The sequence below is a fragment of the Oncorhynchus masou genome, chromosome 30 (genome assembly GCF_036934945.1).
Source record: "Oncorhynchus masou masou isolate Uvic2021 chromosome 30, UVic_Omas_1.1, whole genome shotgun sequence".
NCBI classification, from domain to species: Eukaryota; Metazoa; Chordata; class Actinopteri; order Salmoniformes; family Salmonidae; genus Oncorhynchus; species Oncorhynchus masou.
The window spans coordinates 30,338,798-30,482,976 of NC_088241.1; the positions used below are offsets into that span (position 1 = coordinate 30,338,798).

General features: G+C 42.6%; 2 protein-coding genes and 2 pseudogenes across 18 annotated transcripts; all 4 read left to right on the forward strand.

The window, feature by feature from the left end:
* Window positions 1-33,464: 33,464 nt before the first annotated feature.
* Window positions 33,465-49,506, forward strand: LOC135521629 (GPN-loop GTPase 2-like; annotated as a pseudogene).
* Window positions 49,507-61,711: 12,205 nt separating this feature from the next.
* On the forward strand, window positions 61,712-92,425 carry LOC135522510 (AT-rich interactive domain-containing protein 1A-like). 2 transcript variants are annotated; one of them, XM_064948816.1, is made up of 20 exons: window positions 61,712-62,920; window positions 70,955-71,173; window positions 71,320-71,943; window positions 72,160-72,294; window positions 72,979-73,219; window positions 76,989-77,078; window positions 77,399-77,572; window positions 78,159-78,477; window positions 80,809-80,954; window positions 81,468-81,574; window positions 81,815-82,024; window positions 83,827-84,031; window positions 84,976-85,105; window positions 85,280-85,467; window positions 85,559-85,718; window positions 85,949-86,074; window positions 86,303-86,399; window positions 86,602-87,466; window positions 87,670-87,800; window positions 89,241-92,425. In XM_064948816.1, exons 1-20 carry the CDS (start codon window positions 62,006-62,008, stop codon window positions 91,161-91,163), a joined length of 7,005 nt encoding a protein of 2,334 aa, XP_064804888.1. In that variant the 5' UTR covers window positions 61,712-62,005; the 3' UTR covers window positions 91,164-92,425. The 2 variants fall into 2 exon arrangements, with proteins under 2 accessions (XP_064804888.1, XP_064804889.1); XM_064948817.1 differs by having other exon boundaries at window positions 72,160-72,267.
* Window positions 92,113-94,929, forward strand: LOC135521630 (GPI mannosyltransferase 2-like; annotated as a pseudogene).
* A 26,221-nt stretch (window positions 94,930-121,150) lies between these two features.
* Window positions 121,151-140,301, forward strand: LOC135522511 (transcription elongation factor A protein 3-like). Of its 16 annotated transcripts, XM_064948818.1 has the most exons (20): window positions 121,156-121,410; window positions 125,297-125,359; window positions 125,627-125,732; window positions 125,840-125,948; window positions 126,062-126,538; window positions 129,859-129,945; window positions 130,235-130,324; window positions 131,448-131,579; window positions 131,778-131,846; window positions 133,364-133,420; window positions 133,754-133,864; window positions 135,844-135,912; window positions 136,685-136,747; window positions 136,906-136,980; window positions 137,094-137,254; window positions 137,456-137,511; window positions 137,713-137,868; window positions 139,352-139,498; window positions 139,746-139,817; window positions 139,943-140,301. In XM_064948818.1, exons 1-20 carry the CDS (start codon window positions 121,342-121,344, stop codon window positions 139,949-139,951), a joined length of 2,178 nt encoding a protein of 725 aa, XP_064804890.1. In that variant the 5' UTR covers window positions 121,156-121,341; the 3' UTR covers window positions 139,952-140,301. The 16 variants fall into 16 exon arrangements, with proteins under 16 accessions (XP_064804892.1, XP_064804890.1, XP_064804891.1 ...); XM_064948820.1 differs by lacking the exon at window positions 136,685-136,747 and having other exon boundaries at window positions 121,151-121,410; XM_064948819.1 differs by lacking the exon at window positions 133,364-133,420 and having other exon boundaries at window positions 121,157-121,410.
* The last annotated feature ends 3,878 nt before the right edge of the window (window positions 140,302-144,179 follow it).

A 144,179-nucleotide genomic window follows, 5' to 3' on the forward strand; every position in this document is an offset into this window, starting at 1 on the left:
GCATGATTTATTCATTTTTTTCTGTTTGCACTGTAGACATTCTAATAAAAGCGATCAGCATTAAATTGAGTTGCCTCCTTGTTATCTCTCTCTCCCTCAGAAAGACCATCATGTGTGGCTCAGTCGGTAGAGCATGGCGCTTGCAACGCCAAGCGTCGTGGGTTCGATTCCCGCTGGGACCACCCATATGTAAAAGTAGTGGCCCCAGCCGACTTGTAAGTCGCTTTGGACAAAAGCGTCTGCTAAATGGGATATATAAAAGCGTGGTGATCCTTCTGTGTAATCATCCTATCCTGCCACACTGATTCCAGACCAGCTCTCTTATTTGTACATAGAGGTTATGGGGATGGCCAGTGGGGTAAGTACTGGTCTTGATAGTGGCGGTCAGCTAGTGAAGAGGTCCCTAAGTAATCATGTCACATAGCCTAGCCTAGTCGTCCCCCTACTGAATTGAATCGTGAGGGAAAGCCAAATAAAAAAAAAACAGATAGGAAAAGACAATTGAGTTTGTCATTTTTCAAGTCCAAAGTGCTCAGAGCAGGTGTAATTTGCAGTTCAAGAACAAGCAAACATATAACCCCTGGCTTGCCATTCAGAATTCAAAGTTGGGCTGTAAAACATGCAAAAAAGGTAAGGAGCTTGGGTCAAGAAATTACTAGAGGGATTTAACTAGAGTGGGTGAATGCATCAGATGTAATAAAAAAAGACGTAATGTATAGAATGTATAGTAAATTAACATTAACATCTTATGCAACAGATGTAAAAAAAATAATAATAATAATTAAACTAGAAATGGCCTCAGGTTTTTGAACATGCCTGAACCAAGGTGCATTTGGTGGCAGAAAGCCTTGTAGACAAGGCTAAAGAGGCACATCCAGGTTAACACTTAAAAAATAAAAATAAAGAGTCTTCGGAACAGCCTTAGAAGGAGGCTAAACATCACAGCCACTGTAAGGGGTGCGTAATCGGTGGCAGGGAAGTCAGAAGCAGGAGAGCAGGACTTGGTAATAGCCGGAGCAGTTGAATAGCAAAACCCACGGCATAAAGATAACAAGAATAATTGGGTATAAAAACCCGTCGAGCACCAAACAACACGTGCACAAGCACTTACAATAAACAACTCCTGTGGCGGGCTGGACGCAGTGTGCGCTAACCAAGGTAGCCAGGTGCACAGTGTTTCCTCCGACACATTGGTGTGGCTGGCTTCCGGGTTGGATGCGCGCTGTGTTAAAGAAGCAGTGCGGCTTGGTTGGGTTGTGTTTCGGAGGATGCATGGCTTTCGACTTCCGTCTCTCCCGAGCCTGTACGGGAGTTGTAGCGATGAGACAAGATAGTAATTACTAACAATTGGAAACCATGAAATTGGGGAGAAAAGGGGGTTAAAAAAATGTAAAAAATGATTTAGGGAATTCAAACCAGGTGTAAGGAAAAACCAGATAAAACACATGGAAAATGAAAAGTGGATCAATGATGGCTAGAAGACCGGCGACGCCGAGCAACGCAACAAGGAGAGTACCCGACTTCGGTGGAAGTCGTGACAGCCACATGCCCAGTCATGGCTTTGAGCAAGAAGTTGACTTTCAGGAGTTAAATGGACTTGCCATGGGGAGAGTCATTGTGGGAGGTTTTGAAAACCAAGTTAGAATGTTTTTTTTTTCCTTTACAAACTTGTTTTGTGCTGTGAAGGTAATCTGAATATGGGCTTCATATTATCACATTATATATTATCATATGTGTGCTGTAGCCTATATTGATTTATTTTATTTGAAGTTATATTCCGATTTTGTGATATTTGTTCTACTGCTACATTGATGTCTTGACAATTGATATGACATTCAGGTCTTGTTAGCCCCACCACTGGGTATGTGTGCATATAGCGGGTGTTCTGCAGTGTCGTCTCAAAATAATGCTGTACATTGATGTCTTGAAAATTAGACTATAAGAAATTCATACTTGTGTAAGTCCCACAGCTATACTCAAGTATGTGGGCATACTGCAGTCATGTCTAAAATGCTTTGAATTAATTAGCACCTTGGAGAGGGCTGTTAGTTTCACCAAAATAGATAGTAGGCTACTTGGCTATATGTTGTGTTTGACGCACCCCTGAGGGGCCCCTGTGTTGAGGATCAGCGTTGCAGATGTGTTGTTACCTACCCTTACCACCTGGGCGCGACCCGTCAGGAAGTCCAGGATCCAGTTGCAGAGGGAGGTGTTTTGTCCCAGCGTCCTTAGCTTAGTGATGAGCTTTGAGGGCACTATGGTGTTGAACACTGAGCTGTAATCAATAGCATTCTCACATAGGTGTTCCTTTTGTCCTGGTGTTAAAGGGCAGTGTGGAGTACAATAGAGATTGCATCATCTACGGATCTGCAGGTGCAGTATGCAAATTTGAGTGGGTCTAGGGTTTCTGGGATAATGGTGTTGATGTGAGCAATGACCAGCCTTTCAAAGCATTTCATGGCTACAGACGTGAGTGCTACGGGTCGGTAGTCATTTAGGCAGGTTACCTTAGTGTTACTGGGCACAGGGACTATGGTGGTCTGCTTGAAACATGTTGGTATTACAGACTCAGACAGGGAGAGGTCAAAAATGTCAGTGAAGACATTTGCCAGTTGGTCAGCATATGCTCGGAGTGTACGTCCTGGTAATCCGTCTGGCCCTGCGGTCTTGTGAATGTTGACCTGTTTAAAGGTCTTACTCACATGTGTTGCAGAGAGTGTGATCACGCAGTTGTCCGGAACAGCTGATGCTCTCATGCATGTTTTAGTGTTACTTGCCTCGAAGCGAGCATAGCAGTTATTTAGCTCATCTGAAAGGCTTGTGTCACTTGTCATCTCTCGGTTGTGCTTCCTTTTGTAGTCTGTAATAGTTTGCAAGCCCTGTCACATCTGGCAAGTGTCGGAGTGGTGTCGTACGATTAGATTTTAGTCCAGTATTGATGCTTTGCCTGTTTGATGATTCGTTGAAGGGCATAGCGGGATTTCTTATAAGCTTCCAGGTTAGAGTCCTGTTCCTTGAAAGCGGCAGCTCTACCTTTTAGCACAGCGCGAATGTTGCCTGTAATCCATGGTTTCTGGTTGGGGTATGTATGTACATTCACTGTGGGGATGACGTCTTCGATGCACTTATTGATAAAGCCAGTGCCTGATGTGGTGTACTCCTCAATGCCATCAGAAGAATCCCAGAACATATTCCAGTCTGTGCTAGCAAAATATTCCTGTAGTTTAGCATCTGCTTCATCTGACCCCATTTTTATAGACCGAGTCACTGGTGCTTCATGCTTTAATTTTTGCTTGTAAGCAGGAATCAGGAGATAGAATTATGGTCAGATTTGCCAAATGGAGGGTGATGGAGAGCTTTGTACGCATCTCTGTGTGTGGAGTAAAGGTGGTCTAGAAGTGTTTTCTCTCTGGTTGCACATTTAACATGCTGATAGAAATGAGGTAAAACTGATTTAAGTTTCCCTGCATTAAAGTCCCCGGCCACTAGGAGCGCCGCCTCTGGATGAGCGTTTTCCTGTTTGCTTATGGTGGTATACAGCTCATTGAGTACAGTTTTAGTGCCAGCATCGGTCTGTGGTGGTATGTAGATAGCTACAAAAAATACAGAGGAAAACTCTCTAGGTAGTTCTTCAGCTTATCATGAGATACTCTACCTCAGGTGAGCAAAACCTTAAGACTTCCTTAGATATCTTGCACCAGCTGTTGTTTACATAAATGCATAGGCCCCCGCCCCGTGTTTTACCAGAGGCTGCTGTTCTGTCCTGCCGATAGAGTGTACAACCCGTCAGCTGTATATTCTTAATGTCGTCGTTCAGCCACGACTCTGTGAAACATAAGATATTACAGTGTTTGATGTCCCGTTCGTAGGATAAACGTGCTTTCAGTTCGTCCCATTAGCTAATAGGACGGAAGGCAAGGACAGATTAGCCACTCGTTGCCTGATCCTCATAAAGCACCCTGATCTCTTTCTGCAAAATCTCTGTTTCCTTTTCCAACGAATGAGGGGGATCTGGGCCTGGTTGGGTGTCTGTATTATATCCCTACTGTCCGACTCGTTGACGAAGAACTCTTAATCCAGTTTGAGATGAGCAATCGCAGTTCTGATGTCCAGAAGCTATAATAATATATATATAATAAGAGACGGTAGCAGCAACATTAAGTACAAAACAAGTTACAAACATTGCAAAAAATAAAATAAATAGCATGGTTGGTTAAGAGCCGATAAGACGTCAGCCTTCCCCTCTGGCGCCATCACAGCTTCCCATGGCTCTCCCTGTCTTTGTTGTCTCTGCACCCATGTCTAGACCAACTCTGACTTCTGTCATGTTTGAGCAGCCTTTTTCTAATGTAAAACTATCCCCAGAGAATTTTAAAGGAGGAATTTGTCAAGAAGCCACAAGATCCAGAAAAAAACATAGGAAAGGAGGAATGTTCAGTATAAGACAAGATGACTCCCTCAAACTACCAAGAGCAGAAAACTCTCACAGCATGGAACCTCTCAAACATGTCCTCTGAGTAGTTTGGGTGATTTAGTGAATGAGCTAACTCATTAACCCACTGAGCTCAAAACCCCATTACCACCCTGGCCCTCCCCATCCCATCTCTCTTTCTGCAGGGCTTCATTTTCATTCCCCCGAAGTACCACAATCTCCCTTCCTTCCCTTCTGCATGGCTATCGACTTCCATCACTCCAGACATTCTTCCACAGCACCGTTTGAAAGGATTTGGTCAAAATACCCGCCCCTGCATTTAAACTAGATTGTGTTGGCTGTCTGGGGAAGGCAGGTAAATGTGTCCATTAGAGTCAACCCAGCATCAACAGCAGTGAGCACTGCATGCACACAGGGGCCAGATGCCTATCTCCGGGCGATGTGGCCACTGATACAGCTGTTCTCAAAAGTAGGCAAACATTTTTCAAAGAGATTCTGTTGTTGCGCAACCATCTTCCACTTAAGGCCCAGGCCTCTAGATCCAAGCAGGATTTCAGATCTATGAACTGCATGCACATCTGATGAATGAGACCCCACTACTCATACCAACCCTACACAATGGAAAAACACACATACTGTACAGAGATATGCAACAATAAATACACGGATATGGCCATGTGTTCAATTCACTTGTGTGTTTTTAGTCTATCATCAGTACTTTTGTGACCTTTCTCCAAACACCAACAATATTGGGAAAGCTCCCGTGTTGGATCAATGAAGCAATGTGCTCATTTACAATTTTGGTAAAATACAAATTAGCAAATGCTACATTTTGGACCCATCACTGTAGCCTATTGGTGTCTAAATCATTCCGAGCTAGCAGAATCTTCAGTTAGTCTGGAGTGAATGTGTTTGCCTGGCCAACTTTGCCTGCTTATCGCTCCCTAAGAATCCGGTAATGATCCATTCGATTTCTGAATGAAAGATAGAGCTCTGATTACAAAACAAAAGCTTACTGTACTGTGTTTTATAAGACTGGCTGTTGGAAGGCTGGCTGTTGAAAGACATACTGCACAAACAACAGCTAATAGTTTTAACATAGAGATTAAACCCTTTCCTCCATCGACAGTATCTCGAGGGGATATCCGGTTTATTTCAGCGGCTATTTTATTTGCATAGGATATTACTCATCTCCCTGTCGGATTACAACAGTTAACAGCCTATAGACAGAATCCTTTTGTTTGATAGATTTGTGCACATTAGCTGTCCATGCATCTGTAAATTAGACTTTAGACTGGCCAGTGTTGGAGAGGCTTTTAATGGTAATTTGATGAAATACAATTGAAGATGAGTGTATTGAATATCAAGGCAGCAGAGGGTGGAATCGCAATTCACACTCTTCTACCATCCGTATTCAAAGTCTCTCAACACTCATTAAGGAGCGTTTGTTTCTGTCTGTGGAGCTGGTGTGTACATTCCTCCACCCACCCTCAGCCACTCTCCCTCTCATCTCTGACCCTTGACCCTGAGCGTGGCAAAGGCATACATCTTTCCATCAGCTCCATCAACACACAGATGACTGAGACAGAGGTGGCATTGCCTCTACCTGTCACAACATGGATATGTAAGTGTGTGTGTGTGTGTGTGTGTGTGTGTGTGTGTGTGTGTGTGTGTGTGTGTGTGTGTGTGTGTGTGTGTGTGTGTGTGTGTGTGTGTGTGTGTGTGTGTGTGTGTGTGTGTGTGTGTGTGTGTGTGTGTGTGTGTGTGTGTGTCTGATGATTTATTCTCCATTGCACAGATAATCTGTTCACATATAGACACCTGCATACTGCTGTGCAGGCACATGTTAAGACGTCCTGCCAATCTCTCTAGTCGAATACTCTATTGTATAGAGGGCTACACAACATGTAGGGTAAAAGGTACTGATTACTACCACTGAAAATACATAACTTTTTTTTTTTAGCACAGTAGGGTAGAACAACACAAGACAGCTATTTTATGAGTTTACTAAAGCACTTACAGTACCAGTCATAAGTTTATACACACTAACTCATTCAAGGGTTTTTCTTTATTTTACTATTTTCTACAATGTAGAATAATAGTGAAGACATCAAAACTATGAAATAACACATATGGAATCATGTATTAACCAAAAAAGTGTTAAACAAATCACCAGTCTATTGTTAATTTCTTGTGTTTCTTGGCCCAAGCAAGTCTCTTCTTCTTATTGGTGTCCTTTAGTAGTGATTTTTTTTGCAGCAATTCAACCATGAAGGCCTGATTCACGCAGTCTCCTCTGAACAGTTGATCTTGAGATGTGTCTATTACTTGAACTCTGTGAAGAATTTATTTGGGCTGCAATCTGAGACTGGTAACTCTAATGAATTTATCCTCTGCAACAGAGGGTCTTCCTTTCCTGTCCTCATGAGAGCCAGTTTCATCAGAGCACTTGATGGTTTTTGTGACTGAAATTTTCCTGATTGACTGACTGACCTTCATTTATCAAGTTAGTTAAGAACAAATTCTCATTTAAAATGACGGCCTACCAAGTCCAAACCCTAACAACTGTGAGGACGTTGGTAAAATGAAAAGTCAGGCTCAGGACACAGTTCTGAGTAATCATTCAAAATTTACTCCAAAATAAATAAGTAAGATTCCAACAAGGAACAAAATGCAATAATTCCAAGCACGAACAACGAGAACCCACATGACAAACAATAATGCACAAAACAGAGAGGGAAATCAGAGGGTTAAATAAGGAACATAATTAATGTAATGGAAACCAGGTGTGTATGATCAAGACAAAACAAAACAAAAATGAAACATAGATCGGTGTTGTCTAGAAAGCCGGTGATGTCGACTACCGAACGCCGCCCGAAGAAGGAGAGGGACCAACTTCGGCCGGAGTCGTGACCGTACCCCCCCCTTGACGCGCGCCGACACCGGCCTCGGGGACGACCCGGAGGACGAGGCGCAGGAAGATCCGGATGGAGGCGGTGAAATTCCTGCAGTAATGATGGATCCAGGATGTCCTCCATCAACACCCAGCATCTCTCCTCCGGACCGTACCCCTCCCACTCCACGAGGTACTGAAGGACTCTCGCCCGACGTTTTGAGTCCATGATGGCTCGCACAGTATACGCCAGGGCCCCCTCGATGTGAGGGGGAGGACGAACCTCCCGCACCTCAGACTGCTGGTGCGGACCAGCCACCACCGGCCTGAGGAGAGACACATGGAACGAGGGGTTAATACGGTAATCAGGGGGAAGTTGTAACCTATAACAAACCTTGTTAAATCTCCTAAGGACTTGAAATTGCCCCACAAACCGCGGACCTAGCTTCCGGCAGGGCAGAAGAAGGGGCAGGTTTCGGGTCAAGAGCCAGACCCGATCTCCCGGTGCATACACCAGGGCCTAACTGCGGTGGCGGCCGGCACTCGCCTTCTGCTGCCTGATGGCCCGTTGTAAATGCACATGAGCAGCGTCCCATGTCGCCTCCGAGTGCCGAAACCATTCATCCACCACAGGAGCCTCGATCTGGCTCTGATGCCAAGGTGCCAGGACCGGCTGATAACCTAGCACACACTGGAAAGGAGATAGGTTAGTGGAAGAGTGGCGAAGGGAATTTTGGGCCATTTCCGCCTAGGGGATGAAAACTGACCACTCCCCTGGCAGGTCCTGGCAAAAGGACCACAGAAACCTACCCACATCCTGGTTACCTCTCTCCACCTGGCCGTTACTCTCTGGGTGAAAATCTGAGGTGAGGCTAACCGAGACCCACTGGTGTTCCATAAATGCCCTCCAGACTTTAGACGTGAATTGAGGACCCCGATCAGAAATTATATCTTCCGGAACCCCGTAGTGCCAGAATACGTGGGTGAACAGGGCCTCCGCAGTCTGTAGAGCCGTAGAGAGACCGGGCAAAGGAAGGAGATGGCAGGACTTAGAAAACCGATCCACAACAACTAGGATCATGCTATTACCCCGTGACGGGGGAAGATCCGTCACGAAATACACCGATAGGTGTGACCACAGTCGTTGTGGAAAGGGAAGAGGCTGTAATTTCCCTCTGGGCAGGTGTCTAGGTGCTTTGCACTGTGCGCACACCGAATAGGAGGAAACATAAACCCTCACGTACTTAGCTAAAGTGGGCCACCAATACTTCCCAGCAAGACAGCGCACTGTCCGACCGATGCCAGGATGACCCGAGGAGGTTGACGTGTGGGCCCAACAGATCAAACGATTGCGGACATCAAACGGAACATAGAGATGCCCAACTGGACACTGTGGGGGAGTGGGCTCTACACGTGACACCCGCTCGATGTCCGCGTCCACCTCCCATACCACCGGTGCCACCAGGCAAGAAGCTGGAATTATGGGAGTAGGCTCTGCGGACTGCTCCTCCGTGTCATACATCCTAGACAGTGCATCTGCCTTAACATTCTGGGAACCTGGTCTGTATGATAGAGTGAAAACAAAGCGGGTGAAAAACATGGCCCACCTCGCCTGGCGAGAGTTTAGTCTCCTAGCTGCCTGAATGTACTCCAGATTGCGGTGGTCAGTCCAAATGAGGAAAGGGTGTTTAGCCCCCTCAAGACAATGTCTCCACGCTTTCAGAGCCCTGACAACAGCCAAAAGCTCCCGGTCCTCCACATCATAGTTTCGCTCCACTGGGCTGAGCCTCTTAGAAAAGAAAGTGCAGGGGCGGAGCTTTAGTGGTGTACCCGAGCGAGCGCTGAGACAGCACAGCCCCTACCCAGCCTCGGACGCATCCACCTCAACCATGAATGTTAAGGAGGAATCAGGATGAACCAGCACTGGAGCCGAGGTAAACAGAGCCTTCAGTTGACAAAAAGCCCTGTCCGCCTCCGCTGACCACTACAGTTGCACCGGTCCCCCCTTCAGCAAGGAGGTAATAGGAGCCATCTCCGGTAGTAGTTGTCAAACCCTAAAAACCGCTGCACCTCCTTTACCGTTGGCCAATTACGCACAGCTGAAATGCTGTCATTCTCCATCTCCACCCCTGACACGGAAAAGCGGTACCCTAGAAAGGAGACAGAATGTTGTAAGAACAGACATTTCTCACCCTTGACTTACAGGTCATGCTCCAACAGTCAACCAAGCACCTTGCGCACCAGAGACACATGCTCGGCGCGTGTAGCGAAGTATATTAGAATGTCATCTATATACACCACAACACCCTGCCCGTGCAAGTCCCTGAAAATTAATTAACCCATACAGCATGACTAGATATTCATATTGCCCAGATGTAGTGCTAAATGCTGTCTTCCACTCATCCCCTCCCTTGATACACACCAGGTTGTAAGCGCTCCTGAGGTCCAATTTTGTGAAGAAGCGTGCCCAGTGCAATGACTCTGTCATACTGGCTATGAGAGGTGGTGGGTAACTGTATTTTATTGTGATCTGATTCAAACCTCGATAGTCAATACACGGGTGCAAACCTCCAACCTTCTTCTTCACAAAAAAACAAACTTGAGGAGACAGGTGAAATGGAAGGCCAAATGTATCCCTGTCCCAGAGATTCAGTGACATATGTTTCCATAGCCACCGTCTCCTCCTGTGACAGAGGATACACATGACTCCTGGGAAGTGCAGCATCTACCAGAAGATTTATTGCACAATCCCCTGCATTCTTTTCACAGAAGGCGAGTGCCAAATCGGCATATTCGGGGGGAATGTGCATGGTGGATACCTGGTTTGGACTCTCCACCATAGTGGCACCTAAGGAAACACCTACACACCTCTCTGAGCACTGACGAGACCATCCCTTGAGAGCCCTCTGTTGCCACGAAATAATAGGATCATGAGAGGCCAACCAAGGTAGCCTTGGGCTAGTAACCAGAAGGTTGCAAGTTCAAATCCCTGAGCTGACAAGGTACCAATCTGTCGTTCTGCCCCTGAACAGGCAGTTAACCCACTGTTCCTAGGCCATCATTGAAAATAAGTATTTGTTCTTAACTGACTTGCCTAGTTAAATAAAGGTAAAATGAAACACAGTTCACAACCCATTTGTTTCTGCCTAGTTGGAATGGTGTTCATTAACTTTTTATTACTCCTTGTCCGTCACACAATCCCTTCTTATGAACTCATATTGTTAATCACTTATAAAACAGCGTATAAGTTTACTTTGTTACAATTCTATTTAAAATGGGGATATTGTTTATTAATTTATCCATAATAATTTCAACAACAAGAGATGAGGGTGCTCACTCTCTCGCGTCCTGAGGGGGTTGGCTGAACTGCTGCCAGGTAGAGCTCCAGCTGGAGTAGGAACCACTGGCACCCGGCAGCCGTTCCATCATATGCTCCCGGGAGCGAGAGTCGAGTCCCACTGGATTCCGATGAAGGAAGTGTGGATCTCTGGTTCGATTGATATGGGAGCTGGGAAGGTGCTGATGGGTGAACCGGGAAACCCCCTCTCTCCCATCGGTCCATGGTTTGCAGCACGTGATCCATGGCTGTACCGAGACTCTGCAACATGGTCGCGTGCTGCTATACACGCTCCTCCATTGGGAGAGGAGGGCTGGCTGTACCTGCTGAATCCATTTGATGGTGCGTTATTCTGTGAGGACGTTGGTAAAATGACAAAATGCAGAGTCAGGCGCAGGACACAGTTCTGAGTAATGATCCTAAATTTACTCCAAAATAAGTAAGATTCCAACACGGAACAAAATAAAATAATTCCAAGCACGAACAACGAGAACCCACATGACAAACAATAACGCACAAAACAGAGAGCGTATTCAGAGGGTTAAATAAGGAACATAATTAATGAAATGGAAACAACAATAACGCACAAAACAGAGAGCGTATTCAGAGGGTTAAATAAGGAACATAATTAATGAAATGGAAACCAGGTGTGTATGATCAAGACAAAACATAGATCGGTGGTGTCTAGAAAGCCGGTGACGTCGACCGCCGAACAAAGAAGGACCAACTTCAGCCGATGTCGTGACAACAACGCTGTGCTATGGGACTCCCAATCACGGTCGATTGTGATACAGCCTGGAATCAAACCAGGGACTGTAGTGACACCTCTAGCACTGAGATGCAGCGCCTTAGACTGCTGCGCACTCAGGAGCCCAATATGGCTTAAAGTAATATCTTAAAGTAATGATGGACTGTAGTTTCTCTTTGCTTATCTGAGCTTTTATTACCATAACATGGACTTGGTCCCCCCTGACGCAAAGGTGAGCACTAGATGAGCTCATAACACAGTTGTTACTCTGGTATAAGCCTATGTAATACATGTAATACAAAATGTAACCAATAGGGGTACATGTCTTACACAGTTTTTTACTTTGTTTTGTTGTAACGTGTCACATGGAGGGGACAAAGAGTCACAGGGACAACGAGGTCATCTCACATGAGGGTTGTGTGGAATAGAACACCAGGTGATGACAACACGTGTTCCTGTCATGCTTCTCTCATCGTCCCTCAGTTACGAACCGTGACCACACACAAGTAAACAAACACACATGTACACACGCAAATACAAATACACACTTGCGCACACACACACTCCCAACCATGGGCAAACACTATCCAGTGGCATTTGCCAATGTTCTAATCTTGTCTGAGGCTATTTTTGTTGTAGCCTCAGACAAACATACCTGATTCAACTCATTGAGGGCCGAATGAATAGTTGACAAGTTGATTCAGGCGTGCTTGTCTGGGGATACAATTAAAAGGGTGTACTGTTTGGGGTACTTGATGACGGAGTTGGGAACCACTGTTCTATTCTTCCATTGCTCTGCTACAGCTCATAACCTGGTTATTGTATGTTTGAAGATTTTATTGTGTTTTTCTGTCAGACTTTCTTCTATGTGCAGTGGCATGGCCATTGGACAGATGATGTGATAGTCGGAGAGATCAGAGTCCTTAGGCTCTATTATACTCTGATGTGTCTTTCTCACACTACAGTTGTGTGACCACTTCGCTGTGTTGCAACACAGTAGAGATAGATAGATAGTGATGACACTAAGCTAAAGCCTGATTCCCTCCATTGTTTATTTGTTCTCATTTAACTCTTCCATTGAGACCTCTGAAGTATTATCCAAACACAAGCACACACACACATACATGCATCACTCTTTTGTCGCAGAGAATTTTCCTGTTGCATCTGGAAATTCAAACGAGCCTCGTGATTCCTTGAAAATGAGCATGTCTCTTTCTTTCCGTGCGGGGGCAGTCGAGTCATTGGGATCAGGCCTGCTATCAAAACAATATTCTCTCTCTCTCACGCAAACATTAGGCCTACATCCTATTACTGCAACATTCAAATGTACAAAATGTATCTGAAATGCAGCCATACACATCAACAACTGTTGTTTTATATAGCTTGATAACACCAAATAGATATTGGTCTCCAGTAGGCTACAACATACAAGTGTGGAGTGTATCCTAAGGTTACAAATTAACTGTCAAAAGTTAGTTAAATGGTGGCCTGGATTGGTTTAGTGGTTGTTAGAGCTGCTACCTTCAGCGTGCATTTATAGGCCTGCTGTGTCGACGTGGGTTCGATTCCGACTTATACCCTTCTGGCACAAATATCTAGATCCCCTTGATTTAGTTACAAATTTTAAATATAAATATACATCTTGGTAAGAAAATGACTATACCAGACACTTTTGGATATCATAAAATGGAAATTAATAAAATAACAGTAACACCAACATAAGTTTCCTTACATACAATGTTGGATAAATTGCCACAGTAGATTTGCAGTGGTAAAGAAGGAAATACTTTATTTCTATTGTACGGAATGCTTGTCAAATAGATAAATCACCCTTAGTCTGTTAAAAAAGGACTTAGTTGTTCTGATAACAATACCAACCAGAGGGTGAACATATCTTTAAAAACTTTGGTTGCAGGCAGGACTAAGGCAGAGAGGAAGAGGCGAAGTGAGAGGGCTCACTCTCACTATGCAGACCTAAGCTTTCGCCTGCCTTCTTGCATTTAGGACAACGACTCCTATTGTTAGGACGGAGACATGAGCATTTCGTCATTATATACAGCTCTCTGACTAAGGTAACACCGGCATCATTTTTAAGGGGCGAGGTAATGAGGAGACCAATAATGGAGATCAACAATGCAGTTTAAAAAAATATGGATAAGAATAAGAAATAAAGTAATTAAAGACCTGCAGTAAAATAACAATAACGAGACTATATACGGGGTGTACCGGTACAGAGTCAATGAGCTGTGGCACTGGTTAGTTGAAGTAATATGTACATTTAGGTAGCGTTATTAAAGTGACTATGCATAGGTGATAACAACAGAGAGTAGCACTGGTGTAAAAGAGTGGGGGGGCAATGCAAATAGTCTGGAGAACAGTCTATGACTCGGGTGGCTGGAGTCTTTGACAATTTTTTGGGCCTTCCTCTGACACTGCCTGTTATAGAGGTCCTGGATGGCTGGAAGGTTGGCCGCAGTTATGTACTGGGCCGTACGCACTACCCTCTGTAGTGCAAGGCGGTCGGAGGCTGAGCAGTTGCCATACCAGGCAGTGATGCAACCAGTCAGGATACTCTCAATGGTGCAGCTGTAGAACCTTGCCAGGAACCATGCCAAATCTTTTCAATCTCCTGAGGGGGAAATAGGTTTTGTCGTGCCCTCTTCACGACTGTCTTGTTGTGCTTGGACCATGTTAGTTTGTTGGTGATGTGGATACCAAGGAACTTGAAGCACTCAACCTCCACTGCAGCCCCGTCGATGAGAATGGGGGCGTCCTCTTTTTTCTATTGTCTACATTCATCTCCTTCTTTTACTTGATCATGCTGAGGGAGAGGTTGTTGTCCTGGCACCACACGGCCAGGTCTCTGTGTCAGGCATATGTGTATAGGTGGCAGGGAAGTCAGGCGCAGGAGAGTCAAACGGAGTGTAAAATGGAGTCTTTTAATAAAGTCCACGTAACATACTCCATAACACTAAAATGTACATACATAAACAAACATGGGTACGAGGACCCGTCGTGCACCTATACAACATAAAACTACACTGACAATAAAACAAACTCTGACAAAGACATGAGGGGAAACAGAGGGTTAAATACACAACAGGTAATGAATGTTATTGAAAACAGGTGTGTGGGAAGACAAGACAAAACTAATGGAAAATGAAAAATGGATCAATGATGGCTAGAAGACCGGTGACGTCAAACGCCGAGCACCGCCCGAACAAGGAGAGGCAACGACTTCGTCAGAAGTCGTGACACTCTGGCCTTCTCCCTATAGGCTGTCTCGTCATTGTCGGTGATCAGGCCTACCACTGTTGTGCCATCGGCAAACTTAATGATGGTGTTGGAGTCGTGCCTGGCCGTGCAGTCATGAGTGAACAGGGAGTACTGGAGGGGACTTAACATGCACCCCTGAGGGGCCGTGAGTGCTGCGGGTGAGTGCTACAGATGTGAGTGCTACGGGTTGGTAGTCATTTCGACAGGTTACCTTAGTGTTCTTGGGCACAGGCACTATGGTGGTCTTCTTAAAACATGTTAGTATTACAGACTCGGACAAGGAGAGGTTGAAAATGTCAGTGAAGACACTTGTAGGCTTCCCATCCGTTAGCCTATCCATTGTCACATAATGAAAGGTGTGAAAAAATTTATAATTTGCAGAGGTGGGTAGAGTACTTAATAAAAGTACTGTTACTTAGATTGTAATTTACTCAAGTAAAGTATCCTTCTTAAGAAACTACTCAAGTAACAGTAAAAAACAAGTCGGAAAGTCAGAAAACTATTATATTACTAGTTACATATTTAGTTTAGTATTTTTTTATACCTGACAGTAAACTGTGACAGCAAACAAAAAGGACAACAATTTAGTGCAATTGATTTGACATTCTATTATTGTCTAAGCCAGCCAGCACGGTCTTGCAGATGTTCTCCAGCACAGGTAGTCTCTAATGAAAACTGACATCAAACAAAGTCTGTAGACGGTACAGTTTCAATTATGGTCTTATTCAAAGTTGACGTACTATCTATCAAAGTGCTCAATTTCATACAAAGGTAAATGGTACTCGAGACATTGGAATAATTTTCCAATTTCAATAGCATTAATGAAAATGTATAACACAATATAATTTCGAGTACATGTGATCATGAATGTGTGCTCAGACGATTTACAACAAGTATGAAGTTTAATTTTTCACTCAGAATGAAACATTAAAGAGGATCAGGTAAGTGTTACAACAGTCAAACAACGATCAATATTGACATTTCACTATCAGTCATGCTACTAGTATGCAAATCAGACACATTTCAGCATGGAATTAAACATCAAGGTAGTTATTCAGGTAAGAATCATGTAAGTAATAAATAATCAAACAGTGCAGATATGAATTGCCATAGTCAACACAATCATCTTTTCCCTGCCAAGGCAGGATTTACCCTCCGTCCTCCTTCTCTTCCGAACCTCTCTTTTCCACTTGGAAGGGGATTTTCTTTTTCTTGGCTGGCCCATTCTCCTCCCCCTCGGTTGTGCCGCTACAAGATGTAAATAAAAAGACACACACACACACAAATTATTTATAGTTTAAGGCACAAAAAGCTTACTGAGATGATACACTGACTGTATGAGAGATATGCTTATAGGCCTTGTCACAAAAACAGAATGACCATAACCTGTGCACTGGGAGTTGGGAAGCAAGTTCAGGGAGTGAATAATTGAATAAATGAATGAAACATAATACAAAACAAGAATCACGAACAACGCACAGACATGAAACTGGAACCGAAACAATGACGCCTGGGGAAGGAACCAAAGGAAGTGACATATACAGGACAGATAATCAAGGAGGGGATGGAGTCCAGGTGAGTGTCATTATGCGCAGATGTGCATAAAGATGGTGACAGGTGTGCGTGATAACCCAGCCTAGTGACCTAGAGGCAGGAGAGGGAGCACACGTGACAATGATATTTACACACACACCGAGTGAGAAAGAGCAATGGAGTGGGAGGATGCTGCACTAGATTGACAGGTTGATCTAGTTAAAGTTAGCTAGCTACATGGTTGACACTGTAGCTTAGTGGCAACCTAATGTGATAGATAGTTAGCTATTGCCACACACATATGATTAATCTGTTTAGTCTTTATGCAAGGTGGCTAGTTACCCAACAAGCAGAGATCATATGTGACAGATCGTCTCAAATCGTTCTTATGTTGCAAAATTTTAAATTGTTTTCACTTTGGATAAAAGGAGACTCAGAGCTTAACAAAAATGGTATATCATACACTTCAGCTGAAGAACAATGGGAAAGTAATTTTGCTTTGAAAGTTGATAAACTTGTAAACTCACTTTTGAGAAAATGACCCTTGAATATTTTGGTACTACTACTGGAGAGTCCTTCTTTGTCTACACCCATTCAGCATCGTTCACACCCTCTTCATTTTTAGCCCCACCCATCTCTTTAAGGGTTGATCTGAGCGTTCTGTACAAACAACAGTAGTCAAGCACCCAAGCTAACTTTCTAGCTACTGCCAGACACAAATGAGAGAACAGCTCACTGAACATTACTCGCCCTAGCAGAGCTGGTTAGGCTGTTATGTTATCCAGAGCTTTGGTGACTGCAACTGTGCTGTCAGATTGTCAGGTCGTAAATTCAGAGCGTTTCACTCTTGCAGCATTCAGAGCGCACACTGGACGCTCTGGCCGATGAGTAGGGTTGATCCGAATGTTCTGACCACACAAAAGCAATGGCAGTCAAAAACCCAAGCTAATTGGCTAACATTGGCTAGCTTGCTAGCTACTTCCAGACACATAATGAGAGAACACCCCACTCTGATCATTTTTCTTGCCCTAGCAGAGCTGATTAGGCTGTTTTCGTGTTATCCAGAGCATTGGTGAATCGTATTGTGCTGCTGGCAACGATTGAATTATGCTTTTTTACACCAATTTTCTGACACCGGCCATTTTCAATGGGAGTTGAGTGTTCCTGTGAAGTAGGGACCCACAACATACGCAGAGTTTCCTGAAACGGGTCACATATGAGGAGCTAAAAACAGGACACTGAAATTTCTCTGTCAAATTCTGGGATAGCCAAAGCTAATTAGCTACATGGCCATTTGATTTTCACTTGCCCTCCAAACACAATCCCAAAATCAGAATTATATCTGAGAAATACTTATCTTAATCCAGAAATATATACTACACTGCTCAAAATAAGGGAACAAGAAAGGGAACACTTAAACAACACAATGTAACTCCAAGTCAATCACACTTCTGTGAAATCAAACTGTCCACTTAGGAAGCAACACTGACTGACAATATATGTCACATGCTGTTGTGCAAATGGAATAGACAACAGGTGGAAATTATAGGCAATTAGCAAGACACCCCCAATAAAGGAGTGGTTCTGCAGGTGGTGACCACAGGCCACTTCTCAGCTCCTATGCTTCCTGGCTGATGTTTTGATCACTTTTGAATGCTGGTGGTGCTTTCACTCTACTGGTAGCATGAGACGGAGTCTACAACCCACACAAGTGGCTCAGGTAGTGCAGCTCATCCAGGATGGCACATCAATGCGAGCTGCGGCAAGAAGGTTTGCTGTGTCTGTCAGCGTAGTGTCCAGAGCATGGAGGCGCTACCAGGAAACAGGCCAGTACATCAGGAGACGTGGAGGAGGCCGTAGGAGGGCAACAACCCAGCAGCAGGACCGCTACCTCCGCCTTTGTGCAAGGAGGAGCACTGCCAGTGCCCTGCAAAATGACCTCCAGCAGGCCACACATGTGCATGTGTCTGCTCAAATGGTCAGAAACAGACTCCATGAGGGTGGTATGAGGGCCCGGCGTCCACAGGTGGGGGTTGTGCTTACAGCCCAACACCGTGCAGGACGTTTGGCATTTGCCAGAGAACACCAAGATTAGCAAATTCGCCACTGGCACCCTGTGCTCTTCACAGATGAAAGCAGGTTCACACTGAGCACATGTGACAGACGTGACAGAGTTCTCCTGCCTGCAACATCCTCCAGCATGACCGGTCTGGCAGTGGGTCAGTCATGGTGTGGGGTGGAATTTCTTTGGGGGGCCGCACAGTCCTCCATGTGCTCGCCAGAGGTAGCCTGACTGCCATTAGGTACCGAGATGAGATCCTCAGACCCCTTATGAGACCATATGCTGGTGCGGTTGGCCCTGGGTTCCTCCTAATGCAAGACAATGCTAGACCTCATGTGGCTGGAGTGTGTCAGTAGTTCCTGCAAGAGGAAGGCATTGATGCTATGGACTGGCCCGCCCGTTCCTCAGACCTGAATCCAATTGAGCACATCTGGGACATCATGTCTCGCTCCATCCACCAATGCCACGTTGCACCACAGACTCTCCGGGAGTTGGCGGATGCTTTAGTCCAGGTCTGGGAGGAGATACCTCAGGAGACCATCCGCCACCTCATCAGGAGCATGCCCAGGCATTGTAGGGAGGTCATACAGGCACGTGGAGGCCACACACACTACTGAGCCTCATTTTGACTTGTTTTAAGGACATTACCTCAAAGTTGGATCGGCCTGTAGTGTAGCTTTCAAATCAAATCAAATTTATTTATATTTATATAGGGGGGGGGCCAACCTAGACAGGAACCCAGACAGTTTTCCACTGTAATTTTGAGTGTGACTCCAAATCCAGACCTCCATCGGTTGATAAATTTCATTTCCATTTATCATTTTTGTGTGATTTTGTTGTCAGCACATTCAACTATGTAAAGAAAAAAGTATTTAATAAGATCTAGGATGTGTTATTTTAGTGTTCCCTTTATTTTTTATGCAGTGTATTACAAAGGCAGAAAGTAATTAAAGTGCAAGTTTAAAAAAACTCTGATCGTGTCTGGCTATAAACAAACAAACAACAAACAAAACTATTTGCTTGGAGTCATTAAAACTCGTTTTTCAACTGCTCCACAAATTTCTCGTTAACTTACTATAGTTTTTGGTAAGACGGTTAGGACTATCTACTTTGTACATGATACAAGTAATTTTTCCATCAATTGTTTACAGACAGATTATTTAACTTATAATTAATTCACTGTATCACAAATCCAGTAGGTCAGAAGTTTACATACACCAAGTTGACTGTGCCTTTAAAACAGCTTGGAAAATTCCGGAAATTATGTCATGGCTTTAGAAGCTTCTGATAGCCTAATTTACATAAATTGAGTCAATTGGAGGTGTACCTGTGGATTTATTTCAAGGCCTACCTTCAAACTCAGTGCCTCATTGCTTGACATCATGGGAAAATCATAAGAAATCATCCAAGACCTCTGAAAAAAATTGTAGACCTCCACAAGTCTGGTTCTTCATTGGGAGCAATTTCCAAATGCCTGAAGGTACCACGTTCATCTGTGCAAACAATGGTATGCAAGTAAAAACACTATGGGACCACGCAGCCGTCATACCGATCAGGAAGGAGATGCATTCTGTTTGGTAAAGATTTACGCACTGTGGTGTGAAAAGTGCAAATAAATCCCAGAATAACAGCATAGGACCTTGTGAAGATGCTGGAGGAAATAGGTACAAAAGTATCGACATCCACAGTAAAACGACTCCAATATCGACATAACCTGAAAGGCCGCTCAGCAAGGAAGAAGCCACTGCTCCAAAACCGCCATAATAAGCTAGCGCGGAAGACTACATGGGGACAAAGATTGTACTTTTAGGACAAATGTCCTCTGGTCTGATGAAACAAAAATAGACTGTTTGGCCATAATGACCATCATTATGTTTGGAGGAAAAAGGGGGAGGCTTGCTATCCAAAGAACACCATCCCAACCTTGAAGGACAGGGGTGGCAGCATCATGATGTGGGGGTGCTTTGCTGCAGGAGGACTGGTGCACTTCACAAAATAGATGGCATCATGAGGAAATAAAATTATGGGGATATATTGAAGCAACATCTCAAGACATCAGTCAGGAAGTTAAAAGCTTGGTCGCAAACTGGTCTTCGAAATTGACAATGACCCCAAGCATACTTCCAAAGTTGTGGCTAAATGACTTAAGGCCAACAAAGTTAAGGTATTGGAGTTGCCATCACAGAGCCCTGACCTCAATCCTATAGAAAATGTGTGGGCAGAACTGAAAAAGCGTGTGCGAGCAAGGAGGCCTGCAACCTGATTTAGTTACACCAGCTCTGTCAGGAGGAATGGGCCAAAATTCACCCAACTTATTGTGGGAAGCTTGTGGAAGACTACCCAAAACGTTTGACCCAAGTTAAACAATTTAAAGGCAATGCTACCAAATACTAATTGAGTGTATGTAAACTCCTGACACACTGGGAATGTGATGAAAGAAATGAAAGCTGAAATAAATTATTCTTTCTACTATTGTTCTGACATTTCACATTCTTAAAATAAAGTGTTGATCTGAACTGACCCAAGACAGGGAATTTTTACTATGATTAAATGTCAGGAATTGTGAAAAACTGAGTTTAAATGTATATGGCTGTGTATGTAAACTTTCAACTTCAACTATATACACAGGTGTGTCCCTTTCTAAATCATGTCCAATCAATTGAATTTGCCACAGGTATACTCCAATCAAGTTGTAGAAACAGCTCAAGGATAATCAATGGAAACAGGATGCACCTGAGCTTCATTTCAAGTCATTGAAAAGGGTCTGAATACTTATGTAAATAACGTATTTATGTTTTTTTATTATGGGGTATTGTGTGTAGATTGCTGAGGTATTGTTTTATTTAATCTATTATAGAATAACGCTGTAACCTAACAAAATATAGAAAAAGTCAAGGGGTCTGACACCGGACATATTCAACAGGTGCTGAGTGTTCCAACGTTACTCAGTTATTCTGCGCTCTGGCACACTAAGACCAGAGTCTTTTGTTAACTTCTTGATGACAGGGGGCATTTTCACGTCCGGATGAAATGCATGCCCAAATTCAACTGCCTGCTACTCATCCCCAGAAGATAAGATATGCATATTATTAGTAGTAATTTGGACAGAAAACACTCTGACGTTTCTAAAACTGTTTGAATCATGTGAGTATAACATAACTTATTTAGCAGGCAAAACCCCGAGGACCAACCATTCCGATTTTTTGGGGGGGGTTCACTCTCTTTTCAATGGATTTTCATTGGGAATCCAGATTTCTAAGGGACCTTCTTGCAATTCCTGTCGCTTCCACAGGATGTCAACAGTCTTTAGAAATTGGTTGAGGTTATTCCTTTGTGTAATGAAGAAGTATGGCCATCTTGAACGAGGGTCACTTGAAGTGTACTGTTAGATAGAGGCGCATGACCAGAAAGCAAGCTTCAGTTTGTTTTCTTCCTGTATTGAACGCCGATCACCCCGTCTTCAATTGTATCGATCATTTACGTTAAAAAATACCTAAAGTTGTATTACAAAAGTAGTTTGAAATGTTTTGGCAAAGTTTACAGGTAACTTTTGAAATATGTTGTAGTCATGTTGACAAGTTGGAACCAGTGTTTTTCTGTTTCAAACGCCCCAAATAAATGGACATTTTGGATATATATCAATGGAATTAATCGAACAAAAGGACCATTTGTGATGTTTATGGGACATATTGGAGTGCCAACAAAAGAAGCTCGTCAAAGATAAGGCATGAATTATATTTTTTATTTCTGTGTCTTGTGTCGCGCCTGCAGGGTTGAATATGGTTTCTCTCTTTGTTTACGGGGGTGCTATCCTCAGATAGTAGCATCGTTTGCTTTCGCCGAAAAGCTTTTTGAAATCTGACATGTTGGCTGGATTCACAACAAGTGTAGCTTTAATTAGCTATATTCCATGTGTGATTTAATAACATTTTTATATTAATTTATTTGAATTTGGCGCTCTGCATTTTCCCTGGCTTTTGTCCAGGTGCTAGCGTCCCACATATCTCAGAGAGGTTAAAAAATGTAGCTAGATAGCTAGCTAGGTAAACAATAAATCACAACACATGACGTAATGTTATTTTGCAAGCCAGCCAGCTAACGTTAGCTAGCTAACAGTACACTTTATCTTGAAATTAAAATACTTTGTCAAAATTAGAAACGGGTAATATCTGAAAATGTAGCTAGCTAGACTATCTTACCCGTGGTCTGAAATTGGGGTAGATAACCAGAGCGAATTTACCAGCTAGTAAGTCTATCAACAGTTGCAGTGACATTCTATTGAAATGGATACTTGCAAAGTGGAGTCTTTTGTTAAGACATGTAGCTAGCTAGCTAAACAATGGACCATAATCACAACTCATGATGTTACTGCCCTGCATGAATCTGCAGGAAGCTACCCAACCAGTTATATGGCTATAACTAGTCAAGCAAATGTGTCTGATATATGAAGAATAAGATCATGCATATAATGTTATCTAGCGATCCAGCCAGCTAATGTTAGCTAGCTACCAGTACACTTAAAATGAAACCACTTTCGGTCAAAATTAGAAATGTGTAATATCTGAAAATGTAGCTAGCTAGAATATCTTACCCGTATACATCATGGTTGGACGCGTCTCCTGTCTGATGCCATGCATGGTTGCCCTTAGTTTGAAGATGTTACCCAGATTGGTGTTTTCTCCATCTCCTTGGCTATCATACACAAATTCTACTGATTTCAAAACTCGGTCCTCCAGAAAGTGGAGAGCATACACATAACGTTAGGTAGCTAACAGTACACTTTAACTTGACATTAGGTTTATGCAGTTTTACTACGCGATACATTTTTTTTAAAGCTGCGTTCGCCACGATTTCCGAGACATACTGACCAGCTCCAACAGACAGACGAGTGCTATATGGCAGACCAATCCAAACTAATCTCTCGGCATATCCAGCCCACTCATTATCTCAGCCAATCATGGCTAGCAGGAAGGTTGCCACCTTTTTCTGTGGCTAAACAAACTAGGCCCGTAATTTAGCCATTTTATTTGTATTTACAGATGGCATACATGTTTGATATTAAGGCATATGAAAGTTCACATGTTCGAGAAGGCAATTCTGCCCATTTTTAAAAACATTTTTATGTTCAAACGGCTCTCCTGTGAAGTTGTGACTTACAACATATGCCTAGTTTCCTGAATCGGGTCACGTATAGTAACCCTAGGTGTAAAATTGTAAAAAATGGTTACATCTCAGAGAGTTTAACTGTCAAGAAGAGTAAAACAGGGTTGTCCACTATCAGCATATCTATTTATTATTGCCATCGGGAAGATGGTTAATAATTTTGCACGCCCAATTTTTCAGTTTTTGATTTGTTAAAAAAGTTTGAAATATCCAATAAATGTCGTTCCACTTCATGATTGTGTCCCACTTGTTGTTGATTCTTCACACAAAAATACAGTTTTATATCTTTATGTTTAAAGCCTGAAATGTGGCAAAAGGTCGCAAAGTTCAAGGGGCCGAATACTTTCGCAAGGCACTGTATATATATATATATATATATATATATATATATATATATATATATATATATATATATATATATATATATATATATATATACACATTTAATCCCCAAAAATATGGGGGATTGGAAATGTTGCAGACAATTACATTGATGGAAGCTACAATCTATCCGCAATATTAAAGCTGATCCACCCCTTAAAATAAATAAAATAAAAAGGTTCCCTCACCTGAGACTTGGAGTGTTACAGAAAACAGCTGTCCATTTACGTGTGTGTGTGTGTGTGCTTTTGTACTTGTGTGTGAGGGAGAGAGAGAGAGAGAGACAGAGAGATTAAATTGGAATTGAATTGCAAGAAAGAAAGAATGAAAGAAAGGGGGAAACATCTGTGAAACAGGTGAGAGTTGAGGATGATTTGAGCAGTTTATGTGCTGCTGACCCTCTCCGCTTGGGGGCACTGTTAAAATAATTGAACAGCATCAAAGAGCATGACCTTTTTTATTTAATTGCACAAAACTATAAAGAGCACAATGTTCCTTATTGGCATGCCTGTGTGTGTGTGTGTGTGCGTGCGTGCGTGCGTGTGTGTGCGTATGTGTGTGCATGGACGCATCCATCTGTCTGTTTGCGATACAGTCATGGCCAACCAGACTATATTTACTGCGCCAAATCCTTTCTCCCATTTCTGATATTTCAGGGCTTGGCTTCCAGACTATTTCCTGTGCAGGTGTTATGTGTGTAATGTTAGAATTACACACATGCACATGCGCGCATACACATACACACATGTCAACCTCTGTCTTGGACAGTCACACATATCAGGCTTTACTTTTAACAACCCTAACGCAATGGTAAATCTAATTGCTGGCGGTAGCGCTAAAGGTCTAGGGGTGTGTCAGAAATATTTTGGCTATTTTCACAGCCGTTATTATGAACGCAATAGGTGGCAATGGCACAAAAGAGCTCCTGTTTTGATGAATAAACAAGTTGTAGGTGTGATGAGAGCTTGTCCACACTGGCCAATCAAGGTGTTCCATTGCTTAATACTGCATGCGTCTGTTTCAAGTTCTGAAGGTTGTTGAGGGTCTTTGCGTTGTCATTAACTCCAATTCGAATGGCGGCACGTAACATTCTCCTCCTAGTCGATTGTGGATTGATACTACAGTTTATTAAATAAAATAGTAGACTACAGTAACAAACAAAAACATCTCAATATGTTTGGAGTGTTGACAGTCAACATAGTTGAAATTGGCTTCAACGAGTATAGGCTTTTACACGTCGCACTTCTCAAATATAAAAATATTAGACTCCAGTAAATTGTATTGTATGCGTGAGGCACGTTCTCAAAAAGCAAGATTTAGCCTCGGCCTACTGTTGATACTGCATTATAGGATGGAATAACTGAAATACGTTTGGAGGAGTGTGTCTTAGGTAAACGGACAAGAGGCGCTCTTTGGAAATGGGAATGGATACAAGCCAAATGGAGTATGCACTGCAGGTAGACCAATGTGAATTTTGAATAATGCAAAAGCATGTCGGCAAAAGCCTCACAAGTAAACCATTTAGAAACATTTTATGGATAGGCTACTTGGCCAATGCATAGTCAGGATAAGAAAGACACTAGAGTCATTGCTGTTGAACCAGCTTTCATTATAGTAGGGTAGGGGGGTAAGGGTAACCTACTAAGGGATGTTTTTTTATCATATACAATGGAAAACAAGCAATTGTTACAGGAAAATAACAAATGTTTCTAAAATCAAATGTCACCGTATTTACTCACCTCTCATTCCATGATGGGCATATAGCCTACATGGAGTTTTTTTTTATGCATATCCAAAATAACAACCCGAGTTGGCTAAAATAATGTAACAGCCTACAGACTGTAGATAAAAAGTGGATGTCAGCTCACTATTTTGCTACTTTTAATAAAACTTTGGTGATTAAGATTTATTTAAAAGTGGTCTCACGTGCCAAACCCTTTTATCGATAGTCGATTTGGCGAATGCATTGGGCAGGACAAAAAAAACTGCCTTCATTAACAGGAGGTGAGGCTCTGCTTGTTTTTTTAATCAAATTAAACCAAATCGTATATCTGTTTTTTAATTATTATGTTTCTAAATACAAAGTTTTTATGGGCACTATGTGTCAAGGCTGGATAGGCTGAGTTTCCATATGTCAAAATCCATGCCCAAATTCGGTCCTGGGGCCCCCTGTTGGGTGCACATTTTGGTTTTTCACGTAGCACTACACAGCTGATTAAAGTAATCAAAGCTTGATGATGAGTTGGTTGTTTGAATCAGTTGTGTTGTGCTAGAGCAAAAACCAAAGCATGCACCCAGGACCGAGTTTGGGAAACCCTGCCAAGACAACTCACTGGGCACAGATGTCAATTCAACGTCTATTCCACGTTGGTTCAACGTTATTTCATTGAAATGCCTTGGAATCAATGTTGATTCAACCTGTGCGTGCCCAGTGGGCAGCTTTCGGTTGGTCTTAAATATCCCCACCAGCGCATACTGAAATTGGCATTTTGGCGTACGATTTTAAGGACACACCTCAGATATTGCCACACCTCTCACCTCAGCGCAAGTGAGCTCATATAAAATAGGTAAATGACCAATTCTGGTGCTAGGGTTTGAAAATAGAAGAGCGCCGGCTTTAACAGGTCAAAATTGCAATTGGAGCAAACTAAATTGCTAAATTTGACAATTGCGCTGGCTTGCACCAGACGGAAATAGAACCCATCATCTTCTCACCATGAACGTACAGTGAGTGTCAGACCAGCCTCTGTCTGAGTACCTTAGCCTTGACCTAAACTCTCTGTGGTATCTGCATTTCCCTCCATCCTGCTCCTCATAGCTCCAGGCTACACGTCACCTGGCTGATTAGGACAGAGCTGGAGAGTAACCCCTTCCAACTGTCTTGTACCTTCTCATACAGTCAGCCCCTGCTCCTTTCAGTCTGCTTGGCCAAGATGCAGACATAGATGAGGCTAATCAAATCAAATGGTATTGGTCACACACATATTTTGCAGATGTTATTGCGGGTGTAGCGAAATGCTTGTGTTCCTAGCTCCAACAGTGCAGTAGTATCTAACGATGATCAACAATACACACAAATAATGGAATTAAGAAATATATAAATATTAAGACGAGCAATGTTGGAGTGGCATTGGCTAAAATACAGTAGAATACAGTATATACATATGAAATGAGTAAAGCAGTATGTAAACATTATTAAAGTGACTCGTGTTCCATTATTAAAGTGACCAGTGATTTTATGACTATGTACACAGGGCAGTAGACTCTAAGGAGCAGGGTTGAGTAACTGGGTGGTAGCCAGCTAGTGATGGCTATTTAACAGTCTGATGGCCTTGAGTTAGAAGCTGTTTTGCAGTCTCTCAGTCACAGCTTTGATGCACCTGTACTGGTATTTTAGGTATTTGGTATTTTATTAGGATCCCCATTAGCTGTTGCAACAGCAGCAGCTACTCTTCCTGGGGTCCACACAAAACATGAAACATAATACAGAATGGCATAATACAGAACATCAATAGACAAGAACAGCTCAAGGACAGCGCTACATACATTTGCATACACACAAACTATCTAGGTCAAATAGGGGAGAGGCTTTGTGCCGCGAGGTGTTGCTTTATCTGTTTTTTGAAACCAGGTTTGCTGTTTATTTGAAGAATATGAGACCACTAACGAGCCAGCCAACTAACATTAGTTAGCTAACAGTACACTTTAGCTTAAGGCATGTAGCTAGCTCGGTAAACAATGAACCTAGCTAGGTAAACAACGTATAAGATCACACACGTCACGTAACGTTAGCTAATGAGCAGCCAGCTAACTAGCTAGTTAAACAACAATGAACATAGTGCCAAAACATGTTGTTACTACCCTGCATGAATCTGCTGGGACCTAACCAACCAGTTTCAATGTTATCTAACATTAGGCTCTAGCTAGCAAATCAAACAGCTCTGGGATAAGAATGTGTGAAATCGTGACGTGTGGCATATACCTAGTTTCCTGAAACGGGTCACATATCTCTTTGTGTATATGCTTGCAGGCTTATTTATGTGCTCATACTGTAGCCTCCAGCTGCAGAGACTGACAGAAACAGTTGTGAGACAGTTGTGAGACAGTTGTGAGACAGTTGTGAGACAGTTGTGAGACAGAGACACTCAGGTAACACCCTTCTGCAAGGCTGGACCTGCTGTAAAAACAGGTCACCTAGCCATTGTGACTAGTCAAAATGGTCAAACATAATACTGTTGAATTATTGAATTGATTAAACAGTAACTACAAAAGTTACTTAATTTTACACCATGATTCACATTTTGATATGCAACAGGGGTAGTAGTAGTGTCCATGACAACATGCAATGTTCCAACTTGTATGCCTGTGCAAAGTGACTCTCAGAACTTGACGTACTTTCGCTTATTGTGACAATATGACAATAATGATGATGATGATGACGACAACAACTGCCAATATTTTGCCTCAGAGACAGACAGGGCTGTGGAGGCCATTACTGAGCTGTGGTAACTGGCAGCTCATATCTACTTAGGACCTGTCAGGCAGCCAGGTTTACAGAGAATGGCTGCTAGAGCATGTACAACACAAACTGTCTCATAGCAACATCCCATTTTTCCACTCCTCTCTCCTACAGTGTTTCTCAACATATTTTAAAAGATCCAGAAGTGAGATGTAGAGTCTCTATCATCATGTGGAACACACTTAAACAACACTCAAAATCCCTCTGTAAAACAAGAAAGAGAGAGTGAGAAGGAGACAGAAGCTAAACATGCAGTATCGTCCATGTGGGTGAAAGTGAAGTAATGCCAAATCTAGACACAAGAAAAGGCCATGGGGGAACCATAGTTCCATGAGGTATAGCATTTCACTATATATGGGGTCTGAAGTTATACATCTATTGCATTGTCTATTTGCATAGTGCTGTGGTATGTACATGTAGTAAGTGTAATTGTAAGCACTAATGTGTACTGGGCTGGTAAAAAAATTATAGTAAGGAGAGAGAGCAATGATGAGAGGCCAGCGGAAAGAGGTCATAGATGTGCTGTAATGTATTGTAGGACAGTGATAGTATAGCTGATACACTTTGGCCCAATCCTTAGTGCACCTGCATGCTACTGACAGTATTTGATAGCAGTGGAAGCTCTCTGCTCCTATCTCCAGCTCTCATCTCTCCCCTTCAATGGAGCTTAATTTTGTTTTTGCTGCCTTTGTTCATTGGGCTTGATGGCTATACAGTTTGATGGCTGTACTAGAAGACACATACACAATCCACAGATAAAACTCTCACATAGCTAGCATACGGGTTATTATTCTCACTCATATACTTGCATACAACCTCAGTTTAAAATAATGACCTTCTCCTATCCATTTGTTCTTACTGTGTGTGTGTGTGTGTGTGTGTGTGTGTGTGTGTGTGTGTGTGTGTGTGTGTGTGTGTGTGTGTGTGTGTGTGTGTGTGTGTGTGTGTGTGTGTGTGTGTGTGTGTGTGTGTGTGTGTGTGTGTGTGTGTGTGTGTGTGTGTGTGTGTGTGTGCTTTCAGAGTGTCTGTGGGCTGTTTTCTCTACCTCTCCTGTGATAGCATTTCTTTTAACTTTATCTCCCTTTGTAAATGCTACGGGCAGAGTCTCCCACAGACAATTCCCTCTCTCTCTCCTCACGCTCCAACACAACACATTAATTCACCCACCTCTCTCCTTCCTCTTTACCACAAGACACACTCATTCCCCCCTCACCTCACTTTTATTTTAGTTTCATGACGGTCTTCATCCATAATTATCGGTTACACAATTATACAGTAATTGTGGCAGCACTACCTCACACTCATCCCCCTCTCTACAACTCAATGCACTCATCTACACATCCCTCTCACTCTCTACAACATACCACATACATCCAGCCATCCCCTATCCTCACTATTTCCTTAAGATGTTTTCATCCACTCATCATCCTGTTTCCTTTCCAGCATAGCCAACCTCCCACAGCAACATGCCTCTCTCCAGTTGTAAACAGCAATCACTGTCTGAGCTCCACAGTGGATCTTAGTGAAATACCGTTCCAGCAAAAACAAGAGCATATACTGTAACTCTCATCCAGGGCGTTTCAGGAATGGCCACAGGAATTGGCCAACCCCTGAGGACTCTACCCTGATGAGGGCCAACACACGTGCCGTGGCCTCTCCCCAAAACAGAACAGATCATTGTATTACAGGAACACAGTGACTCCATCCGTCTTCAGCCCCACTGAGAGCTGAGGCAGGTGGGGCTGATGACAAAACATGAACAATCGATTATCTACACTCAAGATTTTTGAACAGTTGTGAGTCAAGGGTAGATTGAGTTAATTTAATGAAAACATGCAATGGAGTATTTACAGTCATACATCGACTGTTAGATGTACAGTATCATAAATACTCAAATGTTATTTGTCACATGCGCCAAATACCGTGAAATGCTTACTTACAAGCCCTTAACCAACAATGTTCAAGAGTTAAGAAAATATTTACAAAATAAACAAAAGTTTAACAAAAATGCAATAAAAAGTAACACAATAAAGTAACAATAACAAGGCTTTATACAGGGGGTAACAGTACCGAGTCAATGTGAAGGGGTACAGATTAGTCGAGGTCATGTAGGTAAAGTAAAGTGACTATGTAATAATCCGGGTGGCCGTTTGATTACAGTTACCCCCTGTATATGTGTTGCAGAGTTATATATCGCTTATGGAATTGGCTGCCAGGGTGATGAAGCTGAAGATAAAGCTCCAAAAGCCGGCGAAGAGGAGAGACTTTATACAAAACACTTGTCTTCAGGGGGTGCGTCACATGAGAGGTTTGGTTCGCGATTTAGTTACACATTTCAGCCTAACCACATAAACAGTCAGGGGTGAGCAGCTGTCAATATTTGTATCATAGTACTTTGAGGATTCATGTTTACAAAGATTTCACTCTCCATTTACATAACTCAGACAGCAAAGAGGAAATTAGAGTGGAGGACTAGGGGTGAATAAGGGGGAGAAGATGGCGAAAGATTGAGAGGTGTGTGTGTGCATGCGTGTGTGTCTGTATGAATGAATGCGTGGGTCTGCATATATATACATGTGCATTTGTTTGTAAGGTGTGTGTTCCAACTGAAAACAGGGATTGATCATGAGTGAATGACTCTCCAAGTGCACTTGGGGAATAGGCTAAGCGGACTTGCACAATAGGGCTTTGGCCCAAAACTGAAACAATAAACACAGAATCGTGTGAAATGGTGGGGATTGTGAAACTGAGCATTGAGGACTTGGCTCCCATTAGGGGCTGCCGATCACGAAGCCATCTAACTTATCATAGAGATGTCCCACTTAATCGATCAACTTAACATTTACGTGGAAAATGCAATGTCATTACCAACAGGGAACAAATACTTATGCAATCATGCTACAAGTAAAATTTGTCTGCCTTGAAGCCTCCATACCCATCAAGTTCTGAAGGTTGAGAGCACCTCTTTACAAAAGGACAACAGTGGCACCAAGTGGCAGCAGTGGTAAGTGCATCTTCTTTGGGGGTTATTGGCAGACGACAACCCCAAAAAGTGTATTGTCATCACCTACTGTGCAGGATGAAAACATAAGAGCCCCCAAAAACTGGAGCATTGTGGGTAAAATTGTATCTTCATACAAACTACCAAAATAGACTAAACAAATGAAAACATTTTTCTTCTGTTAAAATCAAAAAGCAAACTCCGATCCCTACTGGAGGGTGGGATATCTTCCGATGCCAGTACACTTTGTAGATCGTCTGCTGAAAACTCTTGCAGGCCCAGAAACTTTTCTCACCAATTTATTTATTTATTTGTCACTTGTACCGTATAGTTTAGAACTGTGGCAATGAACGCCACAAAATCCCCCCAAAATTCCATCCGGTTCTCTTAACTGTCAACAGACATTCTCAATGGGCTATGGGGCCTCCACTACCTTATCTTCTAATACAGCATCACTTGTTCTCGCAACTCTTTTAAATTGCCTCCACATAGGAGATGGAGATCCTGACCTTCCACCAAAATCTCCTTCACCCTTACAAGACACTCCATGAACTCAGGAGCAACACTGCTCCTCTGTGTGCTGATCTTCAAAAATGTGCAACATGGCCCTTCGCCATTTTTACATTCTACTAGTTTGGGGACTAATGGTCTTGCCTTGTTACTCGGAGGAGATTGGGGAGGGTAATGCTTTTTCAATTTCAGTCAGGGGGAAGGTTTAGTATTTGTTTTATTTCGTCCAGGGGAGGGTCATGTAATTGGTAATCGATTAAATGTCATATTTCTCAGTGTTTGAGAATTAGTTATATCTTAATGTGTGCCCGATGCTGCCCCCCCTGATTCTCTGCTAGGTGCACAATATCAAGTGCGCCTAGTGTAGTCTCAATCAAATGATTCATAGACTACACTATAGGCTAAAGGCAAAGGCTATGTGAATAGCGTGCTCGGAAAAAGCACAGGCCAAAGTAATATTTCTAAGAAAATGTACTTCCTTCATGAGTTTTTGCGCTGCTGGGATGGTGTATATAAAATTGGGCCACAATGTATTAAGAAGCGATTTTACCATGTTTCCACCAAACTGCAGATACAAATCCGTGCGTGATTACTTAGTGCACACAAAATTTACTTTTTCACTAAAGTTTTCATGTACCGAATAAAAAATGTAATGTTCAATGTCTTTCCATCGCATAGTTTTGTCACAAAAATATTGCGTTAAATAGCACTCGGGTCTTGGCACAAGCCAACAGTTTGCAGATACAGTATGGGTAGGCTAGTCTACATGATGAGATTAGAGCGATAATGTTTTGATTTGTTAAAATGGCAGTCAAGCATCGATCATCACTGGAATAAGACCCTCAACATTTATTGGAGCGGCGCATCAAGCTCATACCATGCACTTTCACCAGCCTGTAAAGTTCATCATCATTTATTTCATCTGTATCCTAATTTAAACTTCATGATTTTGAACCGTAGTGGGTGAACCACACACCATGTCCTTGCATGACTCCGAGTTTAATTCAAGATCAATATTTGCGCATAAAGGCGTTTCCACCGCCATTTCTCGCATAATTAATATTACCAACACAAAAAGATCCCACTAAGTCGAACGAACAAATTATCTTTTGGCATTTTATGAAATTGTACCGAAACTTCCTGTTTCCACCACAGCTGTTGAGACTTTCCTGGCAAAACTGGATGGAAACGTAGTTGACTGATTTGAAATCCGAGTGAACTAGGTAGGCCCACTGTCTTAAGACATTTGATGGAACATTTTTAACCTTTATTTAACTATGCAAGTCCAATGTAAGAACAAATTCTTATGTACAATGATGGCCTACCAAGAGGTAAAAGGCCTCCTGCAGGGACGGGGTTGGGATTCAAAATGTAAGACAAAACACACATCAAGAGGAGAGACAACACTACATAAAAAGAGACTTCAAACGACAACCCATGGTAGCAACACATGACAACATAGCATGGTTGCAACACAACACGGCAGCGGCACAAACATGGTACAGACATTGTTAGGCACAGACAACAGCACAAAGTGCCAAAAGGTAGTAATGGTATACATAGAGAATTAATCTCGTGGGGGCCACTCTCTCCACACAGATGGGATGACATGGACTCCCGTTACTACATCCGCATGCGGTATGAGAAGAGGCTGAGGGAGGGGCTGGAGGACAGGTCTGGAGGACAAGATCAGCCAATCGGTAGGTTTACTAACAAGTAGTTAAGTCTTTTTGTGTGGCCTTATCTAAAGTGTGGGCAATTTATACTTTATAAATATTTTGACTGACCAGTAATTTCTCACAAAAAAATGGAAATGCCATTGGAAGACATTCCAGCAGCACCTGATGCTCCTTAAGGTCTCAAAATAGCCTAGAGCATATCAATGGTAAAACACACAACACAGGATGTTAAAGGAACTATACTACATAACCTAAAGTATGTGGACACCCCTGTATGTTGGAACATTGCTGTGGGGACTTGCTTCCATTCAGCCACGAGCATTAGTGGGGCCGGGCACTGAAGTTGGGCGATTAGACCTGGCTCACAGTCGGCATTCCAATTCATCCCAAAGGTGTTCAATGAAGTTGAGGTCAGGGCTCTGTGCAGGCCAGTCAAGTTCTTCCACACCAATCTCGACAAACCATTTCTGTATGGACTTTGCTTTGTGCACGGGGGCATTGTAATGATGAAACAGGAAAGGGCCTTCCCCAAACTGTTGCCACAAAGTTGGAAGCACAAAATTGTCTAGAATGTCATAGTATGCTGTAGAGTTAATATTTCCTTTCACTGGAAGTAAGTGGCCTGAACCATGAAAAACAGCCCCAGACTATTATTCCTCTTCCACCAAACTTTACAGTTTGCACTATGCATTGGGGCAGATGGTGAAGTGTGATTCATCACTCCGGAGAATGAGTTTCCACTGCTCCAGAGTCCAATGTCGGCGAGCTTTATACCACTCCAGCCGACGCTTGGCATTGCGCATGGTGATGTGTGCGGCTGCTCTGCCATGGAAACCCATTTCATGAATCTTACGACGAACAGTTCTTGTGCTGACGTTGCTTCCAGAGGCAGTTTGGATCTCAGTAGTGAGTGTTGCAACTGACAGATGATTTGTACGCACTTCAGCACTTGCCGGTCCCGTTCTGTGAGCTTGTGTGGCCTACCACTTCGCGACTGAGACGTTGTTGCTCCTAGATGTTTTGACTTCTAAATAACAGCACTTACAGTAAACAGGGCAGCTCTAGCAGAGCAGAAATTTGACAAACTGACTTTCTGGGCAAACCCAGATTAGACTGCTCTAAGGAGAGACTGCAATCCACACTTTGGTTTTGGTAGAAAAGTCACTGCCGAGAAAAGCTTATGTTTGTATTTTCGGCCTGAAAACATTTTTACTCAGCACTTAGTGTGTCTGAAGCATAGGTGAAATTGCCAAGGGGGAATATGTCCAATATTCAGGGGGGAGGGGCTATCCACTTATACTTTGTTTTGAAAATACCCCTCCATATACTCATCGAGACATAAGTAATGTCAAACTGTGTAGAATTGCAGGAGATGCGTTTTAAATGTAAAAAATAATAATCTGCTCATTGTTGAACCATTATGTTCCATGGGCTATTTTGAGACCTTAAGGAGCATCAGGTACTGCTGGAATGTCTACCAATTGCATTTGCTGGAATGTCTACCCATTTACCTATTACTCTGTTCTCATTTAGTGGGCAGAATGTAACTGGCGTGGTCTGAATTCCTTATAAAAGCAGGAATGGCTTTTTCCACAGTCTGGTACCAGGACTAGTACTGATCTTTGTATGTTGTTGTCGTTGTCTAGGGCGTTGGTCGCCAGGTGATGGAGAAGCAGGGCTGGAAGGAGGGAAAGGGCCTGGGTAACAGTCGGGCAGGGATTCCAGAAGCCCTGGAGAATGAAGGACAGCATCCCAAATGCAAGAGGGGCTTTGGGTGAGTGCAACATATACTATCACAATAATTACAATAACAATTCAATCTATGGCCTTTGTAACTTGGATATGTAGGGAAAGTAACAAAAAGTTAAGGGATATTACAAGTTATTCTTGTTGACATCCAGGCAAATAAAAACCCTGATTACAATATGCTGTTTTGTGCAGGTACCACGGAGAGAAGCTGAGCTCCTACTTTGTGAAAAGTCCAAACCAGACTTGTGCATATCCACGGTGTATGATAAACCCAAAGACATAGACCAAGGAGATCCCTTATTGAGACACCATCACAAAACGAGCATGAAGTACAGAGGCTGGCAGCCAGGTAGCAGCATTGGGCCAAAAAGATGACAACACTATTTACATGTTGATACAATTTTTCTTATTGCTATTGAGAACTTTTTTCCCATTAGAATTCGTGCTTTGTTTATATTAAAGCATTCATCATACAAGGAATTTGTTTAAATTATTTTATCTTGTCTCCTAAATGAATTACACATTTATAAATTTGACCATAGTATGATTGAACCAGAAGTAATTATTTTAGCCAGTAGTAGTTGGCTAGACCTGCCTTCTGCCTGCAAGAATAAGGCCGTGACCTCAGCGATTTTCCTTCAAAATAAAGTCCCGCAATGAAGGTAAAATGTTTTATACCAATGGTCGAAATTTGTAACATTTTATGAGCAAATGTTGTCAGACTTGTTTCACAATATGAAAGAAGGAATAAGGGTAGCACATATTATAGCAATGACATTAACAGTATTAAATGTAAATTACTAGATATCATGGTAACAGTAACACAAATAAGACAATGCTATTAATAATATTATAATCAACTTTAGAAAACACTTAAATCCCATTGTTAATGAACTTATTAAATTTGCATGATGTTCAGTACATTTTTCATATTGGACATACTGCACCATAGTACACAATTTCCTGAACATTGTGTCACAGTAAAATGGTGGTCAATTCTAATCAGGAGCACTTCTAGTTTCCAAATTCATAGTGTACAACTCCTTGGGAGTGTCAATTTTTTTTTAAATCAACATGTTTTAGATTTCACAGCTTTGCACACTCTTGGCATTCTCTCAACCAGCTTCATGAGGTAGTCACCTGGAATGCATTTAAATTAACAGGTGTGTTTCTTTCCTTAATGCATTTGAGCCAATCAGTTGTTTTGAGAAGGTATACAGAAAGCCCTATTTGGTAAAAGACCAAGTCCATATTATGGCAAGAACAGCTCAAATAAGCAAAGATAAATGACAGTCCATCATTACTTTCAGACATGAAGGTCGGTCAATATGGAGAATTTTAAGAACTTTGGAAGTTTCTTCAAGCGCAGTCGCAAAAACCATCAAGCTCTATGATGAAACTGGCTCTCATGAGGACCGCCACAGGAATGGAAGATCCAGAGTTACCTCTGCTGCAGAGGATAAGTTCGTTAAAGTTACCAGCCTCATAAATTGCAGCCCAAATATATGCTTCACAGAGTTCAAGTAACAGACACATCTCAACATCAACAGTTCAAGGGAGACTGCGTGAATCAGGACTTCATGTTATAATTGCTGCAAAGAAACCACTAATAAAGGACACCAATAAGAAGAGACTCGCGTGGGCCAAGAAACACGAGCAATGGACATTAGACCAGTGGAAATCTGTCCTTTGGTCTGATGAGTCCAAATTTGAGATTTTTGGTTCCAACCGCTGTGTCTTTGTGAGACGCAGAGTAGGTGAATCGATTATCTCTGCATGTGTGGTTCCCACCGTTGAAGCATGGAGGAGGTGGTGGTAGTAATTTGCTGATGACACTGTCAGTGATTAATTTAGAATTCAAGGCACAGTTAATCATTGTGGCTAACACAGAATTCTGCAGCGATACGCCATCCCATCTGCTTTGCGCTTAGTGGGACTATCGTTTGTTTTTCAACAGGATAATGACCCTTAACACACCTCCAGGCTGTGTAAGGACTATTTGACCAAGGAGAGTGATGGAGTGCTGCATCAGATGACCTGGCCTCCACAATCACCCGACCTCAACCCAATTGAGATGGTTTGGGATGAGTTGGACCGCAGAGTGAAGAAAAAGCACCCAACAAGTGCTCATATGTGGGAACTCCATCAAGACTGTTGGAAAAGCATTCCTCATGAAGCTGGTTGAGAGAATGTCGAGAGCTTGCACACCTGTCATCAAGGCAAAGGGTGGCTACTTTGAAGAATCTGAAATATAAAATATATTTTGATTTGTTTAACACTTTTTTGGTTACTACGTGAATCCATATGTGTTATTTCATAGAGTTTCTACAATGTAGAAAATAGTAAAAAAATAAATAAAGAAAAACCCTTGAAAAAGTAGGTGTGTCCAAACTTTTGACTGGTACTGTATATATACTTTTTTTCTCTCACAAAAGTAGTGCACTGGGCATTTACTAGTCCTGTATTAGCGGACCAATATAGCCGTCTATAGCATGGGCCAAAAAAATGTGCAGCACCCCTATCACCAAACATCTTTCCATGGCACTTGATATTGTGTGCCCAGCAGAGAATCAGAGATGAAGGGCGGTATTGGGCACACATCGATATATAGCCTAATAAGCAACTAATTCCATAACACTGAAGTACTGACATTTCATCAATTACAAATTACAGTGCATTTGGAAAGTATTCCGACCCCTTGACTTTTCCACTTTGTTATTTTCAACTTTATTCTAAAATTGATTCAATTAATTTTCTTCCTCAATCTAAACACAATACACATAATGACAAATTGAAAAACAAGTTTAGAATTTTTGGCTAATTTATAAAAAATATTACTCATGAATTTAAACAATATATTTACAAAAAGATCAACAACTTCCACTCGGTTCTCTTTCTGATTTCTGCAAATGCCCTTGGCGAGTCACATAACGTCTCAAATGTCCTAGGCTTTCAGTTCCTGAAAGACAAAATGAAACTTTAGAGAATCATGCACCATATAACATTTAACAGATGATCATCATTTCAAATCCAGAATATGTGCATAAAGATTCTTTCAATAAACCCTCCAATACAATTGACAAGATGACTTAATTAATTTTATGCATCATTCATTACACAAAAGGCATTCCATAAAATTTGATTGTCCTCAAACTCATGACTTCCTTGAACTCATTAATAATAAATAAAATAAATGCTTTTAATAACTTATGTAAAAACAATTCATAAGGTGACTTATTTAATTCAAGTCGTTCAAAATTAATAACCTATCTAAAATTCATATGAAAGTATAGAGCTTTCATTCATTATTCAGCTCCAACTTTCCAAGTACTTTGTTTTTTGTCAACTCATACAACATACACTCTCTCATACCCTTGAGACAAAATCGATTAATACTTCCTCCAAAAGGAATGCTTTGGAAAACAAACACTCTGTTTTTATATGTCAATTGCTATGGCTACCCAATATGAGGATTTCACATTCACAGGTATTATCACTACCTCAAAACACCACCAATTGAACACTGCTCCTGAGAGACCTTTGTCAGAACATCTGTTTGCTAATAGAGGTTACGCAATTCTTGGCTAACAAAAGAAACAGTAGCCATTAATACATTATTTTATTTATTGTGAGATGTCACCTGATTGTTGTAAACATATTTAATCCCACCACTAAACCACTTTCCATTTCTAATTGTATCCTAATCTCCTCTAGATAGTGGCGATGGTAGGCACTTCGGTGGACTGGGCATTTCACCAGGTGAATGTTTATCATTGCGTCGATGGAAATTCTGTATGTTTGTGCTCTGTGTTCTTCTATATGCTACCACAACAAATGAAGTGTCAGAAAATAAATGTTTGACTAATTCAAAGGTATAGTCAACTGTAGATTGTGATGGTGTACATCTTGTATATGTATATTTATCTGAAATTGTGATTACACTAGGCAATTCATATGTGTGCTTGCTATGTCTGCTGGACAGAGTATAATGTGTAGGTAAATTGCTTTCGGTTGTCTATGTTCGTAAGTCAACAAAGAGCTATTTGAAAGTTTAATGCTTAAAACCAGCAAATCAAACTGTTTGGGGACAGAGATGGTTGAGACAACCGAGCACTGAAGGTGTTCATTGGTAAAGATTGCCACTGTCTTGCCGAAAAAGATTATAACCAGAAAAGGTTAACATCAGTGTTCAAAACACTTTCTTAAACCACGTCTCAGTAATGACCAACACATCTGGACTGGAGCTGTGAACACACACTTTCAATTGATACATTTTAAGCTTCTAGTGTTAGCGTGCAGAAATCAGTGAGGCAGATATCAGAGCACAGGTTATAATTGGGGCTAGCAACAGTAGATGGGCCAGGGTGTAGATGCACATTTCCAGATATCATCAGCAGTAATACAATCAGGGCACTGCAGAGGACAGGAAGAGCTCTGTTGATTTATGACATTTGAATGTGTATTAGATGGCAACAAGATCATATTGTACAGCAATTTCATCAGGTAACATGAAGACAAAGCCAGCGAGAGGTGGTTAGAATAGAGAGTCAGGGTCTTGAGTGTTGGAACAAACAGTCTGACCCACTGTTGGGTAAATGCATTAATTTAACCTTTATTTAACCAGGTAAGCTAGTTGAGAAAAGGTTGTCATTTACAACTGTGACCTGGCCAAGATAAAGCAAAGCAGTACGATATAAACAACAACACAGAGTTACACATTTTATCAGGCAAGTAAGTTAAGAACAAATTCTTATTTTTAAGTGAGGACCTACTGGGTTAACTGCCTTGTTCAGGGGCAGAACAACAGATTTGTACCTTGTCAGCTCAGGGATTTGATCTTGCAATCTTTCAGTTACTAGTCCAACACTCTAACCACTAGGCCACGCTACTACCATAAAAACAATGTGCTATCTGGTTTGTTTACTAAAAGGAACTTGCAATTATTACTTTTGATAAAGTATTTTAGCAATTACATTCACCTTTGAAGTATATTTAAATCAAATACTTTAAGACTTTTACTCAAGTAGTAACGTTGTTACTTTATTCATTTTCTATCAAGGTGTCTTTACTTTTAAAGTTTTACAATTGTGTACTTTTTCCACCACTGGTGTTAACTAGCAAAATTATAAAAATGTGCATATTAATTTAGAGATGTTAGTCCGTAAAAGATGTTTACACGTATCTGCGCTAACCTGGCTAGTTTCCCATGGTAGGTATAATTTGTGGAACGTTCCATCAGGAATCTGTTAAAACACTTCGTATATAACAAGGATGCCAACAAACGCATACAAAAGTAGCATGATCAATTCACATAGCTAACTAGCTGCCGATTAGGCATCAACTCACCACGTAGCTTATAATTATTGTTTGTCCATAGGCTACCAGTGAGGACCGACATCTTTCGGAAAAAACGTGGTGTGTGGAAAAACTCAACAAAGTTGCCCACTCCCTACCTGGTATTCTATGTTGCCGCTATACAACTTTGTGTTGTTTGTTGGCAACCTTGTTATTTATGAAGTTGTTGGAACATTCCACATATTATACCTGCTCAGTCCACGTCTGGATCCCAAGGAGTGCACGTTTTGGTTTTTGCCTTAACACTACACAGCCGATACAAATCCTGATAATTCGTTTATATTTTTTTAAACGCCTGTTGATTTATTAGAATCAGTTGTGTAGTGTTATGGCAAAACCCAAAACGTGCACTCCTTGGGGTCCCGAGGACCGAGTTTGGGAAACCCTGCGCTTGGCCCATAATAGCTGATGAACGCTCTGTTCTCTTTAATCGAGGCGGATGTTGTTGTTGCTAGCGAAAGTTATCAAAACTCAACTCCGCTAATAATTGAGCCTAATTTAAGAAATGTATTGTTTGCTGTATTGATGGAGAATTTGGGGCGTTGACAAGTAGGCCTAGCTATTTGTATTTGTGTTTTATGGGTTTGTGCTTTATTAGTGTTGAGTCATAGGGCCTAGAGGTTGTGCTCATATCACTGAGCGAGTTCTAATAACCTGAGCAGCAGTGCACCAGTCAATTGCCTTGTGACATTAACGGGCAAAATCGGTGAGGGAGGAGCGCCCTTCTCAAATCGAACAGCATGGTTCATTGTTCAGAAACGCATCCCTTTCCATAAAATATATGTTTGAATTTTCAAACTAGTTTTCATTGGGAAGGCAGATAAAGTGTTTTTATTAAAAACAATCACTTTTGCTTTTAATAAAAGTAGAAGCCAACTCATTACTCCACATGCTTTATAATCTAGCCTAGGCTTTGAACAGAGCACCCGGCTCACCTCCGAGGGGGCAGCCTGTTTCAAAAATGAATGTCATCACATTTCACCCTGTGCAAACTCGCCCCACCGGGATAACCTGAGACAGATAATTGAATCCCTGCACTCTCTCACTAACACTCCCTCTTTAAACACTCAGCTGACTGCAGTGCACCTTGTGGACTCTCATTACTGCGCTGACCCAGCTACGTTCATCTCGGTCTTGTGCACCTCCCTGTCCACCATGCTACACGTGGAGCTACCCCACGTCAACATCCTCTCCAAGATGGACCTCATCGAGCAGTACTGCAAACTGGGTGAGATGCTAACCATGTGTATGTGACGAATAACATTTGATTTGATGAGACGTCCTGAGTGATGATGAATATGGGCTTTGTATGGCTATATTCCCACAGTTTCACTCAGAAGTGTTTGATTTGACAGTTTGTCTTTAGCTGGGGGATTTAGTTAATTTTTGCACTTTGTCTCTGTGATAGCTTTCAACCTGGACTTCTACACAGATGTTATGGACCTGACATATCTGCTGGATCACTTGGCTGCTGACCCTTTCTTTAGGAAGTTCCTCAAACTAAATGAGAAATTCGCAGGGGTCATACAAGACTACGGCCTTGTCTCTTTTGTGCCTCTCAATGTGCAGGTGAGACTTTGCTGCTACCTCTTAGAAGTTCACTGGTTCTTGGGCATCTGCTGGTTCTGGATCATATTTATGGGACATAAAGTTCAGTACCTCTCTCTTCAGATATTTTTATTCCACTTCGTGCCTACTAGTGAACACAACCTTGACAACACTTTGTCTAAACTCATAATAAATACTGGTCCATTTTAGAAGGTGAGGTAAGGGTAAAACACTGTAGTCTCAAACTGGAGGATGAAGCTTGCGTTTACATTTTTTGCCACTTAACCAATGACATCCTGCACTTTGCTCCATCTCCAGGACAGGGAGAGTATGACGCAGGTCCTGCGGACAGTGGACAAAGCCAACGGCTGCTGCTTCGGTGACCTTGAGGAGAGGAACCTGGCATGCAATGATGTCAGCCACTGTGGGAGCAGACTTTCAGTTCACCTTGTATCCTTTACTCGCAGCTGCTATTTTGATTTATGTATTTGTTATTAACCAGTCAATTTCACATGCTCAACCTATGAAACAAAGCAATTTGAAATGTAAAAGGTTTTAAATGCCCAGCTCAGTCCAAAACAAAATATTCCTGCGTGTTATTTACATTATATATATATATATATACACTGCTAAAAAAAAGGGAACACTAAAATAACACATCCTAGATCTGAATGAATGAAATATTCTTATTAAATACTTTTTTCTTTACATAGTTGAATGTGCTGACAACAAAATCACACAAATTATCAATGGAAATCAAATTTATCAACCCATGGACGTCTGGATTTGGAGTCACACTCAAAATTAAAGTGGAAAACCACACGACAGGCCGATCCAACTTTGATGTAATGTCCTTAAAACAAGTCAAAAATTAGGCTCCGTAGTGTGTGTGGCCTCCACGTTCCTGTATGACCTCCCTACAACGCCTGGGCATGCTCCTGACGAGGTGGTGGATGGTCTCCTGAGGGATCTCCTCCCAGACCTGGACTAAAGCATTCGCCAACTCCTGGACAGTCTGTGATGCAACAGTCTGTTGGTGGATGGAGCGAGACATGATGTCCCAGATGTGCTCAATTGGATTCAGGTCTGGGGAACGGGCGGGCCAGTCCATAGCATCAATGCCTTCCTCTTGCAGGAACTGCTGACACACTCCAGCCACATGAGGTCTAGCATTGTCTTGCATTAGGAGGAACCCAGGGCCAACCGCACCAGCATATGGTCTCACAAGGGGTCTGAGGATCTCATCTCGGTACCTAATGGCAGTCAGGCTACCTCTGGCGAGCACATGGAGGGCTGTGCGGCCCCCCAAAGAAATGCCACCCCACCCCCTGACTGACCCACCGCCAAACCGGTCATGCTGGATGTTGCAGGCAGCAGAACGTTCTCCACGGCGTCTCCAGACTCTGTCACGTCTGTCACATGTGCTCAGTGTGAACCTGCTTTCATCTGTGAAGAGCACAGGGCGCCAGTGGCGAATTTGCCAATCTTGGTGTTCTCTGGCAAATGCCAAACGTCCTGCACAGTGTTGGGCTGTAAGCACAACCCCCACATGTGGACGTCGGGCCCTCATACCACCCTCATGGAGTCTGCTTCTAACCGTTTGAGCAGACACATGCACATTTGTGGCCTGCTGGAGGTCATTTTGCAGGGCACTGGCAGTGCTCCTCCTTGCACAAAGGCGGAGGTAGCGGTCCTGCTGCTGGTTTGTTGCCCTCCTACGTTCTCCTCCACGTCTCCTGATGTACTGGCCTGTCTCCTGGTAGTGCCTCCATGCTCTGGACACTACGTTGACAGACACAGCAAACCTTCTTGCCACAGCTCACATTGATGTGCCATCCTGGATGAGCTGCACTACCTGAGCCACTTGTGTGGGTTGTAGACTCCGTCTCATGCTACCACTAGAGTGAATGCACAGCCAGCATTCAAAAGTGACCAAAACAGCAGCCAGGAAGCATAGGAACTGAGATGTGGTCTATGGTCACCACCTGCAGAACCACTCCTTTATTGGGGGTGTCTTGCTAATTGCCTATAATTTCCACCTGTTGTCTATTCCATTTGCACAACAGCATGTGAAATGTATTGTCAATCAGTGTTGCTTCCTAAGTGGACAGTTTGATTTCACAGAAGTGTGATTGACTTGGAGTTACATTGTGTCGTTTAAGTGTTCCCTTTATTTTTTTGAGCAGTGTACATACATACATACATACATACATACATACATACATACATACATACATACATACATACATACATACATACATACATACATACAAACATACATACAAACATACATACATACATACATACATACATACATACATACATACATACATACATACATACATACATACATACATACATACATACATACATACATACATACATACATACAAACATACATACATACATACATACATACATACATACATACATACATACATACATACATACATACATACATACATACATACATACATACATACATACATACATACATACATACATACATACATACGGTACCAGTCAAAAGTTTGGACACCTACTCATTCAAGGGTTTTCCTTTATTTTTACTATTTTCTGCATTGTAGAATGTTAGTGATGACAAACAATGAAATAACACACATGGAATCATGTAGTAACTAAAAAAGTGTTAAACAAATCAAAATATATTTGACATTCTTCGAAGTAGCCACCCTTTGCCTTGATGACAGCTTTGCACACTCTTGGCATTCCCTCAGCCAGCTTCACCTGGAATTCTTTTCCAACAGTTTCGAAGCACTTTGGCTGCTTTTCCTTAACTCTGCGGTCCAACCAGCTTCATGAGGTAGTCACCTGTAATACACTTCAATAAACAGGTGTACCTTGTTAAAAGTAAATGTGTGGAATTTCTTCCCTTCTTAATGCATTTGAGCCAATCAGTTGTGTTGTGACAAGGTAGGGCTGGTATAGAGAAGATAGCCCTATTTTTTTTATTTTACCTTTATTTTACTAGGCAAGTCATTTACGGCTTAGGAACAGTGGGTTAACTGCCTGTTCATGGGCAGAACGGCAGATTTGTACCTTGTCAGCTCGGGGATTCAAACTTGCAACCTTTCGGTTACTAGTCCAACGCTCTAACCACTAGGCTACCCTGCCGGTAAAAGGCCAAGTCCATAGTATGGCAAGAACTGCTCAAATAAGCAAAGAGAAATGACAGTCCACCATTACTTTAAGACATAAAGGTCAGTAAATTAAGAAACTTTGAAAGTTTCTTTAAGTGCAGTCGTGAAAACCAAAAAACACCACTGTTCCTAGGCCGTCATTGAAAATAAGAATTTGTTCTTAACTGACTTGCCTAGTTAAATAAAGGTAAAAGAAAAAGAAAAAAAGCGATATGATGAAACTGGCTCTCATGAGGACCGCCACGGGAAACGAAGACCCAGAGTTACCTCTGCTGCTGAGGATAAGTTCATTAGACTTACCAGCCTCAGATTGCAGCCAAATAAATGCTTCATAGTGTTCAAGTAACAGACACATCTCAATATCAACTGTTCAGGGGAGACTGCATGAATCAGGTCTTCATGTTTGAATTGCTGCAAAGAAACCACTAATAAAGGACACCAATAAGAAGAGTCTTGCTTGGGCCAAGAAACACTAGCAATGGACATTAGACTAGTGTAAATCTATCCTTTGGTCTGATTTGAGATGTTTGGTTCCAACTGCCGTGTCTTTGTGAGACGCAGAGTAGGTGAACGGATGATTCCCTCCATGAAGCATGGAAGAGGAGGTATGATGGTGTAATGGGTGCATTGCTGGTGACACTGATTTATTTAGAATTCAAGGCACACTTAACCAGCATGGCTACCACAGCATTCTGCAGTGATACACCATCCCATCTGCTTTGCACTTAGTGAGACTATCATTTGTTTTTCAACAGGACAATGACCCAAAACACACCTCCAGGCTGTGTAAGGGTTATTTGACTAAGGAGAGTGATGGAGTGCTGCATCAGATGACTTAGCCTCCACAATCACCTGACCTCAACCCAATTGAGAACGTTTGGGATGAGTTGGACCGCAGAGTGAAGGAAACGCACCCAACAAGTGCTCATATGTAGGAACTCCTTCAAGACTGTTGGAAAAATATTGTGTGTGCGTGCTGTCGTCAAGTGTGCAAAGCTGTCGTCAAGGCGGAGGGTGGCTACTTTAAAGATTCTCAAATATAACATTTTGTTTAACACTTTTTTTGTTTACATGATTCCATATGTGTTATTTTATCGTTTTGATGTCTTATTATACTACAATGTAAAAATAAAGAAAAACCCTTGAATGAGTAGATGTGTCCACATTTTTGACTGGTACTGTATGTCAATAAAATATTTCTGGTCCATTTTAAAGGTGGAAGATACTCCACATATTTCCACACTGAGGTTGGAATAATACTGTAAGATTTTGATAATACCTTTTTAATGTACGAGCTGTTTGAATAGACCACCTGAAATTTCAGCTTGTTTTGATGGGATGGAAGGTCTGCCTGGTGACATCACGTGGTGGTTAATTAGTTATTATATAACAGGTCGGTCTAATCCTGGATGCTGATTGGTTAAAACTGCATTTTAGTCGGTGTCTATTCAACAAGTTACCACTGGCTAAATCTATGATGTTGAAATGCCTATTTACTTTGTTCCATCTCACTGCTCAATCCAGTGTCTCATCAGCCCAGCCAGACAATTTATAAACTTGATCTCCACTGTAAAAAGCATAAAAACAATATTGCCTATTTCTTTTAGGATAGCAATTGGTTTTCAATAATGGAAATTTGCTTGTCAGTCTCTCTGATATTTGCAACATTGTTTCAATATTGACATTTAATCTCCAGCAGTCCCATAGTAATGAACTTTCAGGGGTGGGGACGAGACAGGCAGCCAACTTTTCTCAGCCAGTCAATCATGAGTCGGCATCATTTATATGGATATATACAAAGTAATGTCAACAGAAAACAGGTGAAATGAAATGCAGCTAGTTTGCGGTCTTTTCAGCTTCAGTTTGAAGTGATTGTTTCTTTTTTAGTATAACGTTTGTTTAACTAGGCAAGTCAGTTAAGAACAAATGATTTTTTACAAGGAAGGCCTAACCCAGACGACGCGTTAGGCTAACTCCTGAACAACAGTGTTCTGACAAGAGCACATTTTCTATGCCAGGTTAAATCGAGCATCATTAGCTCAGTCTTAATAAATGTCACACAAAAACAGCTTAAGCAAATGCAGCTACTTTGCTGTTATTATGGCTGCGCTGTTTGACGTGACTAAGTTAGCCGTAGTTGGCTAGCAAGCAAGGGATAAGAACGTTGCCAGCCAGTATGGCAATAGAACGACTGGGTCGCATCCATTGATACAGAACAAAAATATTTAATGACTTGGGGATCAAAGCCTAGATTTGTGTCCGGACTATATCTCGTGGAAGGATGAAATGGTATGAATAAATTAATTCCCCAATTTAAAAAAATATATATCATTTTAATATGTTGGTAAACCGTTGTATAAAAGTGATAATGCCCTTGAAGGTGGTGTTTGGAGGATATATTGGCATGGTTTGCCCACTTCGTCTCGGGTCTAACAACACCTTGCCAATATACTCTCCAAATCAAATGTTATTTGTCACATGCGCCGAATACAACAGGTTACAACCTGTACAACCTTACAGTGAAATGCTTACTTACAAGCCCTTAACCAACAATGCAGTTTTAAGAAAAGAAAAGTGTTACGTAAACAATAGAAAAAGTAAAAAGTAACAATTTATAAGTAAAAGTAACAAATAATTAGAGGGCAGCAGTAAAATAACAATAGCGAGGCTATATACAATGGGTACCGGTACATGTAAGTGGAGTTAAAATGAGGATGTACAGATGATAAACATAGAGTAAGAGCAGTGTAAAAGAGGGGGGTAATGCAAATAGTCTGGGTAGCCATTTGATTAGCTGTTCATGGATCTTATGGCTTAGGAGTAGAGCCTGATAAGTCTTTTGGACCTAGACTTGGTGCTTTGTATTCGTCTCTGTGGAGTAAAGGTTGTCTAGAGTCCCCCCCCTCTGGTTGCACATTAACATGCTGGTAGAAATGAGGTAAAATGGATTTAAGTGTCCCTGCATTAAAGTCCCAGATTCCGCCTCTGGATGAGCAATTTCCTGTTTGCTGAAGGCAATGTACAGCTCATTGAGTGCGGTCTTAGTGCCAGCATTGGTTTGTGGTGGTATATAGACAGCTATGAAAAATACAAATGTAAACTCTCTTGGTAAATTGTGTGGTCTACGGCTTATCTTGTGACAAGGCTCTACTTCAGGTGAGCAAAACCTCCAGATTTCCTTAAATTTCGTGCACCAGCTGTTGTTTACAAATGTACATAGACCGCCACCCCTTGTCTAACCAGAGGTGGCTGTTCTATCCTATGTGCTCGTAGTTCGTCTATTTTATTATCCAGTGATTGTATGTTGGCTAATAGGACTGATGGTAAAGGCAGATTACCCACTCGCCGTCTGATCCTTCCAAGGCACCCAGACCTACGTCCCTGATATCTCTGTCTCTTTCTCCTGCGAATGATGGGGATGAGGGCCTTGTCGGGTGTCTGGAGTAAATCCGTTGCGTCCGACTCGTTGAATAAAAAAATCTTGAAGTACGGGTGGGTAATCGCTGTCCTGAAATCTAGAAGCTCTTTTCGGTCATAAGAGATGGTGGCAGAAACATGATGTACAAAATAAGTGACAAATAACGGGAAAAAACACACAATAGCACAATTGGTTAGGCACCATTATCATTAATCCAAAAATCGGCTTCTCGGGCATTATCACTTAAATAGGCCAATAACAGCTAGTTTTCCTTTTTCCCCTCCCCACTTAGACCACTCCCAGACAGTCCTCGCAAAATTCTTGCTTGAGAAATTGATATTTGCTAAGAATCTATTTTTGTTTTTATTCAAAAATTGTAAAGAGTAAACAATCTCAATAAGGTACTTAATAGTTACCCAGAAAGGATGTTATATTGTGATACTAACTGTTGCATTTGGACCTTTTTTTTTAAGCAGTCTCTCAGCAAGTGATGACAATTATTTGGGTTTGATTAGTTGGTTCTGTTCTTAACAGATCTGCCTGTAGAGTGCTGCCTACCATAGATGACTGGTCTACACTCCTAAGGATGTCACTGTTAGTCTACACTTGTTGTTTACGGTGCATGTGACAAATATAATTTTGATTAGATTTTCTTAAATTTTACCCCTAGAACTCTAGGAGTGCAAGAGAGGTATGTTGGAGATGGTGAAAAGACTGGAGGAGGTGGTGATGGATCTGTAAATCACCAGACACCAATCAATGGATGCTGCTGACCTCCATGTTGCTTGCACTGTGCCAGCAAAAGACTGACAGTACATTTGTCCAGTGGAAGTGGTGTGTCAAATGCAGCAAATGCTATTCTTCTTTCGCTCTTTTCCTGAACACGTAAATGTTCACTCTTTACTAGTTCCGGCGCCGACAGAGATGGCCGCCTCGCTTCGCGTTCCTAGGAAACTATGCAGTTTTTTGTTTTTTTACGTGTTATTTCTTACATTAGTACCCTAGGTCATCTTAGGTTTCATTACATACAGTCGAGAAGAACTACTGAATATAAGAGCAGCGTCAACTCACCATCAGTACGACCAAGAATATGACTTTCGCGAAGCGGATCCTGTGTTCTGCCTTTCAACCAGAACAACGGAATGGATCCCAGCCGGCGACCGAAAAAAACGACTTCGTAAAAGAGGGAAACGAGGCGGTCTTCTGGTCAGACTACGGAGACGGGCACATCGTGCACCACTTCCTAGCATTCTTCTCGCCAATGTCCAGTCTTGACAACAAGGTTGATGAAATCCGGGCAAGGGTAGCATTCCAGAGGGACATCAGAGACTGTAACGTTCTTTGCTTCACGGAAACATGGCTCACTGGAGAGACGCTCTCAGATGTGGTGCAGCCAGCGGGTTTCTCCACACATCGCGCCGACAGAAACAAACACCTTTCTGGTAAGAAGAGTGGTGGGGGCATATGCCTTATGGCTAACGAGACGTGGTGTGATCATGGAAACATACAGGAACTCAAATCCTTCTGTTCACCTGATTTAGAATTCCTTACAATGAAATGTAGACCACATTATCTACCAAGAGAATTCTCTTCGATTATAATCACAGCCGTATATATTCCCCCCCAAGCAGACACATCGATGGCTCTGAACGAACTTTATTTGACTCTTTGCAAACTGGAATCCACACATCCTGGGGCTGCATTCATTGTTGCTGGGGATTTTAACAAGGCTAATCTGAAAACAAGACTCTCTAAAATGTATCAGCATATCGATTGCGCCACCAGGGCTGGCAAAACCTTGGATCACTGTTATTCTAACTTCCGCGACGCATATAAGGCCCTGCCCCGCCCCCCTTTCGGAAAAGCTGACCACGACTCCATTTTGCTGATCCCTGCCTACAGACAAAAACTAAAACAAGAAGCTCCCACGCTGAGGTCTGTCCAACGCTGGTCCGACCAAGCTGATTCCACACTCCAAGACTGCTTCCATCACGTGGACTGGGACATGTTTCGTATTGCGTCAGGCAACAACATTGACGAATACGCTGATTCGGTGTGCGAGTTCATTAGAATGTGCGTTGAAGATGTCGTTCCCATAGCAACGATTAAAACATTCCCTAACCAGAAACCGTGGATTGATGGCAGCATTCGCATGAAACTGAAAGCGCGAACCACTGCTTTTAATCAGAGCAAGGTGACTGGTAACATGACTGAATACAAACAGTGCAGCTATTCCCTCCGTAAGGCTATCAAACAAGCTAAGCATCAGTATAGAGACAAAGTAGAATCTCAATTCAACGGCTCAGACACAAGAGGTATGTGGCAGGATCTACAGTCAATCACGGACTACAAGAAGAAATCCAGCCCAGTCATGGACCAGGATGTCTTGCTCCCAGGCAGACTAAATAACTTTTTTGCCCGCTTTGAGGACAATACAGTGCCACTGACACGGCCTGCAACGGAAACATGCGGTCTCTCCTTCACTGCAGCCGAGGTGAGTAAAACATTTAAACGTGTTAACCCTCGCAAGGCTGCAGGCCCAGACGGCATCCCCAGCCGCGCCCTCAGAGCATGCGCAGACCAGCTGGCTGGTGTGTTTACGGACATATTCAATCAATCCCTATAACAGTCTGCTGTTCCCACATGCTTCAAGAGGGCCACCATTGTTCCTGTTCCCAAGAAAGCTAAGGTAACTGAGCTAAACGACTACCGCCCCGTAGCACTCACTTCCGTCATCATGAAGTGCTTTGAGAGACTAGTCAAGGACCATATCACCTCCACCCTACCTGACACCCTAGACCCACTCCAATTTGCTTACCGCCCAAATAGGTCCACAGACGACGCAATCTCAACCACACTGCACACTGCCCTAACCCATCTGGACAAGAGGAATACCTATGTGAGAATGCTGTTCATCGACTATAGCTCGGCATTCAACACCATAGTACCCTCCAAGCTCGTCATCAAGCTCGAGACCCTGGGTCTCGACCCCGCCCTGTGCAACTGGGTACTGGACTTCCTGACGGGCCGCCCCCAGGTGGTGAGGGTAGGCAACAACATCTCCACCCCGCTGATCCTCAACACTGGGGCCCCACAAGGGTGCGTTCTGAGCCCTCTCCTGTACTCCCTGTTCACCCACGACTGCGCGGCAACGCACGCCTCCAACTCAATCATCAAGTTTGCGGACGACACAACAGTGGTAGGCTTGATTACCAACAACGACGAGACGGCCTACAGGGAGGAGGTGAGGGCCCTCGGAGTGTGGTGTCAGGACAATAACCTCACACTCAACGTCAACAAAACTAAGGAGATGATTGTGGACTTCAGGAAACAGCAGAGGGAACACCCCCCTATCCACATCGATGGAACAGTAGTGGAGAGGGTAGTAAGTTTTAAGTTCCTCGGCATACACATCACAGACAAACTAAATTGGTCCACTCACACAGACAGCATCGTGAAGAAGGCGCAGCAGCGCCTCTTCAACCTCAGGAGGCTGAAGAAATTTGGCTTGTCACCAAAAACACTCACAAACTTCTACAGATGCACAATCGAGAGCATCCTGGCGGGCTATATCACCGCCTGGTACGGCAACTGCTCCGCCCACAACCGCAAGGCTCTCCAGAGGGTAGTGAGGTCTGCACAACGTATCACCGGGGGCAAACAACCTGCCCTCCAGGACACCTACACCACCCGATGTTACAGGATGGCCATAAAGATCATTAAGGACAACACCCACCCGAGCCACTGCCTGTTCACCCCGCTATCATCCAGAAGGCGAGGTCAGTACAGTTGCATCAAAGCTGGGACCGAGAGACTGAAAAACAGCTTCTATCTCAAGGCCATCAGACTGTTAAACAGCAACCACTAACATTGAGTGGCTGCTGCCAACACACTGACTCAACTCCAGCCACTTCAATAATGGGAATTGATAGGAAAGGATGTAAAAGATATCACTAGCCACTTTAAACAATGCTACCTAATATAATGTTTACATACCCTACATTATTCATCTCATATGTATACGTATATACTGTACTCTATCATCTACTGCATCCTTATGTAATACATGTATCACTAGCCACTTTAACTATGCCACTTTGTTTACATACTCATCTCATATGTAAATACTGTACTCGATGCCATCTACTGTATCTTGCCTATGCTGCTCTGCACCATCACTCATTCATATCTTTATGTACATATTCTTTATCCCCTTACACTGTGTATAAGATATTAGTTTTGGAATTGTTAGTTAGATTACTTGTTGGTTATTACGGCATTGCCGGAACTGGAAGCACAAGCATTTCGCTACACTCGCATTAACATCTGCTAACCATGTGTATGTGACAAATAAAATTTGATTTGATTTGATTCTTTTAGCTTGATATGGCTGGTTCTGGTTATATATAGGAGAGAAAGGGTTAGAAGCATCAGACTGCAAACAGAATCCAAACCAACTGCTTCTTACCCCACAATCCAAGAATTAGATCAGTCTGGGTTAAGAATTTGAATTGATATATCCTTGGCTTTGTGGCTGGGTTATAATTCCAGTGTTAGTATGGACTACAATGTGTTGTTTAGTTGGATGCAAATGCTCATATCTTATTCTGCCAGTGAAAAAGATGGACAAATCCAGGAGCTCTGGACGACAGAAAATGATTTACATTTTGTAATGAGAAATACCCTGGTGTGTTTGGGCAGTTTGGTCAGCCCTTCAGTCTGTACATTGGGTATGAATTTTGCAGATCAGAAAAATCAACTGTTAATAAGTGTTTTTTAAATGAATAAAGTTTGAAGAGTTGGTCTTACATGCATGTACAACAGACATTTACAGATGTGCCCTCTTGTGTGTTTGTGTGGACCTATAGCTCTGTGTAATAGGTGCAGACCAGGAAAGGGTGAGGTGGACTATCTCAAACTGAGCATCATCTCCCTATCTACCCCAGACCTGTGACACATTTAGATGAGGCTGAGGGAGAATTCAGATTGGAGCTTGAGTCAGATCAGCAGCATAGGTACTGGTCCCTGGATGCTGCTGTTCCCTTCATTTCTCTCCTGAATCTATTCAGGTACCTTTTGTTCTCCAAAGGTGGCAGCTGATAGCCAACAGAAAGAAGCTCACAGGCGGATTCAAACAATAGACGTGTGCAACATAGTAGGAAAGATTCTTAACCAGTCCTGATTTGGATACTCACTTTAAGGATGTAAAATGATAGAGGTTTCAAATATACACTTATAACCACCTTGGTAAATCACCTAGCTCATAGAGTAGAGCTGTTTTCAAAACATGGAATGGAGTTCTATCTCCAAAGTATTAGTCACACTGTCCTGATTTGTTGTCTGCTAACCTTTCAAGATGTAGCTTAAATGGAACGAATGCTGCTGTACATCTAGAAAGGTAGAAGTAATCTTGACCTTCATATGCTCAGAAAACAGTTCATACCAGCAGTGTCCAGAGGCTTGTTGGGAAACCAATAAATAGATTAATGTTGATATGTTTTATCCATGGAGAATTGCTTTCTTGTTAACCTTTATTCCATGTAAAAACAATACACTGTCAGGATATTGTCAGTCAAAACTAACCCTACTTAGAATCATCAATAAGTGCATCGATGACATTGTCACTACAGTGACTGTACATACATACCCCAACCAGAAGCCATGGATTACAGGCAACATCCGCACTGAGCTAAAGGGTAGAGCTGCCACTTTCAAGGAGTGGGACTCCAACCCGGAAGCTCATAAGAAATCCCGTTATGCCCTCCGACGAACCATCAAACAGGCAAAGCATCAATACAGGACTAATATTGAATCATACTACACCGGCTCTGATGCTTGTTGGATGTGGCAGGGCTTGCAAACTATTACGGACTACAAAGAGAAGCACAGTCGTGAGCTTCCCAGTGACAAAAGCCTACCAGACGAGCTAAATAACTTCTATGTGTGCTTCGAGGCAAGCAACACTGAAGCATGTATGAGAGCATCAGCTGTTCTTAAACAGGTCAACATTCATAAGGCCGCAGGGCCAGATAGATTACCAGAACGTGTACTCTGAGCATGCGCTGACCAACTGGCAGACATCACTGACATTTTCAACTTGTCCCTGACCTAGTCTGTAATACCAACATGTTTAAAGCAGACCATCATGGCCTCTTGTGCCCAAGAACACTAAGGTAACCTGCCTAAATGATTACCGGCCCGTAACACTCACGTCTGTAGCAATGAAGTGCTTTGAAAGGCTGGTCATGGCTCACATCAACACCATTATCCCAGAAACCCTAGACCCACTCCAATTTGCATACTACCCCAATCTCAATTGCACTCCTCATTGCCCCTTTTCACCTGGACAAAAGGAACACCTATGTGAGAATGCTATTCATTGACTACAGTTCAGTGTTCAACACCATAGTGCCCCCAAAGCTCATCACTAAGGACGGACCCTGAGACTAAACACCTCCCTCTGCAACTGTCTCTCTGCTACCGCACGGCAAGCGGTACTGGAGCACCAAGTCGAGGTCCAAAAGGCACCGGCTTCTACCCCCAGCCATAAGACTCCCGAAAAGGTAATCAAATGGCTTCCCGAAATTTGATTTGATTAAAACACATGGCTGGTGAAGGAGACTGGACCAAGCATAACTCTGGCCTAATGTGACAATATACCTTTATTTAAAGTTATGTGTACTGAACAAAAATATAAAGGCAGCATGCAACAATTTCAAAGATATTACTGAGTTACAGTTCATATAAGAAAATCAGTCAATTGAAATAAATGAATTAGGCCCTAATCTATGGATTTCACATGACTGGGGAGGGCCGCAGCCATGGGTGGACCTGCCCACACACTTGGGAGCCAGGCCCACCCATTGGGGAGCCAGGCCCAGCCAATTGGAATTATTTTTTCCCCCACAAACGGGCTTTATTACGGACATAAATACTCCTCAGTTGCATCAGCTGTCCGGGTGGCTGGTCTCAGACGATCCCTGTAGGTGAAGAAGCCGGATGTGGAGGTCCTGGGTTGGCGTGGTTACACGTGGTCTGTGCTTGTGCGGTTGGACGTACTGCCAAATTCTCTAAAACAACGTTGGAGGCGGCTTATGGTTGAGAACTGAACATTAAATTCTCTGGCAACAGCTCTGGTGGATATTCCTGTAGTCAGCATGCCAATTGCACGCTCCTTCAACACTTGAGACATCTGTGGCATTGTGTTGTGACAAATGCACATTTTAGGGTGACCATTTATTGTCCCCAGCACAAAGTGCACCCATGTAATGAGCATGCTGTTTAAGCGGCTTAGGCCACACCTGTTGAGGTGGTGGATTGTCTTGGCAAAGGAGAAATGTTATTTTACAGGGATGTAAACAAATTTGTGCACAATATTTGAAAGAAATAAGCTTTTTTGTGCGTATGGAAAGATTCTGGGATATTTTATTTCGATTCATGAAACCAACACTTTAAATGTTGCATTTTATATTTTTGTTGAGTATAAATTATAGATCTTGGGTACTGTATTTGTACAAACTTATTTGTTTTAAGTTTCTTTCTGACCAGGAGATGGCACCAGTGTTTCCAAATCCCCTTCCCAAGATCCCTTAAAAAATTATACTCCAGCTTTTACAGGTGGCCAAAGCAACAAAAAAAACTAAGTCAGGAGGGGAGAGGAAGCCACAGTAAATCTGTGTTTCTGCACAACTGGCCCTGTGTCTGTTCTATGGGATGGGAAGGCCCTGCATGTCTTATGTATTAACAGTATAGTGGCTTTGAGAAAACGTGGACAATTCTTTCCATCTCTCCTCTGAGACCTTTTGTCCCTAGTGAAAGGTCAAAACCCTTCCAGGTTTTTCTGCTATTATTCCCTGGTATTAAAAATGGCTGTTTAAGATTGATATTTAGTATGGACCTCTATATAGATGCCTCTTCTCATATCAGTTGGGGATGTAGGCGCAGACACAGATGGTGCTAACATTGGGAAAATAATGGCAGACTAGTATCTTGAAAGGTCATATCCCGACTGCCATTATAATCAAATCAAATGTTATTTGTTACATGCGCCGAATACAATAGTGAAATGCTTACTTATAAGCCCTTAACCAACAATGCAGTTTTAAGAAAAAAAACTCAAAATATAAGAAAGAAAAGTAACAAATAATTAATGAGCAGCAGTAAAATAACAATAGCGAGACTATATAGAGGGGGTACCGGTATGCAGACAATGTGTGCGGGGGCACCGGTTAGTCTTAAGTAATATGTACATGTAGGTAGAGTTATTAAAGTGGCTATGCATAGATAATAACAGAGAGTAGCAGCGGCGTAAGGGAGGGGGGGTTCAGTGCAAATAGGCTGTGTAGCCATTTGATTAGATCTTATGGCTTGGGGGTAGAAGCTGTTTAGAAGCCTCTTGGACCTAGACTTTGCGCTCTGGTACCTCCTGCCGTGCGGCAGCAGAGAGAACAGTCTATGACTAGGGTGGCTGGAGTCTTTGACAATTTTTAGGGCCTTCCTCTGACACCGCCTGCTATAGAGGTCCTGGATGGCAGGAAGCTTGGCTCCATTGATGTACTGGGCCGTACGCACTACCCTCTGTAGTGCCTTGCGAACGGAGGCCGAGCAGTTACCATACCATGCAGTGATACAACCTGTCAGGATACTCTCAATGGTGCAGCTGTAGAACCTTTTGAGGATCTGAGGACCCTTGCCAAGTCTTTTCGGTCTCCTGAGGGGGAATAGGTTTTGTCGTGCCCTCTTTATGACTGTCTTGGTGTGCTTGGACCATGTTAGTTTGTTGATGTGGACACCAAGGAACTTGAAGCTCTCAACCTGTTCCACTACAGCCCTGTCAATGAGAATGGGGGCGTGCTCCTTTTCCTGTAGTCCATAATCATCTCCTTTGTCTTGATCACGTTGAGGAAGAGGTTGTTGTCCCGGCACCACACGGTCAGGTGTCTGACCTCTTCCCTATAGGCTGTATCGTCGTTGTCTGTGATCAGGCCTACCACTGTTGTGTCATCAGCAAACTTAATCATGATGTTGGAGTCATGCCTGGCCGTGCAGTCATGAGTGAACAGGGAGTACAGGAGGGGACTGAGCACGCACCCCTGAGGGGGCCCACATGTTGAGGATCAGTGTGGCGGATGTGTTGTTACCTACCCTTACCACCTGGGGGCGGCCCATCAGGAAGTCCAGGATCCAGTTGCAGAGGGAGGTGTTCAGTCCCAGGGTCCTTACCTTAGTGATGAACTTTGAGGGCACTATGATGTTGAACGCTGAATGATGATACAGATAAAATAGACCTGTCGAGATTTTCCATTCACCGCAGAACAGAGAATATTCGTCTGGTAAGACAAGGGGTGGGTGGGTGTGTTTACTTGTCAATAACAGCTGGTGTGTGATGTCTAATATTAAAGAAGTCTCAAGGTATTGCTCGCCTGAGGTAGAGTACCTTATGATATGCTGTAGACCACACTATCTACCAAGACAGTTCTCATCTATATTATTCGTAGCTGTCTATTTACCACCACAGAATGAAGCTGGCACTAACCCCGCACTGAACCAACTCCATAAGGCCATAAGCAATTAAGAAAATGTACACCCAGAAGCGGCACTCCTAGTGGCCGAGGACTTTTAATGCAGGCCAAATTAAATCGGTTTTACCAAATTTTTACCAGCATGTCACATGTGTAAACAGAGGGAAAAAAATCCTAGACCACCTTTACTCCACACACAAAGATGCATACAAAGCTCTCACCCGCCCTCTATTTGTCAAATCTGACCATAATTATATCCTCCTGATTCCTGCTTACAAACAAAAACTAAAGCACGAAGTACGACTCGCTCAACGGAAGTGGTCAGATAACACGGATGCTTACACTACAGGACTGTTTTGCTAGCACAGACTGGAATATGTTTCCCGGGATTCATCCAATGGCATTGAAGAGTACACCACCTCAGTCATCTGCTTCATCAATGAGTACATTCACGACGTCGTCCCCACAGTGACTTTACGTACATATCCCAACCAGAAGCCATGGATTACAGGCAACATCCGCATTGAGCTAAAGGCTAGAGCTGCCGCTTTCAATGAGCGGGAGACTAATCCGGATGCTTATAAGAAGTCCAGCTATACCCTCAGACAAACCATCAAACAAGCTAAGCATCAATACAGGATTAAGATTGTATCTACGACACAGGCTCTGACTCTCGTCGGATGTGGCAGGGCTTGAAAACTATTACGGACTACAAAGGGAAACCCAGAAGCGAACTGCCCAGTGACAGCGAGCCTACCAGCCGAGCTAAATGCCTTTTATGCTCACTTCAAGGCAAGCAACACTGAAGCCTGCATGAGAGCACCAGCTGTTCTGGATGACTGTGATAACGCTCTCAGTAGCCAATGTGAACAAAACCTTTACCTTTAAACAGGTCAACATTCACAAAGCCGCTGGGCCAGATGGATTACCAGGACGTGTACCCAAAGCATGTGCGGACCAACTGACAAGTGTCTTCACTGACATTTTAATCTTCTCCCTGACATAGTCTGTAATACCTACATGTTTCAAGCAGACCACCATAGTCCCTGTGCCAAGGAAGTGAAGGTAACCTGCCTAAATGATTACCGCCCGTAGCACTCACATCTGTAGCCATGAAATGCTTTGAAAGGCTGGTCATGGCTCACATCAACAGCGTCCTCCCGGACACCCTAGACCCACTCCAATTTACATACCTCCCCAACAGATCCACAGATGACGCAATCGCACTCCACAATACCCTTTTCCACCTGGACAAAAGGAACACCTATGTGAGAATACTGTTCATTGACTACAGCTCAGTGTAGTGGAGCAGGTTGAGAGTTTCAAGTTCCTTGGTGTCCACATCACCATCAAACTATCATGGTCCAAACATACCAAGACAGTCGTGAAGAGGGCACGACAAAACCTTTTCCCCCCCAGGAGACTGAAAAGATTTGGCATGGGTCCCCAGATCCTCAAAAGGTTCTACAGCTGCACCATCGAGAGCATACTGAACAGTTGCACCACCGCCTGCTATGGCAACTGCTCTGCATCTGACCGTAAGGCGCTACAGAGGGTACTGCGTATGGCCCAGTACACCACTGGAGCCAAACTTCCTGCCATCCAGGACCTATATAATAGGCGGTGTCAGAGAAAAGCCCATAAAATTGTCAGAGACTCAAGTCACCCAAGTTATAGACTCTTTTCTCTGCTACCACACGACAAGCGGTACCGGAGCGCCAAGTCTCGGACCAAAAGGCTCCTCAACAGCTTTTACCCCCAAGCCATAAGACTGCTGAACAAGTAATAAAATCACCATCGGACTATTTACACTCCCCCATGTACACTGCTTCTACTCGTTGTTGATTATCTATGCATATTCACTTCACCCCTAACTACATGTACAAATTAACTCAACTATCCTGTCACCTTCACACTGACTCGGTACCGGTACCTGCTGTATATAGCCTCGTTATTTTTATGGTTACTTTCTATTGTTATTTTTTACTTTAGTCTATTTGGTAAACTCTTCTTGAACTGCACTGTTGGTTAAGGGCTTGTAAGTAAGCATTTCACGGTAAGATCAACACTTGTTGTATTCGGCGCATATGACAAATAAAGTTTTTGATTTGATCACTGATGTCCGGAACAGCATGCATGTTTCAGTGTTACTTGCCTCGATGCAAGCATAGAAGTAACTTTGCTTGTATGGTATACAAAGCTATAAGATGTTTTATTGTCACATAGATCGAATAGGTGCAGCGACATGTGTTGTTTTACAGGATCAGCCATAGTAGTACGCCAACCCTGGAGCAAATTAGGGTGAAGTGCCTTGCTCAAGGGATTTTGTTAATTTTAGAGTACTGGGCAAAGTACCATCATTCATGAAGTGTGTTGTCGATGTTTATACATGTGATTGTGCCTCCTGACTGCCACTTACTGCCTTTTTCATTAGCTCTCCCTTTACAACTGTGTGTGTGTGTGTGTGTGTGTGTACATGGGGGGACTGTAGATTAACCTCACATTGATCAGAATATGGCTTAAATGCAACAACCCAATTCACCCCTCAAGGAATTTTGATACACTCAAAGAACAAGATGCAAAATGTTAATTTAAAATATGACTAACTCTTGTTGTGAGTGGGATTCCCCACCTCAGGGCAAGGTCAGGGTTGGCCAGCGTAGTTCAATGTTGGCGGCTGAGAAAGCTGTGTTCACTGCCCATCCCCCACACTCACAAGAGGAGTGTTTCTGCTTGCGCGGCTGCCGTTAGGAGGGAGGGAGGGAGGGAGGGAGAGAGAGAGAGAGAGAGAGAGAGAGAGAGAGAGAGAGAGAGAGAGAGAGAGAGAGAGAGAGAGAGAGAGAGAGAGAGAGAGAGAGAGAGAGGCGTGGAATTAGTGAGAGGGTGCATTCGTCTCGTTCAGGCAAGGTTTTCCCTCTAAAATTCCGAGCTAATATTAATTTTAGGCTCAACTGAATATCTGACTGTCTGAATGTCTGACTATCTTATTAATTGTTTTCACTTCCTCATTCATTCTTGCGACCTCATCCCATAGTATGCGCTCCGTAGTTCGCACACGATGACACATCGACACTGGTGAAATGCTACCCCCTCAGTCCTTGCCCAGAGCAGGAGTCTTTCAACCAAACGATATTCCTTGAACGTGGATACATCATAATGAAACAATGTATTTAATAGTAATTATTATTCATTTTCATGAAACATAATCACTCAATCATCAGGTGCCTGCTTGGCCTGTCGCATGTGAATTGTTCAAAAACTGTCGATATAATGGAACAAAGAAATGATGCATGTTTTGAGAATAGTTACATTTAAAACCCAAACATTAATTTACAAATGCAACCACTCTTGTGCCCGTATGCAATGTAAAAATGAACGAATCCACTCCGTGCTCCCACTGAGCGCCAATCCGTACTTTACTTCTGCCTGTACGGCTCAGTAAAATGGCTGTATCTCGCGGAGCCTCGTGCTGGTTCGCTCCGTTCCTTGCGTCTACTCTCGCTCAGTAATAGAACCCCCAGAATATATGTCTGTTTATGCATCCTTGAGGTTTATTATTACGTATCCAATTATTTTCACATCGGAATCAGGAGACAACCGGATTCGGTCCGGTGAAAGGGGTGGGAATGAATCGGGACAAGGATAAATGGTTATAAACAATTATTTATATTCAATGCTAGCGTTTGATTGTGACTGACTCGCCGAGAGAGGGGGGTATTATGGCCGCTCAGGTCGCCAGCGCCGCCACTCTCAACACAAGCCCGCCTTCCGAACTAAAGAAGCCGGATCGAGACCCAAATGAGGATTCTATACTGGGGGAAAAGCAGCAGGAAAACAAGCAGTCGGGATTAGAGCGCGGATCTCCGGGCCGGGGGGATCTGCAGGACGGGGCCGATGTTGGAAATGCAGGGGGAGGAGGGGAACCTGAGATGAAGAACGGGAACGGGAACCCGTCCAGGACTATTAATAATCAGAATGATTCCATCGGATCCGAGGGGAATAACCATCCCGGGATGGTACACCACCATGGGTCCGGTTTTCCTCCACCTTCTTATGGATACAGTCAACACTACGGCCGGGCCCCTTTTCATCAACATGGCGGACAACAAAGCCCTGGCATGGCAGCTGCTGCAGGTCCAGCCGTGCAGTCGAGCAATATGATGGACCCATATCAACCCAATTCGCACGACCTTGGCTTTTCTAACCACCAGTTTAACAATTACAATCCATTCCCGAACAGAACTCCCTATTCTGGCCAAGGATACGGCATGAACCCCTCGCGTAATACCCAGGCTCCGGCTGCTGGGGGACAGCCAGCCAACGTTAAGCAGCAACCAGCAGGAGGACCCACAGCAATGGCTGCATCTTACAACAATCAGAGATATAATATGGGGAATCCACAGCCAACATCTACCCCAACCCTCAACCAGCTCCTAACCTCTCCAAGCTCCACGCGGGTATATCCAAATTACCCATCTAGTGAATATAGTAATCAGGAAGGAGCTAGTAAGGGACCAACAGACACGGGCAGTAGCGGTCAGTATGGAGGGGGGAATCCGGGTTGGCAACAAAGGACCCATCATCCGCCGCCTATGAGCCCTGGAAGTACAGGGCAACCCCTAGGTAGAAGCCAGGTAAAGGCCCATGTTCTAACGAATATTTTTTACTGTACATTTGGTGTAATCTTATGTATGTAATTCACAACGTAACAGGCCAGCCATTGTTGCAAGCCAGTTCGCTTGCAAAGACACTCTAAAATGGCTGCCTCTCGTTTTTCCAACACCATCTCATTAAACAGTATTTATTTAGTTGGTATGAATTCTATCACTTTCAGGCAACTCTTTTTCGGCAATCCTCCTTATGAGATTGAACTTCGAACGTTGAGAGAATGGAGGCCCGAATCTTGAAAGAGGTGAAAAAGCTCTAAAGGCCTATATTCATTACTCAGACTTGTTTCTCGGCAGGACGTTGTATAACGTAATTAAACAGTTATTCCTTAATAGTGTATTTCTTATTGTTTGCACTGCTAACGTCAGTCGTTTTGGAATACAGTTTAATGTTTATGAATAGACTATACATTTTATGTCCACAAGTCTGTTTTGATCATTATAGAAATTGTGAAGTCAATGCACAGCATTAGCATGCTCAGAACACAAATTCTGCCTAGACTCAAGTGTACACGTGTGTTTGAAAGTGATTTTAAGTGGACGGTACGAGTAACTAAATTATGTAAAATGTTACATTTTAATCAACACACACTGGCCTATTTAGGAGTGTCATTTGGCGCCTCTGTTGTCAGGAACTGCTTCCACCACTGCATTCTGCTTGTAAACATTGGCCTAGTGATTTGAGTGACTGACTGCAGGTTGCTTTGCTCTGGGTTTTGAATTGTGGAGGTAAAAATCCTGCTGTCAAACCCAGTAGACAGTTGGTCTTGGTTTGACATGCTAGCTGAGATCTGATTGGCTCCTCATCCTGTGCTCTTGGCCATTTATAATTGCATATGCTGTAAAGCAAAAAAAAATCCTGATAAGTGCACTCCTCCACACTGCACAAATCCATGAGTGCTAATACTTAACGCATTTTTGACAATTTCTCTAAATTACTACTTTGCAATCATCTGTTTCCCACATGTATGACACGCCTGTTTGCACTATTCCACATGCATTCTATAATGAGAGATGATCAGAGTTTGGCCCATTGATCAAGTTAATTACATTTAACTTTTGTCAATCCAGTTTGATATTGTGTGCCATTTTCTGTGCCACTGTTTTTTATTTATTTTTATTTTACATGCTATAGCCTAACCCATACCTGTTGAATTTCTAGATTCATAAACAAAACTGCAACCGTGACCAACATGGCAAATAGAAGAGTTTACGGAACTTTGTAGCCTTCACGAATAAGTTCCTAACCGTATTTGCACCATCCTATAAAGAAAGGCAGGTGAAAATGGCTATAGTATCTTGACCCTCATTGTTAAGCATCCACTATCTCCTCTCATTTTGGATCAAAGTAAAGTGACAAGGTAAATCACTCAAGTTAATAATGTATTATTACAGTCCTTTTAAATAGTTTTTGTATCTGCACCATACATTTATGAGCTACAAATCTGAAACAAAGGAATTTTTCTTAGTGGTTGAGATGTGTACACTAGATGCCAGATGATGAGCAATCCATAGGATTGGGACCAAGTTTGGGGAACCCTTATGTAGGCTACAACAAGAACTTGCTGCAGTACCTTAGAACCCAATCTGGCGCAATCATATTTGGGCGTGACCACTTTAAATATCATAGAAAGCTGAGGTTGTCGGAGCAGATTTATCTACGCATGAATATCGCCCAGAACTAACCAACTGTCATGAAATGCGTGTGTGTGTATGTGTATATATATATATATATATACATGCTTCGAAACTACAGTGTGGCCAATCTGATGGATGCCCAGTTGTCTTTGGTTACATGCCATAACTCACTAGCATATTTAAGCGGTAATACTCACTCACCTTTACTTCTACCTGACACTGTTTTGGTCATCAATAGGATCTTTGTTCGGTTGGTAATGGTAATGCATGCCAATGTTAACATGTTAGGGAGACATCATCCACTATGTCCCATTTGATGGGTTCATCTATCAATGACATACATTCCTGTGTTGACACTGCATAGTGAGGTGAACATGAGCCGTGTGTGTGGCATGAGTAGCTGCTGTATCTCATGTGCCACTCTGTGTCTGTGTGACTAAGAATTCCTTCTAACCCCCTTGGCCAATCACAGAGACCGTCCAGCCGCCTCTCCCCCGCCTAGGGAGTCTCCACTCTGTCTTATGCAGATTAGCCATGTGCTGCTTTTATTTATTTCAATTAATTATCTGGAAGCTGGGAAATGTCAAGAAACGCTTTTTGCCCTCCATTTCTAAAGGCCTTTGTTTAGCAGTGACGTGCCAGAGCTGTCTCAAGTCTCAGAGCAGTGTGCATTGACAAGGGTACAGATAAAGAATCCAAGCCCATAAGAATCGACTGTGGTAAATTAATGTTTTAATTAGCTTGTCCATTTGTTGTTATTAATGTTGTTATTGACATGGAATCTTTTGATGACCCTTGTTTAGGTTGTTTTGAGTTGAGCAAGTTAAACGGATAGGCCTAAGGTTAGCGATTTACAGAGTGAAATTATAATGTTGAGGAGATGGAGGCCTAGAGATTTAAGAAAACTTTCTCCATTGAGACGATACCTCATAGTTGTGTTCGCATCATAACAGAGAACAGTGAGTAGGCTACTTCTCCCTCCATTTATGATGTCATTCATTCAGAGCCAGAATTGCCACCCCCCCCCCCCCGCCCCCCAAAAATAATGGGAAACCGGTTTGGCCTCGAACCAAACAGAAGCACAGCTAAGGATGTTTTTATTTAAGATTGGGCAGACTGCCCTCCATTTGAGATTATTATTATTATTATATATATATATATATATATATATATATATATATATATATATATATATATATATATATATATATATATATATATATATATATGTGTGTCAGTCACCAATTGTGCAAGTTCTCCCACTTAAAAAGATGAGAGGCCTGTAATTTTCATCATAGGTATACTTAAACTATGACAGCCAAAATTAGAAAAAAATCAGAAAATCGCATTGTAGGATTTTTAATGAATTTATTTGCAAATTATGGTGGAAAATAAGTATTTGGTCATCTACAAACAAGCAAGATTTCTGGCTCTCACAGACCTGTAACTTCTTCTTTAAGAGGCTCCTCTGTCCTCCACTCGTTACCTGTATTAATGGCACCTGTTTGAACTTGTTATCAGTATAAAAGACACCTGTCCACAACCTCAAACAGTCACACTCCAAACTCCACTATGGCCAAGACCAAAGAGCTGTCAAAGGACACCAGAAACAAAATTGTAGACCTGCAGCAGGCTGGGAAGACAGAATCTGCAATAGGTAAGCAGCTTGGTTTGAAGAAATCAACTGTGGGAGCAATTATTAGGAAATGGAAGACATACAAGACCACTAAATAATCTCCCTCGATCTGGGGCTCCATGCAAGTTCTCACCCCGTGGGGTCAAAATGATCACAAGAACGGTGAGCAAAAATCCCAGAACCACACGGGGAGACCTAGTGAATGACCTGCAGAGAGCTGGGACCAAAGTAACAAAGCCTACCATCAGTAACACACTACGCCGCCAGGGACTCAAATCCTGCAGTGCCAGACGTGTCCCCCTGCTTAAGCCAGTACATGTCCAGGCCCGTCTGAAGTTTGCTAGAGAGCATTTGGATGATCCAAAAGAAGATTGGGAGAATGTCATATGGTCAGATGAAACCAAAATAGAACTTTTTGGTAACTCAACTCGTCGTGTTTGGAGGACAAAGAATGCTGAGTTGCATCCAAAGAACATCATACCTACTGTGAAGCATGGGGGTGGAAACATCATGCTTTGGGGCTGTTTTTCTGCAAAGGGACCAGGATGACTGATCCGTGTAAAGGAAAGAGTGAATGGGGCCATGTATTGTGAGATTTTTAGTGAAAACCTCCCATCAGCAAGGGCATTGAGGATGAAACGTGGCTGGGTCTTTCAGCATGACAATGATCCCAAACACAGCGCCCGGGCAACAAAGGAGTGGCAACAACGGAGTGGCTTCATAAGAAGCATTTCAAGGCCTAGTGGCCTAGGCAGTCTCCAGATCTCAACCACATAGAAAATCTTTGGAGGGAGTTGAAAGTCTGTGTTGCCCAGCAACAGCCCCAAAACATCACTGCTCTGGAGGAGATCTGCATGGAGGAATGAGCCAAAATGCCAGCAACAGTGTGTGAAAACCTTGTGAAGACTTACAGAAAACGTTTGACCTCTGTCATTGCCAACAAAGGGTATATAACAAAGTATTGAGAAACTTTTATTGACTAAATACTTATTTTCCACTATAATTTGCAAATAAATTCATTAAAAATCATACAATGTGATTTTCTGGATTTTTTTTTCCTAATTTTGTCTGTCATAGTTGAAGTGTACCTATGATGAAAATTACAGGCCTCATCTTTTTAAGTGGGAGAACTTGCGCACTTGGTGGCTGACAAAATACTTTTTTTGCACCACTGTATAATATATATATATATATATATATATACATACATACATACATACATACATACACATATATATATATATATACATACATACATACATACATACATACTGTGCCTTGCGAAAGTATTCGGCCCCCTTGAACTTTGCGACCTTTTGCCACATTTCAGGCTTCAAACATAAAGATATAAAACTGTATTTTTTTGTGAAGAATCAACAAGTGGGACACAATCATGAAGTGGAACGACATTTATTGGATATTTCAAATTTTTTTAACAAATCAAAAACTGAAAAATTGGGCGTGCAAAATTATTCAGCCCCCTTAAGTTAATACTTTGTAGCGCCACCTTTTGCTGCGATTACAGCTGTAAGTCGCTTGGGGTATGTCTCTATCAGTTTTGCATATCGAGAGACTGACATTTTTTCCCATTCCTCCTTGCAAAACAGCTCGAGCTCAGTGAGGTTGGATGGAGAGCATTTGTGAACAGCAGTTTTCAGTTCTTTCCACAGATTCTCGATTGGATTCAGGTCTGGAATTTGACTTGGCCATTCTAACACCTGGATATGTTTATTTTTGAACCATTCCATTGTAGATTTTGCTTTATGTTTTGGATCATTGTCTTGTTGGAAGACACATGTCCGTCCCAGTCTCAGGTCTTTTGCAGACTCCATCAGGTTTTCTTCCAGAATGGTCCTGTATTTGGCTCCATCCATCTTCCTATCAATTTTAACCATCTTCCCTGTCCCTGCTGAAGAAAAGCAGGCCCAAACCATGATGCTGCCACCACCATGTTTGACAGTGGGGATGGTGTGGTCAGGGTGATGAGCTGTGTTGCTTTTACGCCAAACATAACGTTTTGCATTGTTGCCAAAAAGTTCAATTTTGGTTTCATCTGACCAGAGCACCTTCTTCCACATGTTTGGTGTGTCTCCCAGGTGGCTTGTGGCAAACTTTATACAACACTTTTTATGGATATCTTTAAGAAATGGCTTTCTTCTTGCCACTCTTCCATAAAGGCCAGATTTGTGCAATATACGACTGATTGTTGTCCTATGGACAGAGTCTCCCACCTCAGCTGTAGATCTCTGCAGTTCATCCAGAGTGATCATGGGCCTCTTGGCTGCATCTCTGATCAGTCTTCTCCTTGTATGAGCTGAAAGTTTAGAGTGACGGCCAGGTCTTGGTAGATTTGCAGTGGTCTGATACTCCTTTCATTTCAATATTATTGCTTGCACAGTGCTCCTTGGGATGTTTAAAGCTTGGGAAATCTTTTTGTATCCAAATCCGGCTTTAAACTTCTTCACAGCAGTATCTCGGACCTGCCTGGTGTGTTCCTTGTTCTTCATGATGCTCTCTGCGCTTTTGCTTTTAACGGACCTCTGAGACTATCACAGTGCAGGTGCATTTATACGGAGATTTGATTACACACAGGTGGATTGTATTTATCATCATTAGTCATTTAGGTCAACATTGGATCATTCAGAGATCCTCACTGAACTTCTGGAGAGAGTTTGCTGCACTGAAAGTAAAGGGGCTGAATAATTTGCACGCCCAATTTTTCAGTTTTTGATTTGTTAAAAAAGTTTGAAATATCCAATAGATGTCGTTCCACTTCATGATTGTGTCCCACTTGTTGTTGGTTCTTCACAAAAAAATACAGTTTACATCTTTATGTTTGAAGCCTGAAATGTGGCAAATGTTCGCAAAGTTCAAGGGGGCCGAATACTTTCGCAAGGCAATGTACATACGTACATACATGCATGCATACATACATACATACATACATGCATACATACATACATACATACATACATACATACATACATACATACATACATACATACATACATACATACATACATACATGTATACATACAGTTGAAGTCGGAAGTTTACATACACCATAGCAAAATACATTTATACTCAGTTTTTCACAATTTGTGACATTTATTTCTAGTAAAAATTCTGTCTTAGGTCAGTTAGGATCACCACTTTATTTTAAGAATGTGAAATGTCAGAATAATAGTTGACAAAGATTTATTTCAGCTTTTATTTCTTTCATCACATTCCCAGTGGGTCAGGAGTTTACATATACTCAATTAGTATTTGGTAGTATTGCCTTAAACAATTTAAACTTGGGTCAAATGTTTCGGGTAGCCTTCCACAAGCTTCCCACAATAGGTTGGGTGAATTTTGGCCCATTCCTCCTGACAAAGCTGGTGTAACTGAGTCAGGTTTGTAGGCTTCCTTGCTCGCACACGCTTTTTCAGTTCTGCCCACAAATTTTCTATGGGATTGAGGTCAGGGCTTTCTGATGGCCACTCCAATACCCTGATTTTGTTGTCCTTAAGCCATTTTTCCACAACTTTGGAAGTATGCTTGGGGTCATTGTCCATTTGGAAGACACATTTGCGACCAAGCTTTAACTTCCTGACTGATGTCTTGAGATGTTGCTTCAATATATCCAAATCATTTTCCTCCCTCATGATGCCATCTACTTTGAAGTGCACCAGTCCCTCCTGCAGCAAAGCACCCCCACAACATGATGCTGCCACCCCTGTGCTTTACATTTGGGATGGTGTTCTTCGGATTGCAAGCCTCCCCCTTTTTCCTCCAAACATAACGATGGTAGTTATGGCCAAACAGTTCCATTTTTGTTTCATCAGACCAGAGGACATTTCTCCAAAAAGTATGATCTTTGTCCCCATGTGCAGTTGCAAACCGTAGTCTTGCTTTTTTTAATGGCGGCTTTGGAGCAGTGGCTTCTTCCATGCTGAGCACCAGATGGATGCACCAGACTTGTGGAGGTCAACAATTTTTTTCCTGAGGTCTTGGCTGATTTCTTTTGGTTTTCTGATGTCAAGCAAAGAGGCACTGAGTTTGAAGGTAGGCCTTGAAATACATCCAAAGGTACACCTCCAATTGACACATTATGTCAATTAGCCTATCAGAAGCTTCTAAGGCCATGACATGGCATAGTCAACTTAGTGTATGTAAACTTCTGACCCACTGGAATTGTGATACAGTGAGTTATAAGTGAAATAATCTGTCTGTAAAAAATTGTTGAAAAATGACTTGTCATGCACAAAGTAGATGTCCTAACCGACTTGCCAAAACTATAGTTTAACACAATTTGATATATATATATATATATATACCTCCATATTGGCCATATATATATTGCTCCGTAACTTTGGCACAAAAAAGGTTAATGATCGTGGGAAAAATGTAATAAATAAAACTCCCCTTGTTCCCTTGGCTCTTGTAATGCTTTCACGTGTTCTGTTGACTTGCCTTCTGTCATATTTTCTGTTTTTGTACCTATCAGGATGGGAAAATTCATCCCTATAGCTCTTGCTGTGTTGGGAAACTTGAAATGTGTGAGTTGGCTTGCATGAGAGACCCCTGCTAGATAATTAAAGTGCTTATAAACTATAGTGTAGTCATCTGCCCGCATCCAAGTCTTTTGTGATCTATGGTACATCCTGTCACCCGCACCTCTCATAATTTTTTATAGTGTTCATGTTATGAAGTGTTGTTCATGTATTTGATCTTCTGCTCCACAGCCCCCAGGTGCAATGGATCCGATGGCTAAAATGAGAGGCCAGCCGTATGTTGGGGGCAGTCCATACTCCCAACAGCCTGGGCAGGGGCCTCCCCCAGGAGCCCAGCAGGGTCATGCATACCCGGGCCAAGGCTACGGTCCACTTACCTCCCAGAGATACCCGGTGGCCATTCAGGGCCGCACCCCTGGGGCTATGGGAGGCATGCATTACGGGCAGCAGGTCAGTGGTGTCATCAAGCTGACTTAATCCTACATTCTCTCACACCGAAATCAGCCTTCCTTCTCTTCACACACTACTATATGGCTTGCTTATCATATGCCTACCCATTTGTTTGATTTCTAACTTTCATATGTATTTGTGTGTAGATGCAATCTTATGGACAGCAGGGACCAGGAGGCTATGGGCCTCCGGGCCAAGGGCCCTACTACAGCCAACAGGGCCAGGCTTCACACCCAGGCCAGCAGCAAGGGCCCTACCCCCAGGCACCTGCAGGACAGCAGGGTGGTCAAACACCCTACCCTCAGCAGCCCCACCCTTCCCAGACGTCATCCTCACATGCCCAGGGTGGGCCGCCCTATCCGCAGCCCCATATGCCCCCCCAGTCCCAGGGCCCGCAGCCAGGTCCATCCCAAGGGCCCCCACAGTCTCAAACTCCCTACTCCCAGGGCCCTGTCCAGGCTCAGACCCAGTCTGGTCAGCCTCCTTACCCCCAGCAGCAGGGGCCTCCCAGCCAGCCACCACAGCAAGCCAGCTCCCAGGTCCCAGCAGGGTCGCAGCCCCAGCTTAGCTATCCACCCACGCAGGGCCCACAGCAGCTCTCCACACAGCAGCAGCAACCCCAGACACCCGCTCAACCCCCTCAGCAACCACCAGGTCACAGCCAGCATCCACAGGTCCAGCCTGCATCCTACTCCCAGAATCCTCCACAGCAACAACAGCAACAGTCACAGCAGTCACCTTACCAACGCTTCCCTCCTCCACCACAGCAGGTACATCTGAATATGGTGTGTGTGTGTGTGTTTGCAGGCACACAATTGATGTTTTATGATTGAGGTACCTTTGATATCGTCATTGAACGTGCAGTACCGGTTGCCATACTTGCTCAGCAGATGGAAGGTATTGGTATGGTCACTGTGTATTCTCATGTACGCATATATGTGTATGTGAATGCTCTTCAATTCCGATTGTCTCGTTCTCTCCCCCAGGAGATATCCCAGGACTCGTTCAGTTCCCAGTCTAGCGCCCCTCCCTCCAACCAGCCCAAAAGTGTCTCAGAGGACGTCAGCATACAAGGCCGGCCGTCCAGCCTACCGGTGAGTCCTCACCCAACCTGTGCAAAGGTATATATACGCCTATAAATCAAATTATTTCATTGTTCTGAAATCATAATGCATTGAAACATGTTTGCGTGATTCCATGACCCATTTTAGTCTTAACATAGTCAAACCGGTGTTGTGGTTAATTAATGCTACTCGTGTTTATTTTGTATGGCATTTGAGTGTGTGTGTGTCTATAGATGTCATTGGGCATGCGTAGCGAACTTGCAGAAATGTTGTGTGGCAGTCTGGGAGATGAATATTAGTACATTTGAGCAGAGCTCGGGCCTGGATAAAATGAGAGCGAAAGGGACGGTATAGATTGTATCAAATTTACATGGCAGGGCTGCTCCGTGCTGAGTCGGCACACATCCATCGTAACCATGACAACCCCCTGCTCTAATATGCTCTCTTTTCCTCGACAAGATCAATAACCATAACTATGTGTGTCACATGTCTCCAAATCTAGTAGAAAGTGTGCTGCCATGCTTTCCAAGACTGAGGAGATTAAATTGTGCTTGCATCCTGTTTGTGCTTCTGTTGTGCTGGTAGACAGAGCTACAGGAAGTGCATGGAGTCGTTATCAAGACGTCTCACTGCTAACTGTATAGTCAGCTAATGGCTGTCATGTCGATTCCATCAGGCCGGCGTTTTCCACAGCGTCTCCTCACCATAGGCCCCGTTCTCTCCTGTCTTGTGTGTCTGCAGGATCTCTCAGGCTCCATCGATGACCTGCCCACGGGCACGGATGGCGCTCTGAGTCCTGGCGTGAGCACTTCAGGTGTGTCAAGCAGCCAGGGTGAGCAGAGCAACCTGGCCCAGTCGCCCTTCTCGCCCCACACCTCTCCCCATCTGCCAGGCATCCGAGGGCCCTCGCCGTCGCCCGCCGGCTCCCCTGCCAGTGCCACCACCTCCCGCACGGGACCCCTCTCACCCCCCACAATGCCAGGTGAACACACGAGTGCGCACACATACATGGGTTTTTCTGACATGTACTAGGACACATGCAATTTGTTATACATATACACGATGACAACAAAATGACCATAGATTGAAACAGTGGAGCTACTTCAGCCAATAATCTTTTAAAACGATACGGTGCTTGGCTGCAGTTGCTCCAAATCAAATCAAATTTTATTTGTCACATACACATGGTTAGCAGATGTTAATGCGAGTGTAGCTAAATTCTTGTGCTTCTAGTTCCAACAATGCAGTAATAACCAACAAGTAATCTAACTAACAATTCCTAAACTACTGTCTTATACACAGTGTAAGGGGATAAAGAATATGTACATAAGGATATATGAATGAGTGATGGTACAGAGCAGCATAGGCAAGATACAGTAGATGGTATCGAGTACAGTATATACATATGAGATGAGTATGTAAACAAAGTGGCATAGTTAAAGTGGATAGTGATACATGTATTACCTAAGGATGCAGTCGATGATATAGAGTACAGTATATACGTATGCATATGAGATGAATAATGTAGGGTAAGTAACATTATATAAGGTAGCATTGTTTAAAGTGGCTAGTGATATATTTACATTTCCCATCAATTCCCATTATTAAAGTGGTTGGAGTTGAGTCAGTGTCAGTGTGTTGGCAGCAGCCACTCAATGTTAGTGGTGGCTGTTTAACAGTCTGATGGCCTTGAGATAGAAGCTGTTTTTCAGTCTCTCGGTCCCAGCTTTGATGCACCTGTACTGACCTCGCCTTCTGGATGATAGCGGGGTGAACAGGCAGTGGCTCGGGTGGTTGATGTCCTTGATGATCTTTATGGCCTTCCTGTAACATCGGGTGGTGTAGGTGTCCTGGAGGGCAGGTAGTTTGCCCCCGGTGATGCGTTGTGCAGACCTCACTACCCTCTGGAGAGCCTTACGGTTGAGGGCGGAGCAGTTGCCGTACCAGGCGGTGATACAGCCCGCCAGGATGCTCTCGATTGTGCATCTGTAGAAGTTTGTGAGTGCTTTTGGTGACAAGCCGAATTTCTTCAGCCTCCTGAGGTTGAAGAGGCGCTGCTGCGCCTTCTTCACGATGCTGTCTGTGTGAGTGGACCAATTCAGTTTGTCTGTGATGTGTATGCCGAGGAACTTAAAACTTGCTACTCTCTCCACTACTGTTCCATCGATGTGGATAGGGGGTGTTCCCTCTGCTGTTTCCTGAAGTCCACAATCATCTCCTTAGTTTTGTTGACGTTGAGTGTGAGGTTATTTTCCTGACACCACACTCCGAGGGCCCTCACCTCCTCCCTGTAGGCCGTCTCGTCGTTGTTGGTAATCAAGCCTACCACTGTTGTGTCGTCCGCAAACTTGATGATTGAGTTGGAGGCGTGCGTGGCCACGCAGTCGTGGGTGAACAGGGAGTACAGGAGAGGGCTCAGAACGCACCCTTGTGGGGCCCCAGTGTTGAGGATCAGCGGGGAGGAGATGTTGTTACCTACCCTCACCACCTGGGGGCGGCCCGTCAGGAAGTCCAGTACCCAGTTGCACAGGGCGGGGTCGAGACCCAGGGTCTCGAGCTTGATGACGAGCTTGGAGGGTACTATGGTGTTGAATGCCGAGCTGTAGTCGATGAACAGCATTCTCACATAGGTATTCCTCTTGTCCAGATGGGTTAGGGCAGTGTGGTTGAGATTGTGTCGTCTGTGGACCTATTTGGGCGGTAAAGCAAATTGGAGTGGGTCTAGGGTGTCAGGTAGGGTGGAGGTGATATGGTCCTTGACTAGTCTCTCAAAGCACTTCATGATGACGGAAGTGAGTGCTACGGGGCGGTAGTCATTTAGCTCAGTTACCTTAGCTTTCTTGGGAACAGGAACAATGGTGGCCCTCTTGAAGCATGTGGGAACAGCAGACTGGTATAGGGATTGATTGAATATGTCCGTAAACACACCAGCCAGCCGGTCTGCGCATGCTCTGAGGGCGCGGCTGGGGATGCCGTCTGGGCCTGCAGCCTTGCGAGGGTTAACTCGTTTAAATGTTTTACTCACCCCGGCTGCAGTGAAGGAGAGACCGCATGTTTCCGTTGCAGGCCGTGTCAGTGGCACTGTATTGTCCTCAATGCGGGCAAAAAAGTTATTTAGTCTGCCTGGGGGCAAGACATCCTGGTCCGTGACTGGGCTGGATTTCTTCCTGTAGTCCGTGATTGACTGTAGACCCTGCCACATGCCTCTTGTGTCTGAGCCGTTGAATTGAGATTCTACTTTGTCTCTGTACTGACGCTTAGCTTGTTTGATAGCCTTGCGGAGGAATAGCTGCACTGTTTGTACTCGGTCATGTTACCAGACACCTTGCCCTGATTAAAAGCAGTGGTTCGCGCTTTCAGTTTCATGCGAATGCTGCCATCAATCCACGGTTTCTGGTTAGGGAATGTTTTAATCATTGCTATGGGAACGACATCTTCAACGCACATTCTAATGAACTCGCACACCGAATCAGCGTATTCGTCAATGTTGTTATCTGACGCAATACGAAACATGTCCCAGTCCACGTGATGGAAGCAGTCTTGGAGTGTGGAGTCAGCTTGGTCGGACCAGCGTTGGACAGACCTCAGCGTGGGAGCTTCTTGTTTTAGTTTTTGTCTGTAGGCAGGTATCAGCAAAATGGAGTCGTGGTCAGCTTTTCCGAAAGGGGGGCGGGGCAGGGCCTTATATGCGTCGCGGAAGTTAGAGTAACAGTGATCCAAGGTTTTTCCACCCCTGGTTGCGCAATCGATATGCTGATAAAATTTAGGGAGTCTTGTTTTCAGATTAGCCTTGTTAAAATCCCCAGCAACAATGAATGCAGCCTCCGGATAAATGGTTTCCAGTTTGCAAAGAGTTAAATAAAGTTCGTTCAGAGCCATCAATGTGTCTGCTTGGGGGGGATATATACGGCTGTGATTATAATCGAAGAGAATTCTCTTGGTAGATAATGCGGTCTACATTTGATTGTGAGGAATTCTAAATCAGGTGAACAGAAGGATTTGAGTTCCTGTATGTTTCTTTCATCGCACCATGTCTCGTTAGCCATAAGGCATACGCCACCACCCCTCTTCTTACCAGAAAGGTGTTTGTTTCTGTCTGCGCGATGCGTGGAGAAACCCGTTGGCTGCACCGCTTCAGATAGCGTCTTTCCAGTGAGCCATGTTTCCGTGAAGGACAGAACGTTACAGTCTCTGATGTCCCTCTGGAATGCTACCCTTGCTCGGATTTCATCAACCTTGTTGTCAAGAGACTGGACATTGGCAAGAAGAATGCTAGGGAGTGGTGCACGGTGTGCCCGTCTCCGGAGTCTGACCAGAAGACCGCCTCGTTTCCCTCTTTTTCGGAGTCGTTTTTCTTTTGGGTCGCTGTATGCAATCCATTCCGTTGTCCTGTTTGTAAGGCAGAACACAGGATCCGCGTCGCGAAAAACATATTCCTGGTCGTTCTGATGGTGAGTTGACGCTGATCTTATATACAGTAGTTCTTCTCGACTGTATGTAATGAAACCTAAGATGACCTGGGGTACTAATGTAAGAAATAACACGTAAAAAAACAAAAAACTGCATAGTTTCCTAGGAACGCGAAGCGAGGCGGCCATCTCTGTCGGCGCCGGAAGTGTTTCAATCTATGGTCATTTTGTTGGATTAATTTAAGTGTCCCTTAAATATTGTTAACTAAGTAGTGACATTTGTGGCCTTGTTCCTACTCAGACTTCTTATTTACATACTGAGACGACCCTTCTGTTGTTTAGGGACCCAGATTCCCCCTAGACCATCGAGTGTTCAGTCTGACGGGAGTGTGCACCCCGCCATGAGCCAGTCTCCCATGGCCCAGGACAGAGGTGAGTTCACCCTAACTGAGAATCCCCTCACACAGTACTACCCCGCTCTGCAGGGATCACTGACAGTGTTCTGTTTTAATGCAACTTTGGCTGCACTTTCTTTTATGGTACCTGGTACTTACCAGAAAATAGTGTGGTAACAATAGGTACTTTCTGGTACTTCAAATAATATTACATGTAATTGCCATTTTTACCATGTACGTTCTAAGTAAATACTGGCAAATTTCTGTACCGAAGCCTTCTGATGTGTCTTATGAGAGATTTCCAGTGTTTTGTTGGAGGATTAACATCTTTCACCCTCTCTTCTCTGACCCTGCCAGGGTTCATGCAGAGAAACCCCCAGATGCCCCCCTACAGCTCACCACAGTCTGCCTCTCCCCTGTCACCCCGACAGTCCTCTGGAGGCCAGATGCACCCTGGGATGGGACCTTATCAGCAGCAGAACAACTCCATGGGGGGCTACGGACCTCAGGGTGGGCAGTATGGCCCACAAGGTGAGTTCTGTGGGTTACACTGTGCAACAAAGGAAAGGGGCTGGTGGCAAAATATCAACATTTGGTGCACTTGAAAAATAACAACTCAGTTGATATACCAAATAGACTTTTAATCATTTTGACTGCCAATGTATAAATGCTTCCCACTTAATTATCTCACCATCCTGTCAAGTTGCTTCTTGTTTGTTCCCCCAGCCAAATCCATGGAATATGTATTTTTGCCTCATAGGAATTCCCTCCTATCAGCTCATCCCTCCCTCTCCTAGCCTAGCGCAGCTATTTTTAGCCATGGAGAACAGTCAGCTGACATAGCAGAGCCCCCCTGTCAGTAGAGGTGCCACTATGATGGTGGGCTCATATCTCCGTGTGCACAAATCCACTGTCAGCTCGGTATAGTGCCCTGCACAGCTTCAAAAGACATGAGCAGTCATGTACACCTTTCACAACAGAACCCCAAGTTGATTAAAGATTTAGTTTGTTGTTTTGCGCATATAACTAGTCTTCCCAATGTCACCAGAGCAGTGTTTATTTTGTATTTTTTAACATACATTTTTTACACACATTGTTTTTGTCCATTCTATTACAGGTTATCCCCGGCAACCTGGATACAACAACATGCCCAATGCCAACTACCCTGGCATGGGCAACCCCATGAACCCTGGCAACCCCATGTCTGGGCAAGGGGGGCTGCCATTTGCAGGCATCCCTCCTGGTAGAATGCCTCCGGGCCAGGTGGGAGTGCGTCCCTATGGCCCCAACATGGGGCCCAACATGCCACCCAACATGGGTAACATGCCACCTCAGGTGGGCTCAGGGATGTGCCCTCCCCCCGGCCTCAACCGGAAGGCCCAGGAGGCTGCAGCTGTAGTCATGCAACACGCTGCTACCAACTCCATACACAGCAGGTACACTATACTTTTTACTAAACAATATTACACATGTACAGTGCATTTTGGAAAGTATTCAGAGCCCTTGACTTTTTCCACATTTTGTTACGTTACAGCCTTACAGGCTGACCAGACAGCTTGCTCACGCGCATGTTGATTTTGTCCACCCACACTAGACGTGATCAGGACACGCAGGTTAAAATATCAAAATGAACCAACAATATTCATTTGGGGACAGGATAAAAGAAAGGGATACAAATTTGTCCTGGGATATAAACATTGGGTTGTTATTTTACCTGAAATGCACAAGGTCCTCTACTCCGACAATTAATCCACAGATAAAAAGGTAAAACAAGTTTTTTTTTTTTTTTTTTAGTAATCTCTCCTCCTTCAGGCTTCTTCTTTGGACTTTATATGGTGGTTGGCAACCAACTTTAAGGTGCATTACCAACTGGACTGGAGTGTGGACCTCGGTTCATCTTTCAATCACCCATGTGGTTATATGCTCCTATAAACCAATGAGGAGATGGGAGAGGCAGGACTTGCAGTGCGTCATAAATAGAACCAAGTTCTATTTTAGTGTCTGGCTATGCAGACATGTGCGAGCAGTCTGGATTCAATTATTGAATAACATGTATATGTATATTAATTTTGCAATGCTTGCGTAGGCGGCGTGGTCAGCATGTTATTCTAAAATTGATTAAATTGTTGTTGTTTTTTCCTAATCAAGCTACACAACCGAATAATGACAAAGCAAAAACAGTTTTTTAGAAATGTTTGATTATTTATTATAAATAAGAACTGAAAAATCACATTTACATAAGTATTCAGACCCTCTACTCAGTACTTTGTTGAAGCACCTTCGGCAGCGATTACAGCCTCGAGTCTTCTTAGGTATGACGTTTACAAGCTTGGCACACCTGTATTTGGGAAGTTTCTTCTCTGCAGATCCTCTCAAGCTCTGTTGGTTGGATGGGGTGCATCACTGCATAGCTATTTTTAGGTTTTGCCAGAGATATTCAATGGGGTTCAAGTCCGGGCTCTGGCTGAGCCACTCAAGGACATTCCGAGACTTGTGCCGAAGCCACTCCCGCATTGTCTTGGCTGTGTGCTTAGTTGTTGTCCTGTTGGAAGATAAAACCTTCGTCCCCAGTCTGAGGTCCTGAGCACTCTGGAGCAGGTTTTCATCAAGGATATATCTGTACTTTGCTCCGTTCATCTTTCCCTCGATCCTGACTAGCCTCCCAGTCCCCGCCACTGAAAAACGTCCCCATAGCATGCTGCTGCCACCACCAGGTTTCCTCCAGACGTGACGCTTGGCATTCAGGCCAAAGAGTTCAATCTTTGTTTCATATGGTCTGAGAATCATTTAGGTGCCTTCTGGCAAACTCCAAGCAGACTCTTTTGCCTTTTACTGAGGAGTGTCTTCTGTCTGGCCTCTGTACCAAAAAGGCCTGATTGGTGGAGTTCTGCAGAGATGGTTGTCCTTCTGGAAGGTTCTCCCATCTTCAGAGGAACTCTGGAGCTCTATCAGAGTGACCATCGGGTTCTTGGTCACCTCCCTGACCAAGGCCGTTCTCCCTCGATTGTTCAGTTTGGCCGGGCTGCAAGCTTTAGGAATAGTCTTTGTGGTTCCAAACTTCTTTCATTTAAGAATGATGGAGGCCACTGTGTTCTTGGAGACCGTCAATGCTGCAGACTTTTTTTGGTACCCTTCACCAGATATGTGCCTCGACACAATCCTGTCTCTGGGCTCTACGGACAATTCCTTCGATCTCATGGCTTGGTTTTTGCTTTGACATGCACTGTCAACTGTAGGACCTTATATAGACAGGTGTGTGCCTCCACCCAATATGTTATTTCTTAAATCATTGTTAATGTGTTGAGTATGTGATATCTGGCCCTAACTAGTAGATTTTCCTATACTTTGAAGGTCCTGTGAAGGCAGTGAGAGGAGTGATTAGAGCAGCAGGAAATAAAGAACAGAGAGCAGATGAGATGAAGACAGACTCACTGAGAGGTAGACAGGCAGAGGCAGACGAGATGTTCTCCAGCCCGTCACTACGAGGAATACCTGACTCTCACATTACATCCAAACACATTAAAAACATTGGAAAGTTCAGATGCAGATTCAGCATATTTTCTCTCTAGGCTTTACGGTCTTCACAGGTGTACAAAGTCACTAGACATTTTTGTATCAAGAACAAGGAATTCCCCCTTGCAATGGCACTCAAGTCTTTCTTATTTAGTGATATTGTTGCATAACTGATTTTTTTCAGCAGGAGAGGAATGTTTTTCACTCTGAAATCATGCTACATGCTAAAAGTGTGGTTGTCCCTCATCGTTCAGGATGCCTGGCTACCCCAACATGCCCCCTGGCATGATGGGCCCTGGCGCCCCCTATGGCCCTCCCATGAACAACATGCCTGGCATGATGAACGCGCAGGGCGGCTCACCTTTCCCTATGGGGCCCAACATGGCCAATAACTCCAGTGGTGAGTACTGTTGTCCAATACTGTTGCTCCATGGTGCCCCAAGTATTTCTGATATGTCAGGATGACTTTGGTTGGGTCAGTGGTCTATGGCATAGGTTTGCTTTGGGGTGGCCAGTAAGTAAGGCCTGATGCAATTTGTCTGCAGTGTTTTCACACTAGACCTTTTTCTCATCTGAAAGTTCTAGTATAGACGGATGAGTTTTCCAAAACAAATATTGTTTTAGTGCAGTCGTTGTTAATCTAAGTCACACTTGAGGAAAGTTTTTGCATTGGTTTCACCAGAGCACTTCCTATCCTGTTTGAAGATAACGTTGGTCAATGAACAATGGTCGCGGTATAAATAAGTTCTATAGGGGAATCTTTGTTAGTCTGTAATGTCTGAAATTAGAATACAAAAAAATGTCAGCTGCCTCTGGTCGTTCAGCAGTTGTTTGTTATATGTCCTGATCCCGAGAATTGTTGTTCAAAAGCTGTTGAACAGTGCCCAACCCCACAATGTACCCTTGTACCTAGGTTTGGCCCCAAGTCCAGAGTTTGGTATGGATGGAAAAATTAACCAGGGCCAGAAGATGAACAACAAAGTGGACGGAACACCGAAAACGGAACCGACTAAATCCAAGGTGATAAGATAATGGCTTTGTCTGTCCAATTTTGTTTAAGGGCTTGTGTGTACGTTAAAAGAAACTACGTTATAAACCATATTGTTTTTAAACTGTTAGCACACGTGTTACCATCATACTTTTGACTTTATTCCGTGGTTATTACAGTTGCCAATGAGCTAGCTACTAAAGGAAAATAAGACCAATGGGTTTATAACCCAACCCTTTCCCTCATGACGGCTCTCTCTTGCCGCCTTCCAGAAGTCGAGCTCTTCCACGACAACCAACGAGAAGATCACCCGTCTGTACGAGTTGGGCCCCGAGCTCGAGAGGAAGATGTGGGTGGACCGCTACCTGGGCTTTATCGAGGAAAAAGCCATGGGCATGACCAACCTGCCTGCTGTGGGCCGCAAACCCCTAGACCTCTTCAGACTCTACGTCTCGGTCAAGGAGATTGGAGGCTTCGCACAGGTCAGTGTAGGTTTGTGCTGTACTATGCATGCATGCACTGTAGTGTGTTTGATCTATTTATTTCCCTATTGAGGTGCCCTCTTGGCCAGGTTTCCCTTTATAAAAGAGGTCTTCTGACCTCAATGGGAATTCCTGGATAAATATACACAAACGTTAGAAATGTCTTTGTTTTTAAAAGAAAAGCTAATTTTGGGGGTATTAAAATAACATCAACTTGATCATTAACAATGTCTACAGTGTATTGTAGCTGGAAACGGCAGATAATTTTAATTTAAAAAACAAACAAATATCTACATAGGTGTACAGAGGCCCATTATCAGCAACTGTCAATCCTGTGTTCCAATGGCACATTGTTAGCTAATCCAAGTTTAGACTTTTAAAAGGCTAATTGGTCATTAGAAAACCCTTTTGCAATTATGTTGGCATAGCTGAAAACTGTTGTATTGATTAAAGAAGCAATAAAACTGTCGTCCTTTAGACTAGTTGAGTATCTGGAGCATCAGATTTTGTGGGTTCTTCTGAAACTTGTCAGTCTATTCTTGTTCTGTGAAATGAAGGCAATTCCATGTGAGAAATTGCCAAGAAACTGAAGTTCTTGTACAATGCTGTGTACTACTCCCTTCACAGAACAGCGCAAACTGGCTCTAACCAGAATAGAAAGAGGAGTGGGAGGCCCTGGTGCATAACTGAGCAAGAGGAAAAGTACATTAGTGTCTAGAGCTTTACAAGTCCTCAACTGGCAGATTTATTAAATAGTACCCTGCAAAACACCAGTCTCAACGTCAGTGAAGAGGCAAGTCCGGGATGCAAAGAAAAATCCATATCTCAGACTGGCCAATAAAAATAAAAGATTAAGAGCAAAATAACAGACACTGGACAGAGGAATAATAGACACTGGACAGAGGACCTCTGCCTAGAAGGCCAGCATCCCAAAGTCGCCTCTTCACTGTTGACGTTGAGACTGGTGTTTTGCAGGTACTATTTAATGAAGCTGCCAGTTGAGGACTTGTTTGAGAAACAGCCGCCTCACTAGACACTAATGTACTTGTCCTCTTGCTCAGTTGTGCACCAGGGCCTCCCACTCCTCTTTCTATTCTGGTTAGGACCAGTTTGCGCTGTTCTGTGAAGGGAGTAGTACACAGCGCTGTAAGAGATCTTCAGTTTCTTGGCAATTTCTCGCGTGGAATAGCGTTCATTTCTCAGAACAATAAGACTGACGAGATTCAAAAGAAAGTTATTTGTTTCTAGCCATTTTGAGCCTGTAATCGAATCCACAAATGCTGATGCTCCATATACTCAACTAGTCTAAAGAAGGCCAGTTCTTTAATCAGAACATCAGTTTTCAGCTGTGCTAACATAATTACAAAAGGGTTTTCTAATGCTCAATTCGCCTTTTAAAATTATAAAGTTGGATTAGCTAACACAACGTGCCATTGGAACACATGAGTGATGGTTGCTAATAATAGGCTTCTGTACGCCTATGTAGATACTCCATAAAATATCTGCCATTTCCAGCTACAATAGACCTTCACAAAATTAACAATGTCTACAATGTATTTCTGATCAATTTGATGTTATTTTAATGGACAAAAAATGAGCTTTTCTTTCAAAAACAAGGAAATTTCTAAGTGACCCCAAACTTTTGAATGGTAGTGTAGGTTCAATAAATAAGTATAACACATGCACAAACACACCTTAGAACACGTATAAACACACCATGCACAATCTCTTGGTTATTATTTGCTCATCCCCTTCTCTCTGGTCCCTGTTTTAATGTCCCGGTCTTCATGCTCTATGTCCAGGTGAACAAGAACAAGAAGTGGCGTGAGCTGTCCACCAACCTGAACGTTGGCACGTCAAGCAGCGCCGCCAGCTCCCTGAAGAAGCAGTACATCCAGTGTCTGTACGCCTTCGAGTGCAAGATTGAACGCGGGGAGGACCCCCCTCCTGAGATCATCACTGACAACAAGAAGGCCAACCAGGCCAAGGTCCAGCCACCCTCCCCAGGTCAGTGCAGATAGTTATCCACACTATGCTGAGCCGTAATTATTATGCATCAAATGTTAGAAACCGGACTGAAACTGGTTGGGACTACCTGGTCTTGTCCAATATGAGAAACCAATTTTCATTGCAAAAGGTTATCATTTTTTTGTTTGTTGGGAAGTTAATGTATTTTATTTGAACAGGGAGTCCCATTGGGACCAAGATCTCTTTCACAAGGGAGCCCTACATACGCATAATTTACAAAATATAATATAAAAATACATTTTTGTAAATAATCACATTCATCAGCAAAGAGGTCCCCAGTCAACATTTTGAACTGCCTGAGAGGCACCAGAACATCCAGTTGTAGGGAACTCTGTAGATTTACCTAACTGAGGAGACTGAAGAGATTTCCAGAGTTAGCCATCCTTGAGACAGGGTATTTTTGTAAGAGAACTTTATAAATCAAAATAAAGCAATGAATCGACCTACTTCAATTCAGAGGACCAGCTTACTATCTGGTAAAGAATGCAGTGACATGTACTGAACCTGACGCCATAATAAAAACTAAGTGCACTATGTTAAATGTATCTAACAGTTTTAATGAAGTGGCAGCTGCATTCATATAGATAATGTCTAGTATTGGTCTAGTATTGGTAGAAATGTCGATTGAATGACCTGTATAATTAAGCAATAAGGTGTGGCCAATATACCACGGTTAAGGGCTGTTCTTAGGCATGACGCAACGCGTAGCCTTAGTATTTTGGCCATATAGCACAAACCCCCTAGGTGCCTTATTGATATTATAAACTGGTTACCAATGTAATTAGACCAGTAAATAGTAATTATTGTCATACCTGTGGTACATAGTTTGACATACCACGGCATTCAGACAATCAGCATCCAAGGGCTCGAACCACCCGATGAAAGTCAACTCTAACTGAAATGCCCCTCTTTTTTTCCGGTAGCTGGATCAGGTTCTCTCCAGGGCCCTCAGACCCCCCAGTCCACCAGCAGCTCTATGGCCGAGGGCAGCGACCTCAAGCCCCCCACACCTGCCTCCACCCCACACCCCACCCAGATGCCACCCGGGGCCAGGTGGGTCGCAGTGCTTCAATCTCATCCTCTTTGAGTTATCAATTGCATTCAGGAGATTAAATTCTTCAATTGGATGTTTAATTTACTTATTGAATTGAAATGGAATTCACCCCAACTCTGATATACGCTTTGATAAATCCCTATTTACTCACTAAACGTCCCTCTATCTTTTAGGAGCAATGTGGCCCTGCAGGACCCATTTGCTGAAGGTAGTGACCCTACTTTCCCCAGAAGGAACTCCATGACCTCTAACTCTGGCTACCAGTCTGGCATGAGCACCCCAGAGATGCCAGGTCGCATGGGTCCAGGGCCCTATGAGGGTCCAGGGCCTAACAAAGACCCCTTTGGTGCCATGCGGAAAGGTGGGTAGAAGAGGCTACAAGAAAGATCCCTAGAAACTGATGGTGCTGGGAAGCTGGGTACCTTGCTGACGTAGTGTGTATTTCTTTCCAGTTGGGGAGCAGTTCTTGCCTGCCAGTCAGGGTCCTAACAGTGGGATGGCAGAACAGCAACAGTTTAACCGTGGGCCTCCACCAGGTGCTATGGGGAACATGTCGATGGCTCAGAGACAGCAGTATGGACCAGGCCCTTACGGACAAGGCTACGAGAGGAGGTAAGACCCTACACACGCTTATAGGCCATAGAAATATAATTACTAGAAAGGACATTCACATGCAAGTCAATGTGTCTACGATGGGTGGACTGGCGGCCATATTGAGTATAATTCTATTTCTATAGACACCATATTGACTGTGTAGCAGTCTGCTCATTTCCTTTTTTTAATGGAAATAATTGTACTAAGTGTGGTCAACCAATGTTGTCCTATGTGGTGGTGTTTACCAGGCCGGAGCAGGGGATGGGCCCAGAGGGCAGCATGGGATCTGGTGCACCGCAGCCAAACCTGATGCCCGCTAACCCCGACACAGGGATGTACTCGCCAAACCGCTACCCATCACAGCAGCAGCCACGGTCAGTTCACCACCCAGTACCCCTCTATCTCAGGTGCGGTCTGTTGCAGACAGACACCATGCACCGACTGTCCCAGCATTTATAGTCCTGCAATATTGTAAAGGTTGTTTTTACAATGAGGGTTTATTTCACAATGAGGGTTTATTGGTACACTAGCAGTATACTGTAGCAATATTAGACACTCGGCTTATGTGGAATGTCTTGCTGATGTGTTGTGGTTGTTCACAGGAATGATTCCTATGGTAATCAATATCCTGGCCATGGTACTCCCCCTGGTGGTTCTTATCCCAATCAACAGCCAGGAATGTACCCACAGCAACAACAGGTGATGGCTCCAACTCACTGTGTATGCACTGGAAGTGTGACGTCACTGTAAAGTGGTAACCACTAACCATGTGTTATTACCCCAAAAAGTAGTACTTACTGTATAGATGAGTAATAGCCATAGGGGGGAAAGTAATAGTCATCAACATTCATCTGATGCAATGTAATGGCACCGCCTACCTAAATGTCTTTGCTCTGTACAGAACTACAAGCGTCCTGTGGAAGGGGGCTACCCACCAGCGAAGCGACACGAGGGGGAGATGTACAGCGGGCCCTTCAGTGCAGGGCTGCAGCAGCAACAACCGCAGCAGCAGCCAGGGGTGGCCTCTGCACCCCCTGCTGGCCAGCCAGAGATGTACCAACCACAGTACAGCAGCGGCTCCTTCCCCGGCACTGACCGCCGCCTGCCTGGTCCCCAGGGCCAGTTCCCCTTCCCCTTCAACAGAGAGCGCATGCAGGCCACCACTGGGCCCAACGCCCAGCCCTCCATGCCTCCTCAGATGATGCAGCCAAGCCCTGACGGCCCCCAGGGTGGCGCGTGGCAGGGCCGCGGGGAGATGAACTATCCTGGCAATTACCCCAACCGGCAGGGTGGCCCCCCAGGGGGCTCAGCCCAGGGACCTGGACACCCCGGCATGAACCGCGGTTCGGAGGAAATTATGTCATCGGAGCAACGCATGAACCACGAGGGCCAATGGGGGCCAGGTCAGATGGGTCCTCGGCAGCCCCCCTACGTTCCTGGAGGGACAGCCCCGCCCATGACCCGCACCCTCCAGTCCAACTACCAATCCGCTCAGGCCATGCAGAACCACATTCCACAGGTGTCCAGTCCCTCCCCCATGCCCCGTGGGGGCCCCATGGAGAGTCGGACGTCGCCCAGTAAATCTCCCTACATGCACAGTGGCGTCAAGATGCAAAAGGCAGGGCCCCCGGTCCCTGCCTCTCACATAGTGCCCCAGTCTGTACAGTCCCCTCTGATCCGTAGAGATATGCCCTTTCCCCCAGGCTCAGTGGAGGCCACCCACCCTATCCTAAAACCACGCCGACGCCTCACCACGAAAGATATCGGTATGGCTATCACAACCCAGAACTCCACCCATAATCACAATATTATTATACATGCAGTATACAGTATTAACTATTTAGTGATCCCATTTGGACACTACAATTGTTGCTTCAGCCCTATATGAAAGTGTTTGTATTGTGTGGTCCATCAGTACTGTGAAGGGTATCAGCATGAGTTAAAATACTGTATTTGTTTATCTCCATAGGGACCCCAGAGGCTTGGAGGGTAATGATGTCCCTCAAGTCTGGACTGTTGGCTGAGAGCACGTGGGCCCTCGACACCATCAACATCCTCCTGTATGACGACAACAGCATCTCCACCTTCAACCTCAATTTGGTGAGCTAACAAGACAGGTAGCCTAGCAGTTAGAGATATGGGCCAGTAACCAAAAGGTCGCTAGTTCGAATCCCTGAGCAAGGTGCTTAACTTCTTGTGTCGAGCAATCCCGTATCCGGGAGCGTAATCATAGCCTCAAGCTCATTAGCATAATGCAACGTTAACTATTCATGAAAATCGCAAATGAAATAAATATATTGGCTCACAAGCTTAGCCTTTTGTTAACAACACTGTCATCTCTTTTCAACCATAGCTACACAAGCATTTGTGTAAGAGTATTGATAGCTAGCATAGCATTAAGCCTAGCATTCAGCAGGCAACAATTTCACAAAAACAAGAAAAGGATTCAAATAAAATAATTTACCTTTGAAGAACTTCGGATGTTTTCAATGAGGAGACTCTCAGTTAGATAGCAAAGTTTTTCCAAAAATATTTTTTGTGTAGGAGAAATCACTCTGTTTTGTTCATCACGTTTGGCTAAGAAAAAAAATGGAAATTCAGTCATTACAACGCCAAACTTTTTCCCAAATTAACTCCATAATATCGACATGGCAAACGTTGTTTAGAATCAATCCCCAAGGTGTTTTTCACATATCTATTCGATGATAAATCAGTCGTGGCAGTTGCCTTTCTCCTCTGAACCAAATGGAAAAGTGCACGCAGCTGGAGATTGCGCAATAATTTCGACGGAGGACACCAAGCGGACACCTGGTAAATGTAATCTCTTATGGTCAATCTTCCAATGATATGCCTACAAATACGTCACAATGCTGCAGACACCTTGGGGAAACGACAGAAAGTGTAGGCTCATTCCTGGCGCATTCACAGCCATATAAGGAGACATTGGAACACAGCGCATTCAAAATCTGGGGCACTTCCTGTATGAAATTTCATCTTGGTTTCGCCTGTAGCATTAGTTCTGTGGCACTCACAGACAATATCAGTGTTTTCTTTCCAAAGCTGTCAATTATATGCATAGTCGAGCATCTTTTCGTGACAAAATATCTTGTTTAAAACGGGAACGTTTTTTTATCCAAAAATTAAAAGAGCGCCCCCTATATCGAAGAAGTTAATCCTAATTTTGCCAGACCCTAGCTGTGACCCCACTCTTTGACGGTGTCTTTGGGAGAGTCGGATATGCAAAACGCTTAACAATTTACACACTTACACACTTATGTGAAATAGGACAAATAAGCACCCACCAAATTATTATTACACTGGCCACAGTGTGGGATAGAGGTTTTATTTTATTTTTTAAACCTGCATGGTAAACCTATACAATCAGGTGTGTAATATTTTCTTATTTAGGGCTTCTTTTGTTTTTACATTTATCCTTTCACAAATTATAAAATTTCACCTATTCCCAAAGCCTTTTCCATATTTTCTGTCATGTCATACAATGCAAACTTTTGATCTTCTCTTACATTTCCTCCTCCTCAGCTGCCTGGCCTGCTGGAGCTGGTGGTGGAGTACTTCCGGCGCTGCCTCATCGAGATCTTCGGAATCCTGCGCGAGTACGAGGTGGGCGACCCCGGCCAGAGGACTCTACTGGACCCTGACGCCCTGGACAGAGACTGGAGCTGCACGGAAGATGAGGAATCAGGGGTGGAGGACATAGAGGGAGAGGAGGATGACGACGATGAGGAAGAAGAGGTGGTGGTGCAACATTCAAAACAGTCGGCCGGGACGACAATCGAGGGACAGGCTCCGGTGAAGCAAGAGGATGAGCAGGAGTCGTGCTCAGAACAGGACACTCTGAAAGAGAAGGACGCTGAAGATGAGGAGAAGAGCTTCTCTAACTTTGAGCAGCCCAGCTCTTCATCGGACCCCCCTGCCCTGGGCCCGGCTACCCCCCAGGAGAGACCCAAACAGGCTAGCAAGTTCGACAAGCTCCCCCTGAAGATGGTACGGAAGAAGGACCCGTTTCCGGCAGGCAGGCCAAGCCAGAGAGGAAAAGTGCAGGAGTTTGACAGTGGGCTGCTCCACTGGAGCGCTGGCGGGGGAGACAGCACAGAACACATCCAAACCCACTTTGAGAGGAGGGAGGAATTTCTGGTCCCACGAGAACGAGTGCTGGTCGTCCCAACAGCCAAGAGGAAAAGGCTAGAAACAGAGATGGTGGGGGACAAGGACAATGCTACCCCCACAGAGAAAGATAAGCAGAAAGGTGGGGGAGATCAGAGGCCCTACCAGCCATCATCCACAGAGAAGGCCTCAACAACAACCGACACCTCAGCCGACGGTAAGGAGGGGAAGTCCGAGCACTCGGACGCTGAGACAGAGGAAACGTCACAGACGGAAGAGCCCCAGAGCCAGCTGGAGAACGACAAACCGAGTGGCCCTCCTCATCAACAAGTCCCCCAGCGTGTGGTGGAGGACGAGCCTCATAGCAAGGACGAGGGCCCACTGCTTACACTGGCCAACTGGCAGGACGCTCTAGCCCGCCGCTGCGTCTGCGTCTCCAACATCGTGCGCAGCCTCTCCTTCGTGCCTGGCAATGACCAGGAGATGTCCAAACACCCTGGCCTCATGCTGCTGCTGGGTCGCCTAGTGCTGCTGCACCACCGCCACCCTGAGAGGAAGCAGGCCCCGCTCACCTACGAAAAGGAGGAGGAGTCTGATGACTGCCTTGGCCAGAGGGACGAATGGTGGTGGGACTGCCTGTCGCTGTTGAGGGAGAACTGCCTGGTCACTCTTGCCAACATCTCTGGCCAGCTGGACCTCTCCATCTACCCCGAGAGCATCTGCCTTCCGCTGCTGGACGGTCTCCTCCACTGGGCCGTGTGCCCTTCGGCTGAGGCCCAGGACCCCTTCCCCACGTTGGGGCCCCACAGCGCAATGTCACCCCAGAGACTGGTCCTGGAGACTCTCAGCAAGCTGAGCATCCAAGACAACAATGTGGACCTGGTCCTAGCCACGCCGCCGTTGGGTCGGTTAGAGAAGCTGTATGGGACCTTGGTGCGGCTGGTTGGGGAGAGAAAGGTGGCCGTCTGCAGGGAGATGTCGGTGGTGTTGTTGGCCAACCTGGCCCAGGGAGACAGCATGGCAGCGCGCGCCATTGCCGTGCAGAAGGGAAGCGTGGGTAACCTCCTGGGCTTCTTGGAGGACAGCCTGGCGGCCACCCAGCTACAGCAGAGCCAGAGCTCTCTGCTGCACCTGCAGGGGATGCACTTTGAGCCCACCAGTAATGACATGATGCGGCGGGCAGCCCGGGCCCTGCACGCCTTGGCCAAGGTGGAGGAGAACCACTCAGAGTTCACACTCTACGAGTCACGCCTCCTTGACCTCTCAGTGTCACCTCTCATGAACTCGGTGGTGTCTCACGTCATCTGCGATGTACTCTTTCTGATTGGCCAGTCATGACAGCTGTAGGGAGCTTTGGCTCCACCTCCTCTTGGTTTCGTCCCCCCCTCACCCCCTGGTTACAACCTGGCTTGTATGTGTGTAGGGGACAGGGAAAGTTCAAGTGACTGTTTTTAATTTATGCAAACCCTTCAGATTCCATTCTCTGAGCCTTCTCTCGCTGTTCTCACTCAAGGAGAAGGGACGTCACAAAGCTGCAGTGGTGGATTTACAAACCAGAGACTCCACAAACTGACACAACTTGTAACATTAATGCCAACTAGATGACATAGTGCGGGAACCCGGGTTTAGGAGTGTTCCACACGTTGGGGGGGGTTGTATTTTTAATAAAGATGAATAAATAGCTGAAAAACAAACTGTAACCAAAGTTGCTGTCTTGTTTACAGTAAGTTTGGGCATAATGTGTGCCCTTGCTCTCTCCTCGAGAGCACAGTGAGTGAGTCAGACCCTAGTTCATGTTTGGAGGTAAAGCAGACTGAGGAACAGCTTGATCTGATGGTATAGTGTCTGTTATTGGATGCTTACCAGTCAGCCTACAACTCAGTTGGCTGTTGAGACACCTTCACTGGGTGGCCTGTGCAGTAGATTGTAGGGCATTTTCTGTACCGTACTGCTCTTGAGTGTCAGGCATTCTGTAAACAAGTTTCATACAGAAAAACGTTGACAATGCAGCTCTACTAGAGTTTTAAAAGGTAATTTTAGTTTTGATGTTAAAAGCTAAAAGGCTTTCCCCAAAGTACCGAGAACCTACTACAACACCCTTACCTCCTCTCTTTAGCCCTTGATTGTATGAATTGACCCTTGTAAAATAAATCACCTCTTAGGACTGGTTTTCAACTAAAGATGCAGCTTTGCTGTGGTGTATATATATGATGTTGTACATTACACTTCCTGTCTCTGTCTGTGTCACTTCCCACACTTTTTGTTGATGAGGAAAGGAAGGTGACCCATGAGTTTGGTTCCTGTCATCCAGTCCCTGCTGATAGACCCTCTCCCCTCCGGCCTCTCACTCCACGGCTCCTTAGTACGGCAGACTCGGATCAAATCTGTTCTCCTGGTACAAAAAAAAAACTCTAGATGAAGAAACACACATTTGACAATTCTTTTCTCCAGCGATATGGATATTTGTATTTCAGACTGTAGCTAAAAACATGTAAATTCCTCCTATCCCCTTTTTTTTGGTTCAATGAATACCATTTATTCAGTATGAAATCTTTATACTATATGTTCCACGTGGTAAGAATAAATGTACATTAAATCTTCGTAAGATGTTTGGTTTTGTTCCACTGCACTTGCAGTGTCTTTCTCAGATGTACCATTTTTCTACAATCCCTGGCTCTGTGAATGTACTGGGTGTACATGTATTTCTTTTTTTTCAGCCCAGTACTATAACACTTGGTTCAACTAATTGATAAGCTGAATCAGGTTATTATGTTAGTACTGGGCTGGGATAAAATCCTGCACACTTGTGTGCAATCCCCCTTTGTCTTCCTTGGTTATGACTAGTTTCTAGGATTTGAATCCAGACAAATTTGATAAATTATAAATCTATACTTTATATGGTATCATAATTAGTTGATTTATGAAAGGTCATAAGTTATTGTAGAATTTCATTATGCAATAATGATAACTGAACATCATTCAAAGCTAATATTATTCCCTTCTGTTTTAACAGCTTGAGACGATCGCTTTTTCACTCCAATTTTTATTTTGAAATCGAGAATTCCCCCGGAAGTAACATTTTGCGGACCAACTGATTCCGACAATAGATTGGGAAGGTTTCTGACCTTATGGTCTATGGTTCTGACCTGGCTTCTCTAATCAAAAAAGGTAAATATGAGTAATGTAAAAAAAAAAAAATAAGCAAAAAATAGCCCTGTGTAAATGAATGTCAACGTTTTGTCATTTGCCACCGTCTATTTTGAGTATTTGTCGAGATTAAATTGTGTTGCCTTCATTCCATCCACACCAAGCTAGCTCGCACTAGATAGTTATGGGTAAGGCTGTTCATAGTAATGACAGATGGACGTGAAAGACAGTTCTGCAATTCCCCGCAACCACAAGAGGCTTGTCACTACTAATACAGGTCAGTAATAATGATTTATTTACAATAGTTTCTGGTTATCTACAGTATTGGCATCCACAGACTGAAAGACTTGGATGTTAGTCAATTAGAAAAGTATCATTGGTGTGCTTATCTCATGTTTGCTATGCTTCCCTTTCAGGCTCTCCTAAATGCTGCAATCCCAGATCACGAAGCTGATGCATTCACTCCACGCGCAGAGGAGGAGCCTCCGCTTCTGGACCCTGCAGTGCAATGGTTTCTAGGGGGCCTTTCCCACTGGGATGCAGAGCATTTCATCTTCATTGCTGAGAGGGGCTACCTGTGTGAGCACAACTATGCCTCCTTCCCCCTGTTTCCTGTAATACTGTGGGGGCTGCCCCTCAGTGGCTGTCTTGCACTGCGTGGACGCCTGCTACTGGCTGTTGCCTTGGGTAACAGCGCCCTCTTCCTGCTGAGTGTGATAGCACTCTATGGACTCGGCCGTGTGGTACTGCAGGACCGGCGTCTTGCTCTAGTCTCCAGTTTGCTCTACTGTTCTCCCCTGCCAATGTCTTCATGATGGCTGGTTACTATGAGAGCCTGTTTGCTGCACTAACCTTTGGGGGGCCTCTTTCTCCTGGAGAGAGAATACACCCTCCGAGCCTGCCTGGCTCTGAGTATAGCCACTGCTGCACGAGCCAATGGACTTGTGAATTCTTGCTGTATCTGCCCCTGCAACAGGTGCTCTACAAGTCCTGGGGACTGCATAAGGACAATAATAGATACAACAAATGCCTACACTACACCTGGATCATCGCTCGTCTCCTGTTCACGGCTGCATTGGGCACAGCAGTTATTGCCCTCCCCTTCTTGGTCTTCCAGTACTATGGGTACAGGGCATTCTGTACACCCTCCCTCTCCTTGGAGCAGATTTCCCCTGCCCTCATCCAGCTTGCTGAGGATAAAGGCTACAGGGTCCCTGACGAAAATGCACCCCCACCCCTCTGGTGCCTGCGACCCCTCCCCTTGCTCTACTCTCATATCCAGGATGTGTATTGGGATGTGGGCTTCCTGCTCTACTTCCAGCTTAAGCAGATACCCAACTTCCTGCTGGCGCTGCCCATGGCAACTCTGGACATGGTGGCGGCCTACATGTACTATAGGGATAACCCAGCCAGGTGTCTGACACTGGGGCCGTGGGACAGAGGGGCAAACAAACGGCCAGACAAACCCACACCTTGATTTTACAGCCCCAGGGTGTTTTTATATGTGGTGCATGCTACAATGCTCCTGGGATTTGGAACATTCTGCATGCATGTGCAGGTAAGGAACAAATCAGTGGAAAATATTTATGTAAGGGGATTTTAACAGGTTACACAGGACTGTCTTCTTGTACTTATCCCAAAACCCCATTGTTCATTTACTGTCCTGCTGGAAGACATGCTCTATCCACACGCGTTGGATTCTAGGGTACTTCATCTCCTATTGGCTTATGGGCCTGTAACTTCTTACAGTGGACTTGACCTGACACTTTCTACTGAAGACCTGATGTGTGCACAAAATACTCTTTAAGGGCAATAATAATAGCTCTGAAGCGTGTCCATATTTACTGCCTGCTTCATAAATAGACAGTGCCATTTTAGATAGCAATTGGCTACTCACCTCTGTTAATGTTAGGCAATAAGGTTCAAGCGTCTTATTTGCACTCCATCTCACTTTCAGAAAATTGCTTATTTTAATATTACCCCCCCCCCCCCCCCAAAAAAAAAAAAATAATAATAATAATAATTTTGGATTGATTTGCAGTCCAGAATTGATGCACTAATTATTCCATTCACTTGAAAGTTCCATTATATCAAATTGTATCTGGAAAAAGTACAGGATACAGTTTGTGCTTTTGAGTGCATGTGTTAATTAAATATTTTGTTTACTAAAGAGATATTGTGTAATAAAGCATCACAAATAATTAGCGTTTTTTGTTGATAGATTCTGCTTGCAGCATTTCAGCCATTGATTTCAGCACAAAGAGACAGCAAGCCTTTCTAGTTGAAACGCCTAGAAAGTGAAGAAAAAAAAAAGAGTAAATGAAGCTAGCTAGCGAGCTTACTGAATTTAATACAGACCACGCATGGCTAGCTACTGTAGTTGACCTTCTGATAAAACTTGCATCATTACTCTAGAACATTACTAGCAAATTACATTGAAACTTGAAAAGGGGAGCAGTGCACATAACTATGGATAGTCTAAAAACAAACGGTCTAAACTCAAAGGAGAGTGTGCAAGGTTTATTTTAGAATGTATTGTTTTGAATTATAATGACCCAACTGAAGTCGGGTGGGTGGGTTGTCCGCTTTGACACCTCGCTCAATTAGAACGTGTCTCTATTATCACACAAAATGTAATTCACTTTTTTCGAGCTCATTTGAATTGGAAGTGGTAGCTGTCTGGTGAGTACGCAGGCCATGGAAGAACTGGGACATGGGGCCGTGCATTATCTTTCTGAAACATGAGGTGATGGCAGATGAATGGCACAATAATGGGCCTCTGCATTCAAATTGCCATCAATAAAATGCAGTTGTGTTCATTGTCCGAAGCTTATGCCTTCCCAAACCATAACCCCACCGCCACCATGTGGCACTCTGTTCAATGCGTTGACATCAGCAAACTGTTTAACAACGCCATACACACTGTCAGCCATCTGCCTGGTACAGTTGAAACTGGGATTCATCCGCGAAGAGCGCACTTCTCCAGCGTTCCAGTGGCCATTGAAGGTGAGCATTTGTCCACTGAAGTCTGTTACGACGCCAAACTGCAGCCAGGTCAAGGCCCTGCTGAGGATGGCGAGCATGCAGATGAGCTTCCCTGAGATGGTTTCTGACAGTTTGTGCAGAATTTGTTTGGTTGTGCAAACCCACACTTTCATCGGCTGTCTGGGTGGCTGGTCTCAGACGATCCGCAGGTGCAGAAGCTGGATGTGGAGGTCCTGGTCTGGCATGGTTACACGTAGTCTGCGATTGTGAGGCCGGTTAAGCATGCGGCCAAATTCTCAAACTACGTTATGGTATAGGAATTAATATTAAATTAGCTTTGGCGGATATTTCTGCAGTCATGACAATTGCACGCTCCCTCAACCTGAGACATCTGTGGCGTTGTCAAAACTGCCCATCCCCAGCACAAGGTGCACCTGTGCAATGATCGTGCTGTTTTTTCCAGATTGGCGGCTACCACCTTCCGAGGCTACGGTGAACATTTCATCCCATGTAGGAGCTGCATCTATTTTTGCACAGTCCTGGGATAAAATTGACTGGCCAAATTTCCAATGTGGAAACTCAGCTTAGAGGAATATGTCTGAGCTTCCTGCTCCATCATCTACCCTGTCTCCTGAGGGTCCAGCTCAGGGGGTTTCTGCCACAGGCCTCTACCCCTGGGCTCCCTCTCACATCAGGCCTCGGGGGTGTCTGAGGCTCCAGCATCCCATCGGTCCCCAAGGAGGTACAGAACAGGCCGGACATCCACGGCCATTCCCCAATAAAACACATTTATAATTGAGGCAAGTAAAATTGCAATAGTGGGATGGCACTAAATACATTTCAGATTGGGACTAGGACTATGAGAAAGAGTCTGTAGAATTTGGCTTTAAGGCCTGTTTTAAAAGTTCAGATGGACAGGGAGAGTAAAGTTGGAGATGAGAGGAGGTTGGAGATGAGAGGACATATAGATGGCCTGGCTGTTGATTGTAGGGCAAATGTTTCCAGCACTGGTGGCCTGCTTGGGTGTCCCAATAAGCAAAGCCTCAGTCTTGCTACTGTTCAACTGGAGGTAGTTCTCTCTCATCCATGCCCTAGGCAGCTGCTGTGTTTTACTGGAGCAGAGATGGTGTCCAGTTTGGTGTTAATGTAAACCTGGGTATTGTTACATAGCAGTTGTTATAGTCTTAGGATTTGGCCCGAGAGAGAGCATGTAAATTAAAAACAGGATAGGCCCCAGCACTGACCAAGATTGAACTCTTTGGCCTGAATGCCAAGCGTCACGTCTGGAGGAAACCTAGCACCATCCCTACAGGGAAGCATGGTAGTGGCAGCATCATGCTGTGGGGATGTTTTTCAGCGGCAGGGACTGGGAGACTAGTCAGGATCGAGGGAAAGATGAACATAGCAAAGTACAGAGAGATCCTTGATGAAAACCTTCTCCAGAGCGCTCAGGACCTGGGGGCAGAGGTTCACCTTCCAACAGGTAAATGACCTTAAGCACACAGCCAAGACAACGCAGGAGTGGCTTCGGGACAAGTCTCAATGTCCTTAAGTGGCTCAGCCAGAGCCTGGACTTTAACGCGATCAAAAATTTCTGGAGGGACCTGAAAATAGCTGTGCAGCGACGCTAACCATCCAATCTGACAGAGCTTGAGAGGATCTGCAGAGAAGAATAGGAGCAACTCCCCAAATACAGGTGTGCCATGCTTGTAGCATCATACCCAAGAAGTCAATACCAGAGGTGACCAACCTCGCGCCACTGATCCCTGGTGAGCAGACTTCCATTCCAGCCCAGCAATAGCACCCAAGGGTGTGAATAAAAATTCAGCAATGAATCATATAAAAGTTACAAAGTTTAAAATACCCTCATGTCCTCCATTCGATCCCACTATGTACTAGATTGGCTACCGGCCACCTAGGAACCTAAAACCCTCATGTCAAAAGAGAACAACAGCTCATTTAAAAACAGAATAAAAGAAAATGGTGTTAAATTTAAGACCCCCTTTTGACACCTGCCAGGGTGTCACTCATTATCCTTTTTTTTCAGCGGTCCCAACATAGTAATATGTTAATAGCATTTCATGAAAATAATAAAAAGTTTATCAACTTTTTTTCCTTTTTTTTCCAGAAAAACAGAAAAGAAAAATCAACAAAGAAAAATAGAAGAAAAAAAATCAACAAGTGATATATGCTTTTGTCTCCCCCTTTTGACAAAAATAGGATACAACTTTATTGTTTATTGACATGTAAGATGTAGGATAAAACTTTGGTCATGGAAAACAGAGTAAAGCAGAGCAAAGCATTATTATAAACCATCTGGTCCTCTCAGCTACTCCTATCCTGCACCAGGTGGGTACCATGCCACCCAGGGACTCCAAACCTTCACAACAGAGAGAACAAACATACTGGAAAGAACTTAACATAAAACAAAAATGTAAAACAGGGAACTGTGGTGGTGTAATATTTATTCTACTACCTCATCCACAGCATACAGTCATCCTCAGTCAGTCCCATCCTCCCCTGAAAGCATGATTCAGTATCAGCATCTCCAACTGGAGCATCAAGCAAAGGCATCAAGCCTGAAGCCTTCACCACATCTGTAAAAGACTTCTTAAAACACGGTATGGATGCAAGCAGCACAACACATCAATAATAAAAAATACAAGAATTAGGGTCAGAAAACCAGTAACCACCATACCAGTGTACTTACTAAACCAGGCTCCCAACCAAGAGAACAGTCCAGACTCCTCCACCCCCGCCATGGTCCTCATCTCAGCAGATAGTGCATCAAGCCCACTAAGGGCCTTAGATATACAACCATCTGGACTGGTGTTATTAGGAATATACGTGCAACATTGTTCACCGAACATCTTGCAGACACCCCCCTGACTGGCAAGAAGCATATCTAAAGCAAGTCTATTCTGTCTGGCAACCCTAGATGTGGCCTCAAGCTGTTCAGACATACCAGTGAGTGCATCACGGGAGTAATTCACAAAACGCTGTTGATTATAGTAGATATAATTAATCCATGCAGTCTTTCTAGCATCCACTATGGCTGGACCCATAATAGGTAGTAAGTGCCAGAGTCCATCATTCCTACCCAATGCCTGAAACTCATGAGGAACCCCAACAGGCACCCCCAACAGATTAGTGTGTATGTCAACTACATCCTCTGTCCATGGAGCACTATGTCTGTCTTTCATGGGATGGAATGTTTTCAGGTCCCCTGGATACAGAACCCAACAGCTGCTCAGCAGTAACATCAACAATGGTCAGTGGAATTATCAAACTGGTCAGAGCACACGTACCTTGACAGTCTCCTCTAAGAATGGGTCTCAGTACTATTTTTGGGTCCACAGATCCACCACACATCAGCCAGACCATTAGTTTGGTTTAGGCCTGCAACTGGCCAAGTGGCATTAATGGTTATGTTACTACTGCAATCTGCTTCAGGCAATCTCCCATAATCAATGCCATTACCTGTACCCGTGATGCAACTGTAGTTGCCCCCATATGCCTTAACACCCCAAGGGGCCCGATGAGGAGGTACTGTAGGAGAAACAAGGCTCAAGAGGAACAGAGAGTTGAATTGGGCTGAACCTGGTAAAAACCTCTCAGAATACACAACCACCCCTCTCCTTCTCCTATAGCAAATGGGTGTGTGGGCAGAACAGGTCTAGCATGACCACAGATAATGCAGTCCTTTCTTTTCAGGTTCTTATCTGTATACCTCATAGGACAGCCACAAATTGTCACTACCATCAAAACCAGTCTCAGTGCCTAATTGATCAATAGCTGAATAGTCTCTAACATGAATTACCTGAATGGGATTTGACACAGTGGTGGCAGGTTCGGTCCAGGGGTGGTAGAGGAGTGTGTCTGGCTCTGGTTCGTCTGGGACCTCTTTGGTTTTGGCAGCACCTTAATAGAAAACACACCCATCGTGTCTGTCCCGGTCCTTTGTAGTCCGAGGGTGTAAGTGCCTGCATCAGAGAGCTTAATAGTTTTGATGGTTAGTAGGATTTCATCACCTTTACAAAGTTCAACAGTGCTCCCAGGTTTCCCCCATATCATGGAAAACCTATCCACCTTTCTGGGATCCCCTATGCTATAAGGATACCCTCTTCTCCAATCCCAGAACTGTCCCAAGTTGGTTATCATGTAATCCCCATACGGACACCCTCCCCCATTACACAGGTACACTGGCAATCTTGTACACAGGTGTCAAAACCAAACACAAATATCTCAATTTCTTCCCTGCCCTGTTGGCTCAAAATATGTCCCAAATACTTAACATGAGTCTACCATCATTAAAACTTATCCTAGCAAATTTTCACACCACATTAATCAGAGAAAATATAATGACACAATGTAAATTTCACTGCCTTTTTGTATTAAATTACCTTAATATCAGTATTACAAATGACCCTAGATTCTCCATCGAATGAGGCTGATCAGACCACAAAAGAAAGTTACAATGGAGGTCATAAGTCATACCACCCCTCCAAAGAAGTGTTTCTTACTATATTAAACAACATTCCTTTATCAAAAGATTTCACCTATTTAATTAAGACTCAGAAAATAACAACTTCTAATATTTATATGTGTCTCCTCCTGGGCAGCTCACATTAAGGGTCTGGGCGGGTCCTCGTCGTCTTATGGTCAGACAAGAATTTCCTTCACCCTTCTTAAAATGTGCCACTGGTTTTTCCTCGCAGACCCTCACTGGAAAGCTCCGCAGACAGAATCAATAATCTAGTTTGTGAGGGCAAATTGTCGTGACATGCATTTTTCTGGATTTTTTTGTTATTCTGTCTCTCACTGTTCAAATAAACCTACCATTAAAATTATAGACTGGTAATTTCTTTGTCAGTGGGCAAAAGTACAAAATCAGCAGGAGATCAAATACTTTTTCCCCCTCACTGTATAGCCAGCCCACTAGTTGGTCTTTTGACCAATCAGATCAACTCTGAAAAATATCTGATGTGATTGGTCCAAATACCAATTAGTGAAGAAAATATCAGAATGGGGATGTCTGTGTTAAATGCGGCCATAATGATGTAGCTTATGTCTCTGATTCATTATTCAGCAGAAATAAAAATGGTGGCGATTTTAAGTAACATTCCAAAATTGTATTATGAAAGCTGTCTGTTGTAACTGATATTGCAATAGCGCAAGAATGGGGGCAATACTAACCGAGTTTTGTGTGAGGTAATCTTTATAGTTATGCTGTCATATAGCCAGATTTGCTGAAAAAAATAACTGCCTCCCAATAGCACATTAGATCGCTATTGACTGTGTGTCTGTGTCTAGCTTTTTTGATATGCTGCGTACATACAGTACCAGTCAAAAGTTGATACCTACTCATTCAAGGATTTTTCTTTATTTTCACTATATTCTACATTGTAGAAAAATAGTGAAGACAACACTATGAAATATACATATGGAATCATGTATTAACCAAAAAAAGTGTTAAACAAAAATATATATTTTTATTTTAGATTCTTCAAAGTAGCCACCCTTTGCCTTACATTTACATTTAAGTCATTTAGCAGACGCTCTTATCCAGAGCGACTTGTGCAAAGCTGATGACAGCTTTGCACATTCTTGGAATTCTCTCAACCAGTTTCATGAGGAATGCTTTTCTAACAGTCTTGAAGGAGTTCCCACATATGCTGAGCACATGTTGGGATCTTTTCCTTCACTCTGCGGTCCAACTCATCCCAAACCATCTCAATTTGGTTGAGGTCGGGTGATTGTGGAGGCCAGGTCATCTGATGCAGCACCACATCACTCTCCTTCTTGGTCAAATAGTCCTTACACAGCCTGGAGGTGTGTTGGGTCATTGTCCTGTTGAAAACAAATGATAGTCCCACAAAGCCCAAACCAGATGGGATGGTGTATCACTGCAGAATGCTGTGGTAGCCTTGCTGGTTAAGTGTGCCTTGAATTCTAAATAAATTAGTGTCACTAGCAAGGCACCCCCACACTTCCTCCTCCATTCTTCACGTGGGAACTACACATGCAGAGATTATCCATTCACCTACTCTGCGTCTCTCAAAGACACAACGGTTGGATCCAAAAATCTCCAATTTGGACTCATCAGAACAAAAGGACAGTTTTCCACCTGTAATGTCCATTGCTCGTGTTTCTTGGCCCAAGAAAGTCTCTTCTTATTGGTGTCCTTTAGTAATGTGTTTTTTTTCTTTCTTTTTTCTGCAATTCGACCATGAAGGCCTGATTCATGCAGTCTCCTCTCAACAGTGGATGTTGAGATGTGTCTGTTACTTGAACTCTGAAGCATTTATTTGGGATGCAATCTGAGGTACAGTTAACTTATCCTCTGGAGCAGAGGTAACTCTGGGTATTCCTGTCCTGTGGCGGTCCTCAGAGCTAGTTTCATCATACTGCTTGATGGTTTTTGGGACTGCACTTGAAGAAACTTTCAACGTTCTTGAAATTATCCATATTGACTGATCTTCATGTCTTAAAGTAATAATGGACTGTTACCCTTTACTTATTTGGACTTGGTCTTTTACCAAATAAGACAATCTTCTGTAAACCACCCCTACCTTGTCACAACAACTGATTGGCGTAAAACGCATTAAGGAAAGAAATTCCACAAATTAACTTAAGGTACACCTGTTCATTGAAATGCATCCCAGGTGATTACTCCATGAAGCTGGATGAGAGAATGCCAAGAGTGTGCAAAGCCGTCAAGGCTAAGGGTGACTACTTTGAAGAAGCTCAAATAATATATTTTGATTTGTTGAACACTTTTTTTGGCTATACAGTATTATTATACAATGTAGAAAGTAGAAAATAGTAAAAATAAAGCAAAACCCTGGAATGAGTAGGTGTCCAAACTTTTGACTGGTACTGTAGATATTGCTTTGCTTATGTTTGCAATAGACTGCTGTTACAACAGACAAAGAATTACAATTTGTTCAAACAGTCTTTCATGTACAAGAGGCAGCAGAGTCATGGAGGGTGTAAGCACTGAGCAGTAGCTAAAAAGACTAGTGGTAGCGGTTCCTGCACATGCGCAGAAATCTCAGCATCTTTAGTCCAGAAAATACCTGTCCCAGGGAATTCCGAACCGCAGCCACTCTGTAATTCTTACATTTAAGTCATTCAGCAGACACTTATCTAGAGTGACTTGCAGTGCATCATTTTTTTTGTCTCGTACTTGACCACAACCCTGACGTAGCAACTGCCATGCTCTTACCAATCTTATCTACAAAAGGTTTTTGAAAAATATTTCATAAATGCTCATAGTTCATAAACAGACATGTAGCCTGTCAATATGCAATGAGACCAGGGAGGACAACAAGGTGTGCCTCGATCCATGACACTACAATTGTTCTGATCTACACAATTAATATTGTTTTTCAATATTATTACGTGTGTACTATCAAAGTTAGTTTGCAGTCAGGGTTAGTAGAATTTCTTTACATTAATATTTGGTTCCGTAATGAAGAATTCTCAGGTCTCTAAACTGCTACAATATTGCTACAAACTTTATTAGCTGGCAATGATCATACTTCATCTGCATGTTACTGTTCAATTCTGAAGTGTTTGATTATTGCACAGACCTGACATGATTCCGTCTACAGAAAACATTTAACTACGACGTTGTACAACGGTGATGTCTGGTGAGGACTTGCCTTGTAACAGGCCTTCAAGCCCTCAGTCCAGCCTCTTTCAGCCTATTGCGGACAGTCTGAGCACTGATGGAAGGATTGTTTGTTCCTGGTGTATCTCGGGCAGTTGTTGCCATCCTGTACCTGTCCCGCAGGTGTAATGTAAGGATGTATCGATCCTGTGCAGGTGTTGTTACACGTGGTCTGCCACTGCGAGGACTATTAGCTGTCCGTCCTGTCTCCCTGTAGTAGTGTCTTAGGCGTCTCACAGTACTGACATTGCAATTTATTGCCTTGCCACATCTGCAGTCCTCTTGCCTCCTTGCATCATGCTTAAGGCAGGTTCACGCAGATGAGCAGGGACCCTGGGCATCTTTATTTTGGTATTTTTCAGAGTCAGTAGAAAGGCCTCTATAGTGTCTTACGTTTTCATAACTGTGAAAACGTAACTATTTTCATATTATTGCAAAGTTCCTGTTTGTTTCAAAGACTGTGAAATGTCAATGGAGCACTGAGCGTTCTGCAAGGGGCAGAGTGGGTGGACACCCTACTGAATGCTATATTTTTTCCTGTAATATGGAGCATTGTAGAGGCATACTTTTGAATTGTTCTTATCTTAAATAAATATGTATTTTTAAGGTTGCCCTCTGGTGTAAGTTTCCTTCATCTTGGCTTAGTAATGATCTTTATCTGTTTTATTCATTTATTATTATTTTTTTTAAAGTGTTTCAGTAACTCCATATTACCATCAGTTTATCCTGCAGTCCTGAGGCCTTTTCTCCCATAGTAGCTTTTTAATATTTGAGTGATTCTCCTTTTATACAAGGATTAAACTGACAGATCTCTGTGCTCCACTGTGTGTAACTCTCAGTTTTGTGATGTGTCCCTTCCATCTCACTATAGGTTTTGCTCTGTCCTGCACAGCCTAAAGGTTAACTTTCACATGTAGAGGGTCGATGGTAAGAGTAGGGCTAAAGCCCCAACCCATCACCACACATTTATTTTTGCTGTCATCTGTTCCGTTAGCAGCCACACATGATGAACATGCAATCATAAGTAACTGTGAAATGACATCACAATTTGTGAGAAATATCTGTGTTGTGATACCGGCTCAGTATTGCCTTCCTTGCTGGTGCTCATAATGGATACTTTCCCTGGTATAAACAAGCCCATCTTGTCAACCCCGGTGACCCAAGGGGAACCATTGATAGGTGAAAATTGTCTATTAATTGAATGATTAGAATATTCCGCCCTGAAACATATAATTGTATGGAATTGATTAGAATGTATGAAATCATAATCAATAAATGTGTAGTCCTAGTCAGAATTAGGGTAAAACAATATGCCTGTATGGTATTTTAAACAGCTTGGTGCCGACCTGACTAGAGATTTGGGAGAGAACGGGGAGTACGTCTCAAGGACAAAGTCACTATCTCTGTCGGCTGGGAAGTGAGACAGACAGTGTGTGCATAGCAGGACATGTGTGTGCGTATGTTTGTGTGTATGTGTGGGCGTGAGAAGTCAGTATAAAATGAATTGTTTGTATGCTTGACTTGAGAACGTTCCCGTGAATAAACATTTAACTGTGGTAGACTGGACCTCCGTCTGTTTCATTCGACCAGGACAAATTCTGGTTTGCAGACAGAGTAAATATAATTTAATTGTACCTGGAGAACATAATTATCCTAACAACCATACACCTTGTCCTGTCCTACATATCCTCATTCCCCTAACAGAAGAGGGAAGGGAAGCTTCCCCAAGCTTTGTGTCGAATTGTCTCTTTTGTCTTTGTTCCTCCCTGTCCTATGCTAACTGGATGGGTTACTCACTCCTTCTCCACAATGCCATGCTGTCACACCTAACCTAGCTATTGCGCTTACGTCAATCTCACTGTGCTGCTCCAAACTAATGTTTGTTTCAGCTCCTGTGCATTTCCCTTCATTAACCATGTTCTGCCAAACCATTGCTGTCCGTTTCACTTCCTCATATCCCCTCGTCTTTTCCTTTTCTCACATTTCCCTTTTTCTTGACTTCTCTGCATTCCTTTCTTCACACAGTGCACACCGAAGACTAAGGACCTTCTGGCGAGGGTGATCCGATCTTCTGAGCTCCAGGGCCTGTGGCCCCCCGGCACCCCCAAGACTGACCCTGGCCAGGCGTTGAGAGCTAGACCCGAGTTCAGGTCCCCAGCCCCCTCCTCCTTCGCTTGGGCTCCCCCTTTGAGCTGCTCAGGGTCTGCTGATGGGCATCCCCCCACCGGCTGCTCTGGGTTTCCTCCCACGGGCTGCTCTGGGTCTGCCAATGGGCCTCCCCCCACAGAGTGCTCAGGGCGCCAGGCCCCGTCCATGGAGTGTCCCCCTGTGAGCAGCAGCAAGAGACCCTCACTGCACTCCAAAAAGCCGGCCTTCCATCTGGCCTGCCCCTCACCCTCCTTCACCCACAATACCATCATCCTGGGAGACGTTCCTGACATGGGCTTCATCCCACTGCACTGTGCGCACGCAGTGGCTCCAGTAGGACTGCTTCAGAGAATATTCCCCTTCCACACAGATCCCTGGAACACATTACAGTGGTTACACTGCCACGAACCTTTGCAAGTGCTTTTTTATTAACCATTAACTTTTTCATGGCACTTACTGCGTCTTCTTCTAAACTTAAGCCAGACTTAAGCCAGTTTTTTCCCCCTGTATTGTTGGTGATGAATTAGCTGGCAAACATTTATTTTCATAGAATGTTTTATTCCTCAAAGGAAAGATCTCCTGCTGGCAGCAAGTTAAACTTGGTAACACTGACAAGCATAAAGATTTGATAAAAGTTGTTATAGACACTGATTCATAGAACATTTGTTTCACAAAGCTTCAAGCCATATGCACTTAATTGCTTGGCTGGTGTTCCAGCATAATAACTAAGGAAGCAGCCTTTTTGCCTTTTATGTACTCTGTTGTATTACCTCATGCAAATAATCCATACCCCTATGGCAGAATAGGGGTGTGTGAGACAGCTTTTGTTAGTGGATAAGTAGGGTTTTGGGCAAACTAGCTTCCTACGCTCTTGGACTTAGCTGTAGTGAAAACAATCAGGGTTTCCCAGTGAAAAGTGCTCTTTGAAGTTACTTTCCACCCCCCCCCATTCTGCTCATTTGGCTTTTTTTCGGCCATGTCGTGGATATTGTTAGTCATTGACTGCAGTTGAGACAGTGACTCATTTTGATTGGATGGGACAAGAGCTATTGTCTGTAGTGGGCTATTTCCCACTACAGACATCATAATCTGTTGGACCTCTTTTTTTTTCTTCTTAGGCTCAAAAAGTGTTCAGATTGATTGTTGGATTTAAACTCAGTCTTGCTTTTGTATATTTATTTCTCACTATGTTTAAGAGAGAGTGTCAGTGAGGCAGAGAGAAGGTGTACATGTGATGATGAATTTGTTATGGTATTCTGTTTGAACTGACTGGCACTAGACTTTGATTTTCCAAGCTAAATAAGCATGTGCTTTAGGAAAAGAGTTCATCGTGAGCTTGCATTTTTGATTGGCCTTTGAATGTTCCTTTTACATTTATACTGCCTGCTGAGTTTCTTCTGTGTTTTGGAGGCCAGTTAATACATATTAACACATTTTGAAATGTGATGCCTGGTTCCCTCTTTTTCCTCATGTATATTTACTGTAATGTCACATGTTGTTTTTGTCATAGAGAAGTAAGGTACAGATTAATGTGATATGTAAGGGTTTACATCATGTTTGAAGCACAGAACTTCTAGAAGTGTAAGATGATACCGCTTGTAGGCAATGCAAGTGGTAATTTTGCCTTTAAGTGACCTTTGCCTGTGCTACTAGTGGCATGAAACCATATATCCCTTGGACTGGTCGTTTATCATAGACTACTAATCTGTAACATGACATTACACTGAAGGTAATGCTGTTGGCCACAAGGGGGTGTTATCTACTTCCACATAACACCATTAGTACATTCTAGATACCTTTTTATAGCTCGTAGAGGAATTGGGGTAGGTCCATTGATGCCTACTTTTCCTTCAATATACTGAAATTAACCGTGTGTATAGTTGTGGAGAACCGCTGTGTGGTAGTCAACCATTTGTGTATTTATTCATTTGAAACTTCTTATAGCTAGGTCAGTTGTATCAAAGATGTTCAGTGCTCCTACAATTTATGACAAGCTGTGCTTGTACTATTATGGGCTGTTTGATTTGGTTTTGTATTCTGTAGATCATTCCTGTGAGGATTAAATGGAGGAACTACACCATTGCTCATTTAAAAGTCATTAGCTTTCTACTCTGTTAGTTTCCCCTCCCCCCTGCCTCAGAGGAGTCGCATTCAGATCGTTTTCCACTTCAGTTGTCATTTGAGAGGTTTTGCAGTAGCAACACTACTGACTTGACAATCCTACTCAGTGGAGACTGGTACGAGGCGCTATAGGAGGACAGGCTCATTGGAATGGTATGAAACGCATCAAATATGGAAACCACGTTTGTGCATGTGTGATACCCTGGCCTGACCACAGACTACCAAGTCTCCTGACAGAGTTTGTGAATGTATAATTATGAAACGGGTACAAAGATAAATAGAGGAGCGGATAAGAGGTTGTGCAACAATGTTTTGTCACTGCTATTGACCGACACTCTGAGCAGTTTTGTGCTATGTGTTTTTTTTAAATACATTTTTGAAACTAATCTCTTATCCTCCATATATTTTGCCATGCCATTATACAGTGCTTTCAGCAAGTATTCACAGCCCTTGACTTTTTCCACCTTTTTGTGTTGGGATTTTTTGTCACTACCCCATAATGTCAAAGTGGAATTATGTTTTTCAAAATGTTTACAAATGATTTAAAAATGAAAAGCTGAAATGTCTTGAGTCAATAAGTATTCAATCCCTTTGTTATGGCAACCCTTAATATTTTCAGGAGTAAAGTCACATAAGTTGCATAGACTCATTGTGTGCAATAATAGTGTTTAACATGATTTTTTAATGTCTATCTCATCTCCGTACCCCACACACACACACACACACAATTATCTGTAACATCCCTCAGTCGAGCGGTGAATTTCAAACACAGATTCCACCATGGAGGATTTCCAATGCCTCGCAAAGAAGGCCACCTATTGGTGGATGGGTAAAGAAAAAAAAGACCTTGAATGTCCCTTTGACCATGGTGAAGTTATTAAACTGTGGATGGTGTATCAATACAGCCAGTCGCTATAAAGCTACAGTCGTCCTTCCTAATTCAGTTGCAGGAGAGGAATGATTTCACCATGAGGTCAATACTGACTTTAAAACAATTGTGTTTAATGGCAGTGATAGGAGAAAACTGAGGATGGATCAACATTGTAGTCACTCAACAAAACTAACTTGGAGCGGCAGGTAGGTAGCCTAGTGGTTAGAGCGTTGGGCCAGTAACTGAAAAGTTGCTAGATCGAATCCCCGAGCTGACAAGGTAAAAATCTGTCATTCTGCCCCTGAACTAAACTGTATACAGTGGCAAGAAAAAGTATGTGAACCCTTTGGAATTACCTGGATATCTGTTTAAATTGGTCATGCAATTTGATCTTCATCTAAGTTAACAATAGACAAACACCGTCTGCTTAAACTAATTATACACAAACAATTATACATTTTCATGTCTTTATTTAACACAGAGTGTAAACATTCACAGTGCAGGGTGAAAAAGTGTGTGAACCCTTGGATGTAATAACTGGTTGAACCTCAACTTAACATTTTCTGTAGTTGTGTAGTTCTGTAGACCTGCACAACGGTCAGGAGGAATATTGGACCATTCCTGTTTACAAAACGGTTTCAGTTCTGCAATATTCTTGTGATATCTGGTGTGAACCGCTCTCTTGAGGTCATTCCACTGCATCTCAATCGGGTTGAGGTCAGGACTCTGACTGGGCCACTTCAGAAGGCGTATTGTCATAAGTTGAAGCCATTTACTTCAGTGTTTTGGGTCGTTTTTCCTGTTGCGTCACCCAGCTTCTGTTGACCTTCAATTGGCGGACAGATAACCTTACATTCTTCTGCAAAAAGTCTTGATAAACTTGGGAATTCATTTTTCCGTCGATTATAGCAAGCTGTCCAGGCCCTGAGGCAGCAAAGCAGCCCCAAACCATGATGCTCCCTCCACCATACATTACAGTTGGGATGAGGTTTTGATGTTGGTGTGCTGTGCCTTTTTTTCTCCACACAGTGTTGTGTGTTCTTTCCAAACAACTCAACTTTAGTTTAATCTGTCCACAGATTATTTTGCCAGTAGCGCTGTGTAACATCCAGGTGCTCTTTTGCGAACTTCAGACGTGTTGTCCTCCCATGCACACCACTCTTGTTTAGTATTTTACGTATCATAGACTTGTCAACAGAGATGTTCCAGAGATTTCTATAAGTCTTTGGCTGACACTCTAGGATTCTTCTTAACCTCATTGAGCATTATGCGCTGTGCTCTTGCAGTCATTGTTGCAGGATGGCCAGTCCTAGGGAGAAGCAACAGTGCTGAACTTTCTCCATTTATAGACAATTTGTCTTACCATGGACTGATGAACATCAAAGCTTTTATGCAACTCAGCAATTCTTAATCTTAGGTCTTCTGAGATCGCTTTTGTCCAATGCATGGTTCACATCAGGCAATGCTACTTGTGAATAGCAAACTCAAATTTTGTGAGTGTTTTGCATAAGGCAGGGCAACATTAACCAACATCTCTAATCTCATATCATTGATTGGACTCCAGGTTAGCTGACTCCTGACTCTAATTAGCTTTTGGAGAAGTCATTAGTCTAAGGGTTCACATACTTTTTCCAACCTACACTGTGAATTTTTAAATTATGTATTCAATATAGGTAAGAAAAATACAATAATTTGTGTGTTATTAGTTTAAGCACACTGTTTGTGTTTATTGTTGTCAGATCGAATTTTATGACCAATTTATGCAGAAATCCAGATAATTCCAAAGGGTTCACATTATTTTTCATGCCACTGTATAGACACTACCGTTCAAAAGTTTAGGGTCACTTAGAAATGTCCTTGTTTTCCATGAAAACATACATGAAATGTGTTAAAATGAATAGGAAATATAGCAAAGACGTTGACAATAATTGTGTCCTTCAAACTTAGCTTTTGTCAAAGAATCCTCCATTTGCTGCAATTACAGCCTTGCAGACATTCTAGTTCTCAATTTGTTGGATTGGCTTGATGGGCACTTCTTACGTACCATACAGTAAAGCTGTTCCTACAACAGCTCAATAGGGTTGAGATCCGGTGACTGTGCTGGCCACTCCATTATAGACAGAATACCAGCTGACTGCTTCTTCCTTAAATAGTTATTACATAGTTTGGAGCTGTTGTAGGAGGAAATTGGCTCCAATTAAGCACCGTCCACAGGGTATGGCATGGCAAAATGTAGAGATCCCTTTTACCCTGTACAAATCTCCCACTTTACCACCACCAAAGCACCCCCAGACCATCACATTACCTCCACCATGCTTGACAGCACTCCTCCAAGCACTCCTCTAGCATCTTTTCATTTTTTTCTGCGTCTCACAAATGTTCTTCTTTGTCATCCGAACACCTCAAACTTATATTAGCTTGTCCATAACACATTTTTCCAATCTTCCTCTGTCCAGTGTCTGTGTTATTTTGCCCATATTAATCTTTTCTTTTTATTAGCCAATGTGAGATATGGTTTTTCTTTGCAACTCTGACGAGAAGACCAGCATCCCAGAGTCGCCTCTTCACTGTTGACATTGAGACTGGTGTTTTTCGGGTACTATTTAATAAAGCTGCCAGTTGAGAACTTGTGAGGCGTCTGTTTCTCTAACTAGACACTAATGTGCTTGTCCTCTTGCTCAGTTGTGCACCCGGCCTCCCACATCAAATTGTATTGGTCACATACACATGGTTAGCAGATGTTAATGCGAGAGTAGCGAAAAACTTGTGCTTCTAGTTTCGACCGTGCAGTAAAATCTAATGAGTAATCAAACAATTTCACAACTACAGTGTAAAGGAATGAATAAGAATATGTACATATAAATACAGTGGAAGTCGGAAGTTTACATACACTTTGTTTGGATAAAACTTGTTTTTCAACAACTCCACAAATTTCTTGCTAACAAACTATAGTTTGGGAAGTCAGTTAGGACATCCACTTTGTGCATGACACAAGTAATTAAATTTTTCCAACAATTGTTTACAGATTAGTGAAATAATCATTCACTGTATCACAATTGTAGTGGGTCAGACATTTACATACACTAAGTTGACTGTGCCTTTAAAGAGCTTGTAATAATCCAGAAAATGTCATGGCTTTAGAATTTTCTGATAGGCTATTGACATAATTTGAGCCAATTGGAGGTGTACCTGTGGATGTATTTCAAGGCCTACCTTCAAATTCTGTGCCTCTTTGCTTGACATCATGGGAAAATCAAAATAAATCAGCCAAGACCTCAGAAAAACAATGGTAGACCTCCACAAGTCTGGTTTATCCTTGAGTACCACGTTCCTCTGTAAAAACAATAGTACACAAGTATAAACACCATAGGACCACGCAGCAGTCATACCACTCAAGAAGGAGACGCGTCTCCTAGAGATGAACGTACTTTGGTGTGAAAAGTGCAAAAACCGCAATGGACCTTGTGAAGATGCTGGAGGAAACCGGTACAAAAGTATATATCCACAATAAAACGAGTCCTATATTGACATAACCTGAAAGGCCGGTCAGCAAGGAAGAAGCCAGTCCTCCAAAACCGCCATAGAAAAGTCAAACTATGGTTTGCAACCGCACATGGGGACAAAGATCGTACTTTTTGGAGAAATGTCCTCTGGTCTGATGAAACAAAAATAGAACTGTTTGGCCATAATGACCATCATTATGTTTGGAGGAAAAAGGGGGAGGCTTGCTAGCCGAAGAACATCATCCCAACTGTGAAGCACGGGGGTGGCAGCATCATGTTGTGGGGGTGATTTGCTGCAGGAGGGACTGGTGCACTTCACAAAATAGATGGCATCATGAGGGAGGTAAATTATGTGGATATATTGAAGCAACATCTCAAACATCAGTCAGGAAGTTAAAGTTTGGAAGACCCATTTGCGACCAAATGGACAATGACCCCAAGCATACTTCCAAAGTTGTGGCAAAATGACTTAAGGACAACAAAGTCCAGGTATTGGAGTGGCCATCAAAGCCTTGACCTTAACCCTATAGAAAATTTGTGGCCAGAACTGAAAAAGCGTGTGCGAGCAAGGGGGCCTACAAACCCGACTTAGTTACACCAGCTCTGTCAGGAGGAATGGGCCAAAATTCACCCAACTTATTGTGGGAAGCTTGTGGGTGGCTATCCAAAATGTTTGACCCAAGTTAAACAATTTAAAGGCAATGCTACCAAATACTAATTGAGTGTATGTAAACTTCTGACCCACTGGGAATGTGATGAAAGAAAAGATGAAATAAATCATTCCTTCTACTATTATTCTGACATTTCACATTCTTAAAATAAAGTGGTGATCCTAACTGACCTAAGAAAGGGAATTTTTACTAGGATTAAATGTCAGGAATTGTGAAAAACTGAGTTTAAATGTAGTTGGCTAAGGTGTATGTAAACTTCCGACTTCAACTGTATATCTAATTCAAATAACTTTACTTGGCAAAGGAGGGTAAAAAGGGGGTAGTTCGAGTTTACCCTCTACTATGTGTGGTCACAGTTCAAAAGGCTGACATCCCCCAAATTAAATGGCTATGGGTTCCTAATGTTTAGCAGTGCGGGCTACTCATTGAAATTTATATTGCAAGTTGCAACATTGACTGTGGCTTCAATTTGAACATAGTTTGAAGAAATTAACAGGTCATGAAATTAAATTTACATTGGGATGTATGCTATGTATTAATTCCCTCAATACAATAGACTGGAGTTGGCTTGACCACAGACAACTTCTCCCATAATGACAGTGATCAACACTTTGTGTGGAGCGGTTTAGAGAGAGGCATTTCTTTAACAAAGCAACTGGATTCAGGTTAAAGTGAAGACAAATATTCTAAAAATGGTCTGAGGCCAGGGTAAGTCAATCTAAGGTAAAATCCTCTAAAACTACTCATTTGGATGACAGAAAAGGTTTGTAAAGAACACTAAAGTTGTAAAGAACACTGTAAGAATACAACCCCATCTCACACAACTTTGTCAAAATACTCCTCATAATAAGAAACCCAACACCAGAGCAACATCTGCACAATAAAGTGACTCCAACTTTCCCCCATAGTAAATTCATGGGAACACTAGAAAACGCTCCAACTTGTGTGTACACTTGTGTACTACCTACTAGTTTGTTTTTTGCAGCTGTCAGAGCTGTGGAGATTGTTAAAGTGGAGGTGTGTCACCACATGAATAGCGCCCTACATGCCATATTCAATGATGTATATAAACACTGGATTGCTATTGGCTACAGTATTTCAATGAAATGGTTTTTAGGACAAAATTACATGTATTTAAGTATTTTTCTTGTTGTAGTGGGGACAGTAACAAACTTTATCTAAAAATGATACTTTAAGGAAAATGTTTTATTATATATATTTTGTGTTTAGCTCATATAATATAATTTAAAATAATGCATTAAGGTGTCTAATGGAATTTTGTAATTCCTCTTTTTTAATTGGCAGTGGGGGAAGAACGGCAGTGGTAGAACATCAACAGACAAAAAGGCATAAGCCTCTCTGATTGCCCGTGTTGGTATGCCCTCTGTCACCACATTCTTCAAGAAGGTAGAGCCTTCCCAAGAAGAATATGATTTAGCTGTGCAGGAGGGTGTCTTTGCATACCACACTATGCGACACAATCATAGTTACAGATCTATGGACTGCACAGCACAACTGACACGAAAGCTTTATGAGCCGAAGTTTACATGTGCTAGGACAATATGTGACGCCACAGTGAGTGGCACCATGGGCAACTACTTTGGTAACACACGACCTAGACCAGGTTGAATTTGTGACCCTGGCCATTGATGTGTCCAATCATGGACATTTAAAGCTGCTGCCAGTAGTAGTTAGATATTATAAGATATATGGTGGCAACACATCTGTGGAAACAAAGCTGCTTGATTTTGTTGAATTGAAAGGAGAAACAGCAGAGGAGATTTACAGCTGAGGTCCTGGTGGTCATCCAAAAATGTAACTTGCAAAACAAAGTCGTGGCATTCTCTGCCGACAACACAAATACCAACTTTGGAAGACTGAATAGGCTGGGGAGGGTCAATGTCCATACCAAAGTTAAAAATGCTCTGCAGCGGGAGGTGATTGGCTTAGGTTGTCGTGCCCATATCATTCATAACACGGCCAGAACAGCTTTGGATATGATTCCCCTTGATGTTGAGTACCTGCTCACAAAGATATTTTCACCGTCAGAGTAGGAAGACTGAAGAGCTTTTGTGAGTTTGTTGGCCAGGAGTACCATAACATTTTAGGACACAGCAATGTTCGCTGGCTGTCCATGCTTCCTGCCCTAGAAAGAGTGCTGAAAAGGAATGTGCCATTGAAATCCTTTTTTCTTCCTGAAGACAAATGCCCTGTTGTTCTGCGAACAATGTTCGAAGATCCACTGACTGAACTTTAGCTGGACTTTGTCCATGGAAACTTGACCGTATTCAGTGACACGATCAAGATGCTTGAAGGCCAGGACCGCTGTGCTGTGGAGTCAGCTGCAATTCTGAGAAACAGAGGCAAAATTGACTGCAAGACGTGATGACAACGTCATTCCAGTTTTGGTCAGAGGACTTCTGAGAGAGCTAGAGGGAAATGGTGCAATGTCTAAAGAGAGCTTTCTCAAACCATCCCAATCATTCTTCACTACGGCTGTGAACTACTTTCAGGCATTGGTGAAAGCACACAGATAATCTAAAATATTTACATGGTCTCCTTTTAAGAAGGCAACCTCAGCGTGAAGAGATCCAGAAGGTAGCAGCCACACTGCAAGAAAAGTGCCCCAATGTGACCATCAATGAGGATGCATTGTGTGACGGGGTTACTGGCTTGCAAGAGTTCCTAAAGGGGGGGGGGAGAGAAATCGCTTGAAGAATGGAAAACATCGGAGACACTGCTTAGTCAGAGATGGAGCAAGGTGGTTACCCACTTCAAAGAGAACGACATCCCACACACTAACCTAGGTTGGTATAGGTGGTAACTACATAACATAATAAAGAAATGAGATGATGAGATTATATTAAGTATTTCACATAGACTTGTCTTTTTCAATTTTTCACTTCTCTTCTGCTCTTATTCTACCCAGACCACTGAATGGCTGTTCAGATCAGACAGTTCTATCTTGTCTGTAGTGTTTCTGTAATATAGTTGTTTTCTCTATCAGTGTGCCTGTTAGACCGGAATTGTCCCCCTTTTTTATTTCATAGATAATAACATTGGATATTTTAATGATATATTGACCGCCAAACTGGAAATGTCCCCAGTTGTAATTTCAGAAATCTGGTCACCTTAATGTATAGAATCTAGCTAGCTTGTTAAGTATTTATTGCAAATTGAATGTACAATTTTGTAAGCTTGCCTTGCTGATATGCCATGCAGATAGATTAAATAACGTAGCTAGCAATGTTCTTGCTTATTTTGCACTGGAGGATACAAATACCTGTATGCCTATGGATGTGTAACTAGCGATCTAGTCGATCTGTGTATTGACCCAAACTTTTGGTATACATATTAGTTCAGAACCTAGCTATGAACCTCAGCTATCATAGCCAGTTGTATCAACTTCAAAACAGTCTGAATGACATCAATGAAACCTATGGATTGAGTAGAATATAATATAAAACTTTGTGCCAAGGATGCAAGTCGTATATACATGTTATTACCATACATGGGATCCCCACATTGTAGCCTGTACATTTTAATAAATTCACTGATCATGTACTCTACCTAGGCAAATAAATGTGCAGTTCAGGTATGAATGTCTTTGAGATTCTATTTCAGTCATATCCAATACCAGGAGTATCAACTACCAGTCTTTGAATGACTCTGTGTCTGCATGTATGTATTACAATTATACACTTCAACAGGGTTTACCAATCTTGGTCCTGGGACATCAATGGTTACACATTGAAACTAGTAGACTATAAACAGGTTTTAAATAGTTAAAGGCTGATTTGTAATTCATATATACAGAAAAACAGTACACTACACTTCCTATGCATCATGTAAATAGTCTAAAACCGGTTCATCTCAATATCTAATGCCCTTCATCTGCATTGATCTGATAAACACAGGATAGGTGTAGTATTTCATCAAACTAGACATAATTTCAACCAGTAGAGAATGTAAAATGCTTTATTGAAAAGCTCATTATCCAAGTGTTATAAATACATGCATTATAAATATTATAATTGTAATATTATAAATACAAGTTCAATCTGTACTTCAATGCACATCTGTTGTGCATTATAAAAACAGAGGAAGAAAGAGGTGGCGGGAGAGATGTAAAAGACAAAGGGAAAGAGATCAAACATAAGAGCAGGGAAGGCAGCATATGATTAATGAATCACAGTGCTACCTAAATATTCTCAGTTCATCACAATTACATAACCTTTGGGCTGTCGAGAGATACTCATCTTAAAAGTGGGTGAGATGGCGATGATAGGACTGGGGATTGGCATCCCCAGGATTGGCATCTCCATCTGTCTCTGCAGACGAGAGACAGATGGAGAGAGAGCATGTTTAAGCCTTGTTTTTATTCTAACGTTGTTAGTCATCAATCAGGAGGTGAAATGCAAAACTGACCTTGGATCATTAACTCTGGGACTACTTTATCCATATTTCAATGTAAAGCATCTCTTTAACAACACTTCCTGTTGATCTGACCAAGTGACCACTCACCTCTGATCATGCTGAGCCCTCCATGTAGTCAGTTCAGATGCAGGAGGGGTTCACCGACACAGCTGATATAACCCAGAGGATTTAGGGAGAAGAAGAGAAAGGGATGAAGTGATGGAGAGTGACTTATTGAGAAAATAAGGTAGATAAAAGCGACAGTTTTCAACAGGAATCCTGTTAGTGTCCACACCACACTGAGTGGCTGCAGAGTACTTTATGCTGAAAAACATGAACGGACACACGAGGCCAAACAATCGAGCGTAGTTATAGAAATAATGAAGTGTCTTACTATTCTCCATGGTTGGCCCTCTTGCCTATTCTTTGAATGTGGAAGAAGCAACCCGAGTCTGCTTACTGCACAACACCATCCATCAATCAGATTGATACATGAGTGTGTGGGTTATAGGGTGTCTAATTGTTAAAAAAAAAATCAATATGGGTGATTTAAAATAGCCTGTTTTGTTTTTGTACAGACATCATACCCTTAGCTAAACAGCACCCTCAACTGAGAAGTAGAAATCAAAAGGGAGAGAAACTGTGAATTCAATAACTGCAATTGACATAGCTAAATGGAAGAATACTCTCATTGCAATGTGAATGGCTCTTAAAAGATCCGTTGGTTGTGCATAGTATAGTCTATGGTGTTGCAGGGAACAGCACCCTCTTCAAAGAATTAGGAGGTGAAGATCTCCCGCACATGGATTGCCTCTCTTGTTGCATTGTTGGACCCAATCCTTAACATCCCGCAGAGCAGCAGACTTCTACTCTGGCACACGGCGGCAAGCTGCAGATCCTCTCCTGGTCCTCGAGTCCATCCTCATTAAGTTATGCCGGACACAGGTAGCCTTCACACACCCGAATTCCCCCATGAGGCAGTCCCAGATGGCCCTGGTCACCCAACCTTGCAGTGCCCTATATGTTAACTGTAGGCAATCGTTTTGAAGGAATCTCCAGTTACAAGGTCTCTGTAGTAATATGGAAGACAATGTAATTATTAGACTTTTACATCACCGGGTCCTTGTGGATTACTAAAGTATAATATCCTTTATAACAACTCATGAAAACAATAGATATCAAGATGCATGGGCACATGTACATGCACAGATGTGCATGTACAGCATATGACAATAACAGGATCATATCAAAGAATGAATAAATGAATACATAAATACCACTTTGAAGCTATGTAGACAGGCTTTCATAACTCTTTATCTGAGGACAGAATTACCTCACAAGAAACAGACTTCATTATAGTCAAATTATACCGTACTGAATATTATGTTACTATTATCTCTGTCCTCACTTCTAGGGACAGGAACTACAAAAAAGTACTTTCCCTATCCAGAACAGCCTACTCTCTCACTTTGACAGTTGGGGCTGCTATCCCTTCACCCTCCATGGTTGTTAGCTAGCTACCAACAAATGCATTTTGAGTTCGTTTTTTTACAGTGATAAATACTTCAAGATACCGAGCTCATATGAGGCCAGGTAGCTGTTGATATTTAATTCACTTGGCTAGCTATCTATACAGTATGTGACGTTGGCTGGATAGCTAGCTAGCCAACTAGCTAGTTCATTTAGCAGCTCGTTTGAGTTAGCCTGCACTGTAGCTAGTTAGCTAATAATACGTATTTAAAATAAAAAAATACATTTTTGAAATGTATTTACTTACTTGAATTGGTTCTCCCAGCCATGTGGACAATTGGAAACAGGGCAGCAAAGTGTGTTTGTCACCAGAGCGTTTTAGAGGATATTACTATTGAGCTATGTACCCATGTAATATCCAGAACTTCATACAAACTTGCTATTCTGAATTCTTGACGTACAATCGAAAAGCTGCTATATGCTTATATAATGGGCGGCCTAAGCGGCACACGGCAATTTACCACTATCTAGTATACATGCAGCTAGCATTTCAGTTAATGTTAGTTACTTCTGTGGCTTGAGACTGCTAGCTAACAATACACGGACAGGGAGTATTCCAGACCCCCCTAAAAGTGGCTTAGCCCCCCTATTCATGAATATCTAGTGACCTCCCTGGTTGGGGGGGATTGTGCCAAGATGGAGGCGCGGTATTCCCTCGTGTTGCTATGTTATTCAGGAACATGTCAAGACCTGACCCTCAGAGCCTACCTTCTCTTGACCCCGTTGACTCATCAGTAGGAAAGATTTGTTTCTCTTTTGGCCCATTCAACAACAGAGCGATACGATCCTTGTTTCAGCAGGATGTTGTATCTATACCTTATGTCATGCCTTATTGGAATGGATTTATTGATAATATCTGTTGGAAAAAAGTTTGGATGTTGCCACACACATACCTACTTGTTAACAAAATTAAGGAAGTTTCCTTTAAAATGATTCATAAATATTATCCTGCCAACCACTATATGAAGAAGTTTAAGGAAAACATCAACTCAAATTGCTCCTTTTGTAATGACCACCCAGAAACAGTTGTGCATCTTTTTTGGCATTGTATGCATGTAAGAAAACTGTGGCAAGACATCAGTAGGTTTGTAATTGAACACATTTATGAAGATTTTACACTATTGTGGAGAGATGTACTGTTTGGATTCTTTACATACAATAGAAATAAGCGGAATCATTTTTATGTAATTCATTTCATTATTCTTTTGGCCAAATTTCATATACACAAATGTAAATTTACAAACAGAAAACCACATTTTCGTACCCTACAAAAAGAAATCGAACTGTATTTTAAGATGGTTAAATGCTCTACTAACAAAAAAGCTGTTAGAATTGTAAGTATATGCATGTCCCTTAATAAGGTCCTTGTGTAATTGTAATGTGATATTGTACCCCCTAGCTCGATTGTCTATTGTTTGTAATCTATGTATGCTTGTGTTCCCTCATGTGCTTTATGTATTGATTTGATATTAATAAAAAATAATAAAAATATGGAGGCGCGGTGGCTTCAAAACAGCGCCCCCTGTCAGTCATCTGATACATATATAAATGATTGCCATATTTCACTGTATTAATCAAACATTAGGCTACATGTTTTACTACTAAGGTATATCATATAACAATTATTTATTATATATTCAAACTAAAGTGTAGACACACAGAGTGGGGTATTTTACTGTGTGGTTGGATACGCAACTATAGAGAGCAATAGTAATGGGAACATGAATGTTTTTGGGGATAAACGCCAGAAAAAGGTAGGTTGTTAACACAGACTTAAGAGATCATATACGTTTTGTTCTGTGAGATAATATCATCAGCTAACGTCACTTCCGGTGAATTTTTAAGCATATATGTCATCAAAACAAGCACATAATATCATGACCTTCATGAATTATGAAGGCTTTATGTACTTTATCTCATAGAACAAAACAAATAAGATGTGTTAACCTCAGACCTTATTTTTGACGTTTATCCTAAAATACCCATTATTTCCCAATTCATTTCCACTATAAGAATTGCTGAACGAACCAGAGTAACTAATTTCAGGTGTTTAGGACTACAAACTGGTGAGCTCTATTGCGCAAGGCCCATTGTCATGTGGGTTCTCTCCAAAGTCCTCTGAAACAGTTTGCATAGCCCACTGTATTAAAGTACGTTTTGAAGTTATTCAATATTTTTCATATAAAGACGATATTAGTGTCAGACCCATAGCAACGTCTATATTTAGCTGTTGCCATGTGTCTCATGGGCATTTTGACCTGTTGGTCAGACGATCCGACAACTGTCCTTCTGCCTGTAACTTGAGGACACGCCCCTTCGCAGAATGGCATGGATCGCGCCATAACGTAAAGTTCTATCTACGTAGGATGAACATTTACATTTCGTATTTTTTATTATACAACATTTTACATACTATATATTATTGTACGTTTAATCCCATGCATAAACTATGACGCGAGAAGAGGAGTTAATTCGGATTGCAAAAAAACTGGACAAGATGGTGTCTAGAAATAACACGGTGAGAATCTATTTTAACGCCTTTCTTTATGTCGCATGTTTTTCTGTTACCTCGTGCAGTCAAATGTATGAAATCATGTGTAGATGCATGCTTTATTTTGAATTTGCAACCACGTATTTCATTTTATAGTTACCTACATTAATACAAAGTTATACATTTCGAGGTTTGTGCTTTAAAAAGTTGTGCACTGTCCCGAGAGGAACAGTTGTTCAAGTAGCAAATGCTGAACAGGTGTTTGGCACAGAATTGTCAAGATTTAGCCTATTAAGCAAGACCGTGCGGTATACACACACACACTGAATAAAACTACTAATGCAAAAGTGTGAGACTTAAAGCATGCTGGTATTCGACAACAACTCCGTGCATGGAACCGAACGTAAACAACGCAAGGTCGTGACAGTGGCTGTTTGTTGTTAGTATGGGCCAATTGTGAAGTGCTGTTTTTGCGGATTGTAGAATGCATGTCGTTCACTGATACATTTTAATGAATTTCCTTATTAACAGCGCCTGCTGTAGACTACACAAACACAACTATTTTGACAATTAGGCTACATTACTATTACAATAGTTTTACGTAGTTATTTTATCACAGTTTTATCGATTGTAATTATGATTAATACAATTGATTACATTGATTACACGTCAATTGTAATTTTAAGTGTGCTCACTTAAAAACAGACTGTAGAAACATGTGCAGCTGCTACAATAGGCCTACTAATTACAGTACACAATTCTGCCTGCAGCATGAATTCAATAATACTATGCTCCTTAAAAACAGACTGTAGAAACATGTGCAGCAGCTACAGTAGACCTACTAACTACAGTACAAACCCTGCTTGCAGCATGAACGAAAGAATACTATGCTCCCACCATCGCAGGGGTGCAACTTTGGTTTTAGAAGTAGGGGGACATAACCTGGTGGGGGTCTGGGGGTCCTCCCTCAGAATGTTTTAGGCATCTAGAGATCATTTCCTGCATTTCTACACAATCTAATATATCCCTTTTGCGGTCACTTTCATTTTAAGAATATAATATATTTTTAAACACTTCTACATGAACGTGGATGCTACCATGACTATGGATAATCCTAATTGAATAGGGAATAATGAGAAAGTTATAGATGCACAAATATCATACCCCCCAAAAAATAGTAAGAGGGGCATGTCTTGGGGGTATGCTATTTGTGCGTCTAACTTTCTCATGCATCATTATTCACAATTCATTCAGGATTATCCATAATCATGGCAGAAGTGTTTAGAAACATATTCTTATTTAAATAAAAGTGACTCAAATGGCACAATACATTATTTACCATTAATTTATATTGGGCACAAAATAATCTGAAACACAACCAAAATAAACAGCAAATGCATCCAACAAATGTGTGGAGTCACAAACTTGATGTTGTCATTGCATGCTATGAATGTGGGACCAAACGTTTTACTACTTTAATACACATATAAGGGGATTTGTCCCAAAACTTTTGCTCCTCCAAAATGGGGAGGGGATATGTACAAAAAGTGCTGTAAATTTATAAATGGTTCCCCCATATGGATGAAAATAACCTAAAATGGAAGCTGTCAGTCTGCACTTTAACTTCGTAGTCATTGTTTAATTTTAAATCCAAACTTTTGGAGTATAGAGCCAAAAGAAGAAAAAATTGTTCAGTCCCAATAATTACGGAGGGCACTATAATTCATATCATGGCCTAATAGTATGTAGAGCTCTTTTTACTTGCACACAATATAGCTGGATCGCTCCCTAATGCCCCTAGGGGTCCACGGCTCTGCAGAGTCCCAACCCAACACACCCCACTCAGCTTTAGGTCTTAGTGAAAAATTAATTATTGGTTTCAGGTGTTAGGCCAAGGCCATTGTCACATCCAAACAAACAGTACGGCAGACCCCCAGGGCCAGGACTGAGCAGCCCAGTAGCTAGGGATTGCCTAAATGGGTATCTCCCCTGATGTGGGCATGTTTTCAATACAGACTCCTTTTGTCGTACAGTATTCCATATAAGGCATCCAGACCTTATGAAAGTTCACAGTATAGCCTTAATCTTGTAAAAAATAAAACCTAGTGATACATAACTTAATGGCAATGCATTTCTTAGCCACTATAAATGCTAGGTTACACAGTTTCTTCTGATAAGTCTCAATTATTAACATTTCCAAGCCAACAAAAACAGGGAGAAGGTCGAATCTGTAGACATAAAAGAACATACTCTATGACAGAATTCAGCCAGTCTTCACAGAGCATAACATATTGAAATATGTTTCCTTCTGTGTTTTACAACTTGAAGCTTCTGGCTTGTCAAGTGTTTGCTGCACAGAGATAATACGTTTATGTTTTAGTTTAATTAATTTGCACCAAAGAAAACAAGTGATAGACAACAATACAGCTGCCCACTGAAGAAAAAGCTTCAAACTGTAACCAGTGCCTGCAACCTGGTTCCGGTTCAGTCAATCTACAACAGCACAGGAATGAAATCATCAACATGTATTGATTTTCTAATGCTGCAGAAATTTGTTTTCAAGGATTCTTGGAATTTGTTAGTAAAATATATTTTGGGGGATGTCTGAAGTAGGTACATTTGTTCTTGTACCTTTTTGGAAAATAAAATTTGCATCTGCAAAGGTTCACTTCAGTGCCATCACAGACTGGTCTTCCCTGGTTGCCTGACTTTGCTGAGACCCCTGTCACCATTTTGATACTGCTCAGATGAGACATGACAAACAATTACCTTGGTGTATATTCATACATTATATTATCCAAGAATAGAATCAATGGTTCAATAATTGGAATTATCATTATTCCCAGATCCCAGACTGTAGACTACCCATGAACTCAAGATGGAACTTTGTATCCATTCATTGATTGTTTATAATATACTACAAAATTAATCTGAGCTCTGTAGACTGGTCTTCCCTGGTTGTCTGACCCTGCTGGGACATCTGTCACCATCTGATACTGCTAAGACATGATGAGAATAGTGTTGTGTACTAACTGTGCACCATGACAGTGAAGCTTCTAGAGCTGTTTATTATTGTCAGTGTGAAAAGTAGGGAGTTACTGACAGATCATTAACGTTTCATTGCTGCTGTATACTGACTGTTGGGGAAAAAATAATATCTTAATTAACGTTAGCCAACTTTTGGCTGGCTCTAATCAACTGGCGAAAACGAGCCAAGTTAATTTACTTCTGTTGAAACGAGATAAAACAAAAGCTACAAAACATTTCTGCAGAACAGCTGTCAGATATTGCTACCTGACAGGTAGCTAGGCTGAACTGGCTGTGGTAGCTACTAGCTAGCTAGATAGCTAGCAAGCTAGCAAGCTAGCTAAGTTAGTTAATTCACTTCAGACAGAACTTTAGTCGAGAGGGGATGAAACATTAGCTAACATTACATGTCAGTTACAGTGCTAGCTCATCTCTGGGAATAAATACTTTTATTCTGTTAAGTCAAACAGCAGTTACCTTGCCAGCTACATCAGTCAAATAAAGAGTAGCCAGTTTCTGCTATGCTTGCCTTTACAACTACGAAAAAAAGCACAACACACACATACAACAGCTGCCTCTGTTCGCATGCTCTGTTGTCTCCGCACGGTCCTAAATCCAGCTGGTTAAAACCACCAAACAGCCTACCCGACCACTCTGAGTCGTCCGCATGGTCCTAAAGCACACCGATGCCGCTTTTTGTATCACAATGAAATGATAAAACTGGGGGTAACAAAAATGCAATTTCAGAATGAGGGAGGTAATGACCCCCCATCCCCAGTGAAAGTTGCACCCCTGGTACTATATATGTAATGAAAATAAATAATTCTGCTCCTCTCCCTGTTGGCTACAACTTCCAATACCATAATTTCCATGATTGTGTACATAGGAGGGTGCCCTGGACCTGCTGAATGAACTGAAGAGCTTCAACATGACACTGAAACTTCTGCAGGTAGAGGACCTGCAACAGGAATATCCCACTCACCTGTTATGTATTATTTAGGTGTACAGAAGTTTAATATTTTAGGCTACTTCTACATTCATCATGAAATATTATCAAATGCATGGGGAATACAGTGCAGTCAGTGCAATTTCACACAAACAGGGAATGAATTCTATAGTTATGCCTACTCCAAATGATAAGTGTGAACTCGTTTTAAAAGTGTAAACTCATTATTTCAAGGATCACATGCAACAAATCATTCTCTCCGCTGAATAGGAAACGAGAATCGGCATGTCTGTGAATGGAATCAGGAAGCACTGCACAGACGACGAGGTAGTTTCCCTGGCCAAGATCCTCATCAAGGACTGGAAGAGACTGCTGGGTAGGATTGTTGGAGACTGTCTTTTAGAAAGTGGAGCTGTCTGGAGTTGTGTTTTACAGTATACACAGTATGTAGAGACATCATTTTCAACCCTCTTTGCCCCCTAGATGCTGCACGTACTCAGAGTACTGAAAGGCCCAATAAGATGAAGAATGGGGTTGACTCCAACAAATCCGCAGGGTCCCCAGTCAGGTCCCCCTTAGAGAAAGACACCAGGTAGGTGCATATACACACACTCACTCAAACCATTGCCTGCGTGTGAAGGCAAAAATGTAAACATAGAAAAGGGGAAGATACGGTATCTGGTGTGGTCTGTTTTTTTGCTATAGTCACAAGAGGCTGGATGATTCTGATTCAGAACCTGAATCTGAAAAGGAAGAATACTCTGATAAACGGCAAAAAGAGAAGTACAATGTTGAACACAAAAAAGACGAGAGAGCTGTTGATCTTAAAAAGGAGCGATATACAGAGGCATTCAAAAACAAATGGCATGCAGAACAATCCAAAAATGGAAAACATACAGAAGATGCCAGAAAAGAAAGACATGTAGAACACTTAGAAGAACCCAAAAAGGAGAGACACTTCGAAAAATCCAGAAAAGAAAGACATGTACCTATACATGACACAAAAAATGAAAGCCATGTGCAAGAACCCAAGAAAGAAAGTAACCTCGAAGAACCCAAAAATGAGAGCCACACAGATGAACCGAGAAAGGAAAGACACACAGAGGAATGCAGAAAGGAGATGCCAATGTCCGAACCCCCTCAAGAGAGACCTGTTGAAAACCATAGACAAGGGTTTGAGAGGTGAGAGGTGCCTCTGTTAATTTGATTCCATACAGTCTAGAGAGGACAAGGGCTGGGCCTCAGGGATGTGTTGTGTTTTCAGGAGAAGCGTCTTGGATGATCTTTACCCCTCTTGTTACTCTCCTCCTCGCCCCCCCCGACCACCCCGTCTTCCTCCCCCTGTCAGACGTATGTCTGGGGAGGTGAATAAAGGGGTGAAAAAAGAGGTGAAGAAGGAGAGAGAGAGGTCAGGATGGAAAGACACTCTGGTGTCAATGCATGGAACTTTTCTGAGAACACTGTATTACTTTCAGGTGGTTTGTACAGATATAAGGGTATAGTTTGAGATGTTTATATTGGAAGCCCTTGAGATGGATTGCACACTAACCTTGTTGTTAAACTGACTTGTTCATACAGCATACCACTGGGCACACCACGTAATTTCAACGTGGAAATGTGGGTAATATTTGGTGGAGATGTTGATCAATGAGTCTTCAACCTTTATTCACCCACTCAAAAAGTCAGCCGGAAGTGTGTTGAATTACTAATGCGTTATCATTATGCTTGCAACCATCTAAGAGCATATCTGAATTCCAATGGGAAAACAATGTTAGATTATTGTTTTAGTTCTCATTTAAATCCGTGTTTTATCGGTGTGTTATCAGTGTGCTTTCAACCATTTTAAAAGCACAACAAAGTTCAAAAGGGGAAAATAATGTCAGGTATTTATACAACAACTTAATGTTTTATCACTGTGCCTCATCTAATTGCACCACCAAATTACCTGAAAGTACATAGTGCAAGTGTTCATTGTTGTAGAGATACTGCACAGATTATTATAGCAATTGGGAAGACCTCCACAGAACTGCAACCTTTGCACGCTTTTTTGAACATGCACACTTTCTATGATTACATAAGAAGACATTTATAGTTACAGTAGGCTAACCTCAACATGTGGCCATAGATGTGTTACTCATCGTAGCCCTTTCGTGCAGTCAAATGACCTAGTGGCCACATGGGTGGAATTTTATTAATATTTTTCATAATTTCATAACAAATATAATTTATATATCCGGTGTTTCTATGTCAAATGGGTTTGTTATATTCCAGTCTTCTGTGATGTAATATTGGGATGCAAACTAAACATTTTTATACATCTACAGTTGAAGTCTGAAGTTTACATACACCTTAGCCAACTACATTTAAACTCAGTTTTTCACAATTCTTGATATTTAATCCAAGTAACAATTCCCTGTTTTAGGACAGTTAGGATCACCACTTTATTTTAAGAATGGGAAATGTCAGAATAATAGTAGAGAGAGATTTATTTCAGCTTTTATTTACTTTATCACATTCCCGGTGGGTCAGAAGTTTACATACACTCAATTAGTATTTGGTAGCATTGCCTTTAAATTGTTTAACTTGGGTCAAACTTTTCGGGTAGCCTTCCACAAGCTTCCCACAATATGTTGGGTGAATTTTGGCCCATCCTGACAGAGCTGTTGTAACTGAGTCAGATTTGTAGGCCTCCTTGCTCGCACACGCTTTTTCAGTTCTGCACACAAATTTTCTATGGGATTGAGGTCAGGGCTTTGTGATGGCCACTCCAACACCTGACTTTGTTGTCCGTAAGCCATTTTGCCACAACTTTGGTAGTAAGGTTGGGGTCATTGTCCATTTGGAAGACCCATTTGCGACCAAGCTTTAACTTCCTGACTGATGTCTTGAGATGTTGCTTCAATATATTCACATAATTTTATTTCCTCATGATGCCATCTATTTTGTGAAGTGCACCAGTCCCTCCTGCAGCAAAGCACCCCCACAACATGATGCTGCCACCCACGTGATTCACGGTTGGGATGGTGTTCTTCGGCTTGCAAGCATCCCCCTTTTTCCTCCAAACATAACGATAGTCATTATGGCCAAACAGTTCTATCTTTGTTTCATCAGACCAGAGGACATTTCTCCAAAAAGTATGATCTTTGTCCCCATGTGCAGTTGCAAACCGTAGTCTGGCTTTTTTAATGGCGGTTTTGAAGCAGTGGCTTCTTGCTGAGTGTCCTTTCAGGTTATGTCGATATTGGACTCGTTTTATTCTGGATATAGATACTTTCGTACCTGTTTCTTCCAGCACCTTCACAAGGTTCTTTGCTGTTGTTCTGGGATTGATTTGCACTTATCTCACCAAAGTGCATTTATTTCTAGGAGACAGAATGCATATCCTTCCTGAACGGTGTGACGGCTGGGTGGTCCCATGGTGTTTATACTTGCTTACTATTGTTTGTACAGATTAACCTGGTACCTTCAGGCGTTTGGAAATTGCTCCCAAGGATGAACCAGACTTGACATCATTTTCTGGAATTTTCCAAGCTGTTTAGAGGCACAGTCAACTTAGTGTATGTGAACTTCTGACCCACTGGAATTGTGATACAGTGAATTATAAGTGAAATAATCTGTCTGTAAACAATTGTTGGAAAAATGGCTTGTGTCATGCACAAAGTAGATGCCCTAACCGACTTGCCAAAACTATAGTTTGTTAACAAGAAATTTGTGGAGTGGTTGAAAAACTAGTTTTAATGACTCCAACCTAAGTATATTTAAACTTCCAACTTCAACTGTATATATATATATATGACATGGTACAGGTGTCTTCTTTTTTTTAAGCCCATAACCATGTGTGTGAGGTGTATACCTTTGTTTCAAAGTAGATTTGAAACACTCTGTGTGACCCTGTTTTGCCCACTGCAGTAAAATGGTTGAATAAATACTGTTACTTTAGTTTGTAAAATATGAATTGTTTGGTTGTCAACACAATCAAATATCAACATTTAAAGGATATATAATGCTTGGATAGTTTCATCTGAGCCACTGGCCTAATCTTATTCTTTAACTTTTTTCTTTTTTTATTTAGTTGGAGACAAAATGCCTTAACTTGTCGACAAGTTAATATGCTATTTACTGTATTGCAAAAGTGATATTGAATCGTTTGATTGTCAACTCAACCAAATATCAACATTTGAACATCAACATGTGTATTTTGTGCCACTGACTTAGTCTGGCTTTATTTCCAGTTTGTTTACAAATGAATAATTGTTAAGTTGGAATAATTTCTCAATTTCAACCAAGAATCAACGTTAAAGAATACAACTAAATCAGTTTGTGCCCAGTGGGTAGTGACTTGAAGAGTGATTTACCCAGCACCCACTTGTGCATGGTGCACGGTGTGATCATGGTAAATTATGCATGCTTTCCTTAATCATTCGATTTGTGGTAGTTGTATTAGTTCTGGAAATAATGTTTTTTTCACAGATTTCATTTGGAATATTTCGATTTCCATTCAGGAGAGATTCTTCAGACACTCTGTCTCCTTCTCATCCTCGTCCCACCCCTCCATCCAGACGTCCCTCAGTGAAGGTGAAGAAAGAGAGGTCAGAGGGCATGCTGTTTGTGAATAGACTGAGTTGTGTACTGTGGTCCATAGTTTGTGTTCGATCATCACCTACCTCTGTTTTATCAGACACAGTGAAAACTGCCCTGAAATCCCTGTTTTACTGTTTGTTTTGTTATCATAGGTTAAACATTATACAGCGGAGTCAAAAACATTGCAACTATGTGCATGTTCTTCCTTTTTTGGTGAAAACTGTCAGCGATACACAGAAAATGACTAAAGTTTTCAGAATCGCAATAGATTATTTAGTCTGTTGGTTTTTCATTTAGGAAAAAAGCTCCTCCTGACCCTAATTCCCCGCGTCCTCCTCTTCGTCCTCATCCTTCTATGCCCACTGCAGCAGAGGTCAAGAAGGAGAGGTTAGAGTCAGATTCTCTTCTGTCATATCTAGATTTATTTCATAAGACATATTGGACTACAGTATAAATTGTGCTTCCTGTATCATACTTATGCTAAAATTGTGTATTTTATTCTACTTTATGTTAGTTCGTATTCTTATCTTTTCTTACTTCTTATTGTTGTTGCATTGTCGAGAAGCAACCTGCAAGCAGTGATGAAAAAGTACGTAATTGTCATACTTGTGTAAAAGTAAAGATACTTTAATAGAAAATGACTCAAGTAAAAGTCACCCAGTAAAATACTACTTGAGTAAAAGTCTTAAGTATATTTAAAACCAAATACTTTAAATATCAAAAGTAAATGTAATTGCAAAAATATACTTAAGCATATTTACTTGGGGTGGCAGGTAGCTTAGTAGTTAGGGCATTGGAACAGTAACCGAAATGTTGCTAGATCGAATCTCAGAGCTGACAAGGTAAAAATCTGTCGTTCTGCCCCTGAACAAGGCAGTTAACCCACTGTTCCCCGGTAGGCCACCATTGTAAATAAGAATTTGTTCTTAACTGACTTGCCTAGTTAAATAAATAAAACAGTTATCAAAAGTTGAATTATACATTATTTTAAATGCTCTTGTATTAAGCAAACCAGACAGCACCGATTCATAATAATTTAACGGATACCCAGGGGCACACTCCAACACTCTCAGACGTGAAGCTATTGTATTTATTGAGTCTGCCGGATCAGAGGCAGTACAGATGACATGGGATGTTCTCTTGATACGTGTGTGAATTGGACCATTTTGCTGTCCTGCTAAGCATTCAAAATGTAATTACTTCTGGGTGTCAAGGAAAATGTATGGAGAAAAAAGTGTATCATTTTCTTTAGGAATGTAGTGAAGTAAAAGTAACAGTTGTCAAAAATATAAATAGTAAAGTACAGATACCCTCAAACTACTTAAGTAGTACTTTAAAGTATTTTTACTTAAGTACTTTACACTACTGCTTACAAGTAAGCGTTTCGTTGGATGCTGCATGTGTATCCCCCATATATGACTAATAAAACTTGAAACATGAGTGTGCTACTATAGTATTGATAGTAATGATGAATAGTGGTGATGATTGAAAAATAATATTTTACATTTAGAAAAGAGCCTCCCCGGATTTCTGTGGTTAGAAAAGAGCCTCCGGACCCCAATGCTCCATTTGCTCCTCTTCCTCTCCATCTCCATCCTCCCCCTCCTGTGAAGCGCCCGTCAGTGGAAGTCAAAAAGGAGAGGTCGCTGTGATGTTGCATGGTTGTTGTTTTTTGTGTGGTTACTTTTGAGTGTGCGCAATGTTTGTTCTCTGTGACATTGTTTAACTGCTCCCATTGACAGATATGCTTAATGGATTCTATTAATTTCGATACAATGCATTTTTGTTGCTTTTCCTTGTGAAGTTTCAAACATCACTTTCTTTGCTGTTTGCTACCCAGAGAAGAGTCGTCAGATTACAAACCCGTTTCTCTGAAGGTGACGTCATCTGACCATGTGAAAAAGGATAGGTGTGGGATCTGTAAATCAAACTACCTCATTCATGTTGAGTGTGCTCAATTGTGTTTAGCCTTTTCAGTACATGTTTCTAATATCATGATAAATATAGTATTCAACAGTCAGTTTATAGTTCCTGTTATATAGGGCCTTCGGAAAGTATCCAGACCCCTTGACTTTTTACACATTTTGTTAGGTTCCGGCCTTATTTTAAAATCTTTTTTTATTTTTTATTCTCTCATCAATCTACCCCATAATGATAAGGCAAAAACGAGTTTAGAAATGTTTGCTAATTAATTAAAAATATATATATCAGTATTCAGACCCTTAACTCAGTACTTTGTTGAAGCACCTTTGGCAGTGAATACAGAGTCAATTCTTTTTGGGTATAACAAGCTTTGCACACCTATATTTGGGGAGTTTCTCCCAGTCTTCTCTACAGATCCTCTCAAACTCTGTCAGGTTGGATGGGGAGCGTTGCTGCATAGCTATTTTCAGGTCTCTCCAGAGACGTTCGATCGGGTTCAAGTCTGGGCTCTGACTGGGCCACACAAGGGCATTTAGAGACTTGTCCCGAAGCCACTCCCGCGTTCTCTTGGCGTTGTGCTTAGTGTTTGTCCTGTTGGAAGGTGAACCTTCACCCCAGTCTGAGGTCCTGAGCGCTCTGGAGCAGGTTTTCATCAAGGATCTCTCTGTACTCTGCTTCGTTCATCTTTACCTCGATCCTGACTAGTCTCCCAGTCCCTGCTGCTGGATGGTGCCAGGTTTCCTCCAGACGTGAGCTCTGTCAGTGACCATCGGGTTCTTTGGTCACCTCCCTGGTCAAGGCCCTTCTCCTCCGACTGCTCAGTTTGGCCGGGTAGCCAGCATTAGGAAGAGTCTTGGTGGTTCCAAACTTCTTCCATTTAAGAATGATTGAGGCCACTGTGTTCTTGGGGACCTTCAATGCTGCAGAAATGTTTTTGTACCCTTCCCCAGATCTGTGCCTCGACACAATCCTGTCTCGGAGCTCTACGGACAATTCCTTTGACCTCATGGCTTGTTTTTTGCTCTAACATGCACTGTCCACTGCGGGACCTTATATAGACAGGTGTGTGCCTTTCCAAATCATGTCCAATGAATTGAATTTACCACAGGTGGACTCCAATCAAGTTGTAGAAACATCTCAAGGATGATCAATGGAAACAGGATGCATATGAGCTCAATTTCGAGTCTCATAGCAAAGGGTCTGAATACTTATGTAAATAAGGTATTTTTGTTAAGTTTGCAAACATTTCTAAAACCTGTTTTCGCTTTGCCATGATGGGGTATTCTGTGTAGATTGCTGAGGAAATTGTTTGATTTAATCCATTTTAGAATAAGGCTGTAAAATGTGGGAAAAGTCAAGGGGTCTGAATACTTTCCGAAGGCACTGTATTTGTCATGACATTCTGTAAATGCAGATGATGATAAGGATGTAATTTTGTGAAATTAGATTTAAGATTATTATGACAACAGTTGCAAAGCACTGCTAACCGTCCTCCATTTGCAGAAAAGACTCCGATAGCAAAGTGCCCAAAAAAACCTCTGTTGATGCCAAGAAAGAAAGGTTAGCAAGCCACAGACCACAGGCCCACATACAGTGTATAATTATGCATGCACCTATGTGCTTGTTTACGTTGAATCCCACTGACATGAGTTGTGGTTGTGTATTTGGTGATATTAGAGAATTGTTTGTTAACCCCTTCATTGGAGCAGAGGTGTTCATAGGGAAATAATATATGTGTGCATATTTGTCAGTGCTTTGCCACCTTGTCATCTTGTGCTGGTGAGGCTGTTTGATCAAGCATGCCTGCTCGCTGAATGCTGTGTGCTTTTTGCCAATCAGCTATGGTTGCAGTACATGCAAATGTTACATACATACAAATGTTTCCTGTTTCAGAAAGGATTTGTCAGATTCCAAACCAAAACCTGCTAAAAGGCAGAGTCTGGACTCCTCAGATTCCAATCCAAAACGTTCTAAAAGGCCAAGTCTGGATGGCAAGAAAGACAGGTCTGCATAAGCAGGATCATATTCTGTACACAATAATTGGTGGATGACGTGAACTTCACTCTAAAAACACTTATTGACCTCACTTTTAAACCTGTATGATGTGAACATTGAAGGACAATAATGAAATAAATATTTTAATGTGTAAAACTCTTTTCTCACACCCAAGGCACTGAAAATAATTATTATACAAAAAGCAGAAAACAATCAATGCTATATACAGGTGTCGTCCGATCCGGTGTACAGAATTATCATAGGTCATTGAAAGCTTTTCTGAGCAGCTCAGTTATTTAGCTGTGCCTTAAGCAAGGCCAGAGGCTGCAGCCCTTACAGTGACTGGAAGTGCGTTCCACAGCCGAGAAGCCGCACCACTGAACCATGTCACCCATTGTTTTTTTTGTCTGCTGAAGGGATATGGACATGTAGGCGCGAAGGGAGTGTGATGTCAGACCGATAGTTGGGTCCAGAGTTGTGGATAGCTTGGTAGGTGTGGATTCTAAAGTCAAAGCGTGAGCATATGCGGAGCCAATGGAGGTTGAACAGCACTGGAGTGATGTGCTCATGGGGGAGTTGTGGGTGAGGACAAATGCAGCACAGTTCTGGACATATTGTAGCTGCCTTAGGCACGTGTCAGATTTGTCAACAAACAGGGTATTACAATAGTCCAGACGGGATAAGATAAAGGTGTGGATGAGCTGCTCAGCTGGAGGCTGTAAAAGTATAGGTCGTAACCTGGCAATGTTACATAGATGGAAAAATGTAACTTTGGAAACACATTGATGTAGGCCTCTGTCAAAAATCACATCCAGATTGCAAACCTCACTGGAGGGGAGGATCTTGACACCATCAATATTGAGGCCGTAGCTGCCGATTTAGTCTGATACCAGTGCCAATCAGGACAACCGCTGTCTTTTTGGAGTTTAACTGCAGGAAACTGCTGCATCCATACTTTGATGTCCTACAGGCAACTGACGAGGAATGCAGTGGCATTGGAAGTGTTTGTGGAGATATACAGCTGTCATCAGCATAAAAGTTAAAGCCCAGTCCACTGTTTCCCAGTGGCAGCATGTAGATCCAAAACAGTAGTTGCCCTAGGACCGAGCCTTCAGGGACCCCCCTGGCGGATCAGTGAGCTTAGGACCTGAACCAGTCCAGGACAGTGTCTGACAGGCCCAGTAGCTTCTCCATGCGGTCTAGCAGAATGGCATGGCTGACCATGTTAAACGCTGCAATGAGGTCCAGCAGTATGAAGATGTTGGCAGCCCCAGAGTCTGCATTCATGAGGAGGTCATTGGTGACCCTTACCAAGGCAGTCTCTGTCTGAAACCAGACTGGAAGGGCTCGAGTAGGTTGTGAGTGGCAAGATGTTGTTGCTCGAGGAGCTTACTCAGGAAGGGCAGGTTTGAGATAGGCCTGTAGTTCTGGAGGTTGTCAGATCCAGGCTTTTTAAGTACTGTTGTGACTGTGGTGAGGGACTTGTTAATGATTTTCTGTGAAAAAAGGCTCCAGAGCAGGTAACTAGGTCTTGACAGGTGAGGTGGGGATAGGGTCAAGTGCGCAAGTGGTGAGCCTCATTGTTTTAACCAGCTTGGTTACATCAGCTGCAGTGACTGTGGTGAACATGGAGATCCTTGACTCAGGGAGCGTAGGACTGTGTAGATCAACTACAGGGGCTGGAGAGGACATGATGGTGTCAGATGTTTTCAATTTGGCTTTGGAAGAAACAAAGGTATTGATTGAGGTAGCAGCGTTGTTAACAGGTTTAAGGAGCTTGCTCACAGTAGAGAACAGAACCTGGGATTTGCCACTGCTGTTGCTGATCTGTTGGGAATAGTAGTAGTAAAATGGTCAAATGAAAGTAGAAACAGGATATAATTTAAAGCTTTACCTCGTCACTCTCAATATCTAACAGTCACTCAGATGAACAGACAGCAGTGTCACAAGGTGACATGTTTTCCTCTCTCTTTCTCTCGTTGTTGTAGAAAGGACTCCACTGACTCCAAGCCCAGCCATTCTGTGAAACGTCATTCGACTGATTCCAAATCAGACAGGTAGGTACTGGTTCTCATTCAGATTCAATACTATGACTGACACTTCTCTTGTCATTACTGCTAAATGCCTTAATACGTTGCCATGAGCTACCCAGTGGGCAAAGTACATCCGTCAGCATCCAGTTTTAATTGATATTCGATTGAATAGCCATATAACGTGACATCAATATGAAATCTACATAACAAGCGAAAAGTGGTGGGAAAAGTACTCAATTGTCATAATTATTTCATTGTTGATCTAGACCCAAAATAGTTTGTATGTTGGTTTTTGCATCATATGATGCGTTTTGCAACTTTCAAAATACGAAGCTCAATGCATTTTGTATTTTGAAAGTTCTGTAACTTGATTTGCTCTATTCTGAAACCAATCTTGCTTGTATGATGCATTTTGTGTCATATGTTGGAGAACGCAGCATCATATGATGCAAAATGTACCATATGGGCCAGATTTCTGTATTTTGAAAGTTTCGTATCTTGAAAACTTGATTGTTTACATGCAAAATATTTTGGGACTATATCAACAATGGACTACTGAAACAAATACTAAGACACATTTTGGGGTTGAGTTTTCGTTCAAGTAATTTACACCACTGCAAGCGAGCCATATTGCATTTTTTGTTCAAATTTGGATGAAAAGTGTACTTTTTCCGCATTTTTGACAAAGTTGTCACATGGATTTGTTTTATTTGTTGAAACTACATTGAATCAATCAGTGGGCAGTAATCCCCTTTTCTCGCTTTCAAATCATTCCTAATTTACTACCTCTCTTTAGGAGGGACTCTGTGGATTCCAAGACTAGCAACTCACCCTCAGCTAAGAAGCTCTCTAGCGAGACGTAAGAGGGCCCCTTTCTTATGCAGATAGAAAAGCAAATTTCCCTTTCTTATTTATTTTACTGCTTCATTAAGGCATTTTTATTTACTTTGCATAATGGAGCACATTAAGATAAGGACGTTAGTTCACTCAATGTCTTTTTCTGTCTGTTTGTTTCAGAAAAGAATTTCATAGCTCCAAGTCCTCTCACCCTGGCCCTCTGCAGAGAAAGTCGTCAACGGACAGTATTGAACGGTACCCTTTTTAACTGGAAAATACTATCTACTGTACTACTGAAATTAATATGGATCAGATTTTAAACTCTTGATTGATGTATATGCTGTCTGGCTTGTGTATATGATGACCAGGAGAGGGAAACCAGAGATGCCAAAGATTCCCACCACCCCCACCAGTCCCATGTCCCCCTCCTTCAGCTCAGCAGGGGTTCCCCTGTCCCCTTGCCTTGCCACTGGAGAAACCATCAGGGACAAGTGCATCGAGATGCTGGCTGCTGCTCTACGTACAGATGGTGGGGAAAAGACCAGCCACTAACTGAATTGAGTACAAGTACAGACACTCACAGAGATAAGAGATCAATCTACACATAAAGTGACTCATTCAATGCACATTCATTCACACATACAGTATGGAAATTACTAATGGTTACATTACACACAGATTTTGTAGATGAAAACGAGGAAACGTAATACCCTCAGTTTTATCTCCTCAGACAACTTCAAAGAATTTGGGACAAACTGTGACTCCATGGCAGCAGAGATTGAAGATCATATCCTTTTAAATCTGCATGTGTTTCTGAATTATTTTACCAATTTGGGTTGGTTTCAGGTTGCAGTGTGTTTGCAGAGCTGCCATTTGCTCTCTTGGCTTTGAATATAACAAATGTTATATTTGTTTGATCTTTTATTGTCACCGTTAGATATTTCAGTCAGACGGTGATGAACGCTTCCTTAACTACCCTCTGCTGCACATATTTACACGGAGATGGGATCCACAGATATGAAGTATAAAAACAGGGTGCGGAGCCGCATCAGCAACCTGAAGGACCCCAAAAACCCTGGACTGCGGAGGAACATCCTGGCTGGAGGCATCGAGCTGAGACGCTTCGCCATCATGTCTGCTGAGGTACTGTAGACTTCTGTCATATCAACCCATGACGCACCCCTGCCTCTAACATATTCCTAAGATGTTGTATCAAAGAGAAAGAGTCAAGAAAGTCAAGCACCTACCAAAATATTGAGTAGAGTAGACAAATTTCCCTCAGAGATTGTCTATCTATCGACATTTGAAGTCAACAGTTTACATACACTTCGGTTGGAGTCATTATAACTCGTTTTTCAACCACTCCACAAATGTATTGTTAATAAACTATAGTTTTGGCAAATCTACTTTGTGCATGACACAAGTAATTTTTCCAACAATTGTTTACAAACAGATTATTTCACTTATAATGGACTGTATCACAATTCCAGTGGGTCAGAAATTTACATACATTAAGTTGACGCAAGTATAAAAACCATGGGACCACGCAGCAGTCATACCGCTCAGGAGGAGAGACGCTTTCTTCCTCCTAGAGATGAACTTACTTTGGTGCGAAAAGTGCAAATCAATCCCAGAACAACAGCAAAGGACCTTGTGAAAATGCTGGAGGAAACAGGTACCTAAGTATCTATATGTACAGTAAAACGATATCGACATTACCTGAAAAGCAGCTCAGCATGGAAAAACCCACTGCTCCAAAACCACCATAAAAAAGCCAGACTACGGTTTGCAACTGCACATGGGGACAAAGATCATACTTGGAGAAATGTCCTCTGGTCTGATGAAACAAAGAACTGTTTGGTCATAATGACCATCGTTATGTTTGGAGGAAAAAGGGGGAGGCTTGCAAGCCGAAGAACACCATCCCAACCATGAAGCACGGGGGTGGCAGCATGTTGTGAGGGTGCTTTGCTGCAGGAGGGACTGGTGCACTTCACAAAATAGATGGCATCATGAGGGAGGTAAAGTATGTGGACATATTGAAGCAACATCTCAAGACATCAGTCAGGAAGTTAATGGGTCTTCCAAATGGACAATGACCCCAAGCATACTTCCAAAGTTGTGGCAAAATGGCTTAAGGACAACAAAATCAAGGTATTGGAGTGGCCATCACAAAGCCTTAATCTCTATCCCATAGAAAGTTGGGGGCAGAACTGAAAAAGTGTGTGCGAGCAAGGAGGCCTACAAACCTGACTCAGTTACACCAGCTCTGTCAGGAGGAATGGGCCAAAATTCACCCAACTTATTGTGGGAAGCTTGTGGATGGCCACCCAAAAAGTTTGACCCAAGTTAAACAATTTAAAGGCAATGCTACCAAATACTAATTGAGTGTATATAAACTTCTGACCCACTGGGAATGTGATGAAAGAAATAAAAGATTAAATAAATCATTCTCTCTACTATTATTCTGACATTTCACATTCTTAAAATAAAGTGGTGATCCTAACTGACCTAAGACACAGAATTTTTACTTAGATTAAATGTCAGGATTGTGAAAAACTGAGTTGAAATGTAGTTGACTAAGGTGTATGTAAACTTCCGACTTCAACTGTATCTATCTATCTAGGAGATGGCTAGTGATGAGTTGAAGCAGCTGAGGAACAATCTGACTAAGGAGGCCATTAGGGAACACCAACTGTCCAAAACCAGCGGTACCATTTCTGACCTGTTTCAGTGCAGCAAGTGCGGCAAAAAGAACTGCACCTACAACCAGGTAAACATACCGTACTCTGCATACACACCCTATTCTGCTTATTACCAAGTATATACTGTATTTTACTTAAACAGATACACACGGCTCACTGCACTGAAAACATACATATGCTCTACATACTGACCCAATATCAGTTTTATTTTGTTCGCTCTACCTGTTCCAGTTCCATTTTACACAGTGAGATACAGTGGAGACAGCCTGTGCTGTTTTATGAAAGCTGACTTTGTATTTCTTGGGGTGTGTGTAGATGCAGACCCGCAGCGCTGATGAGCCTATGACTACTTTTGTTCTGTGTAATGAGTGCGGGAACCGCTGGAAGGTGAGACATTTCCCTCACCAGTTCAGATAAAGCCCAGCACATAGTGGTGTCTCTGAGGCACAACAATGGTCCACAGACATAAATAATCTATAAATGTACTAATATTAATTTGTTTTCTATTCCAGTTCTGCTGATGTGGCCCAGCTCCAATGACGATGTTGCAGACCACATTTTTCTATGAGGGGTTATAATGTTAAGCAATGAGTAATTTTACAAAAATGAATACCGGTACTTACGATTTATAATTGACTTTTTAAGATGGACTCCCGAGTGGCGCAGCGGTCTAAGGCACTGAATCTCATTGCAAGAGGCGTCACTACAGTTACTGGTTCAATTCCAGGCTGTATCACATCCGGCTGTGATTGGGAGTCCCATAGGGCGGTGCACAATTGGCCCAGCATCGTCCGGGTTGTAAATAAGAATTTGTTCTTAATTGACTTGCCTGGTTAAATAAAGTTTACATTTAAAAAATAATAATGATAAATGAATGGGAGTTGAAAACATTTGTTTAAGAGGCAGGGGTTGAGTCTCCAGATTGATGTAATTTAATCTGTCCTGGTTGAACACAGGTAATTCAATGGTGCTGAGGAGATGCAGCAGCCTTTTATGAATTTCAAACAAAAATGCATCTTACATTTTTTTGTATATTTTATTTAAATCTGCAAAGACCACAGAACAAATCAGAAATACAATATGAAAGCTTATCATGCAACCCATTTCAATTAAGACATATTTATTGTTAATATCTCATGCCCCAACGTCTTTATTGTCACCGTTTGGGCTTCAGTTTGGGCTTAAGGGAATAATATAAATCATTTTTCTAGATAAGTTAAAGACCAAAAAACTATTTGACATTTCAAAAGAGCAGCTAAAATGGCTATAAATATTTATGAATAAGTGGAGTTGGTTATTTTCATAAGTACAGTATAATATATAGAATAGTAATAACATTTGCCTACGTATTGCTTTGCAGCATAATGAGTAAACAGTATTGAAATGATGCTAATTTATCAAAAATTGTGTAATTGTCAAATTGATCAAACATGTGAAATGGAATGTCAATATACTGTACCACTAAGAGTATCCACAAGATGGCAAGGAAGAAAAATGTATCCTGTAACAGCACCCACTTGACATATAATTTAGGGAGTGAATGTTATTTACAGTACCAGTCAAGTTTTTACACACCTACTCATTCAAGGGTTTTTCTTTACTTTTGCTATTTTCTACATTGTAGAAAATGAAGACATCAAATCTATGAAATAACACATGGAATCATGCAGTAAACCAAATAAATATAAACATTTAGTAACCACCCTTTGCCTTGAAGACAGCTTTGCACACTTGGCATTCTCTCAACCAGCTTCATGAGGTAGTCACCTGGAATGCATTTTAAACAGCCGTGCCTTGTTAATTTGTTGAATTTCTTTCCTTCTTAATGTGTTTGAGCCAGTCAGTTGTGTTGTGACAAGAAGGTCATTCAATACGGAAATCAAGAACTTTGAAAGTTTCTTCAAGTGTAGTCGCAAAAACCATCAAGCGCTATGATGACCCTGGCTCTCATGAGGACCGCCACAGGAAAGGAAGACCCCAGAGTTACCTCTGCTGCAGAGGATAAGTTCATTAGAGTTAACTGCACCTCAGATTGCAGCCCAAAAGATGCTTCAGAGTTCAAGTAACAGACACATATCAACATCAACTGTTCAGAGGAGACTGCCTTAATCAGGCCTTTGTGGTTGAATTGCTGCAAAGAAACGACTACTAAAGGACACCAATGAGAAGAAGAGACTTGCTTGGGCCAAGAAACACAAGCAATGGACATTAGACTGGTGGAAATCTGTCTTTTGGTCTGATGAGCCAATTCTTTAGATTTTTGGTTCCAGACGCAGAGTAGGTGAACAGATGATCTCCGCATGTGTTTCCCACTGTGAAGCATGGAGGTGGGATGGTGTGGGGGTGCTTTGCTGGTGACTGTCTGAGATTGATTTAGATTTCAAGGCACACTTAAACAGCATGGCTACCACAGCATTCTGCAGTGATGCCCCATCACATCTGGTTTGCGCTTAGTGGAACGATCATTTGTTTTTCAACAGGACAATGACCCAACACACCTTCAGGTTGTGTAAGGGCTATTTGACCAAGAAGGGGAATGATGGAGTGCTGCATCAGATGACCTGGCCTCCACAATCACCCAACCTCAACTCAATTGAGATGGTTTGTGATTAGTTGGACCGCAGAGCGAAGGAAAAGCAGCCAACAAGTGCTCAGCATATGTGGGAACTCCTTCAAGACTGTTGGAGAAGCATTCCATGTCAAGCTGGTTGAGAGAATGCCAAGTGTGCAAAGCGGTCATCAAGGCAGAGTGGCTACTTTAAGGAATCTAACATATTTTGATTTGTTTACCATTTTTTGGTACTACATGATTCCATATGTGTTATTTCATAGTTTTGATGTCTTCACTATTATTCTACAATGTAGAATATAGTAAAAAATAAAGAAAAACCCTTGAATCAGTAAGTGTGTCCAAACTATTGACTGGTACTGTATAATGAGGGTTACATGGAGAAAAAGGGACCTCAGAAATTAAAATCGATAGCCCTTCAGCAAAATATATTTTACTTAACACTTTAAAAAAAGCAAGTGACCCTCCCCTATAACCAAAATAATAAAGTATAAAGTGGATAGCAGAGAACATGTCTACCATTTAGTCTCACTTCTTGGACAGAACAGAGCTTTAGATATGCAGTTTTAGAAGCTTTTCTTTGTAGTTTAATCATGGCATTGCAGGAATTTTGATAGCTCGCATGGCTGCAGGCCAGAAGGTTGTGGGTTCGCAGACCACCATGGACAAGAGTAGGGGTGGAAAGATCTCCTTTATAGTAAAAACATTGCATGAATCTATCAAAAAAAATGGCATGTTATACACATTAGCAGAATCTTTAATACCACACAAATGACCAAAATTGCAGGCTAAGAATGGACAGAGCTTGCGGAGAGAGCAGAGGATGTGTCCCTCGGGCGGACAGGCCAAACTTGAGGGCTTTCAAGTGTGACTTTGGTCAAGCAGAATATAATTGCCACAAATCAAAAAGAATAAAATAATATAGAACCATGAGCTAAGAAACGTATTTGAAAGCATCACAATGTCCACCAACAATAGTTTACATGTCTTTGTCAAGTTTTCACTCAATTTCTCAAATTGCTCTCTCACAATCTATAGAAGACAGGAAGATACAGAAAATGGAATTAGTAGTATGAAGTCGAAGGGTTTAATCCCAATTTAAAATCATTGTTGCTCAAATTTTTTCCAAATTACATCAATTCATGATTTTCAAAAGTCTCTGTTGTGTTTAACAGTGTCTGTGTGGGAACTAACCAAGTCGATGAGTGTGTATTTGAGACTGGACATCACTGAGGGTAGAGTAGAGGGGTAAGCTCAGACGAGTTTACCCCTCCAGTGTGGGCAAACAAAATACAGGCATGTAATACAGGGTGTGTACAGAGAGTGGAAAATAAAGAGGGCCAGAAAAGTCATGTTTTGGAAATATTTGTTGAAGTGGTAAAAGACGGATAGCAGTGTTATGTGTGATGATTGTGAGGCGCTATACATATTTGACAGTCACAAGATGGGGACTTCAAATAGACCTATGGCACGTCATGGAACTGTAGCCTGCTGTTCCGATATGTTAAATGGAAACTGAAATCTGGACACTGACTGCAGGTCTATAACCTCTCACAAAGCCTCAGTGGTGTGTATTCATGGGTGTCAAGGGAAGCCAGGCTTCCACAAAACATTTACCAAAAAAATATATATATTTTATCTTTCGTCTCTGTGTTTCATAATTTTCCTTCTATTCACAAGAGGCTGAATGTACTGTATCTCACCGGAGAAAGCATTTGAGTGAAACGGTGCCCCTGTGTCTCTGTATGTGTACGCCATCTATCTGATGCTGTCTGGTCCAAAAGAGTATGACATTGTTGCCACATGTAGCATTGAAAGCAAAGGAAGTCAGCAAGCATTTGGCCTCCCTTGATAAAAAAAAAGTATAAAATAATTGCCAATCAGCGTTGAGCTAAACTGAGTGTGCTCAACAGCGAATGATCCTGACTCACCAAAAAAGTGTCATGGGAAGCCACTTTGGATATGGCGTCACTCCTATCAAATTGCATTGAGAGCATGTGACCTTGATTTTAAAAATGAAAATGTGTTTTATTTGGCAGAAAGGCTTTCTCAAATGTGAACTTTCATGTGCCTTAATAACAAACTAGTATGCCATCTGTAATACAAATAAAATTGTTAAATTACGAGCCTTGTTGGTTAAGCCACAGAAAAAGCGAGCAACCACGTGGTTGGCTGAGATA

Excerpts from the sequence above, each read along its gene's own strand:
- LOC135522511 (XM_064948818.1), top strand. The coding sequence starts at position 121,342 with ATGACGCGAGAAGAGGAGTTAATTCGGATTGCAAAAAAACTGGACAAG. Across the intron at positions 121,411-125,296 it reads TGGTGTCTAGAAATAACACG|GAGGGTGCCCTGGACCTGCT; the intron begins GTGAGAATCTAT and ends TTGTGTACATAG. Across the intron at positions 126,539-129,858 it reads CATAGACAAGGGTTTGAGAG|GAGAGATTCTTCAGACACTC; the intron begins GTGAGAGGTGCC and ends ATTTCCATTCAG.
- LOC135522510 (XM_064948816.1), top strand. The coding sequence starts at position 62,006 with ATGGCCGCTCAGGTCGCCAGCGCCGCCACTCTCAACACAAGCCCGCCT. Across the intron at positions 62,921-70,954 it reads AACCCCTAGGTAGAAGCCAG|CCCCCAGGTGCAATGGATCC; the intron begins GTAAAGGCCCAT and ends TCTGCTCCACAG. Across the intron at positions 77,079-77,398 it reads TCCCATGGCCCAGGACAGAG|GGTTCATGCAGAGAAACCCC; the intron begins GTGAGTTCACCC and ends TGACCCTGCCAG.